This window comes from Ictalurus furcatus, chromosome 20 (assembly GCF_023375685.1).
Source record: "Ictalurus furcatus strain D&B chromosome 20, Billie_1.0, whole genome shotgun sequence".
In the NCBI taxonomy this organism is placed as follows: domain Eukaryota; kingdom Metazoa; phylum Chordata; class Actinopteri; order Siluriformes; family Ictaluridae; genus Ictalurus; species Ictalurus furcatus.
In genome coordinates, this window is record NC_071274.1 from 13,112,188 (window position 1) to 13,256,366 (window position 144,179).

The following is a 144,179-nucleotide window of genomic DNA, read 5'->3' on the forward strand; positions in this document are numbered from 1 at the left end:
CCACGACCTACCATTGAAGCTTAAGTGGACGAGGGCGATGAAAACGCATTGTCTATACACCTGCCATTACGTGATGCGGTAGAAAGAAACAGGTACGTGAGTTGAATTTCAAACAAACCAACTCATCTTATGGAGTGCTCTGACACAGATTAGCGATGATTGACAGGACAGGGGCACTTCAGGGGCCAATTACATTTCAGCTGGGGCCAGCCATTGCCCCTCTGGCCCCAGCACTGGATCTGCCAGTGTTTGAAGGAAATGCCAATTGTCTAAATTGACCTAAAAATAACTATTAGAGAACATTCTGCATAGGTTCTCTTTACGTTGTCACAAAAAAAAAAAAACCCTCCCTCCAACATTCTGGGAAGGTTAGTTTTTGGTTACCAAAATAAAACCTAAAAATAACCATTATAGAACATTCTGTGTTTCATGGGTATACACGGATAAGACATCCGTAAGTCGTGACTAAAGAGTTGCGTCTTACACAATGGTATGGTATTGGTATCAATTTAGAAAGAAGAACAAAAAGAATATGTTTAAAAACACCACAGTTTTGTATGATACGGTACACCTTCTCAGTGTGTCAAAATTATAATCATTTCATTGCTGAATGGATGGTCACCAGAGAACGCGCGCGCACACTTAACTAACTGTTACTATAGTAAAGGAAATGACTTCCGTGTGGTTGCAAAAGTGCCAGTTAACATACATGCTGAGTAACATATATGGTCTAATTTACATTTTTGTGGTCATAAAGTATTTGCTCAGTCATATGTTATTTTAAATAACAGTATTTTATCAGCTTGCATCACACTCAAACACTCAAAGTGACCTCAAGACAACAGCTAATTTTCATCTTAATCATTTCACCATAAATATTTCATTTTGATGACCTGTGTGGGAAATGTATGCTTGAGATACAACTATATTTAGATTAAGACATTTATTTTCCAGGAAAAAGTGTCTGCATTCGGCCAATTGAGTGCACAATTGCATGGTATTTCCCGCATTTAGCCTACTGGACGTGCTCATGTATTGACAATAGTATAACCCATTTTAGGGATGGTCAAATTTATATTGACTTCCTTGTCTGGTACTTTCAGCAGTGCAAATGGCATGGTTTTGGAGAAGCAATCTATTATATATTTGCACTCTTGAAGAATTGCTTTATGAGCCATTGCTTCGGTGGCAGCTTCCATGGTGTTTTTTGGAGGGATACAATGAGAGCCCATTCTTGTGAAGAGGTGAAGCAAATCCTCTTCATCACATTCCTCCAGTGTGCCTTGATGAGCCTTTGCAATGGCAGATCGTTCAGTCAAAGAGAGGTAGTTGTGGAAAGATGACAGCAGGACATCATCACTGACTGAGTCAGTATGCATCCATGCATGCATGCTAAAATGAAAGCACTGGAAAGCCTCACTGGCAGTACACCGAGGTCAAGTAATCCTTTTACCCAGATCCTTCCTACTCCCTACCATTCAGCTTCACAGAAGTCTGGTCTCAGTCTAGGAATGAGCTCATCTTCCCCTTAACATAGTTCAAGGAACTGATCCCAGAATGCAGTGTAAACTTCTCTGGACACTCCAGCATCATCTACAGCATTCTCATTTACAAATTCCATCTTTAGAGTAGATTGAATTATGCTGCTATCCATGAACACAGCCAAAAGATTTTCTACAACCTTTAACCTGTGTATTAAAGCATGAACATATTTTGGATTTGCTGAGGTTCCAGATGAAATTGTAGGAGGAAGGTGGTTTCTTGAATGTAATGGCAAATCTTCTGGTGCTGGAGGCAGTTTGCTACCCATCTTGAAAAAGGTAAAAAAAAAAAAAAAAAAAACCTTTTAGAACTATTATTCCAAGATTTCTTTACAATGTGTGTTCAAACAAAATTTTTTCAAACAATTCATTCAGTCAAAATTTTTTTCCCACCCTCATACTGTTGTCTAATCTGAACAAGATTTTCTTTTGTCACTGTACAGTGGTACATTTATATATAATTAAGGCAAATTACAAAGTAATACGGTTTTTAAAATATACTGTGTATCAAAATTATATTTACACTTGTTCTCAATCGCTTTGGCACAAAACAGTCTTAACATTCTCTAAACTGTAAGTTCAATTGTCATAACTGTTTGCTGGAACATCATAACTCTATTGCATGTCTGCAGACTGTAGTAACTTACCCAAAACATTTAATTCAAAATAAAAAGTGTTTTTGTCATTATGTGAGCCACACTGGTCAAAATGTTTAGATGTTTTTTTTATTTGTATGTATATATGATATGATCTATATAGTCTTTGTCCATTCTTTAGTCCTTATTGTATAATTTTTTTAAAATTTCATTTTCTAAACAAGCAATAGTTGAACCTTACAAAAATATACAATTCTATATATTTTAAATTGGCACATGCAATATTTTTGGCTCTCTTACCAGCAGTACAGGATTACTTGAGGGTGGTGATGGTACCTCAGTTTCAGCTTCATTCAGCTCTGTATTCTGGATTATCAATAAACATGCAAAACATGAAAGTGAGACACATTGTTACAAAAACATAAAAAAAAAAAAAAGTGTCACTGTTGATAATGTAACAGTTGTCTAGTGATGAGTGAGAATCACAAAGCTGGGGACATTGGATGTATTGTGACCTTAAAAGCCCCCTGAATTTATTTTCTATTATAATTAGGATGTACATTGTAGTTTTAAGGTTATTTTATAATTCCTATTTAATGCTGCTAGTATGAATATTTAATTTTTCACATCTATACTGAGACATTTGGTCCATTAGGACCACATTACCAGTATGATGTTCTCGTTCAGATTCCATGTTATCACAATTGCTTGGTCTTCATCTGTTTGTCCAAGTTCATCACCTTCATTCCACTCAACTGTGTCTTCCTTATCATCATCTCCAAGGGTTTCAACTATGTTGTTGTGTTGTGGAGGAATCTGATTGGTCAAGTTAATGAAATCATAGCCTTGTATATCAAGGAACTCATGTGAATGCTGTGGACTCTTCGATTGCTGTGCTCTTTGATTCCACAATTCATGAGTCTCCTCGTCACTTGAGGTGCTTGTGAGTCTTTGGATGGTGCTTGTTCTTTTGTTATCTTTTGGTGATGAAAGGGAGCTATGTGAAGTGCTGGGTGTCTCTGTTCCCATGGTCTCTAAGGTCAAACCACTCTGTGGAACATCCTCCAAGCTATCTTTGCGAGACAATGCAAAAGTTTTGCGAGGGAATGCAAAAGTTTCTCGGGGGAACGCAACAGGTATCTTAGCGAGAGAACGCAAAAGTTTTGCGAGAGACCACAAAACTTTCTCGGGGGAACGCAAAAGTTTTGCGAGAGAACGCAAAACTTTTTTCCACCACCATGTCCCTTTAGGGGCTCCGTAGATATCTGACTCAGCCGTAATCGAACCTGTGAGCCTTGTGTGCTCAAGTGTTAAGGGCAATTCCCAGGAAATAGGCCCCCGGGGTGGCATAGTTGGTTATCTGGGTAGCAGTCCACCTTAACCTGTGGTCTGTTCATCCTTGCTAATAAATGTGTGTGTGAGGGTTAGGGAAAATTTGCTACTAAATATTTCAGTACTCCTCCCCCCTCCTCCACTTATAATTGCCACACGCACACAGAAAGCCGCCAATACAGCAGTCTAATAAACCTGCTGCTGTCTGTGTCATTAATGTTAATCAAAAAACAAAAGACAAAGAGAAAATGACCCACTCACTCATTTGACTAATAACTTCAATAAATTTAATAAGAATCACTGTATATGTCATACAGTGAAGTCTTTTTTTATTTTACATTTAATTGCTTTATTCAATTTCTGTAGAATTTCTTACTTGAATACTACTGATAGATCTACCTGAGAAAACGTATCGTTATTGTGAAATAAGATTGTAGTCATATCACCAACCCCTAAACATTCCTGGCCTGGTGATTCCAGGCTTGAATTTCACGTAAAATGTGAATGTACTTCTTAATGTAGTAAATATCATAAAGCCTGCTGACAGGGATTTTTTTTATTTATTTTAGGAATTAAAGTGAGAAAAAGTTACAAGAACAGAGCTGTGTTCAGAAATTAGTTTGTTGTCATTCATACACTGATTAAAATCAGTGATAAAGCATGAAGCTTGTTGTTATGACATGCTTTTAAATGTAACTCTATTCTGTACTCTCTCTCTCTCTCTCTCTCTCTCTCAGCCTATATAACTGTGGGGGAGAGGCATCAAATATTTGAAATTTCAACTCGAACTGGAGGACACTATACAGTGTGATACAATAACAAAACAGGTTAATTTGTATTTTCATACACGTAAGTTTCACGTATACCTATATATCCCTTTTTTTCTTTGAAACCATTTTTTGATAGGAAACTAGTTGATGACTAGAAATAAAAACATAAAATGGCAATGGAAAGATGTAATAGTGGTATTTTTTATTACATTTATTACATTTATGTTGCCACTGGTTTGTGAAGGTTAAAATATTAATTTAACAGTTCAGTGTTGCTTTTACAATTGCAATTTCAAATCTTTTTTTTAAAAAATTTAATTACTTTCTGGATTCCTCTGGACTCAATTTGAACTCAGCTATTAAGGACATGTACTTGACTCCAACTTGGCACCTTTTGGACTCGGACTCGATTGGTTAATGACTTGGTCTCGAATCAAACTTGACAAAGGTAGACTCAGACCCAACACTAGAAATTAGCTGGTAAGTTTTATCGAGCATTTTGCAGAACCAGCCAAAGTTCTTCTGGATACTTTGACTGTCACACTTGCTTCTTATTTTTGCGGCAAAACCCAGCTGCCTTCATTATGTTTTTTGTCTGAAAAGTGGTCTCTTACATAATATGCTGCTTTCTTTAATGACATACAAACATTTTTCTGTAACATTTAATTTTGTGCTAGAAAACTAATGTTTGGGATTCTAAAATGTTTTTGTACTGACTTGATAACGTAGAAGTCATAAAATAAATTTAAAAAAAAACTATAACAAAGTTTATACAAAAAAAGGGTGCCTAAAATTTTTGCACAGTACTATGTGTATATATGTATATATATATATATATATATATATATATATATATATATATATATATATATATATATATATAACAACATAAATATGTAATTATACACTGTAAAAAATTAGACCAATGGTTACTTAAAAAAATTATGGCAACACAGTGACATGTAATATAATTGAAGTACTACAACTTTGATTAAAAAGTATTGAATAAATTAACTAAATTTAAACAAAAAAAAAAAATTAAGTAATAAAAGGAACAATTAATAAAAAATGTGTTGGCTTTAGTAATAGCATGCCAAATGATGAGTTATATGGCCCAAAAATATTGAGTAAATCCAAATTAATTTCACAAGGAAAACTGATTCATATTTAGTAAGTATCTGAGCAAAAGTAATCTAAATATACTAAGTATCTGGGGAAACTGATTTATATTTACTGAATATCTTATGGAAATTGATTTATATTTACTAATTATCTGGGTGAAATTGATTCATATTTCCTAATTATCTGGTTGAAAATGATTTTGGTTCTCTAATAAAAAAAAATATCTATAACTCATATTTGAGCACATTGTTGCTTAATTCAACACATTTACAATGTTATTCTTATTTATTTGTACCTTAATTAATTGTTTAAAGTCTTAATTGGTATCACATGACTTTAAATATATTTTATGTCACTTTCATTTTTCCATTTCTAATCCAACCAATATCATGCCTTCTTAGTGCCAACGTTTACTTAAGTTGGGTCAACAGATCACCATGCATAAAAATAACAGAAGGTAAACATTTATTTGTGCAACTTTGTCTCAACATGTTTACCCAACATTTTTCAAGTGCAAAATGCCAACATAAAATAATAAAATAACAGTACAAGTATAAAATGCACTTGGTCTTTTAAGAAAACAGACAGAAGTACTTCCATTTGCCTTGCTTCTTCACTTACAAAAATGGGATTCACTTGAACAATTACATTATGTATTTGGGCAAATTCAAATGCCTCAATTAAAACATGTCAAATAATCCCTGCATTCCTGGTGTAAACAGTGGACTCACAAGGTACAAAAATAGTTGGCTATTTTTAAGTCAAAAAATCGATGCCACTCCCCTCAAATCTGAACAACCACCTGCAGCACTTAAACTCAAGCATTTAACAAAGCCTTGAAGGTAACCATGTGACAGTTGACAGTGCCGCAACAATTCCCTTTCATCCTGCAAAGGTTCATTTTCTTAAGCTAGTAGCTTATTCTTGAGGCTGTTCGGTTTTGGGGACAGCTTTGAACAATCCAGCTCAAAGAGGAGTTTCTGGAAGACTTCGAACATATACCTGAGCTCCTTGGGATAGGCAAGATTCACTGCATATGTCAACCCAAGGAGCATGGAGCAAACCCTTGGAAAGTTACCAAGAGCTGTCAGAACTTTCACGCCCTCTACCACGATACTGATGTCATCAGGAACCTCCGATGTATTACTCTTGATGTTGTAGATTTTGATCCTTTGTACAGCAAGGTCCTGCGACACACTGTCTTCATCAGCATCCTGAAATAGCAAGAACATTGAATATTTCAGACTGTACAGCCAAAGGATAAGGTCCTAATTAAACATCTCCCAAATTGCTTCCAACCCTTCGGACAAAAACACCTGGGGCATGACATGTTGACTGTAATGCAGCCCATTTACGTCAGAGATTTAGAAAGAGATCATTTATTTGTAAAAGCATATTTTCATGGCAGGCAAGTTAAAAAGGATGCAATCAGCTCACTAACAAATCAAAACAATTCAATGACACCAGAGATGATAGTCTGAACTGAGTCTCAGCTGTAAATATTTGTAAATGAATTTTTTTATAATGAAATAAAAATTGGTATATTATATTGGTATATATATTGGTAAAAATTGGTAAACATTGGTATATAAATTAGTTTCTTTATCTCTATCTGGCACTGTAAGCTTATTCCTAAATCCACAGCAACTGGATCAACTCTGCTCCTTCGCTTATTTTAGAAGTTACCTCAGTCTCCGTAAAAGTGTCTCTCAGCTGGGATTTTAGTCGAATTAAAGGCAAGACAGACCAACTTCGAATCACTAGCCTACATAGCTTCATTGTCACTTACAGCGCAGTAAAGTTGTCATGTTTGGTTTGATAACTTGCAGTAGGTAACTATGTTCGACTGCTAAAGCAATTTGGTTATAAATAGTTCGTTAATTAAACATGTCTTACCTTTGGGAAAACGGCAGTTGAAATGTGTAGCAGATGATGATTGTAGTCCATGTGGCGCAAAATGCCTTGGGCGGAAGTGGAAATTAATTAAAACCAATGAGCTCACAATGAGTAAACTTTATCAATTTTCTACATCCTTGACTTTCCCTCAGTGATTCACAGCTAATATTATTAAAACAAAACTGAGTAAAAGGCAATTAATAATTTGTTGAATTCCACTCAATGTGATTCAAAACTGCACAAAGACTTTTTTTTATTATGTATAGGGTACTATCATTTATTTACTAAATATTAATTAATCCCAGTCTCAGTTTTTACAGGGTATTTTTATGTCTATTTAGTAATGTGAACAAAGGTCAAGCCCCATTTCCTTGCTTTTTCCCTTTATGCTCTTAGAGTCCATGCATGATACTCTATGGATTATGGACAGTGTACAATGAACAAATGTAATAATGGAATATGCTGGCACATGTCATTCCTATTATTAAAATATACAACATGTCAGGATGGGCGGCAAAGTGGTGCAGTGGGTGCATCACATCCCAATTATCAAATTCTCCCAACTTGTGTCCAGCTTTACCAGGATTGGCTCCAGATCAGAGGAATGAGTGAATGAAAACCTCAGGGTCAGGAGGAATGTAGTGTAAAAGTTGCCAATCCCAGCTCTTGGGACATGTTACAGTCATGTTTTCATAAACTGGCTGCTCCAGCTCGCAAAAAGCCTACTGCCATCTGCTCTGGTTGTCTTTGAGACACCACTTTCATCAAACTTGAATGTTTTGCTCTGTCAGTTTCCATAGTCTCTCTTTTCTTTTGGCTATCATTCTCTGTCTTAATCACATAGCTGCCACCTTTTCTTCTTTTTTCTTTGTGCTTGGTCAGCACTTTTTTGGCTGTCATTCCCCGAATACCACCCATCTGGCAAATATTCTCTCTCCCAGTTTCCTGCTGGAATCTTGCAGAATGGGTTCCCCTTGTTTTCAGTTCCAACTTGGTTACAACTCCTGCAGTCACTGCAGTCCCACCAACCAGTTTCAGTGTCAGTATCCTACACATACCAATACCATCATATCTGGAAATTCACTTATGAAGAGGTGCATAAAATAATCCTAAATGTGGACAATTATTCTGAAAAATTAAGTTGCAATTTTTATTTATTAATTATTATTATTATTATTTTTACAAAATTAAGATGCAAAAAATATTCAACCTTTATTCACATATATAATCATGTTCATGTGATCCAGGGCTTCAACTCAACCTACAGTATATGTTGGTAAACAAGCAATATAAACGGCCAAGGAAAGCACAAGACGTTTTTGTTCTTGGGGTCTGACAAACCTTGTATGAAATGTCTATATGATTAAATTGTGTCATGTAATTAAAGAGGCAGTGGATGCAAGTGCAGATTTATTAGAAAAAGAGAAAAAACAAACAAGTTAAGCAGTGAAACATGAAATATGAACATGAAAACTGGGACTTAAGCAAATGGGCTGACTAGGAGCACATGACTACACATATGCACAATGCACAACTAATGAGGGTGAGACAGGGCACAGGTGAGCATGATTAGGACATGTGATGGAGTCATGTGACATGCTGGGGTTGATGGGTGATGTAGTCCAGCCCGATTTCGGCATAACCCTGACAGAACCCACCCATTTGAGAGGGGGGTCTTGGACAACCAGACGAGATGTTGTTCAGCTGATCAGAGTCCTTGGGAGCACTACCTATTGTGGAGCCAACAAGAAATGTGACGTCCTCCGTCAGGCAATGAGATGGAGTGATCTCCTCCATATAGCTGAGGGGTGGTGGGATGTCCAAGGAAGAGCACGATCGTGGAACAATGGCCACTGCAATGCCAGGAGAGGGAGCAAAAAGGTGGAGCTAGAGGGGGGAGTGATGTTTTTATTGGGGGGGGGGGGGTTGCTGCTGTGTCCTCTGCAGAGCCAGAGGGGGGAGCAACAAGCATAAATCTGGGCATAAAACTGTGTCAAAGGCAGCACTGAGAAGTAGAATTACCCGAGTCCTTATTTTGTTGCAGATCATTTAAAACTTTTAGAAGAGCAGTTTCTGTGCTATGGTTGGACCGAAAGCCAGACTGAAATGTTGAGATAGTTATTGAGCTGTATTGTCACAACCTTTTCAATTATTTTGCCAAGAAATGGAAGATTAGACATAGGTCTATAGTTACTGTGCACAGAAGAATCAAGATTGTTTCTCTTCAGCAGAGGCCTAACAATAGCTGTCTTAAAGGTATGTGGAAAAATTCCTTGCTGGAGGGACAGATTAACAATGCTCAGGGTGTCTGGCAATAATGAATTTACAACCAACTTTAAAAAGCTGGTGGGTAATGAGTCGAGAGAGCAACTAGAAAAAGTGATATAACCAGAGCAAGTATGTTAGGGCTGACCATTGAGAAGGAGATTGCATTTAACAGCAATTGGTGAAGAGTTAGAAAACATACCAGCAGGAAAAGTGCTGACTATGTTTTTCCTCATGATAGTAATTTTATCACTGAAGAAAGCTGCAAACTCATTGCACTTTTCAGTTGTGAAAATGTCTGATGATATTTGAGGTGAGGGGTTTAGCAGCCTATCTATAGTGGAGAATAGGAATCTGGAGTTGCCTTTGTGTCTGTCAATTAAACGTGAAAAGTAAGATTTTCTAGCACTCATTTTGTTAAGTATTTTCAAGTTGTTTTTATAGATAGCTTGGTGAACCATAAGCTTTGTGTGCTTCCACTGCATTTCTGCTCTTCTGCAGTCTATTTTTAGCCTTACAGTGGAGGTACTATTTCTTCAAGGGGCAGCTTTAATTATCCAAGAGACAGTTTTTGTTTTTAAGGGGGCAACAGAGTTAATACATTTGAACTGAAAGAAATCACCTGGAAATCACCAGAAATTAACACATATTCATAATCAGTTAATGTCTTAGAAAGCAGTTCCCCAAAATCATCAATGAAAAATTTGTTAACTCTAAGAGGGTGATAGATGACTAATAAAATAAAAGACTGATCTCCCTTGAGATGCACTGCAAGGTACTCAAATGTTTCATTAAGTACAAAATTGTAATTACTGTGGAGCTATATTTCTGTCAGGAAAAGAAAATCCAGTTTTTCAACAAGTTGGCTAATTACAAAAGACTTGTTTGTTAATGACTATACATTTAGTACTGCAGATTTAAGAACAGGGAGAGGTGATTCTTCAGTAAAATAATTACTTGTACAGTTCACCTTAATTAAATTACATGTATTTGAAGACCTCTTCTGTTTCCTACGGCCATGCCACCAAGTATTTCAAATGACCAGAATATGTCCAGAATAGATATGCCCACTGGTAGGGACTGCTGGAAATGTAGTGGGAGAAGGAGTAAATCTTGGGGTGTGATGCTGACTGAGCTTAGTTAGAAGCCCATGCATTTCATCCATTTCTTCAGTCATATTTCTCAGTCTGGTGACGATCTGAGGGGTGACTGTGGCTGTGCTATCCACTTCCCAGGGTTGTGGGTAGCATTGCTGTTGTTGTCGCTGCTGAAGGATTTTAAGAGTGTATGGGAGATGCTGTAGAGTAGGTTGGAAGTGAGCATTCATGTCCCGGCAATGTTCAGATGAAATCCGTCCACTTCAAACAGATGTCTTCGCTCCCAGAACAAGTTAAAGTTGTCCATGAAATATACCCCTTGGGCAGCACATATAGAGGCTAGCTAAGTGTTTAGTCCCAGCAGCCTACTAAAGCAGCTGGACCCCCACCCGATTGTTGGTATTGGGCATGATATATGCAATTTGACTGAGGAGGAGTCCAGAAGACGAAGAACATCTTGCTTTAAAACTTCTAACTGCTGTTTAGAAATGTCATTTGAACCCGTGTGTTCAATTATTTTGTCAGTTGTTGGGTTGTTCCTTAAAATCTGTGGGATGTTCTCCATGTTGTTGCATACAGTTCCCCTGGGAATGCAAAAAGTTAATTATTTTGTTTCTTACATCCCTGATTATTGAGTCTCCAACAAGTAGAGTGGCGCTAAGGATTCAGTGCTGAGTTGACACAGTGGTGAGTGCGGTGCCGGTGACCAACAGAGCTGCGAGGGGTTAAGCCTCTGTAGTTGTGATAATGGTGCGATGTGCATACCCGATGTTTTGGTGCTGTTTCCTCTGGCACAAAAGCCTGGTTTTTGCAGGTGGATTGAGATGATTCTGGCAGTGCAGCAGCACACTCCCTGGGTGAGTTAGAGTGTGGAGTGGAGGAAGCCACTGACAGTGTCTTCATAGGTGAACCTGATTCTGACAGTACCTCATACCGGTTTTGATGTACGAGAGCTTGTTGATGAGGTGGGGAGCTTTGTATAAGTGTGTTTTTAAGTCAGCTTTCTCTTCCCCCATGTGACAGACCAAGGTTATCTCTAAGGCACTCTGGGGGTTAGATTCAGTGTTGCACCTAGATTGTCCCATCGAATTGAGATCTCTGGGTTAGTGCTTAAACCGTTCCAGTGTGTTGTAGTGCACATTACAACAAGAAACCAAGGAACACAAGCAAATAATATCTAAATATAAGGAACTTCTGAACGCTATTACTATACCTGCCTGCATACTCTACCTTCCATGCTAAAAGCAGCTGTGATTAGGTAAATTCAAAATGTAAACTGGTACCAAGTCACATGCACTGTTTTTACATTGAAGGAGATACTGTGAATGCATGCATGGTACAACCACAAATAAAATGAAGAATTTATAAAGGAATATATCAAGCAATCATTCATCATCTGTTGGAGTTTATATTTTATTCTACTATTTAAAATAACTGAATAGAAAGTACAGATTTTCCCTTTGAAACAGTGAGTAAATGTAAAATAAAATAGATCAAGTGAAAGAAAAACTCAAAGTGCAATTACTTGCAAATTGAATGTAAGCACAGTCACAAAGTAATTGTGCTTTGTTAGACAATCTAACAAAATAATTATAGATTCATCAATATCAGTGATTAGTTAGACAAGATTGTTAACTTAAGGCAAAAGTCCAGATTGAGACAGAGAGGTGGTATGATATGGTCCAGGTGCTGAAGGTTGTGAAAGAATGACATGATCCGACAGTATTGGTTTATCTGAGAAGCTGTGAAGCAGATTTACTGATGACTGTAGAGATTACCATTGGGTAATGTCAGGTGTAGGTGAACCAACCAAATGTTTCACTGAATCTAGATGGGAAAAATGATCAATAATACATTTACTAATTGTGTATAAGTAATATATTTATACTACTAATTATTGTGTCAAATTGATATAACTCAGATGCAAAGTCATTTAATTTGCAATAGTGATGAGCATGATCGAAACACCAATTGACAAATAATGTAAGTTAAAAAAAAGAAAAGAATTAAATTAAGAAATGGAAACAAACCAAGAAAACAAAAACAAAAATAATAATTTTTTTTACAAATATATTTTATTTATAATTTTTGTTTGAATATATAGGTATCAGTACACATAGGAATGTGGTAGTTATTAAACAGTAATTTTTCATTCAAATCAAACACAAAATGTCAGCAACTTGTTGGTTTTGATAGCCTTGTGCTGGATTTGACAATTTATAGGAAAAAAAATACCTGCACAGGTTCCTCTGCGGAAGGAGACATCATCCACTGCCACATCCGACCATGCATTGTGTCCTCTGCGTCCTTCAAATAAAATCTAAAACAAAACAACTTTGTAGGTTCACTGACCTCACATGATGTGTAACACACAAGGATTTTTCAGTTAGCTACATATCTTGCCAGTTGTAAGTAATAACATTTCTAAACAGACTGACCCTGAATTTGCCATGGGGTGTGATGTCCACTAGAGCCTGATGCCAGATGTTCCCCTGGTCTTCTCTCTTTCCCCAGACCTCCTGAGCCACATTCCCATGCAACAGGTAAACAGTCAGACCCATAGTCCAGCTGGAGCCGTACATGTGGTACCAGAACAACAGACACTGGGGTTGGACATCAGAGCATTCCTCACTGAGGAGACGTGCTGTGTCTCCATGAGTGGCACTGTCACCCTCAATGTACAGGTAGTATCCAGCTAGTGATGGAGATGTGGAGGGAAAAGAAGAGTTTGTGATGAATTTATTATGCTTTGTTATATTATAGCACAACAGCTTATCAGCCACGCTTCTCTCCCCACATAACCCTTTATAATCCCGACCAACTCGCGGCCTACGGCCTGTGTGCTATTAAATTTCGTATCCCATGTATTGCTTACAGCTTGTAAAATCCCATAAATGCTGATTAAAAAACCAATCACAGCCGGAAAATTCTTATAATGGCTTTCAGTCCCGGCCAACTTGCCACCTATGGCTTGTGCCCAGTCACGTAGCAGGCGAGCAGGTGGATACAAGTGCAGTGAAAGACTTTATTTAAAGAGAGGCAGGCAGACAAATCCAAATTGTGATCTAAAACATAATCCACAGAACAGGCAAGGGTCAGGCTATGTACAAACAGAGACAACAGGGGAAACCCAGAAACACAAATCAAGAAACCAAAAATTAAATCAAACCACGAGGCCGAAACCAATGGCTCTGTAATGCACAGCCGTGAAACACTGAGACAATACTGTGCCAGGGATAAAAGATAGATGAGGAGTTTAAATACCTAAACTAATTAAGACTAAACACATAGCAGGTGAGACTTATTAGGACACAACCAATAACAATACAGGGGCGGAGACATGACATAAACCAAAACAAACACGCGTGAAACAGTAAACATGTCAAAAACCCAGAAGTGTGCATTGTCGCGCTTCAGGCTGTGGAGTGCACTGCTCATTCCGGTGCTCGGCACAAGGGAAAATCTCTGACGTACGCTACTAAATTTCATATTCTACCCTCCTCCTCCCCAGCACTACCGTCTAGATCTGCTATGGGGGAGCACCTCCTTCTGTACCCTTTGCAGCAGCAGCATGCTTCTCCTCTGTCCCTCTCTGTCCCTGTCTATCAGAGCAAGTATTCGTACTCACTCAGCTGCAGTACAATTTCACTTCGAGAGTTTTCATGGCTGAAATGTTTTAAAATGTTATTCATTATATAATAATTGAATAATTTGAAATTATGAAATAAATGCGCATTCTTACTTCCTGTTGTGTGATCAGATGAGGGGCCAGTCATTGCTGTAGAAGTGGGACCACTGTGCCTTGTCCAGTCAAAAACATCAGTTGCTAACTGACTCCATGTGCACAGGTTGTTGTCAAAATTGCAGTCGAATGTGCACACAGGTGAAAATACAGATTTTGTGGTTGGGCTGGTGACTGTCGGGATTAGTGTCACCTTTCCAGGTGCAGGTGAAACAATGTGATGGTTTATTAAATCTATAGTGCACAAAAATGATAGCATGAACCAAAATGATAATAATAGGTGTTATTATTACACTGTAAAAAAATGACATTTTAGCAAGTGAAATTGTCTTGAATATAACCATATTCATGTAGCATTTCCTGTTATATGATTACAGTGAACCAAATATAAGATTATTAAACCTATTTTTAGACATTTATTTTTTTATTATTAATTTCAAGCTTTAAATTTCTTATTATATTGACAGATATTTTTGCTTATTTATTTATTTGTTTTTAGAAATACTGTAAATGCTTAAAACAAACAAAAATCTGTCAATACAAGACTAAGCTTGAAATTAGTAAAATTGGTAAAAATGTCTAGAAATATGTTTTGTAATCTAATATTTGGGTTATTGTAACCACATAACAAAAATAGATAAATGTAACTATTTTTAATATATTTTCAAGTGCTAAGATGTCATTTTTTGTAGTCTATTTAGCTTTATCTTTACTATCAATTGTTTTGTGACAATTTTATTAGGCCATATCATATTAAATCCACGTAATTTAATTTAAACACGAGGCATGTTGAACATAATCATTTAAACATTGTTAGATGAAAACAGCAGAAATGAAACAATTAGAAAATATGGTTGGATTTTTAAAATATTTTTAAACATTTAATAAAGTAAATCTAGAAACTTAACATTGCTTTGTTTTGTCCTTTTGGTGGACCCTTTAAAGATTTTACATAGAACCATGCAAAATAAGGTTTCCCACATAGAATACATTACACATAAAATCTTTGTAGGAAACTAGAATGACTAACCAGTCAAAGAACCCTTGGGGAACTCTTTTTATAAGGGTTCAATTATTGAAATTTTATTTTCATCTTTTGCTAACTTAAAAACTTTAAGTGACTTGCTAATTATATGAAGCCTTTACTGAGTTTAACCCCAATCTTGAACATTGATATAATTTTTATAAATAAAACACCTGCACAAGGTCCTCTGTGTATAGAGATGTCATCCAGAGCCACATCTGACCTAGCATTGTCTCCTCTGCGTCCTTCAAATAAAATCTAAAAATAAGACACATTTTTACTGATGTCAGAGCTTGTTAACTACACAAAACTAATCAGATATCTGGATGAACTCAACAATATGTAAAACATCCATTGTCTCGTCTTGTACGGAACAGCCTTGACATTTACCTTAACTCTCCAATCTTTATTAAGAACATATTCATAATATTTTCAATATAGATTGTTAGAAAAATGTGTTCAAGAGATAGAACAAACAGTAATACAAAGATGAACAAATACTGCAATTAATATGTTGATAAACTGACCCTGAATTTGTCATGAGGTGTGATGTCCACTAGAGCCTGATGCCAGCCGTTCCCCTGGTTTTCTCTTTTTCTCCAGATCTCCTGGGCCACATTTCCATGCAATAGGTAGACTGTCAGACCCATAGTCCAGCTAGAGCCATACATGTGGTACCAGAACTCCAGACACTGGGGTTGCACATCAGAGCATTCCTCACTGAGGAGACGTGCGGTGTCTCCATGAGTGGCACTGTCACCCTCAATATACACATAGTAACCAGCTGGTGATTGAGAAATGCCGAAAGAGGGGGACAGACAGATATACAGTTTAGGCTCAGCATAGGTTTACTGTGTTAAATACAAAATAAAATCACTTTTTAATATACTTGCTACTGACTAACATTTGTGTCCCACTTTGCTTGGTAACAAAGTGACCTACTACGAGCACTATATAAAAATTAAATTGCTAACTTCCTGTTGTGTGATCACATGATGGACCAGTCATCAATGTAGGGGTGGAGCCTTGTTGTCTTGTCCAGTCAAAAACATCAGTCAATAACTGAGTCCATGTGCACAAATTGTAGTCAAAGTTGCAGTTCATTCTGCAAACAGGTGATAAAGCAGATTTCTCTGGTGCAGGGACATTTCTGTGAACAGGCATGACTGTAGTGGTTTTTGTAGGTGGTTGTGGAGGCGTAGTTGTGCTGCTGACTGTAGATATTACTGTTGACAGCTCAGGCAACAGGAAACCAATCGGATCTTTCAGTAAACCTGTATAGCAAAAATATCATTAAAATCATTGATTAATATGATTAATAATAATTATAATAATATTATCTGTAGTTATTCTATATTTTGTCTTGACTATTTAAATCTTATAAATGAAATGACATAGAATGTTAATCAAGCTGATGAATTCCAATATAAGTATAATAAAAAAAAAATCAATTGAACTCTGTTAAAATTAAGAACAAAGAGCATTAACAATAATGCAAGAAAAGCAAAAATGCTCTCCCATTGTTGAGATTTGTATGTAGAAAAACTTTTTTAATTAATAGAAAACTTTGTCACTTGCTGTTTACATTGAGCTTTTACTTTAGGACCTCTAACCTTGAAACTGGATGTAGTTTGTAGTAAAAACAAAAGCACCTGCACAGGGTCCTCTGTGTAAGGAGACGTCATCCAGAGCAACATCTGACTTATTGCTGTGGCCTCTACGTCCTTCAAATAAAATCTGCAAGAAAATCTCAATTATTAGGTTTGTTAATACCAGAGGCTTTCACCAGACTGTGTTTCTCAGCTACCCAAAGGACCTAAGTAATAAGCAAAGACTTTTTAATTTTTTCATCATCTCTTTGTGGAAATGTATGAATTGTACTCTTATTTATATAGTATCTCACAAAAGTGAGTACACCCCTCACATTTTTGTAAATATTTGATTATACCTTTTCATGTGACAACACTGAAGAAATGACACTTTGCTACAATGTAAAGTAGTGAGTGTACAGCTTGTATAACAGTGTAAATTTGCTGTCCCCTCAAAATAATTAAACACACAGCCATTAATGTCTAAACCGCTGGCAACAAAAGTGAATACACCCCTAAGTGAAAATGTCCAAATTGGGCCCAAAATGTCAATATTTTGTGTGGCCACCATTATTTTCCAGCATTGCCTTAACCCTTCTTGGGCATGGAGTTCACCAGAGCTTCACAGGTTGCCACTAGAGTCCTCTTACACTCCTCCATGACGACATCATGGAGCTGGTGGATGTTAGAGACCTTGTGCTCCTCCACCTTCCATTTGAGGATGCCCCACAGATGATCAATAGGGTTTAGGTCTGGAGACATGCTTGACCAGTCCATCACCTTCACCCTCAGCTTTAGCAAGGCAGTGGTCATCTTGGAGGTGTGTTTGGGGTCGTTATCATGCTGGAATACTGCCCTGGGGATCATGCTCTGCTTCAGTATGTCACAGTATATGTTGGCATTCATGGTTCCCTCAATGAACTGTAGCTCCCCAGTGCCGGCAGCACTCATGCAGCCCCAGACCATGACACTCCCACCACCATGCTTGACTGTAGGCAAGACACACTTGTCTTTGTACTCCTCACCTGGTTGCCACCACACACGCTTGACACCATCTGAACCAAATAAGTTTATTTTGATCTCATCAGACCACAGGACATTGTTCCAGTAATCCATGTCCTTAGTCTGCTTGTCTTCAGCAAACTGTTTGCGGGCTTTCTTGTGCATCATCTTTAGAAGAGGCTTCCTTCTGGGACGACAGCCATGCAGACCAATTTGATGCAGTGCGTGGCGTATGGTCTGAGCACTGACAGGCTGACCCCCACCCCTTCAACCTCTGCAGCAATGTTGCTAGCACTCATACGTCTATTTCCCAAAGACAACCTCTGGATATGACGCTAAGCATGTGCACTCAACTTCTTTGGTCGACCATGGCGAGGCCTGTTCTGAGTGGAACCTGTCCTGTTAAACCGCTGTATGGTCTTGGCCACCGTGCTGCAGCTCCAGGGTCTTGGCAACCTTCTTATAGCCTAGGCCATCTTTATGTAGAGCAACAGTTATTTTTTTCAGATCCTCAGAGAGTTCTTTGCCATGATGTGCCATGTTGAACTTCCAGTGACCAGTATGAGGGAGTGTGAGAGCGATGACATCAAATTTAACACAACTGCTCCCCATTCACACCTGACACCTTGTAACACTAACAAGTCACATGACACCAGGGAAGGAAACTGGCTAATTGGGCCCAATTTGGACATTTTCACTTAGGGGTGTACTCACTTTCGTTGCCAGTGGTTTAGACATTAATGGCTGTGTATTGAGTTATTTTGAGGGGACAGCAAATTTACACTGTTATACAAGCTGTACACTCAACACTTTACATTGTAGCAGTGTCATTTCTTCAGTGTTGTCACATGAAAAGCTATAATCAAAATATTTACAAAAATGTTTGGGGTGTACTCACTTTTGTGAGATACTGTATTTTTAACTGTGAAATCTTAAAATATTTTGCATGCCTCTTACATTTCAGTATGTAAATATTTTATAGGATGTTTCAGAACTATGAATAATAGTGAAGCATTTTATTTTCTTAAGCAACTTATTGCTTATTACTGCTTTTCAGTGATGTTCTATATACTAATTACAGTCCCCTACAAAAGTATTGAAAAAGCAAAGCCAATTCTTTTGTTTTTGCAATACATTGAAGACATTTGGGTTTGAAATCAAAAGATGAATATGAGATGACAGAGCAAAATTTCAGCTTTAATTTCCTGATATTTACATGTAGATAGGTTAAACAACTTTCACTCCAGTCAACCTGTCTTTCTCCTCTGTAGTTTCTTTCAAGCCAGAGCCTCAGAATGATCTAGTGTTTTGCGCAGCTCTCATTGAAGTACCACGCACATTGTGGGCAACCCATGCCAATGAGGTGGAACACATACAGGTAGCTCCCTATATTGCTAGGCTGCACTCCACCACCCCAGTGTATTGCAAACAGTACCCACTCTTCCCCGAAAAGGAGGAAAGTGTGTAAAACATAATACGTTCTCTACTGGCTCAGGGTGTTCTTGTACCTACATTATCTCCCTATAATACTCTAATATAATAAAGAAACCTAACGCTAAGGGTTGGCACTTCACACAAGACCTGAGACATATTAATAACCTAGTCATATGCATTAGCCCATTAGTGCCTGATGTGTCTTCAGTTCTGTCTTCTATCCCTCATGATCACACTCATTTTACCATTGTTGATCTTTGCAGTGCCTTTTTCAGCTTCCCAGTGAGCGAACAGACGCAGCCTATTTTCGCCTTTACATTCCAGTAACAACAATACATCTGGATACGCCTATCTTAAGGGTTTGTCGATTCCCCACCGTGTTCTCCTCGACGGTGCATGCAGCTCTCTCCTCTCTGGTTCTCCTGGATGGCTGTATCCTCCTGCAGTATACGGACAACATTCTTCTCTTTGCCAGAGACCACACTGTCTGTACACAAGGCTCTCAACCCCTTTTGAAGCACCTCGTGCATTGTGGATTCAAGGCATCACTCTCAAAACTCCAGTTCTGTCAACCCCTGGTGCACTACCTGGGTTTCCTCATCAGCCAGGGTGAGCGTTGTCCCTCCTCAGATTGCCTGAGGGTCATTGTCGAGGTTTCTCCTTCCACAACGCAAAAAGTTATGCTCAGCTTTCTTGGACTGATAAATTACTGCCAACAGTACATACTTTACTGTTCACACCATGACAAACTGCTCAGACAACGCTGTCTCAAGGGTCAGCTTCACACTATTGAATGGACTAAGGAGGAGATGCTGCACTCTTTCTGTTATCTTAAATAAGCCTTGAGTTCTGCATCCACTTTAGGTCTGCCAGATTACAGCTCTTCTTTCCACCTCTATGTCTCTGAAGATGGAAGCACGGCTGCGGGGTTCCTGGTCCAACAGTATGGCAGGGGTTATCATCCAGAAGCTAATCTGTCTAATATCCTTGACCCTGTGGTACAGGGCATGCCTGCCTGTTTACGGGCCATAGTTGCCTCTGCGTTGCTCGTCTTGGATGCTGAAAAGATTGTTCTCTCTCAGTCACTCACTTTACATGCACCACATCAGGTTATTGCAATTGTGAATAATCTCCAAACACAGCACATGATGGCACAGCTCTGTTCGGGCTATGAAGTCATTCTTTGTGCCACACAAAACCTCACCATAAATCCAATAACTGCCCCTAACAGTCCCACGGTTCTTCAAATCAATTCCCTGATGCTTGGCTCGAATATAATTGCCTCACTCACATCTCTGAGACCTCATATATTTGCTCAGACCTTTCTTAACATCCCTTTGAGAGTGAGGTTCACGTGTATGTTGATGGCTTTTGTGCAAAAACCCTATGATTTTATAACACTATGTGGCTATGCAGTTTGTTTGCTACCTAACATCATTTATGGAGTATATTCAATACCTTTCAAATCAGTGCAAGCCACAGAGTTGATTTCTGTTAGAAGAGCATGTCATGTTTCACATGATCAGGGTGTAACCATCTACACTGACTTGAGATATGCCTTTGGGGTAAAATGTGGCATGGCCATGGTTTTAAGGCTGCTGGTGGTAAGCCCATTTCCCACTCTACGCTCTGTCTCTGATTTGGTAGAATCTTGCTTGCTTCCTAAATAACTCGCTGTAGTTAAAGTTTGTGGCCATAACCCAAGCGATTCGGAAGCTGCAAAGGGTAACTGTCTGACTGACGAAGTGGCCAAATGGGCTGCCAAAGAGAGCTCATCCTCACCTCATGTTGACACCTCAACTGTGTTCGCCATTTTCGTGCATGTTCACATCCCTAGTGGCATTGACATTATGTTCCTACAGTCTAATACCACAGAGAGTGACCTGTATTTTTGCTATGCTTCTAAATGCACACCCAGGGCAGATAGCAATATTCGGTGTCCTCAAGGTCATGTGGTGCTGCCTGTTTCACCTTTTCTTGTGCGTCATTTGGAAGGAATTATCTTTCTACACTGCTCTGTTCTTAGGCAATTATGCCCATTTTCTGTTTCTTCTCCTCCAATGGACAACTGACACTTGTGCCTATTGCACAATAAGTGTTCAATATATACTCTGTTCTTCTCGAATAAAGAGAGACCTTGCCATATGAAGTGTGTGTATCATATGGCAACTCTCCCAAGGCCTTGAGCAGGAGTGTGCAGCGGGGCAACACACACCTCTTCTCTTGTCATTCTACTCTCCTAGAAATGAAAGCTTTGACTAAACTCTCTGAAAAGAACCTGGATATTTTCTAACAAGTAGACATTCAGAGATATTTAACAATGAATCTAACAGGGCACAACAGCAGAACAAGGAACACCTGACAGTCACATGTTCCAGTATTTTTGATCACTTGAAAAATGGGAGGGTTCAAACAAAATGTGTTCTCCATTGCTTAACACATCTAGATGTAAATATTAGTAAATGAAAGATGAAATTCTGATGTATTAACTCATGTTCATCTTTTGATCTCAAATTGAAATGTCTTCAGTGTATAGCAAAAACAAAAGAATTAACCTTGCTTTTCTAATACTTTCAGAGCGGCCTATATATTAATGGCTTGTCTCAGAGACATGATAAATGAGTTGTAATTAATACCACTTCTGAATATACTGACCCTGAATTTGGCATGGGGCGTGATGTCCACTAGAGCCTGATGCCAGCCGTTCCCCTGGTTTTCACTCTTTCTCCAGATCTCCTGGGCCACATTCCCATGCAATAGGTAGACAGTCAGACCCATAGTCCAGCTGGAACCATACATGTGATACCAAAACTCCAGACACTGGGGTTGCACATCAGAGCATTCCTCACTGAGGAGACGTGCTGTGTCTCCATGTGTGGCACTGTCACCCTCAATATACAGGTAGTAACCAGCTGGTGATTGAGAGGTGGAGGAAGCAGATGGGCAAGGGATACTGATACTGAATTTATTATGCTTTTTTATATTATAGTCAAAACATAATAATGTTCCTTATGAAATAGCAAATGAGTGTCTCTTTAAAACTCTCAAATATTTTAAAATGTTATTCAATATATAATAATTTAATTATTTGAAGTTATTAAATAAATGAGGATTCGTACTTCCTGTTGTGTGATCAGATGAGGGGCCAGTCATTGCTGTAGAAGTGGGACCGCTGAGTCTCGTCCAGTCAAAAACATCAGTTGCTAATTGACTCCATGTGCACAGGTTGGTGTCAAAACTGCAGTCAAATGTGCACACAGGTGAAAATGCAAATTTTGTGGTTGGGCTGGTGACTGTCGGGATTAGTGTTGGCTTTCCAGGTGCAGGTGAAACAGTCTGATGGTGTATTAAATCTATAGTGCCCAAAAACGATAGCATGAATTAAAATAATAATAATAAGGGTTATTATTACACTGTAAAAAATTACATTTTAGCAAGTGAAATTGTCTTGAATATAGTCCTATTCCTGTTGTATTTCCTATTCTATGATTTTGGTGAACCAGATATAAGATTATTAAACCAATTTTTAAACATTTCTATTTTTATTACTAATTTTTAGAAATACTGTAAATGCTTAAAACAGACAAAACTGTCTGTCAATGCAAGACTATTTTAAGCTTGAAATAAATAAAAAATAGTAAAAAAAATATCTAGAAATACAGTACTGTGCAAAAGTTTTAGCACCCTACATTTTTTAGTACAAACTTTGTTATAGTTTTTTTCATTTTATGACTACATTATGAAGTAAGTACAATAGACATTTTAGATTCCCAAACATTAGTTCCCTTTCAAAGGGAACTCAATGTTATGTGAGCTACGCACTGTGGGAAACGCCCTCGCGTGTGGCTGGTATCTGAAACTTGTGTAAAATCATGCCTATTTATAAGCCTGCCGTGGTCAGTTGACATGGCAATTAAGCACATCACGTGATATAAAGCGGCACCTGTGAACTATGCCGTCAGGCTTATTATCTTCACAGAGACTGCATGTCGCATTGTGAGCACTTTCCACAGCTCACACTCTTCTTGGCCGAAGGGAGTTGGATTTAAGAGCCTCACGGATCTGGGCCGGCCACTGCCAAGGCAGCCAGTTGGCTCAGGTCCTGGGGTTATCGTATGGATCTGGAAGAGGAGCCGGAGATGAGCGCTGCTCTATTTCTTGCTCTGTCTTCCAGGACTGGCTTGCCGCCGGATTTTGGAGCTCGCGTCGTGACTCCTTCCATTATGGAAAGCCAAAACAACCTCTCTGACTCCAAGGAGCCAGAAGGGTTTGCCATTGCACGAAAAAAAATGGAGAGCAACTCTTAAGCATAAAAAGAGCTGCTTGAAGTGATTACTAGGGCAGTAGAAAAACTTAATCTACACTGGCCCGGGGAAGAGAAAGTAGCTTGTAGCAGCCTGGATGAACAATTTTCTCCCCAGTGAATATAAATCTCCCTCACACTGCAGAAAACACCCTTTTTTCCAGAAGTGCATGACAAAATATCATGCTTCTGGGGAAGACCATATACTAGCTGTTTTTATAATCCTGCGACGTCAGATTATTTGGCCATCGTCGGGAGTGAACAGCACAGCTGTTTAGCTACGCCATAGGTGGAGGAGGCGCTTGCAAACTACCTCTCTCCATCAATGGCAGGTAATTTAGCTATGTAAGGTCACCTCGGAATTGGTTGGCAAAGCCTATGCAGCAGCGGGTCTTGCTTGTGGGTCACTGCATACAATGGCAGTGTTACAGGTCTACCAAGCAGATCTGCTGAGTGAGCTTGACAACAGGGAGGGAATTGGGCCTGAGGCAGTGGAAGACGTTTGTCGCACCACGGCTTTGTCTCTCCGGGTAACCAAGCAAATAGCCTGTCATATTGGCCATCCAATGGGTAGCTTGGTTGCATCGGAGTGGTACCTATGGCGCAACCTCTCAGGGCAGGGGTATAAAGATAAGATCTCCTTTCTGGACGCCCTTTTGAACCTTCCAGCCTGTTCGTTGGCACGGTTAACCCCATCGCCGACAGGTTTCACGAGGCTAAAGAGCAAATGGCAGTGTTCAGCCTGTTCCTTCCCTGTCGTGTTGAGTTCACCCAGACATTCACAAGTGGAGCCCAGGCCAGCACTAGTGCGAGGGAAGCACAGAAGGTGAGTGTGATGGCCTGTGATGTGCCAGCAGATGGCCACAGTCGCAGCTTGCTAGTAGGCCTGATCTGAGAATTATCATAACGGCCAAGCAGACATTTACATTTACATTTATTCATTTACTTTTATCCAAAGCGACTTACAAATGAGAAAATATAAGCAAAAGAAGGAGCAGTCCTGATGGGCCACGGAGGGAAGTATCCGGGACATGAGGTTGTTAGGGCAGTTAACCCCGAGTACTACTGTAGGGTTTGCCCTAGCCAATGCCATCCTAAGTTTTCAGTCTTCTCTGGTCAGCGAGCTGTCACAGGGCAATGGAAATCTGCTGCTTTCCCTCCAACAGAATGTGGAAGAGTTAATGTCACTAAAAGACCATCTAACAGCATGGAAACTACTGTCAAATGTGTCTCCATGGGTTCTGTCCACCATAGTAAAGGGTTACTGGGTACAGTTCAGAGCTCGACCCCCCTGGTTCAGAGATGTGCTCACCACAGTAGTCAGCATAGAGCAGAGCCCGATGTTAGCGCAGGAAGTAAGATCCCTCTTGGAAAAAGGGGCCATAGAATATATACCCTGTTTTTACAGCCATTATTTCCTGGTCCCCAAAAAAGATGGGAGTATGTCCACGGTTTCTAGCCTCAGGTCACACTCTTGGGGCATCTCCTTATCTCAGAATGGTAATGACAGACACTTTCCTCACAGGCTGGGGTGCGATCTTAGATGGCTGTCCAGCTCATGGTCTCTGGAGTGGCCCTCATCTGGAGTGGCATATAAGTCACCTAGAAATGCTGGCTGTATTTCTAGCACTGAATTGAATTTTTTTCACAATTAAGAGGTCACCATGTGTTAGTTGTGACAGACAGTACAGCGATGGTCTCATATATCAACCACCAGGGACGTTACGTTCCTGCCCCCTGTTCAGGCAAGCACAACTAATTCTTCTCCAGGTGGAGGGAAAGTTTTTCTCAGTGAGTGCAATGTACATTCTGGTAAACTGGAATGAAGGGACATACATCCTGTCGAGGCAGGGACTGAATCCCATGGATTGGAGGCCCCATCCACAAGTGGTGGAGTCCATATAGTGGAGATTCAGCCAAACGGAAGTGGATGTGTTCACCTCCGAGGAGACAACACACTGCCCGCTATGGTTCTCCCTCACTCCTCCAGCACTATTGGGGCTGGACGCCATGTTGCACATGTGGCCAAGGTCACATCTGTATGCTTTTCCCCCGATCACTCTGCTCCCACAAGTTCTAGTGATAGTTTGCCAAGATCTACATCACCTGTTAGTAGCACCTTATTGGCCACCTCGTATATGGTTCTCAAAGATAATATCCATGCTAGACGGCACTCCTTGGGAGATTCCCATTCGCAGGGATCTACTGTTTCAAGCCTGAGAGTTGATTTATCACCTTCGGCCAGAACTATGGAAACTGTGGGTCCGGACCCTAAGGGAACCAGCTCATAGATTCTGATGATTGATAGTGGCAACGTTTTGTCTTGTGGTGTGAGGAACGTCAGTTAGACCCAGTGAACTGTACAATAGCTACAGTCTTGGAGTTCTTTCAAGCACATTTTTCAGCAGGGTTGGCACCTTCTACAATCAGGGTCTACATGGCCGCCATTTCAGTCACCCATGCCCCTATTAATGGAGTCTCTGTGGGGCAACATCCTCTAACATGGAGGTTCTGACTCTAAAGGTAGCTCTTCTGCTGGCCCTGATATCTCTCATCTGTTGCCCCTTTCTGCCTTGACCTTGCCCCTGGATTAGCCAAGACTTTCCTATATCCTAGGATGGATTATATTCCTAAAGTGCCTATGTTTGCAGCCCAGCTGGTAGTGTTGCGGGCTTCCTGCCCTCCTCCATTCCTCACACCAGAACAAGAGAAATTACACCTACTGTGTCCAGTAAGAGCTCTCTGTACTTATGTCCACCGCTCCAGCCAGTGGCGTACGTGGGAGCAGTTGCTGTTCTGCTGTGGCGGCGACAATAGAGGAGATGCTGTGTTGAAGCAGCGCATCTCTAATTGGATACTGGAAGCAATTTCTATTGTTTATGAGGCACACGGTCTTGTGTCTGGGAATAAGGGCTCATTCCACTAGGGGGTCACCTCCTCAAAGGCTTTATCCAAAGGGGTACCCTTACAGGATGTGTGTGCTGTGGTGGGGTGGTCTATGCTGCACACATTCATTCAATATTACAGACTGGACATGCATTCCACCCCGGGCTCGAGTGTATTGCAGGGACCCTCATACTCGGATCCTTCGAAAAGGCCATACCATCAGTATCTGTGGCTATTCTCATTCCCACAGCGTGAAGCTCACGCAACATTGAGTTCCCTTTGAAAGAGAACATCTGGGTCACACATGTAACCCTGTTCCCTGAGAAGGGAATGAGATGTTGTGTAGCTTTGTCATACTGGGCATGGCTGAGAATTGTGTCTTCACTACAGATAGAGGCTGACAGAGTGGTTCACAGGTGCCGCTTTATATCACGCGCCGTGCTTAATTGCCACGTCAACTGAACACGGCAGGCCTATAAATAGGCATGATTTCACACAAGCTTCAAATAGCAGTCATGTGCGAGGGCTCATCATACAGCATGAAGCTCACGCTGTGTTTCCTTCTCAGGGAACAGGGTTACATGCGTATCCCAAACGTTTTCTAGCACAAAATTAAATGTTACAGAAAAATATTTGTATGTCATTTCAGAAAGCAGCATATTATGTAAAGTACCACTTTTCAGACAAATACAAAAATATAATGAAGGCTGCTGGGTTTCTCTGCAAAAATAAGAAGCAAGTGCGACTGTCAAAGTCTCCAGAAGAACTGTGCCTGGTTCTGAAAAATGCTCAGTAAAACTTACCAGCTCGTTTCCTTATGAAACTGCACAAATAGTACCGGAGACTACTATTTTTTTTTTTTTGGTCACACCAAATATTGACTTTGTTTCATTTACTACTGTTTACTGTACTTTACTCTTTTTCTTAATGTAGAAACAATTAATTTCTTTGCATGTGTCTAAAACTTTTGCACAGTACTGTATGTTTAGTAATCTAATATTTGGTTTATTTTAAAAAATAGATAAATGTAACTATTTTTAAATATTTTAACTTGCTAAGATGTCATTTTATGTAGTCTATTTAGCTTTAGGTTAATTATCAATTATTTTGTGTCGGTTATATTTTATCATATCATTAAGTCCATGTAATTTAAAGTAAACTGGTGACACAATGCATGTTGAACATAATAATTTAACAAACACTGTTAGACTGAAAGAGCAGAAATGAATAACTATTTAGAAAATATGGTTGGATTTTAAAAATATTTTGAAACATATAATAAAGTAAATATAGAAACTTAACATTGCTTTGGTTTGTCCTTTTGGTAGAACCCTTAACGATTTTACACATAGAACACATTACACATAAACCTAGAATGACTAACCAATCAAAGAACCCTTGGGCAACTCTTTTTCTAAGAATTCAGTTATTGCAGTTATATTTTCATCTTCTCCAAACTTACATAAAAACTTTAAGTGACTTGCTAATTATATGAAGGCTTTACTGAGTTTAACCCCAGTCTTGAACATTGATATAATTTATATATATATATATCTATATACACACCTGCACAGGGTCCTCTGTGTATAGAGATGTCATCCAGAGCCACATCTGACCTTGCATTGTCTCCTCTGCGTCCTTCAAATAAAATCTAATAATAGACAAATTTTTACTGATGTCAGAGCTTGTTAACCAGACAATACTAATCAGATATCTAGATGAACTCAATAATATGTAAAATATTTAATGTCTCTTCTTATAATGGACAACCTTGACATTTTCTTTAACTCTCCAATCTTCATTAAGAATGTATTCATAATATTTTCAATATAGATTGTTACAAAACATTTTCATTTGAGAGACAGAACACACTTTAATACAAACATGAACAAATATTGCATTTAAAATGTTGATAAACTGACCCTGAATTTATCATGGGGTGTGATGTCCACTAGAGCCTGATGCCAGGCATTCCCCTGGTTTTCTCTTTTTCTCCAGATCTCCTGGGCCACATTCCCATGCAATAGGTAGACAGTTAGACCCATAGTCCAGCTGGAGCCGTACATGTGGTACCAGAACTGCAGACACTGGGGTTGCACATCAGAGCATTCCTCACTGAGGAGACGTGCTGTATCTCCATGAGTGGCACTGTCACCCTCAATGTACACGTAGCAACCAGCTGGTGATGGAAAGATGCAGAAAGAGGGGGAGAGACAGACATAAATTTTAGGTTCAGCATGAGTTTACTGTGTTAAATGCAAAATAAAATCACTTTTTAATATACACAACTTTGCTTGGCAACAAAGCGACCTACTCTGAGCACTATATAAAAATTAAATTAGGATGCTAACCTCCTGTTGTGTGATCAGACGAAGGACCAGTCATCATTGTAGGGGTGGAGCCTTGTTGCCTTGTCCAGTCAAAAACATCAGTCAATAACTGAGTCCATGTGCACAAATTGTAGTCAAAATTGCAGTTCATTCTACAAACAGGTGATAAAGCAGATTTCTCTGGTGCAGGGATATTTCTGTGAACAGGCATGACTGTAGTGGTTTTTGTAGGTGGTTGTGAAGGTGTAGTTGTGCTGCTGACTATAGAGATTACTGTTGAGAGCTCAGGCAACGGGAAACCAGTTGGATCTTTCAGTAAACCTATATAGCAAAAATATAATTAATATCATTGACTGATACCATTAATAATAATTATAATAAGACAATCTTTATTTATTCTATATTTTGTCTTGATTTTTTAAATCTTATAAATGGCATGCCACTGAATTTTAATCAAGCTGTTGAATTCCAATATAAGTATAATAAAAAATGAATTGAACACTGTTAAAATTTAGAACAAAAAGCATTAACAATAATGCAACAAAAGTAAAAATGTTTTCCCATTGTTGAGATTTGTATGTAGAAAAACTTTTTAAAAAAAATTAACATTAAACTTCATTTCACTTGCTGTTTACATGGAGCTTTTACTGATTGGACCTCTAACTTTGAAACTGGATGTAGTTTCTAGTAAAAACAAAAGCACCTGCACAAGGTCCTCTGTGTAAGGAGACATCATCCAGAGCAACATCTGACCTATCACTGTGGCCTCTACGTCCTTCAAATAAAATCTGCAAGTGAATCACAATTATTAGGTTTGCTAATGCCAGAGGCTTTCACAAGGCTGTTTCTCAGCTACCCAGAGGACCTAAGTGATAAGTAAAGACTTTTTAAATCTATTCATCATGTCTTTGTGGACATCTATGAATTGTATTCTTAGTTTTCTATTTAACTATGGATTCTTGAGTCTTAAAATATTCTCCATGCCTCTTAGATTCATGCCTCTTCAGAATGTATATATTTTATAGGATGTTTCAGAACTATAAATAATGGCAAGCATCTGATTTTCTTAAACAACTATGATATTGCTTATTACTGCTGTTTTTCATTGCTGTTCTGTGTTCTAATTACAGCCCCTACAAAAGTATTGGAACAGCAAAGCCAATTCTATTGTTTTTGCTATACAATGAAGACATTTCCGTTTGAGATCAAAAGATGAATATGATAGAGCAAAATTTTAGTGGCAGAGTAGCCAATTTTTAGGTGAGCAAAAGTATAGGAATAGACAATCTTGAAGCAAATTACAGTCAACAACACTTAATATTTGGTTGCACACCCGTTACTTGCAATAAGTGTATCAATCCAGCAACCCACTGACATCACCAAACTGTTGCATTCTTCTTTTGTGATGCTTTTCCAGGCATGAAGCACAGCTTCTTTCAGTTGTTTGTTTTGGGGATTTCTCCTTTCAGTCTCCTCTTCAGGAGGTGAAAGGCTGATCAACTGGATTAAGGTCTGGTGACTTGGTTAGTCCAAAATCTTCCACTTTTTCCCCCTTATGAAGGCCTTTGTTTGTTTTGCTGCTACTATCACGGGTTCCATCATCAATAAAAATTGGTGAGCCCATTCCAGAAGCAGAAATGCAAGCCCATGCTATGACACTACCTCCACCATGCTTGACCGATCAACTCGTATGTTTTGGATCATGAGCAGATCCTGTCTTTCTCCACACTTTAGCCTTTCCAACACTTTGGTAGAGGTTAATCATGGTTTCAGAACTTTTGTGGCTCATCTCAGTATTTTTTGTGAATTCCAAAATGTCCTTCTGATTCTTAGTGCTGATGAGTGGTTTGCATCTTTTGGCATGGCCTCTATAGTGCTGCTCTCAGTCTTCTTCAAACAGTGGATTGTGATACCTTTCCCCCTCCCTGTGGAGGCTGTTGTTGATGTCAGTGACTGTTATTTTTGGATTTTTATTCATAGCTCTCAGACTCTTTCTGTGATCAATTGCTGATGTTTTCCATGCTTTATCTGTTTGTTGTCTGGTTGTTTGTATACCAGTGGTTTCATTCTTTTTCAGGACATTTCAAATTCTTGTACTGGTTATGCCCATTGCTTGTGCAATGGCTCTGATCAATCTTCCTTCTTTTCTCAGATTCAAAATGGCTAGCTTTTCTCCCATAGACAGCTCTCTGGTCTTTCTGTTGGTTTATGATTTTAAACAACAAATGTAGCCTTTACAAGAAAAACCCAGGGCTCAAACCAAGAGTAGACATTCAGAGATATTTACTGTTTAACAATCAATCTGAAAGGGCACAACAGCGCAACAAGAAACACCTGTCAGTCACATGTGCCAATATTTCAGTTCTTTTGAAAAATGGGAGGGTTCAAACAAAAAGTGCCATGTTCTCCATTGCTTACACATCTAAATGTAAATATTAGGAAATGAAAGCTGAAATTCTGATCTATCAACTCTCAGAGACACGGTACATAGGTTGTAATTAATACCATTTCTGAATAGACTGACCCTGAATTTGCCGTGGGGCGTGATGTCCACTAGAGCCTGATGCCAAATGTTCCCCTGGTTTTCTCTCTTTCTCCAGACCTCCTGGGCCACAGTCCCATGCAATAGGTAGACAGTCAGACCCATAGTCCAGCTGGAGCCGTACATGTGGTACCAGAACTGCAAACACTGGTGTTGCACATCAGAGCATTCGTCACTGAGGAGACGTGCTGTGTCTCCATGAGTGGCACTGTCACCCTCAATGTACAGGTAGTAACCAGCTGGTGATGGACAGGTGGAGAATATTAGAGATATTGCTAAAGAATTATGCTTGTTTATATTAAAGCCGAAATATAATAATGTTCTGCACTAAATGGTAAATAAATGCCACTTTATACCTCTCAAAATTTAGGCAAAATGTACACTACAATGATTTGAGGAAACAGTTCCAATCTCTCTTAATATATATATATATATATATATATATATATATATATATATATATATATATATATATACATATATATATATATATATATATATATTAAGAGATAATTAATACATTTCATAAATAGGACGCTTACTTCCTGTTGTGTGATCAGATGAGGGGCCAGTCATTGCTGTAGAAGTGGTTCCACTGTGTCTTGTCCAGTCAAAAACATCAGTCACTAACTGACTCCATGTGCACAGGTTGTTGTCAAAATTGCAGTCAAATGTGCACACAGGTGAAAATGCAGATTTTGTGGTTGGGTTGGTGACTGTCGGGATTAGTGTTGGCTTTCCAGGTGCAGGTGAAACAGTCAGATAGCTCAATAAACCTGCAGAGCACAAGAATTATTGGATTGATTCAAATTATAATATGAAAATATATGATTATTTAGCTTCATTTTTACTATTCTTTCTTTTGGCCAATTTTATTTTGTCTGGTAATACTCATGCAATGTAATTAATTTAAACTGGTGACATGATTTTTATTGAAATCAATCATTTAACAAACACTTTGAGATAAAAACATCAAAAATAAAGAACTATTTCGAAAGTGTTTCCATATTTTAACATTGTATACTCTTTTATAAATGTAGTGTTACTAGATAAATGTGGTTTGATTTGTCCTTTTTCTGGAACCCTAAAAGATTTTACATACAACCATGCAACAGAGTCTTTCCCCACTTATAAAACATTCAGTCTCTTCGCAAAACTAACAATAAAACTTTTTAATATTGAATGTTGATGTTTATAAAAGCTGTTTAAAAAGCACCTGCACAGGGTCCTCTGTATAAAGATATGTCGTCCAGAGCCACATCTGACCTAGCACTGTCTCCTCTGCGTCCTTCAAATAAAATCTAAAATTGAGACACATTTTTTGCTTTATTGATATTAGACCTTGTTCACCAGATAGAACTAATCATGAATGACTTCATCCCTGTAACTTGAACAGTCTTGTAAGGGACAACTTCTGAAATTTTTATAATGTATGTATGATTTATAATTTATAATATAATTTCATTTTAGCCTTTTACATAAAAGTATACATTCATTCTAGAGATATAACACACATTAATATAACAGACCATGAATTTATCATGGGGTTTGATATCCACTAGAGCCTGATGCCAGATGTCCCCCTGGTTTTCTCTTTTTCTCCAGATTTCCTGAGCCACATTCCCATGCAACAAATAGACACTCAGGCCCATGGTCCAGCTGGAGCCGTACATGTGGTACCAGAACTGCAGACACTGGGGTTGCACATCAAAGCATTCCTCACTAAGGAGTCGAGCTGTGTCTCCATGAACGGCGCTGTCACCCTCAATGTACAGGTAGTAACCAGCTGGTAATGGAGAAGTAGAGAAAGAGGGGGAGAGATAGATATAATTTTATTTTGGATACAATTTGCATATCTGCTAATCTCAGAATGATCCTCAGTTATATTAAAAGTAAATTAGGATGCTTACTTCCTGTTGTGTGATCAGACAAGGGCCCAGACATTGATGTAGGGGTGGGACCGCTGTGTCTCGTCCAATCAAAAACATCGGTCAACAGTTGTGTCCATGTGCAAAGATTGTTGTCAAAATTGCAGTTGATTCCACACACTGTCAAAGTAGTGAATTAATTATTGAATCAATTTCACATACTACACATACAACATATAACAACAGTGAAATCAAATGCCTGATTCTTTTTAATGAATAAGAATAGTTTTAATTCAGACTTTACCTGAGGTAGTAATAGACAGGTCTCCACTGGTTGGTGATGGTACCTCAGGTTCTGGCATTACGCTAACTGCTCTACATTTTCCATGTACTATGATAACATCATCCCATGCCACATCTGATTGAGCATTTGAACCCCTAATGCCTTCCACAATAATCTGAAACAGTTTTTTTTTTTTTAATTTAACAGATATGAATCTTCCCAGATACTCAAATAGGTAAACTAAATTTATTTAAGAGTAGATTCATGGCACATTACTTAAGTTGTTAAAAAAAAAAAAAAAAAAAAACATTGTTTAGGAGTTTAGTTGCATGTAATATTAATTTTCATCATAATATTGTAAATACATTGATCCAATTTCTAATTTTGTATTAATAGGAAATTCAGGTAAATGGAAATGGCAAAGATAGACATTGTAACGACCTACGGGGACTTGAGGGAGGAGGATTTAAAAAGTTAGGATTGTGGGTTGTGGGAGAGCTCTGGGGGGTGGGGGATTAGAGAGGAAATTGGAGTGTGTAATTAGTTTTTGGTTTTGTTGTGGTGGTGTTCGAAACTGGCAAGGCTGCAGCTGACAGCAGCCTGGTTCAATTAACTGTTTATGCAAGAAGCTACCTTCTGTGTTACTGTGGGGAAAGATGTTACATTGGTGTCAGAAGAAAACTTTTATCCATTACACATCTGGGAGCCACACCTAGGTAGTTAGCTGCACAGTTAGCTGTTAGATTAGCTGTCATTGTAGCATGAGGTAGAAGATGTTTCCTGAATGCCATGTCCGTATTAAAGTGGAGGAGGAGGTAGAAGATGCCATAGGAAATGTTAGCGCTTGGAAAAAGTCCTTGGCTGACCTTGAGGAGGAGCTTCAGTGACTGGATGAGCACAAGGGATGCATTAAGGAGACAACTGGGAGACTAGTCATGGAGGCAGGCTTGGGTGCAAAGCTGTGTTCTAGCCTCAATTGCAGGGACACACTGCCACCAACCCCACAGGCCACGAATGTAAACAAAGATTGTAGCGCCCATTTCATGTTATCTCCAATTCCAGTAAAAACGCCGAAGTATTTGGGGAAGGCATGTTGGGAAGCTTTTTATGCTCAATTCAAATCACACAGACTATGTGTTATCCTGTTTGCAAGTAGAAGCATTACAGGGCTCTTGTGGGAGCACTGCAAAGATGCACTGGGGAATGTACTTTGGCGGAACATCTATGCTAGCTAGCAAATGACATTGAAAGCCTTACCCACAGAGCATACAGCACCATGCCCTCAGCCATACAGAATGAGCTGGCTTGTGACCGCTTTTTGCAGGCTTTCTCACCACCTGAGCTGTGCATGGAAGTACAGCTGACATACTCCCTGTCCCTGCAAGAAGAGATTGAGAGGGAATCGGAGAGGGAGACGGTGTGGCCATGAGTCGCCAGGACCACACAGTGAGGTGCCATACTGACAATCAGAGCTGCGGCACAGGAGCCATTAAAACCAACATGGGTGACTGAACTGGCCTGCCATTTCTCCTGGACACTGATGCAAGTAACATAGGGGTGAGAGGCGTGTTGTCTCAAGTGGGCCAAAAAGGAGAAAGGGTTGTGGCTTATTTCAGAGAACTCCTGGCTGTGCTGCTGTCCTTTCACCATATCAAATACTACCTTTGTGGCCTATTTTTACTGTCAGGACTGAACACTCTAGCAGCTCATATCCTTTAAAGAACCAGAGGGCCAAGTGGCATGCTGAATTGAAGAGCTCCAATCGTACGATTTCAGCATGGTGCATAGAGTGGGTGAACCATAATCCAATACCTATGCACTCTTGTTGCACCCCTGTAGTGTGAGCAGGTGCTGCTACTGTAAATGATAGGACATGCGTGAGGCGGAACTGCAGACACAAGGACAGGATGCTGCTGCTTTGAATTGAGCAGACGTGGCTATTTGTTGGGACCTTCAGGGGGTACAAACAATGGAGTGGGGGCAGAAACAGGAGGCTGACGTGGCCCTACATCCAGTGCTCCTGTGCGTGGAGGCACAACAGTGGCCACCTTGTGAGATAGTGGCTGTGCTCTCCATGACAACTAAGGGACTGTGGGCAAAATGTCATGCTCTAAGGCAGATTGATAGAGTGTTGCTAAGGGCATGGAAATAGCCAGTGACAGGAGAGCTGAGGTGGCAGGTGGTTGTTCTGAAAGCCCTGAGGGACACAATGTTAAGGGCTGTCCATGGGGCTGTGAGATTTGGACACTTTGGGGTCACAAAGAAACTCTGCTGCCTCCACCAGGGATTCTAATGGGGGCAGTTCCAGAGGGATGTGGATTTCTGCCACAGGTGACCCCTCAGAACAGTCACATGCCCAGCTGCAACAGTTGCCAGAAAGAGTGGTGGGGGGGTTATGGAAAGGGTTGGGGAGGACAGTCACAGACAGGGGAACAGGTACATACTGAAAGCCATGGACTGTTTCACAAAATGAGCCAAAAAATTTCACAAAAGAGCTACCTGACCAAGAGGCACAGATGGTGGTCAAGGACCTAATTAGTGGGGTCTTTAGTTGGTTTGTTGTCCCACAGGTTATCCACAGTGACCAAGCGTGTAACTTTGAGTCATGAGTGAATGCCGACATGTGTGACAGACTGGGCATCCACAAAACCCACACAACACCCCTGCATCACCACATCAATGGCCTGGTGGAGAGATTAAGCAGGACCCTGGCAGAACAGCTTGCCATTGTTACCATGAAACATAAGCATGACTGGGATTCCCATCTGTCCCTGGTGCTCATGGTATGGTGCTCTTAACCCTAACCCCACCTAATGTTGGGCAGAGAGATCAGCATCCCAACTGCAATAGTTAGTAGTTACAGATGGGAGAGTTCTGGGGATGGGGGATTAGAGAGGGAATGGGGGGAGTGTGCAGTTACTTTTTGGTTTTCTTGTGTTGTTGTTCTAAGCTGGCATGGCTGCAACCGACAGTAGCCTGGTTCAATAAACCATTTATATGAGAATTTATCTTCCATGTCCAAAAGACCTTACAATATAAACTATTCACATAATAAAAATCTATTGTTATAACTCATTATTTCAGCCCGGGCCGCATTTAATGGGGTTCGGCGTCAACTTCGTGGTATTGAGGGCGCTCGCTATGGAATACTTCACCCAGCTCGGCTTCGCATTACACATAATGGTGTTCAGAAGGACTTTATTTCAGCGGAGGAAGTAGGAGACTATGTTAAACTCTTGATATCGGGGTGAACTGCATCACCTACACAGAGGCGTCTTTTTCGCTCTTCTTTTAGTTTTAATTTTTTGCACTCGGCCTTCCAGCTCTACAGTATTCAGATTTTTATTGAAGATATCGTTGTTGCATTACTTCGCCTAGATTTTGTGGACTCACTCCTCTTAAATCTACTTCGGTATTAATGTGGTTCTCTGTTTTGAGGCTCCGACTGGGTTAGAGTTTCTGTTTATTTAATTGTATTAGTGTTTTTTCCTCGGCTTTATGTCCTACACTAATATATTATTTGTTACAAGTCTTTAAAAGTTAAGGACATTATATTTGTTATTGTGCTCAGACTGTTTATCAGACTTAAAGTCAGTGGGGGCTTTTTCTCTGACTGGGACTTTTTGTCTTGGTAATTTTGTTGGTTAGTTCAGCTTACTCTCCGAGTTGTTTTCACATTGTGGACAACTTTTGGTTATTGTGGGAAACACTGCTGTCTCATTTTTTTAATTATTTTTTTTTTATGGAGACTTTGGGTGTGTGTGTGTTTGGGGGATTGTGAGAGTAAACAAAACATGCCAGTGCTTTGAAGGATGTGAACTGGAACGGAGTAATGTTAGTCAATTGCAAATCTGTTTTTAGAGGATTTAAACCAAACATGGTGAACAAATTATATTATAGAATTCAGGCAATTTTACTGGGGTTATCTCATACAGTGTGGCAAGTAATAATCTGGAAAGACGTTTGTAATATCACAGTCTAAAACTGGATTTAAAGAGAAGCAAATCAGTAAATGAATCACATGAAAATGAATCACATGAATATGAATCACACGAATACGAATCACATGTAAATGAATCACATGAATATGAATCACATGAAAATGAATCACATGTAAATGTATCATATGAAAATGAATAAATAAATTAAAATGGAAAATAAATAAATAAATAACTCATTAATTGTAGTTTTACAATCCTGCATTTTTGCTTATCCAATACATACCTGGAATGGTCCCATTGGGTTGATCTCAGTTTGAGCTAGGTGCCAGTGGTTGCCTTGACTATTATCTCTAGACCATATTTTGGTGGCATGGTTCTCTTCTAGCAGGTAAACATTAAGCATCATGGATGTTGCCCAACCATACATGTGATACCAGAAGGTCATGCACTGGGTGCCCAAAGTATTGCACACTGGACTAATCATCCGTGCTGAGTCACCATGGTAGACTCCATCACCCTCAATATACATGTAAAAGCCACCTGAAAAGTAGAAAGCAACAAGTAGTAAAATAATGTAATTAAAGTATTTTATATGATCAAGTGGTTTTAGATTATGCATTTATACTTCTATACAGGGAAAGCAAATATTATATATTTTTTAACTTAAAGAAAATTATCTTAAACAAGATTTTTATTAACCATACACTATGCATTTGCATTTAAATTTATGTCAAACAAAAGCATTTTTAGACCATTCTCTTACTTCCTGTAGTGTGGTCACTGGTTGGACCAGTGTAATCAGAGGGTGTTGATCCAGACCATCTTGCCCAATCAAAACTGTCCTGGATTAACTGTTCCCATCCACATTCATCTTGGTCAAAGCTGCAGCTCCATGAGCAACCTGTGTAATCCAATCCATGACCAATTATTTGCCATGCTGTTAACTTTCAGAGAAATTAATGGTAGTGCAGACAGGCTCATGGCTTACTTGCACTGGAATTTTGGGTGGTGGGTTGTGATGGTGTTGTGATGTTTGTTTCTACTGTTGTTGGTGTGGTTGGAACATCTACAGCATAAAAGAAGATCATCAAAATCTGACACAAGGATTGTAATACCATCATGCTTTTTATTCCAAGCTAGAAAGATTCCCCTAATTCACCCAAGTTAACATCAAAAGTCTTGGATAAAAATCTACATCCTTTGTAATTAGCATAGTTACCAAAATGATGTAATCAAACTGGGGAAAAAAACCCCCAACCTTTTATATATATACAGTGCATCCGGAAAGTATTCACAGCGCTTCACTTTTTTCCCCACATTTTGTTGTTACAGCCTTATTCCAAAATGGATTAAATTAATTATTAATTATAAAAATTTATTCTACAAACAGTTCCCCATAATAACACTGTGAAAGAAGTTTGTTTGAAATCTTTGCAAATTTATTAAAAATAAAAAAACAAAAAAAGCCCATGTACATAAGTATACACAGCCTTTGCTCAATACTTTGTTGAAGCACCTTTGGCACCAATTACAGCCTCAAGTCTTTTTGAGTATGATGCTACAAGCTTGGCACACCTATTTTTGGGCAGTTTCTTCCATTCTTCTTTGCAGGACCTCTCAAGCTCCATCAGGTTGGTTGGGGAGCGTCGGTACATAGCCATTTTCAAATCTCTCCAGAGATGTTCAATCGGGTTCAAGTCTGGGCTCTGGCTGGGCCACTCAAGGACATTCACAGAGTTGTCCTGTAGCCACTCCTTTGTTATCTTGGCTGTGTGCTTATGGTCGTTGTCCTGTTGGAAGATGAACCTTTGCCCCAGTCTGCGGTCCAGAGTGCTCTGGAGCAGGTTTTCATCAAGGATGTCTCTGTACATTGCTCCATTCATCTTTCCCTCAATCCTGACTAGTCTCCCAGTTCCTGCCACTGAAAAACATCCCCACAGCATGATGCTGCCACCACCATGCTTCACTGTAGGGATGGTATTGGCCAGGTGATGAGTGGTGCCTGGTTTGCTCCAGATATGACGTTTGCCATTCAGGCCAAAGAGTTCAATCTTTGTTTCATCAGACCACAGAATTTTGTTTCTCATGGTCTGAGAGTCTTTCAGGTGCCTTTTGGCAAACTACAGGCGGGCTGTCATGTGCCTTTTACTGAGGAGTGGCTTCTGTCTGGCCACTCTACCATACAGCCCTTATTGGTAGAGTGTTGCAGAGATGGTTGTTGTTCTGGAAGGTTCCCCTCTCTCCACAGAGACATGCTGGAGCTCTGTCAGAGTGACCATCGGGTTTTTGGTCACCTCCCTGACTAAGGCCCTTCTCCCCCGATCGCTCGGTTTGGCCGGGCGGCCAGCACATGGAAGAGTCCTGCTGGTTCCAAACTTCTTCCATTTATGGATGATGGAGGCCACTGTGCTCATTGAGACCTTCAATGCCTCAGAAATGTTTCTGTACCCTTCCCCAGATCTGTGCCTTGATACAATCCTGTCTCAGAGGTCTACAGACAATCCCTTGGACTTCATGGCATGGTTTGTGCTCTGACATGCATTGTTAACTGTGGGACCTTATATAGACAGGTGTGTGCCTTTCCAATCAACTGAATTTACCACAGGTGGACTCCAATCAAGCTGTAGAAACATCTCAAGGATGATCAGTGGAAACAGGATGCACCAGAGCTCAATTTTGAGAAAAGGCTGTGAATACTTATGTACATATGCTTTATTTGTTTTTTATTTTTAATAAATTTGCAAAGATTTCAAATAAACTTCTTTCATGTTGTCATTATGGGGTATTGTTTGTAGAATTTTGAGGAAAATAATGAATTTAATCCATTTTGGAATAAGGCTGTAACATAACAAAATGTGGAAAAAGTGAAGCGCTGTGAATACTTTCCGGATGCACTGTGTGTGTCTATATATATATATATATATATATATATATATATATATATATATATATATATATATATATATATATATATATATATATATGTATGTATGTATGTATGTATGTATATTATAAACAAGGATTTATTTAAGTGTACACTCACCACAGACTGTGCCCTTCCACCAGTCTCCCAGAAACACCTCAGCCACTTCACAGGCTGCCACATAATTTTGTAAAGAAGTACATAGCTGGGTCTGCTCCCCCCCTGAGGTGCAATAGTCTTGCACACAGCTGTTCACATAGATCTGAGGGGGCACGAACCAGTGGCAGGCTTTGAAGGCATCTCCAAACAGCTTACTACACTCCTGAAATCCCTTGCTGTCCAGCTCAGGTGAACATTCGGGTTTATTCTGAGAGCCATTGACACAACTGGATCAAAGAATCAAAAAAAGAGAATCTTGTTACTCATACACGTTTGAAACAGCAATTATTTTAACTTTGCAGACCACTTTGTAGTAATCATATATCCAATATCTCGATTCAGACACATCGTATCCTGAACCTGTATGTCTGTACACATTGTATCCTGACCCTGACGTACTCTGACTTAATTTCAATAAATAGCTGCTTACGGCCAGTCCTTGTCATGAGTATTCCAACTATTAGCAAAATCATGTGGATATGGGACTACATTGCCACCAGGTGTCAAGAAGTCATCAAACTGACTTCCAGAATAGGTTCCACAGAGTCCACACATCCTGCCCTTGTGTCTCTCATCTACTTGCACAAAGAGCCGGTCATTTCCATTGAACAGGAACCTCAAACCAAAGTTTGTTTCCACTATTACATATGGACCTGTTTGGGACACATTCACTGAGGTGCTGTGTGAAAAAGGAAGAGTGATTTGGACTCCATTCACCTGCATACAAAAGACAGAACATAGAAACAAGTTAATAGGCTACTGAACTGTGGCAACAGGACAGCTTATAAATTATGCTTTTAAAATTAAGCTGCTAGTAGTTAATTAATGCAGTGACATATTAACACAGAAGACAGAAAACTTGGTAAATGATTACCAAATATTAAGCTGAGATCTCATTATTGTTCTTGCAATGCCAACATAATGCTGTTCCACTACATTAGCATTATTATTATGCAACAGTTAGTTCAGGTCCACTTTTCGATTGGACAAATGGTGTTCAAGAGTGCTGATATTTCGTATAGCAGAATACTTCACTGTTTGTATCCCTTCACTTGTCTGTGTTCAGTACATAAAATTCCAATTCTGGCAATAGTTAGCTACAGTACGTTGAAAGTGTTACTACACTTACAATGGGTTGTCAGTCAGTCAGTGCATTACATGGACACACAAAATGTTCTTTCTTGCTGTGATGTCTTTGGGAACTATTTAATTGATGGAGAAAAATGTAAACAAAATATTTGGCCATATTATGTCTGAATGTCAGTTACTATTAATTTATTAAGTTTATACATCTGTTGTATAAAAACAATATCACACTCACAACTGTGGGATTGTACTGAATATCAGCATGGCTGTGATTACTTATGACTTCGTGTCTATGACCATGCTGATATTCAGTACAACAGCACTCTTGCATGTGTGAGATTGTTTAAATATATAACTACTGCTGTACTATTATCTCTAAAGTAGATCTCTTTTTGTCATGTGTCACAGTGTGTAGAATGATGTAGTTGCCTGAAAAAGAGTGCTATTGTAACTGCAAAATTTTTTTCATTCCAAACTCGTTGTCATACACATTTGATAAAGAATTCTTTAAATTCAGTGGATAGTATGCCATTTAGCTGTCACCCAAGCTCTTTGTCCAATGAAGAAAAAGGTCAAACAAAAAACATATTTAAAATATAATTATCAAATTTATCTTTATATTTTAATCTATATATTAAAATCTCTTTTATAGAGATTTTTTTATAAATCAATATTACTCATACCATGGCCTTCTCAACCATGATGTCCCTCCCACAGGAATGCATTATTCCTAGTGTATGTCCTTTTTTTAGTCAGACTTTGTGTCATTCAAGTGATTAATGATGTTAAATTTAGCATTTTGCATATATATATATATATATATATATATATATATATATATATATATATATATATATATATATTTACATTTCCTGGAAATTGTTTTTATTTATTTAATTACTATTATTTGTCACGTCTCGTGACGGAACGGAAGATAAGGCGGATGCAATCGCAGTTCGAACGAGAATTTTATTTAAAGAAAGACAGGCAGACAAATCCAAATCGTAATCCAAAACGTAATCCAAAACATGCAAGGTCAGACGATCGGCAAACAGGCATTAACATGGGCAAGGCAGAGATCAAGGTCGTGGTATGGAAAACAAGGTCGATAAACAAAACATGAAACGTAGCATACAGCGAGGGACTGGTAGCAGAGAAACCAGTAAACTAAACTAACGAGCCTAAACATGAAACTGACTATGACTATGACTATGACTATGACTATGACTATGACTATGACTATGACTATGGAACGCATTAAACACATCTACTCTATTCTAGTCTAATATTCCGCATTGAGTGTTGAGAGGCATGCGGTATATATGCTGATACGATTACCCTCGCAACTGCTAACAGCTGAGGGTAATCTGGACACACGTGACATGACAACCAATGACAGGACGGGGAGGAGACATGACATAAACAATAACAAAAGCACATGTTGAAATGTCACTGCTGTCAACATTGGAAAAGCAGGTGCTCGCGCATTCATGCTTAGAGCACGCTGCTTCAAGGGTGAATCATGACAGAACCCCCCCCCCCCCCCCGCCCCAAAGGCACTCCTCTCGGAGTGCCCCGAGACATCCAACTTCTTTGGCGGCCCCGGCCCCCTGGGCAGAATGTCCCAAGCAGAGCCAGGCCACCGCACGGTGTTCTTGGCGGAGCAGGGAAACAAAGTACTGTACTCAGCAGAGCAGGGAAGCAGGGCGACGTCCTCGGCAGAGCAGGGAAGCAGAGCGACGTCCTCGGCGGAGCAGGGAAGCAGAGCAACATTCACAGCAGGGCAGGCAGGCTAAGTGAAGTCCTCGGCGGAGCATGAAGGCAGAGCGACGTCCTCGGCGGAGCAGGAAAGCAGAGCGACGTCCTCGGCTGAACAGGGAAACAGAGCGCTGTACTCAGAAGAGCAGGGAAGCAGGGCGACGTCCTCGTCGGAGCATGAAAGTGGAGTGACGTCCCCGGCTGAACAGGTAGGCAGAGCGACAACCACAGCCGGGCAGACAGGCTGAGCGAAGTCCTCGGCAGAGCAGGAAAGCAGAGCGACGTCCTCGGCTGAACAGGGAAACAGAGCGACGACCACAGCCGGGCAGACAGGCTGAGCGACGTCCTCGGCGGAGCATGAAAGCGGAGTGGCATCCTCGTCAGAGCAGGGAAGTGGAGTGATGTCCTCAGCGGAGCAGGAAAGCAGAGCGACGTCCTCGGCGGAGCAGGGAAGCAGAGCGACATTCACAGCAGGGCAGGCAGGCTGAGCGAAGTCCTCGGTGGTGCATGAAGGCAGAGCGACGTCCTCGGCGGAGCAGGGAAGCAGAGCGACATTCACATTCACTTGTCAGCAGACTCGGGCGTGAGCAGAACCTGGCTGTGCGTGTCAGCAGACTCGGGCGTGAGCAGAACTTGGCTGTGCGTGTCAGCAGACTCGGGCGTGAGCAGAACCTGGCTGTGTGTGTCGGCAGACTCGGGCATGAGCAGAACTTGGCTGTGTGTGTTGGCAGACTCGGGCTTTGGCAGAACTTGGGTGGTCGTGTCGGTAGTCTTGGCCGTGGGCTGAACTTGGGCAACCGGGTCGGTAGACTTGGGCGTGGGCTGAACTTGGCCGACCGGGTCGGTAGACTTGGGCGTGAGCTGAACTTGGGCGACCGGGTCGGTAGACTTGGGCGTGGGCTGAACTTGGGCGACCGGGTCGGTAGACTTGGGCGTGGGCTGCACTTGGTCAGCAGGTTTGGACTTGAGCATGACTTGGTTAGCAGGCTTGGACATGAGCATGACTTGGTTAGCAGGCTTGGACATGAGCATGACTTGGTCAGCAGGCTTGGACATGAGCATGACTTGGTCAACTGGGTCAGGAGGCTTGAACCTGAGCATGACTTGATCAGCAGGCTTGGACATGAGCATGACTTGGTCAACTGGGTCAGCAGGCTTGGATGTGAACAGAACTTGGTCAGCAAGTTTGGACTTGAGCATGACTTGGTTAGCAGGCTTGGACATGAGCATGACTTGGTTAGGAGGCTTGGACATGAGCATGACTTGGTCAGCAGGCTTGGACATGAGCATGACTTGGTCAACTGGGTCAGCAGGCTTGGACGTGAACACGACTTGATCAGCAGGCTTGGACATGAGCATGACTTGGTCAACTGGGTCAGCAGGCTTGGACGTGAACGGAACTTGGTCAGCAGGTTTGGACTTGAACATGACTTGGACAGCAGGCTTGGACATCAGCATGACTTGGTCAACTGGGTCAGGAGGCTTGGACGTGAATGTAACTTGGTCAGCAGGCTTGGACGTGAGTGGAACTTGGTTAACTGGGCTGGACATGAGCGGAACCGGGTCAGCAGGCTTGGACATGAGCATGACTCCTGGCCGTAGTGTCTTTGGGGCTCTTCTGTGTAAATGTTTGTGCTGACGCCAGCTGCTCTTGAAGCATTCCTTGGAGCAGAAGAAAGCTTCCTGGAGGCCCAGCTTCTTGCAGGTGGGACATTGAAGCTGAGTCTCTCTCCCGCAGCCCTCGGTCATACATCTCGGAGAATTCTCCCCCGCGTTGGCCGGAACCTGAAGCGGATCGCTGGTTACTGCCCTATCCATCTCTTCATAATAGAGGTTGAATGGCGGGTCCGCCTGGGGCTGTCCATTGACTCTCCACCCCAGTAAATCAAGACCACGAAGTTGTCCGGGCTGTGAAAACTCCTCCATAAACAGTTCTGAAAATTGTGACATCATGGAGGGCTGAGGACCCAGCGCTCACCAGCTGCTCCGCCTAGTCATGGGCCGGACCGCAAAACCGGGACACCATGAAACCGATCCACTGTCTCTTATTAGGTTTGGGATATGCCAGGCTGCAAAAATACACCTGGCAGCTAAACAGAAACTCCAGCGGGTAGCTCCCCAATCCCGCTGTCTCTGGTGGAAGCTCGACGTCGTACCTTTGAGGAAATTGCACGGACGCAAAACGCGGCCAGTAATCCGAGCGTTCCCTGATGAGGTATTGTCCAATTACTTCCCTGGTTTCTGTAGCTTGACTTCTCTCTCGTCCTCGTGCTGCATCCATGGTGCCGCGGAATATTCTGTCTCGGAGTTTAAGTCTAGGCTTAAAACATATTTGTTTACTCAAGCCTACCCTGACTAGACTTTCTGTTGCGCTAGGCACAGTCCTAATAATCTTTTCCTTCTGTCAAGCCACACATGATTTTATGGAGATACTAGACATCCTGATCCTTTCTGGTCTCCGGACCTGCCTGATCCGTTTCGGATGTCCTACCTCTGGATGGAGCTCTCATCTACTCCAATTCCAGATTGCTGGTACTACGGCTGCTTCTAAGGCCAAACAGACTTCATATAAAACCATAATGAACTTTTTCACACTATCTGTTGTTACCCAGATGAAGATGGGTTCCCTTCTGAGTCTGGTTCCTCTCAAGGTTTCTTTCTCTTAACATCTTATGGAGTTTTTCCTTGCCACCGTCGCCACCGGTTTGCTCAATTGGGATAAATTTGCACTTTTAATATCTGTATACCGTGTTTATATATTTCTGTAAAGCTGCTTTGAGACAATGTCTATACAAATAAAAAATGAATAATTTTCTTAAGCACACTAGCAAATCCAGTGGCTCAAAAATGAAGAAATGGAGGTTTATCGAATGGCCTAGTCAAAGCCTGGATTTGAATCCCATTGCAATGTTGTGGGGGATTACATGCAAGAAAACCCTCAAACATCTTGCAACTGAAAGAATATTGCATGGAAGAGTGATCAAAAATCCCAGCAAGCCGATGTGAGAGACTGTTGGACAATTATGCAAAATGTCTACAATAAATTATTTCTGCTAAAGTGGGTAGACACAACATGTGTTAAATTATTGTCCAATCACGTTGAGGACTGTGGTTCCGATGTCAACATCTAAATCTAAACTCATCTCAAAGTGAATGTTCATTGCTTTGACCTTGTGATTGTGACCGCGGAGTCTGAGTCCTAAAGTGAGGATATTTGAAATTTTGAAATTTAATGATAACCTAGTATTATAGCTATTCACCATGATGTAATACAGAGAGTGGATTAACGTTAACTGCATGTAGCAAGTGTTTTGGACAAGTCAAGCTGTAGTGATTAGCATTAGGATGATGGGTTAGGGCCATGTATCTTCATGCATTCAGCAAATAATTCGAGTTTGTTTGTATGTTTGTTTATTTTATGCTTGTTTAATATTAATGCAATGTGTTTTACGGCTGAAACATCATGGGAAATTGAACAAGTTGGATTTGGATTATTTTTTATAATAATCCATTGTTGTTTGGAGTTTTCAGTTAAATGATGTTGTGATTAGCTGTGTGTAGTGTTAATGACAAGGCAGTAGCTGAGCAGATAGCATATAATACACAGGCTATGCTCAGCAAATACCCGGATGCTCCAGTATTACTTCTTGTTGACTTTAATAGCTTTCGGCTTGACTACTCATCACCAGCCTTCAATCAATATGTAGATGTACCAACAAGATTTAATAAAACTATAGATTCGTGTTACAGTAATATCCCGGAAGCCTATAAAGCTAGAGCTCACCCAATGCTAGGATTAGTGGATCATAATGGTATCCATTTACTTCTTGTTTACAAACAATGGCTGAAACAATGCAGGCCGGTAATACACAGCATCCCTCAATGGTTGGAGGATGCTATTGCATGCCCTCAAGGCTGCTTTGCGTGTACAGACTGGGAAGTCTTTGAGGGAGAGCTTGATGAGCAGACTTCAGTTATTGCCAATTACATTAAATTCTATATGGATTTATTGATACTGGTAAAGGCTTTCTGAACATACCCAAATTCAAAACCATGAACTCATTGATAAAATATCTTTCCCACAATAGAAAACTTGCCATTAGGCAGACGAACATTGATCGTCTCAAAATTATAAATCAGGACATCAAAAATAAAATCTTTAAGGCTAAAAAGAAGTATAAAAACAAACTTGAGCAGGACTTTGCAAATATGAACACCAAACAGGCTTTTAGGTCTCTTACTGGACAAGCTGTTGAACAGACTATTTCTGCATCAGATCCCACCACTTTTGTTGTTAATCTTAATAATTTTTATGCCCATTTTGATACCTCTGAATTTTCAGCAGAGTGTGAAAGCCTTTTGGATTCTTTGCCTTCTCAAGAGTTGGATTATGAGTGCCTTCTAACCAAGCAGAATGTCTATTTCCAGCTTATTAGGTGCAAACCGAATAAGGCTTCCTGGCCAGATGGAATTCCAGGTCGGGTCTTGAAAAACTGTGTTCTAGAATTAACCCACATTCTTCATTCTCTTTTCCTTTGATCACTTTGTACTTTAACAATACCGGTCATGTGGAAAACATAAGTCTTTATTTCTGTTCCTAAAAAAAAACTAAACAGAGATAAATCACTACAGGCCGGTATCATTAACCTCTATCATAATGAAATGCTTTGAGAAAATGGTTCAAAATATTATACTTCCATATGTTTCACAATTTTTGGATTGTCTCCAATTTGCATATAAACGGAAGAGAGATACAGAGTATGGTTCGTTTGTGGGTCTGTTTGTGGTTCGATTTCTTTGTGATATGTGAAAGCAGTGAGGTCCCAGTCCGCTTTGCGTTTTGTTTTGACAAGTGTACCTGGAGGCTTGCTATACCTGCAGCCATGTTTCGTCACTGCTGAAAACAACACAAAACATTTCACCATGTCAGGTCATGGGGTTGTGTGGTCTCAGGAAATCTGGATATTTGGAAACAGGATTGCATTAAATGGCAACTATCCTCAACAAATAAGAACCTAAAAGTGTTTCTTTTGTTTTCTAAAAAAATGAAGGAAAGAAGCTATAAAAGAACAGCACTTCACTGATGGGTAAAAATTAAAAACTACGACAGAAGTACACGACCACCCATGACAAAATGTTGTCGAAGTGGAGAGTCCGCTGAAATTAAGGATTCCTGTCCCTTCTATGAAGACTTGGGTGAAATTTTGGGTGTAAGCTGGGGTCTGAGTACTTATGAAGTTGTGGTGTGAACAAGAAAAGGTCTGAGATCACTTCTTTGCTGAAGAGGACCAAAAAAAGAACCGGGTTCTCTTTTGAGTCCACTATATTGTGAACACCAAAAGGACTGAGCTCACTTTCGGCTGGTTCCCTTTCTGGTTCACTTTAAGTGAACTGGGTTTGGTTCTTTTAAAATGAACTATATGTGAAAACACCCAGAGAAATTACCGTGTCTGCAAGTTCCATCACCACTAGAACATTTGATTTATAATTTCTTTTCTAATAGACCACAAGTGGTAAAGGTGGACAATGTATTATCACCCATCATTGTTCTCAACGCTGGCACCCATAAAGGGTGTGTACTTAGCCCACTTCATTATATTCTCTATACAAATGACTGTCAGAGTACAGTTACTACCACTCATTACTTTAAATATGCAGATGATACTGCCATTCTTGCACTGCTTAATAAGGACAATGATTCTTTTTTGGACTAGCAGTGCTCCATAGCATATTTTAGTACATGGTGTGATGATGATTTTCTCCACCGTAATATCTCAGAGACTAAGGAACTGGCTTTTAGCTCCTCCATAACACTGATCCATCCTTCCAGTATTATCATTAACGGAGAGATGGTTGAAGGGGTGGAGCATTTCAGATATCTTGGCATTACATTGGATAAATATCTCAACTTCAATCAGCACGCTCTAGGCATTTACAAATGCTGTCAAGTGAGACTTACAGTTATTCGGAAACTTAAACATCTATCTGTTCAGTCTAGTCTTCTTATTCTTCTGTATTGAAGTATTATTGAGCCAGTTCTTATGTATGGTCCATATGTTTCTTTCATATCCTAACAGTTACCAATAAGAATAAACTCTTAAAGTTAACTAATTTAGCTAGAAAAATTATTGGTATTCCTACCCCTAAGTTATCGGACCGTGTCATTTCATATATGCTCCAGAAGGCACATACACTTTTAAATAATCCAGACCATCCACTTTTTCAGTATTTCATCCCCCTTCCTTCTGGCCACAGGTTTAGACTACCTATGTGCAGAAAGGCCATATATGTTAGGAGTTTTGTTCCTATAGCTATACAAGCTTTAACCACATAAGTAATCAGCCATTGATATGCCATCTTATGCTCTACCATAACTTTTTTCCCCACCTCTATGTCTGTGATTGTTTTGATGGTTAATATGTATGGGGTTATGTCTGTGCTTTCTATGCACCCATGGTGAAAACAAATTTCCTCTTTGAGGACAAATAAAAAAATTATCTATCTAATATGTTAATGCTGGTGCAGACAGTCAGTGGCTAACAGAACTTAGCTAGCTCAGTAACATGACAAAAAGGGTGGACGGTGTTTAGGTTGTAATGCTTTCCACTATCTCTGTATTGTAGGTTGACTTAATTAGGTTGTGCAAAAGTTTGGTGGTGAGGTGCTAAAGGCGTGAAAACAAATATTCGCAAGCTAGCTAGATTTTCCTGGTGAGTCTACAGCACCATTTTGTTCATTAGGAGAGTGGAGGTCACATTTGCAAAATTGTACAGCTTGGGATTCTGTAACTCAATTTCTCAGTTGAAACCCAAGACATTTGGCCATATTTTGTCGCTAACAATTAACCAACACTCTTTTTGCTGTTTTACAGCTTTTCAAATAGAAAGGAGTGAGATGCTCGTCTTCCCAGTTGGTAGTGAGAATTGTAAGAAGATGCATCTCTACAATTCTTACATGTGTCAAATGTTTCAATGATTTTAATAAATGTCATCTGAATTTCATGCAATTGTTTGTTTATTTTGTGAACACTTTAATAGAATTTTAGCATAAAAACTATTTGCATTTAAGTTTATAAAAAAATTGTATAAACAACACATCTCTGTTATTTTTGTGTTATATTTAACGCATATTTGTGTGGAAATATTTAACACACAGCATGTGTTAAGTGTGTTAACACATGGGTTGTGTTGAAAGCAACACAAAATGTGTTGTCCTTAACTAGACATGCAGGTGTGTTAAAAATTAGCACATGATGTGTTAAATATTTCCACACAAAGATATATTAAAAACAACACACAGCATGTGTTAAATGTGCTAACACATGGATTGTGTAGAAAACAACACAAAATGTGTTGTCCTTAACTAGACATGCAGGTATGTTAAAAATTAATACATGATGCATTATTTTTAATACATCTGTTTGGAGAGTGTAGCTTCTGATGCCAAGGGTGTACTTATGTTTTCCACAGAAGAATATAACATCTATTTATATTTCTGTTGAATAAATGATTGAAAAATCTATTTCTCCTTGTGGGTTTGTCCAAGGATATCAACTTTATTAATAGTCACTGTTTCAAAGATAATCAAATGTTTGCTTGTCCAAATATATATATACATACATATACATATATATATATATATATATATATATATATATATATATATATATATATATATATATAAAAGCCTACCATTTCCTTATTTTTTCACATGACTGTATATAAAGGTATAAATATTGCACTTCGTTGTTGTTTTTGACAAATTTAGTTCTTAGTTCTGCAGTTCTTAATATTGTATTATAGCCTAATTTGTATGCCACATGTTGGTAATGTCTGTAATAAAATAACATCAAAAAATATATAAATAACAGTACTCACATAAACAAGCTTGTTGTTTCTGATTGCAAGGTGAAAGCCATTCAGGTCCAGAACCACAGAGTTAAGAGATGAAGACATATAGTTTCTCATCCCCTCATTCCGTGCTGTTAGTGTGAACTGAACTGCACCAATGCTACATGTTTTAGCAATAGTGTAGTTGCAGGTTCCCTGGAATGAATAGGCCTTGCCGTCGAAGGTGATGTAATGGGGATCACCATATACACTGCAGGTCACTGGGCTGGAGGGAAAGCATCCTATGGCCCCATTCTTGACTTTACAGACTTCATGGGCCAGGCAGGAAGTAGCTGAACACTGAATATTGCCATGGCCTGCACATGTGCACAGCCTCTCACAGTCGGCCTCCATAAATGTCTCTCCTCTCTGAAAGTTACACAAATGGAACTGAAGTATTAAAAAAAGCAATCATAACAGCTATATTAATTATACATTATTTATTTTTTTATTATATATTACTTAAATTGTGGAGTTCAAAAATTGTAGGTGCAAAAATGTGTAATTTTCGTTCATTTAAGTTCATGCCAGTGCCATATGTGGTACTTCTGTCCTTAACTATTCCTGGTGTTTCTCCATATTTACCTCATAGTGCTGTCCATCCACCCAGCAACCACAGTCTTCCACAGGTACACACTTTCCTCCACTTAGCAGGAAACCATCATCACAGTCACATCTCTCTTGACGCCTTCCACAATCCTCTGCAGCATCCAGGACAGAACAAGTGGCAGGGCAATCACTGGAGCAGGCACTAAAGTGGCTGTTAGACCCACAGGACAGAGCTAGAATAGAACAATTGGAAATCTATTATGTTTTACTGCCATGTTTTGTATTTTAACTAAATATCATGCTTAGGGTTCTTCAACAATTACATGTCACTAGTGCAACAACAATGTACATTTTTATATGTGAAGTGGTGTAATTCAGGATTCATTATTTGACAGAAACATACATTGTGATAATTAGGGATGTCTAAATGGCATAATATTAACTAAATAATAATGATAATAAAAAAATAATAATAAATGTATAAAAATAAGTATTTTCTTTGTGATATTTTCTTTGTGAAATATTGAGAGACATACAACAGCGAGTTGCATTTCTCCATCCAGTCACAGAAATTCCAACCTCACTGCAGGACTTTTCAACTGCCTGCAGGACATCACAGAAGGCCTCCTGATATCCTTTAGTAGTACACATCTCAAATATACAGCTCCTGAAGAGGCTTGAAGTATCAAGAGAAGAAGAGCACTTGGAGAAGGGGCCTTTTTGGGACAGCAGAACTCCACAGTAAATCTTGCTTGCATATTCTGTCTTCTCAGATTCTGAGCACACGCTTGGTACAGTGGGCTCTTGGCAGAAGGAATTGGCACTCTTCCACTTCTGCCCCATAATCTGGGTGTCTTTGACCAGAGATCTGTCTGGTATGTTCTTATCATCATCCATTACATTGTTAAAGTTGCCACACATACCACAGAGTTTGTTTGAGTACTGGATTGGTACGGTTACCTGAAGGGCACCAGATTTCGCAAAGGAAACAGACAGGTTGAAGTTTGTCTGAAGCACCACAGCTAGTCCATTGGCACTGATTTTTATTGTGTCTTTATCTATACTTAGGGGGAGATTCCTCCAAATTCCATTTACCTAAAAAAGACAGTAACAGCAAATTATTTATAATTAGGGCACTAGCCTTTAGGAATACTAAACAATACAGACTACTAAACTTGATTAACAGTCATGTCCTGAGAAACAATTTATGACTCATATTGAATAAGATGTCTTTAGATTTAACTTTTAATGTAATAGCATTTTAAATATACTATACAATATTATTTATTATTAATGGCGGCCCATGAATATCATAATCACTTAGTTAAGAACATTCATGATATGGCTTAATGGAAGCCCACAGTTTCAGGCACTTATTCCAACCAACAACAGAGCAGCCCATTATGCAACAACCATCTGTTAATTATTGTGGGAGACCTCAGTAGTCCTCATTAATTAACTGAGGTTAGGTTGTCAAAGGACACAGCAGATAACTCCATACCTCCCTGAGTACCAAAGTGGTTAGATGTCTGTAAAAAAGTCGTACATCTACTTACCATGATTTTTCTATTGTTTCTTCTTGGCAGAGTCACTCTTAGACTTTTTATGTTCAGATTCACCTGCTGGATTTGGAATTTAGTTGATTTGCCTATTTGCTCATTCTTCACCTCCACTAGAAAGTTTGGAAGCAATCCAGCCTCATCACACACCTCTGTCAGCACATGGATACAATGACCCATGAAATGGGATTTGACCCCATCAAATGTTGTGTATCGCAGGTCACTCATAACTTTGCAGGTGCCAGATGCGAATGAGTCACTTGACCGTTTGGACTGAACAATCTTAGTGCAGGGTTGACCATCCCCACATGCAATTTGGGCACAGGACAGCTGACTTTCAATACATGTGCACTGAGTGATTTCATCTGTCCAGAACTGAGTGCCTGGCTGGCACTGAGAGTCTGTGAAAAAAGTGGTGAAAAGCAGTGGTTTAGCGTAATACTTTGTATAGTTTTCAGTATATACTGTACAGTATAAACACATTCTCTAGGTGGTAAAATGTTGTTATTTTGTATAGTTATAGTGTTTTTCTTTGCTTGTGAAACACACCAGAATTCTGAGTATATTTTAATATTCTGATCTTGACCCTCCATGGGACTTCATCGGTTATATAGTGCCCTCCACTAATATTGGCACCCTTGGTAAATATGAGCAAAAAGGCTGTGGAAAATTTAAAGGCTGTGGAAAATCTTTTCATATTTTATTTTTAAAATAAACAAAAATACTCTGCTCCCATGGATATCAAAGAATTGAAAACACAACACAAGTTTATATATATATATATATATATATATATATATATATATATATATATATATATATATATATATATATATATATAAAACTTTGTTAAATATATGTGTGCTTCAATTATTGGCACCCCTATGAATTCATGAGAAAAATACAAGAAAAATACATTTGAAGTATATGCCCATTGACATTTTACTTTTTTTAAGTACACCTGGGTGTCTAGGAATAGGAAATTGATCAACCATGACTTCCTGTTTCACAGGGATATAAATATGAGGTAACACACAGGCCAAATTCCCTTAGTCATTCATAACAATGGGTAAGACCAAGGAATATAGCTGTGATGTGCGGCAAAAGATGGTTGAGCTACACAAAATGGAAAGTGGCTATAAGAATATAGCAAAAGCATTGAAAATGCCCATTTCCACCACCAGAGAAATATTTAAGAAGCTATAGTCAACTGGAAATGTTATGAATCAACCTGGAAGAGGACATGTGTCTATATTGTCTCACCACACTGTGAAGAGGATGGTTCGAGTGGCCAAAAAATCTCCAAGGATCACAGCTGGAGAATTGCAGAAGTTAGTTGCATCTTCGTGACAGAAAGTCTCCAAAACTACAATCCAAAGTCATCTACATCACCACAAGTTGTTTGGAAGGGTTTCAAGAAAAAAAGCCTCTACTCTCATTCAAAAATAAACTCAAGCATCTTCAGTTTGGCAGACACTACTGGAACATCAAATGATATAGGGTTCTATGGTCAGATGAACCCAAAATAGAGCTGTTTGGTAATAAGCACACAGAGGGGTAGCCATATGGAAAAGTACCTTGTGCCTAATAAAATATGGTTAAATATGGTGGTGGCTCTTTAATGTTTTGAGGCTGTTTAATGTTCTGGGGCCTGCCAGAGGACCTGGACATTTTGTTAGGACACATGGCATCATGGACTCTATAAAATATCAACAGATATTAAATGAAAACCTGACTGCCTCTGCCAGAAAGCTGAAAATAGGTCATGGTTGGATCTTCCAGCATGACAATGATATAAAACATACATCAAAGTCAACACAAAATGGTTTACTGACCACAAAATCAAGGTCCTGCCATGGCCATCCCAGTCCCCTGACTTGAAACCCATAGAAAACCTGTGAGGTGAACTGTAGAAAAGCCTTCGCCAGCATGGACCTCAAAATTTGAAGGATCTGGAGAGACTCTGTATGGAGGAATGGTCTCATTGCCGTGTGTTCAACCTCATCAGGCATTATTGGGGAAGACTCAGAGCTGTTATCTTGGCAATGCGAGGTAGTGCAAAGTATTGACTTAAAGGGTGGCAATAATCGTGGCACACATATATTTAACAAAGATTTATATATATATATATATATATATATATATATATATATATATATATATATATAAACCTGTATTTTGTTTGCAGTTGCTTGATATCCATGAGTGCAGAGTATTTTTGTGATTTTTTTTTAAACAAAAGAACTAAAATTTAAACAATAAAGGCAATTTTTCACAGCCTTCTGTGCTCATATGAAGCAAGGGTGCCAATATTAGTGTAGAGCACTATAAATGACAGAAGGGGAAAACATTTTTACAAATATTTTTAAACCTGCAACCAATCAATTTTTGTTTTAAATCTGTCACATGACTTCCACTTTAGCAAATAAAATTGAAAAGTTTCACCAGGGAAATAAGCGAGATAGTGCCATGCTTTGCGCCACACAGAAGATAGGTGCCATGGGAAGTTAATTTTGAGGTAGATAATGTAATTACATCCTTTCCAAAAAATATTCAAGTAGCTAAATATGTTTAAAAGTCTTTAGCCATTTTAACTGCAGTTTATTAAAATTAAATGCTCCCTTTGACTGAAAAAACATATGTCATGCAGACCTAACAATGTACCATTAGGGGATACAATTTTACAAAAATGTAGTACCATTGCAGCTATTACAAAGTCAGATGCAGTAAACATTTGTATGTGTTTAGTATTCCGGTAAGTTTTATGGAAAGAAGAGAGAACTTGCTCTCCCTATTCACCTCTGAACTGCTCTGAGAAGGAGTTAGAGCAGTTTCTTCGGATCGCTTTTCATAATAATAATAATAATAATAATAATAATAATAATAATAATAATAATAATAAATTTTATACATAGAGCTCTTTTCAAGATACTCATAGATGCTTTACATAAATAAATAGTCATAGGACAACTCAATAAAACCATACAGCATTAATCACAAAAATAAAAAAAATAAAATTAAAAAATTAAAAAAAAACCACAATAAACCAATAGCAAACAGCATTAATCAAACATTAAAACCAGTCTTGAAAAGGTGAGTTTTGAGTAATCATTTTAACTTTGCCAGATCAGTACAATCTCAGATGTGTTTGGGAAGAGAGTTCCAGGGTAAGGGGTCAGCTATGGAGAATGCTCTATCACCCCAGGTCCGGTGCTTAGTTCTGAATGGTATAGACAGAAATTTGGCATCAGAGGAACAAAGGCTATGGGAAGGAGTGTGATATTGGAAAAAATCAGTGAGGTAAGAGGGGGCCTGGTTATGAAGAGCTTTATGATTGAAGAGAATGTCCATCTATGACATTCCAGCAACACGAATGTGCTGGCAGGCTGGTACATGCATTGACAGGATTGTGAATGTAATGCCATTAAGAAGATGGGAGAAAGTCAAACCAATCTTAACATCAAATACAATAGTCTGGGCCACAGCCTTGCAGACCCATGCAGATATCTACAGTTCAAGTTGAGGCCCTTGCTCAGTTTTGCTCTTGACAGCATGAACAGCATTCCAATGGATGAACATCTCAGTGTAGGTGAGCAAATAATTCCTTCAGTGGAAAGAGTTGCCTGAAATTGTACAACCCATGCAAGCCCCATAAGTGGGGTTACAAGGTGTACATGCTCTGTGACTCCAAGGGCATTGCATATAATTTTGTGTTACATACAGGTATGATCCGACCAGTGAATAGATTGCCTGACCTTGGTGCCAGCAGCAACACAGTCCTGAGAGTGGCATCCATTATACCACAAGAGCAAAACTTCAAGCTATATTATGACAACTGTTTCATAAGCACATGCCTTGAAATATAAATGCAAAGAAGAAGATCTTGTCATGATTTCCCCTAGTGCCTGTGCTGCAGTATTGCAACGTGTTTGGAGACCTGAGGCGCGAGCTTGATGCGCGAGTTCGATGCGCGAGCTCTTAGCGAGCGCATGCTTTTGGGTCTTCAGTGACATTGACTTTGTTTACTTTGTGTGCTTTTGTTATGGTTTTTGTCCTGTCTCTGCCCCTGTCTTGTCATTGGTTGTTTTCCATAGGTGTGAAAGCATTGTTTTCAGCTGTCCTGTGTTTCACCCCGATTACATTTGTTATTTAAACCCCACATGTCTCTTTGCACATCACATAGTATTGAATTTATCTCATTACCAAGCGGTTCTTCCTAGTTCTCATTCTCCATTCATGTTTATTGACTTCGTTTCTGGTTTCTGGTTTCTGCTTTCGTGTTTTGCCTTGCCCTGTTTATGTCCATCTGCTGATCTCCTGACCTTTTGCATGTTATTTGACCACGCCTTTTAATTACCGTTTTGGATTTGTCTGCCTGTCTCTCTCTTTAATAAACCTCGTTAACTGCACTTGCATCCATCCTAACCTCCATTACCTAAATTACGTGACAGAATACTACACCTCACCATGGATGCAGCAGGAAGACGAAGACATCACACTAAGCAAACCATCCCGCCTTGGATTCAATCCAGTTTCCACAATGGACTTTCGTAGATCTCCCAGATCAGTTTGATGGGATTTTTCTCTACCCTGAACATTTTCTGGTTGACTGCCAGATTTATTTCTCAAGCCTAATGGACCTCAAGCCCAGAGAGAAGCAATGGATAAGGCTCATATTGACCCGGTTTTTTGGCTGGGGCCGCAAGTGGGTGCAGCGTCTAGCAGCTATGGGATCCAGGGCACTGGAGAACATAACTCAGTTTGTGGGACTATTCATGATGATGTTCGGCAGTCCAGAATCCAGGGCAGTCTTGGAGGATCTTTTGGGGGAGCCCTGCCTCAGAGAGGAACCTGATGTGCCGTTCGCCATCTATTATGAACAGGCAAACTGGGGGACCTCCTTCTCAACACTCCCACCTAAGACCCACTATGCTGAGCTCCAGCCAGAGGTCAACGTGGTGACCTCGATTCCAGAGCTCTAACTGGAGACCTACGTGGTGGTCTCACATGCCGAGCTCCAGCTGGAGGTCAATGTGGTGGTCTCACCTACCAAGCTCCAGCCGGAGGTCAACGTGGTGACCTGTGCTCCCAAGCTATAGCCTGAGATCCACAAGGTGGTCTCACCTGCAGAGCTCCAACTAGAGATCAATGAGGTGACCTCCCAAGCCATGTTCATGTCCGAGGTCGAAGAGACAACCTTTCAAGCCAAGTTTCTGTCAGAGGTCGAAGAGACGACCTCTCAAACCAAGTTCATGTTCAAGGTCAAAGAGATGACCTCTCAAACCAAGATCATGTCCGAGGTCGAAGAGACGACCTTTTAAGCCAAGTTCCTGTCCGTGGTCGAAGAAACGACCACTCAAGCCAAGTTCCTGTCAGAGGTCGAAGAGGCGACCTCTCAAGCCAAGTTCCTGTCAGAGGTCGAAGAGGTGACCTCTCAAGCCAAGTTCCTGCCAGAGGTCGAAGAGGCGACCTCTCAAGCCACGTTCCTGTCAGAGGTCGAAGAGGCGACCTCTCAAGTCAAGTTCCTGTCCGAGGTCGAAGAGGCGACCTCTCAAGCCCAGTTCCTGTCCAAGGTCAAAGAGGCGACCTCTCAAGCCAAGTTCCTGTCCGAGGTCAAAGAGGCGACCTCTCAAGCCAATTTCCTGTCTGAGGTTGAAGATATGCCCTCTCAAGCCAAGTTCCTGTCTGAGGTTGAAGAGACGGCCTCTCAAGACAAGTTCATGTCCGAGGTCGACGCGGTGACCTCCCATGCCAACTTCCTGTCCGAGGTCGAAGAGATGGCCTCCCAAGACATGTTCCTGTCTGAGGTCAAAGAGATGGCCTCTCAAGACACGTTCCTGTACGAGGTTGAAGAGACGGCCTCCCAAGTCATGTTCCTGTCCCAGGTCGAAAAGATGGCCTCCCAAGCCAAGTTCATGTCCGAGGTCGACGAGGCGACCTCCCAAGCCAAGTTCATGTCCGAGGTCGACGAGGCGACCTCCCACGCCAAGCTCCAGTCTGAGATCGACAAGGCGACCTCTACCCCACGTTCCAGTCTGAGATCGATGATGTGACTTTCCACGCCACGTTCCAGTCTGATATCGTAGATGTGACCTTCCATGCCATGTCCCAGTCTGACATCAACGATGTGACCTTCCACGCCACATTCCTGTCTGAGATCGACAATGTGACCTTCAACGCCACGTTCCAGTCTGAGACCAACGTCACGACCAACCAAGTTATGCTCAGGCCAGAGTCTGTTGATACGACCAACCAAGTTTTCCTTATGCCTGAAACCGACGTCACGACCAACCAGTTTCTGCTCACACCCGAAACCCACACTATGGCCAACCAAGTTCTGCTCACGCCTGAAGTCGTCGTCATGAACAACCAAGTTCTGATCATGCCCAAATCTGTTGACACGGACAACCAATTTTTGCTCACGACTGAGTCTGCTGACAAGGACAACCAAGTTCTGCTCACGCCCGAGTCTGCTGACACGGACAACCAAGTGCTCCTCATGCATGACACTGACGAAATGATCAACCGAGTTCTCCTCATGCCTGAGACTAAAGGCACAGCCAACTAAGCTCTGCGTACACCTGAGTCTGCTGACAAGGACAACCAAGTTCTGCTCATGCCCGAGTCTGCTGACACGGACAACCAAGTTCTCCTCATGCCTGAGACTGAAGACACAGCCAACCAAGCTCTGCGTACACCTGAGTCTGCTGACACAGTCAAACAAGTTCAGCCTGCAAAGTCGATGGAGAACAACGCTCAGACTCTCTGCGTGACTGAGGACGCCGCTCAGCATACCTATACAGCCGAGGATGCCCCTCAGCCACACGGTTCTACTGAGGAAGTTTCTCCACCCCCCGTTGCAGCCAAGAGCTCCGCTTTGCTTCCCTATTCTGCCATGGATGCCACTACACCAGGGTTCTATGTGGACGTCGCTCCATTTTCCCATGCCGGTGAGGACGTCGCCCCACCTGCCTGCTCCGCTGAGGATGTCGCCCCGCCTGCCTGCTCCACTGAGGATGTCACTCCACCTTCCTGCTCCGCTAAGGACATCGCTCCACCTCCGTGCTCTGCTAAGGACGTCGCTCAGTCTCCCGGTTCAGCCGAAGACATTTTGCGCAAAGGGCCAGGACCGCCAGGGGAGGGGAGTGTGTTCTGTCATGATTGCAGTATTGCACCCTGCTCGGAGCCCCGAAGTGCGAGTTTGATGTGAGAGCTCAAAGTGCAAGCTCGATGCGCGAGCCGATGCGTGAGCTCTTTTGTCCTGTCTCTGCCCCTGTCTTGTTATTGGTTGTTTCCTGTAGGTGTGCCATCATTGTTTTCAGCTGTCCTGTGCTTCACCCCGATTACGTTTGTCATTTAAACCCCTCGTGTCTCTTTGCACACGACGTAGTATTGAGTTTATCTCATTACCAAGCGGTTGTTCCTAGTTCTCATTCTCGGTTCATGTTTATTGACTGGTTTTGTGTTTTGCCTTGCCCCGTTCATGTCCGTCTGCCGATCGCCTGACCTTTTGCATGTTATTTGACCACGCCTTTTGATTACTGTTTTGGATTTGTCTGCCTGTCTCTCTCTATAATAAAGCTCGTTAACTGCACTTGCATCCATCCGAACCTCCATTATGTAAGTTACGTGACAGATCTGCTGCCTTGGCACAGTGGGAGCCAACAGACTAAAGGGGTGTTCATTGAAAAGTGACAAGGATCTGAAGAAAATGGGTTGGGGAACTTTTCATGAAAGAATTTTGATGAAAGAATAGCCATAGCTTATGTGGGTGGGCAGCTCATTGCAAGCAAATGGCAATACAACTGCACAGTAATACTGTTGAGCATGATTGCACGAGCCTGTCCAATTTCCAACATGCAGAGATGGGACAGGAAGCTGAATAAGGTCACTTATGTGCAATGCCTATCCTCTGTTGTGACTTATAATAAGAACATGGGAGAGCTGCACTGATTGCTCTGTAATCTTATCTGTAGATAAGATCAGAGGTAAGATCTCGAAAAAGGTACTTGCGCATCCTCTTTCATATCATAGACATGCTTTGCATAAAAAATTTTATGTTATAAAAAAAACATTCTCTACCCCAGAGACTATAAAGCATGTGTCAAAAAAGGCAAAGAGCGTGGTCTGAGAAAGTATTTATATATAATTAAATAAGTATTATTTAATTTAACCTTTAAGGTATTTTTTAATCTTAAATGTTATAAAAATGAGTTTTGACTCTCATTACGCATAGGAAAGGGTTTACCCTTAATGGGTCAAAGTCATTTATAAATGACATCCAGCCAAAATAAAGGTCAAATTTTTAAAAAATAAAGTTGATTATGGATTTTAGGTTCAAAAACAATTAAAATAACAACTTGTGGAATGTTTAAAACTACTATTTCATAATTACTCACATAGAGGGCTCAAAGTAATTTATAAATGACATCCAGCCAAAATAAAGGTCAAAGTTAAAAAAAATAAAATTGATTATGGATTTTAGGTTCAAAAACAATTAAAATAACAACTTGTGGAATTATTTAAAACTGTTATTTCATAATTGCTCACATAGAAGGCTAATAATAAATTTACAGTGAGTAGAGTAGAAGATTGATGTCATGATTTACTGTGCTCACTTCTTCATTGTATAGAATTATGGTGAACTAAATGGGGGGAGAGGGTCCTGCATATGTTAAAGAGGTGATTAGTATAATCACAGATTTACTCACCACAATGTCCCCGCTGTACTCCAATCCTGTCAAATACAGTTTCTTCCATTCCTGGGCTTTGTGGAAGTTCAAAAATAATCTGTAGCAAGAACAAACATTTTAAAAAGTATATATTATTTACATTATAACTCGGTGACTAGGCTTAATGCTTAGCAAAATCATTAAGTCATGATTTTGTATTTTTGCCCTAAAAATTATAAACAGAATAAACCTTTTGGAAATTCTGTCATTTCATAAAGCTAGCAAATAACTTAAAATCTTTGCAATAGTGAGGGTAAAAAAAAAAGTAATTTATTGTACCTTCACAGGAATCTCTGAGTAACTCAGTGGAATGAGCACCTGCCTCCAGGTGTAGCCATCGGTGTACAGAGAGCTCCAGATTTGTGTTTGGAGATCATCATCACTTAGCAGGACTCGCAGTTCTGAGCTTTCATGCCCTGGTTTATAATACCAGAATTCAAGACACGAGTCTCCAGACAGATACAGAACCTCACTCTTTAGCCAAGTTACAGGGCTCACTGGATCTCTTGAGAGGTAGAATTGCTCTGAGGTGTACAGGGCAGTGAACAGAGTGAACAGTGTTTGTTAGATAAGTATAATGATTTCAGTGTTTCTGTCAAATATTTGAGCATTTGCTGAAGTACCACTGTTTTATTTTATTATTTTCTATTTGGATAAAATTAAACAGATGGCTAAACAATTAATTTGGTATTGAATTATAAAGTATTCAAAATATTTTGTATTTGCTTTACATCTTGAATTTAACAAAAACAAATTTATTTATTTTTTAATATTGACCCTCACCATGATGCCACAGTATTTGTAGTATTAGTGAGTAACAATAGCATGTTCAAGGACATAGCATTCAATAACACATAGCACCATAATTATTATATTATACTGCATTACAATGGGGTCAGAGTCAGGCTGAACAAATACCATGTGGTATTGTGTATAAGCTAATCATTGATGAGAGGTGACTGAAAGCAAAAGATATTATACAATGAAGTAACTCCAATTATTCACTGTATAACAAAAATGTAAATGCAAATCATGTAATTAATGCTTCAGATGTCTTTGATGCAATCCATCTCACTTTAATACATTTAATTAATATGTAATTAAAAGCTATGAAAAAAGATTAGTTACACTGCTTTGAAGTATCCCCCGTTGTATTTTTCCATATTTTATAGGCTTACAAACTGTAATTGAAATGGACAAAATTGGGATTTTTCCATTTGATTTATGCAACCTTGGAAGGCGGGTAAACATTGCCCACTCTATTTGGCAATATTGCACAAGCTCTGTAACCATGTGAACAGCAAATTTCTTTCATCTTGCCACAGATTTTCAATTGGATTGAGGTCTGGGCTGGGTCAGTCCATCTCAAGTTGTCCAATAATTGTAAAGTTGGTTGCTCCTGGGTTTACCAGGTAAACTTGCTTGCATGCAAAGTAAGTAAATAAGTAAGTAAAGCTTTATTTATTTAACACTTTTTAAAACAATTTTTACAAAGTGTTTTACAGAAGACATACAGTAGATACAGGGAAATAAAATCAGTAGTAAGAGATAAAATTAAATAAATAAAAGAAATAAAAGGATTTTAAAATAAATTATGTTAGACACAGGTAGCCATTGAATTGATTCAAGTGCTGGAGTGATATGATTCTTTAGTCTAGTACATTTCTGCATTTCTGCAGCTGCATTCTGAACTCTTTGTAAGTGTTCAATGGCACTCTTTCGTAAGCCAACCAAAACACTGTTGCAGTAGTCGATACTAGATGTAACAAGTGCATGTACAGTGCCCTTCTCTAATATTGGCACCCTTGGTAAATATGAGCGAAGAAGGCTGAATTCATAATGGTGCCAATAATTGTTTTATATATATATATATATATATATATATATATATATATATATATATATACACCTGTGTTTTGTTTGCAGTTGTTTGATATCCATGAGAGCAGAGTATTTTTTTGTGAATTTTTTTTAACAAAAAATCAAAACGTTGAACAGATAAGACAATTTTTCATAGCCTTCTTTGCTCATATTTACCAAGGGTGCCAACATTAGTGGAGGGCACTGTATGAGTTTCTCACTATCTGTGCGGGAGACGATATAATGTACTTTAGAGATGTTCCAAAGGTGATAATATGCTGTTTTACAAACATTGCTATGTTTTTTAAAACTGAGATCACTGTTAACCACGATCCCTCCAGTTCACACCCTCCCTGATTGAAAATTGAAACCCAGGCACCTTTTACCTCAAGTTCTCTTCTTCATTCACCATCCTGCCCCTGACTCTCTGCCCCATCCAAGTCACCCAGGGAAGAACCCATGCAGCTGGGTCGGACCCAGCTTACTCCTGCTGAGCAGGAGAGAAGATTCCAGACAGGTGCTTGCTGCTATTGTGGCCAACCAGGCCACACCCTGGCTAGCTGCTCCTTGCGTTTAGAAGTGGGGGGTGGTTCACCAGTAGAATGGGGGCTGCTGTTGAGCCAAACAGCTGCAACTCCTGACCCCCTAATGCTGCTTTCAGATTCCTGCTACCCTGTGCTATAATCAGCTCTCTGTTCCCCGCCTCACACTTATTGAATCAGGCACCAAAGATAACTTCCTGGATAAGGAGTTATCGTCACAGCCCAGCTTATCCATTGAGTCCCTGAATCCACAAATAATGTCAATTCCCTGGATGGGAAATTCCTGGCCTGGATAACCCATTGCACTGCTCCATTGCTCTTGTGCTTTCTGGGAACCACCATGAGAAGGTTCAGCTGAACCTCATCTCCTCCCCAGGTAACCCATGGGTGCTAGGCTATTCTTGGCTGAAAAGACACAATCCCAACATAGACTGGTCAGCAGAGAGAGTTGTTAATTGGAGCACTTTCTGTCACTCTTCATGCCTGAAATCAGCCCTTCCTCCCATTGCGACCACCATAGGTTCCCCAATGCCCACTCATCCAGACCTCTTCACTATGCCTCCCATGTACCATGACCTGGGTGAGGGTTTTAGCAAGGACCTGGTCCTTTCCTTACCACCTCATGTGCCTTGTGCTATCAACCTCCTCCCTGGTGCTGCCCTACCCTCTGGTCATTTGTATAAACTGTCCCATCCTGAGAGAGAGGCCGGGAATAAATACATAACAGAGTCTCTCACTGCTGGCATCATCCAACCTTCCTCCTCCCCCCGGGTGCTGGCTTTTTCTTTGTGGCCAAGAAAGGTAAGACCTTCCATCCTTGCGTTGATTACCAGGGCCTCAACAACATTACAGTGAAGAACAAGTACCTCCTGCCACTCCTCAGCTCTGCCTTCGGACTGACTCTGTACATTCCCAGTTCCTCCAGTGGTGTCACTGCTCCCGATTTGCCTGCAACCCTTGCTCCAATTGCAGCCTGTTCCCAGCCTTCCCGTGGACCCATATTGCCTTAAACTTCATCACCAGTCTGCCCAACTTGCAAATCAAAACCACCATCCTGACCAATGTAGATCGTTTTTCCAAGGCAGTACACTTTATTGCTCTCCCCAAGCTCTCCACAGCCCATGAGACTGCAGAACTTGTGACTAATCACGTCTTCAGGCTACATGGTATCTTCCAGGACATAGTGTCAGACTGCAGACCCCAGTTAATTTCCTACTTATGAAAGGCTTTCTGTAATACTCTAGGGGCCACTGTGAGTCTCTCTTTTGGTTTTCATCCCCAGACTAATGGCTAAGCGAAGCGGGCTAATCAGGAGTTGGAAGCAGTACTACGATGTGTCGCCACCAACAACCCCTCCACCTGGAGCTCTCAGCTTGCCTGGATTATGTATGCCCACAGTTCTCTGTCCAGTACTGCCACTGGTATGTCCCCCTTTATGTGTTCCCTGGGTTATGAGCCTCCCCTCTTCCCCACCCAGGAGGGCGATATATAAAGGTCCACATCAGGCGCTACCGCAAGATATGGAAGGAGGCCCATTCTGCCCTCCTCCGCTCTGCTGACTGCAACCGGCACCTGGCTGACTGTCATCATACTCCCGCACCCAGCTAACAGCCAGGCTAAAAGGTATGGCTCTCATTGAAAGACATTCCTCGCAAGGACAGTTCCAAGAAACTCACTCCTCATTATCTAAGCCCATTTACCATAGAGAATGTCATTAATCCATCTGTGGTCAGACTCAAGCTCCCCAGATCCTGGCGCATCCACACATCCTTCCATGTGTCCCAACTTAAACCAGTTCATGACAGCTCTGTGCTTATCCTGTCTGTTTACACCGTGGGTCTCCTGCTTTGCACTCAGCTCTCACACCATTGACCTGAGTTCGAGCCCCAATCTTGACAAGACTCTAATCTGCTTGCTTTCAGCCCTGATTTCCCTTCCCCTATGGGGCATCAGCTATGCCCTTGTCTCATATGTGGCAGACCTGAGTTCGAATCCTGACCGTGATTACTTGTTATCAAACTCCTTTCCCATTTTTACAGTTTCCACTACCCTTCAATAAATCCTATTTACTTTCAGTCCTGTGTCTGTGTTCTGCATTTGGGTCCCCTCTTGTCTGTGTTCAACATAACATTCTGTGCATCATTTCTGATAATCAGTACCTCTGTCTTATCTTTATTTAGCTGCAGAAAGTTCTGTGACATCCTCAAGTTTATGCTCTCTATGCAGTTTACAAGTGTGCTAATTGAATTGTTTGCATCTGGTGCAAGTTGCGTGTCATCTGCATACTGATGGAAGGAGATTATATTGATTAATTACACCAGCTAATGGCAGCATATATAAGTTAAATAATAAAGGACCCAAAATTGAGCCTTGGGGAACACCACAAGATATCGCATTACATCTGGAGTTGTGTGTACCCAGTGCAACCCTACCACTTAAGTAGGATGTAAACCAATCTAGGACTAGGCCTGATAAGCCAACTTAGTTTTGCAGTCGGTCAAGCAGACTCCCATGGTCGACTGTGTCAAAGGCAGCACTGAGATCACCTGAGTCCTTATTTTGTTGCAGATCATTGAAAACTTTTAGAAGAGCAGTTTCTGTGCTATGGTTGGACAAAAAGCCAGACTGAAATGTCTCATTGAGATTACTGATGTTGAGATAGTTATTTAGCTGTATGGACACAACTTTTTCAATTATTTTGCCAAGAAATGAAAGATTAGAGGTAGGTCTGTGGTTACTGAGCACAGAAGTCAAAACAATCCAACTCACCACCAAGTGGTGTTCAGTTGGCAGCTCTGCCACGCTCCTTACCTGAGTTTCCAAACCCTATCTGTGGCATATGCACAAATAACAGAGTTATACTTCCTGAGACTGAATAATTATGATTGCAAGGACCTCATCCAGGGACTGGTCTGCATTCCACACCTGTGGTGGGCCCACAAAATGGCTCCACATTGCCATTTCAGGGTGAGACGAACCGAGTTATGTGGGTGGCCACAACAACATGAACTATATTCCTAATTTTCAAATATGAATTGACTATTCATAATATCGTAATAATTAATGATCTAATAATATAGTATATTCACACACAAGCAACAACATGTGTAATTTATAAACATTTGTTATACAGTGCATCTGGAAAGTATTCACAGCGTTTCACTTTTTTCCACATTTTGTTATGTTACAGCCTTATTCCAAAATGGATTAAATTCATTAATTTCCTCTAAATTCTACAAACAATACCCCATAATGACAACATGAAAGAAGTTTGTTTGTAATATTTGCAAATTTATTAAAATAAAAAAAACAAAAAAGCACATGTACATAAGTATTCACAGCCTTCGCTCAGTACTTTGTTGAAGCATCTTTGGCACCATTTACAGCCTCAAGTCTTTTTGAGTATGATAATAATAATAATAATAATAATAATAATAATCATCATCTTTATTTTATAAAGCGCCTTTAAAGCAGCTTCTCAAAGCACTGTACATAAAATCACAGTCCACAGAAAAATAAAACAAATAAAAGTTAATAAGAAAAAAAACAACAACATTAATAATAAAAAATAATTATAAAACAATCTAAAAAGACATCAGCAGTCGAATGCAAGTTTAAAAAAGTGTGTCTTGAGAAGAGCTTTAAAAATGCCAAAAGTCTGGGCTTCCCTGAGTTCAGGAGGAAGAGAGTTCCAAAGTGAAAGAGCATAGACAGAAAAAGCCCTGTCACCCATAGATTTTAGGTGTGTTTGTGGAACAGTTAACGGATTACACTGTGAGGAGCACAGTCTGCGATTTGGGGTGTAAGGGATTAATAAGCCAGATAAGTATTGCGGAGCCAATCCATGTAATGCCTTGTATGTCAACATCATGATCTTGAAATCGACAGTATAAGGACTTCAAAACAGGAGTAATATGGTCACATTTCCTGGTTCCCGTCAGGATCCGGGGGGCAGAGTTCTGAACATATTGCAGTTTGTTAATTGCGGTTTTAGAAACTCTGGCTAAGATGGCATTACAGTAATCCAGCTGTGTGACAACAAATGAATTAATCAGCTTTTCAGCGACAGATAAGTTTAGCATTGGGCGTAGTCTGGCTATATTTCTGAGGTGAAAAAAGGATGCCTCCACAGTGCCTTGAACAAAAAAATCAAAAGTGAGGCTGGTGTCAAAAATTACACCAAGGTTCCTCGTCTTACTTTGGGTCTCTAAAACAGAGCCATCAACAAACAGAGACAGTGGAGTCGCTTTGTGAATTTGATGACGGGAACCTATAACCATAACCTCAGTTTTCCCGCTGTTCAGGCACAGAAAGTTATTGTTCATCCATATTTTTATCTCAGAAATACAGTCAGAAAGATAACAAGCATCAATGTTTTCACCAGATTTAGAGTGAATGTAGATCTGGGTATCGTCAGCATAAAAGTGATAATGGAGGCCAAGCGATCGTAGCAGATGCCCAAGTGGAGATAGATAAATATTGAAGAGTAGAGGGCCTAGAACTGAACCCTGAGGAACACCAGTAAGCACCGAGCAAGTGTCAGACCTAAAGCCACACATAGAAATAAACTGGGAACGGTCAGTAAAATAGGATTTAAACCAGTTTAAAACTGTCCCGGACACACCAAAAACACTTTCAAGGCGGGTAAGTAAAAGACCATGGTCCACAGTATCGAAGGCGGCTCTAAGGTCAAGAAGAATAAGAAGGGAGGTAGCTCCAGAATCAGAGGCCATCAACAAGTCATTGGTAACTTTGACCAACGCCGTTTCAGTGCTGTGAAATTTACGAAAACCTGACTGAAGGGGTTCAAGGAGGTTATTGGTTGTAAGATGATTGCAGAGTTGAGAGGCAACAACACGCTCAAGTATTTTTGCCAAAAACGGAAGATTTGAGATGGGACGAAAATTGTTAAAATCATCCACAGAAACATTTTCTCTCTTTGGTACAGGTGTAACAGCAGCAGTCTTTAGTACTGCTGGAACGACCCCAGTCTCCAGTGATTCATTTATAATGCTGAGGATAGTAGGGCACCACACAGCGAAGCACGATTTGAATAAATTCGTAGGAATTGGATCCAGTAAGCAAGTGGTAGATTTCATGCTGGATACCTCCCTTGTGAGAGCCTCAGAATTAAGCAGTGAGAAATGAGTGAAAGAAGCACCAGTGAACCCAGATGGACAAAGGAGTGAAGTGGCACAGTCAGGGTTAACAGAAATTTCTTTGCGAACATTGACAATCTTAGAATTAAAAACTGTAGAAAAGAATCACAGAGCTGCTGAGAAACAGGCAAAGTGGTAACAGCATTAACTTGAAGCAATCTGTTTATGGTTTGGAACAAGTGTCTGGGATTATTTTGATTGTTTGCAATAGTCTGAGAGAAGTAAGAGGATCTTGCAGTCTCCATTAGTGCACAATAATCCCCCAGAAGATCCTTCCACACTTGATAGTAGACATTCAGTCCAGTAAGGCGCCATTTTCGCTCCATTTTCCGACATACAGCCATTCTAGTGCGCAGATCGTCATTATACCAGGGAGCAGAGCGAGCGAATGTGACCTTACGTGACCTTAGAGGAGCAAAAGTGTCAAGATTAGCAGCAAGAGTGGAATTTAGCTGTAGAACTTTCTCCTCCAGTGATGAGGGATGAAGATCGCTTAGGATGGAAACCACAGAACTGAAGAAAGCTGTCTGATCGATAGACTTCCACTTCCGGAAGGTTACTGTTCGGATGGTAGGCTCACTTGAATGATACAGTTCGAGGTTAAAAAAGACAGCTGAATGATCAGACAGTCCAATGTCAATAGATGAAAACTGCGATTCAAATTAGCTGTTTGCAATCACAAGATCCAGCGTATGACCCTTGTTATGAGTAGGGTCAGTTACAAACTGTGTGAAGTTAAAACAATCAATTAGAGACAGAAATTCCTTAGCCGCTGCAGAGTCACTCTGGTCCACATGAATGTTAAAATCTCCCACAATTAGAATTCTGTCAAACTTCATACTCAACATCGATAGGAAGTCCGCAAACTCATAAAAGCTACATGTGCCTTAGCCTTAGGTGGTTTATAGACAGTAGCGATGATGGTGGATACAGGAGCAGAAATACTCAAGACCAGGCATTCAAATGATGAAAACTGGGGAACAGACACAGCGCTTGTGTTGAACTTCAAGTTGTAAACCACAATAATGCCTCCGCCTCTGCCAGATAACCTCGGGAGATCTAAAACTCCAAAGCCCGCTGGAGTGATCTGGTTAAACAGGAGCCCATCATTTTCTTTATGCCAGGTTTCAGTTAAAAACAACAAGTCCAGCTTTTTATCTGTAAGAAAATCCGATAAAAGCAGCGCTTTGTTATTCACAGACCGCGCATTGAATAATGCGGCATAAGCCAGGCTCTGAAGCGGAGACGCCAGTGGTTTAATCTCCACGCGGGGAACTGATATTAAATTGCTGTGATCAACACCAGTATGGAGCAGTTTGTTGGTCTTATGTCGACTGATATGGACATAGATGTTAGGAGAGGATGAGACAGCAAGACTGCACCTCAAACCCCGATGTTTATATCGCTTAGGACGTAGCAGACCAGCATCTCAACAGAGATTGTAAGAGTCTTTGGCAGGCAATAACAGTTCTGTTTATATTCAATAGCTGGCGTGTAGTGTACCTTAGTGCCATGGTCGCTGAGTGCACACTCGCAAGGCCAGATCGAGTGAAACTCCCGAGCGCACTGCGAGCACAAAGTCGTACAATCCTCACACACAATCCACAAACGCAGCCGGACCAAGGCGTTGATTCAGAGTTACACACTGCAGGTTATTCCAGGTAAAGCACAGAAATAAAAAACTACAATCCAAAATATATAAAATGGCACCGCCACATCGCAATCGTTACGGCACTAAAGACAATGTAACTTAAAAAACTCGCAGTTATTTAAAAAATAAATAAATATGGCTTAAAATAATAAACCAAAACAAACCAAAACAAACCAAAACAAAACAAACCAAACCAAACCAAAACAAACCAAAACAAACCAAAACAAACCAAAACAAACCCAATGGTAACAGGAGCGGCAGCAAAACACGCCAGCGTACCCTGTCACCGGAACCGGGACATGATGCCCTCATGGCTTGGATTGTGCTCTGACATGCATTGTTAACTGTGGGACCTTATATAGACAGATGTGTGCCTTTCCAAGTCATGTCCAATCAACTGAATTTACCACAGGTGGACTCCAATCAAGTTGTAGAAACATCTCAAGGATGATCAGTGGACACAGGATGCACCTGAGCTCAATTTTGAGTGTCATGGCAAAGGCTGTGAATACTTATGTACATGTGCTTTTTTTGTTTTTTATTTTTAATAAATTTGCAAAGATTTCAAACAAACTTCTTTCACATTGTCATTATGGGGTATTGTTTGTAGAATTTTGAGGAAAATAATTAATTTAATCCATTTTGGAATAAGGCTGTAACATAACAAAATGTGGAAAAAGTGAAGCACTGTGAATACTTTCCGGATGCACTGTAAATTGTTATTATATACAGACTGACTAATCATATGTTCATTACTATTAAATGATAATACTGTATATACACATTAACAATGACATGAATTTAAATATAAACATGTAATTGTCAAATTCTGAATACCTAATCATTTGTTCATATCTATTAATGAAGTATTAATGAACGTTATTGTTATGTATTAACCAGAGTCCAAATGCAACTGTCTAACCACATTAAATTATATGAAATATTTGCTAAAATGTTAATATAATATAGTATGTTGTGATCTGCAAAGTGAATATGGGAATATATAGCATTTTCAAAGGTGTTTCTGCAATTTACCATGTCCTGCATGGTTTCTGATTAACCCCTGTACACTCCAGCCACAGAATGGAGACTGATCACTGTCAAAATCACACTTTGTAATATAATCTGAAACAAATGCAAGGAGTGGAAAAAAATATTAGGTATTGACTTTTTTCTTTTTAAATAAATCACCAAGTCATCTATATAAGTTTATAAGACAGCAAACAAAAAGTATAAAGGTTAAATTCTAACCTGCATTTGGCCTCCAATCAGGAAGATTAATTGAAGGCTTACTGTGGAAATGTATTTTAATAATAAATAAAGAATAATAATAACAACAATAATAATATTAAATATTTAATAATAATTAATTATTATATAACATATACATAAAAGAAACATACCTTAATGAAGCTTCACTGATCATCACAAATATGCAGACTATTAATAGAAGGCAAACCCATGTATGTCTTGCCATTGTATCCCTTTTTGGAAGTTTACTGCTTAAGATTCAGCAGTGGTAGTTGTAGTAGGTTTCTTCTGCTATTTTACTGTTGTGTTCGGTAGTCTTTCAAAGCACTTTGTCCTGTTAACTGAGGGAGGAGTGTGTTGGGCAAGGCTTAAGAACCAAGGAGGATCTTGAAGGCATACTGACTAATGACATGGATTGGCCAATGTTTACAGTAAAAAAGGAATGGTCATATGAGTAATTGTTTCTCTTATCTGTTAACTCTTAATTGTTAACTCTTATCTGCTTGTCATGTGTTGTAATTCGGTTCACGTCTACACAGGAAAAAGGGTAGTTTATTACTCCTCTGGTAATGATTGTGTCCTAGTCCTTATCAGACTATGACCCATGCTTGTGCACTCAGGCTGATTAACATTGACTTATGTCTGCTCTGAATGTGCTGCTGCCAGTTATTGACATATTTTTTTTCTGTGGCTTCACTGACATACAGTAAGGTCTATAAGTATTTGGACAGCAACACAATTGTTGTAATTTTGACTCTGTACACCACCACGATGGATTTGAAATGAAGCAATCAAGATGTGATTGAAATTTAGACTTTCAGCTTTAATTCAAGGGGTTGAAAAAATATTGCATTAAGTGTTTATGATTTACAGCTGATTTTTTTTTTTTTTTTTTTTTTTACATAATTCCTCCATTTTCACAGGCTCAAAAGTAATTAGACAAACAAACATAATTATAAATATAATGATTATTTTTAATACTTGGATGCAAATCTTTTGCAGTCAATGATGAATTCTGTAACCCATGCACATTACCAAATGCTGAGTTTCTTCCCTTGTTTGTGGGTGTTTCTGCCTTCAGTTTTGTCTTCAGTAAGTGAAAAACACACTGAATTGATAATAATTTGTCTTATTGTGTAACTTACTAAAGAATGTCTTTTACAGCCTTAAAGGTTATACAACAATGCTAAAACACAGAACATAGTTTTTCTTATTTTGGAGATGTCAATAAAATTATAGAATGAGCTAAAGTAGCATGATTTTTTTTAAACATTTTGTCAACTTAATTTCATTGTGTTTAATAAACCTAGTATATTTAAAACTGAAGTTTACTTAATTCATTTGTGTTAAAACTACATGGATCATTTTTGTTGACATAACTAACTGGACATTGGATCTGTAGCTCCCAGCATGCTTTGCAAGGGACTGCATTAGAAGAGTAAATTTAGGGATATGGATATAAATGTTATTTTGTGTTTTTCAGTAAAGAGATAGACATGTTAGTGTTTAATGTTCAGTTATGTTGGACATTTGAAGGCGTTTCTGTAATGTTTTTGAATTTTGTGGTTATCATTGTGCTGAAGAGTGGCACTTGTGCTTAGGCACTCAGTGTCAGTATTGACACCAGTCTTTTCTTTTTTGTTTATTATATACATTGTGTATAATGATGAATGAAACTGCTTTTTTAAACATAAGAAAATTAATTAAACCTCAGTAAATTAATGAAATAAATTAAGTTGGACCAACATAAGAAAAGTTTGACAAATGTAATAAAGTTAATTAAACATACTACAGTAAATTAATTTGACCTAAACGAACTAAATTGTTTTTACCCAACTAATCTGATTTATTTTGAATGAAATAAATTAAATTGAGTGTAAAAACTTTCTTCAATTAAATTAAGCAAGAATAGTGAGTAAATGAGTGTACAATCATGCACTCTTAATGCTAGTGGTGTTGGCATCGACAGCAGTTTCAATAGTATGCTTGCCATAATTACCATTTCATTATTCCTAGCCACAGTGCTTGGTTCTTCACTTATCTATTGGGTAAAAATAGGTTGATATTTCTGGTACATCTGCCTTTATCTTTTTTTCACTTAGCAACTCTGATACTCTACTTTCATTCCATTTTCAAATTTGCCAGGCATCACACAGATGTATTCTTAGATAAGGAGTAGATGAGTAGATTTCTATGTTTCATAACTGGTTTAGATGTCATTAAAAGAAAAATTACTAACATTAAAAAAAATAATAATTAAATGTACAGCAGGTATGATCACTGATTTAAAAAATAATAAATTGTTCACTTGAAAACTTGGACCTTTTAGTACAACATTGCTCATTTCCATTGCACCTATACAATAGTGATTTTAAAGGTGTTTTTTGATCACTTTTTTGAAAAAGATATAGTGAGTAGTGCAGGCATTAGGGAGCATTGGAATTGAGTCATCATCGCAATTATTAATAACTAGAATTTAGGAATTAATTGTTATTTTAATACAAACATTTTATATTAAAAGATTGCTCTAGATTTTACACAGATAGTGGAAATAGCATGATTTCTGGGTTTCATTCCTTTCCAAAAGCAAAATTCCATATCCAATCCAGAAATTTAATTTGGCTGGATTTGGACAAAAAAAAAATCCAGCTCTCTCGGTGAGCAGGATTGCATTTTTCTGCTTGCTATTCAAAGATACAATTGTGGGTTTGGGAGCTCAGATTTCACAACATCCTACCATTTTAACAGGGCTGTGTAGACATTTTACAGTATATCCACTGTAAATAGGCTGCCATAAACCACACACAGGTGTAGATCATCATTCTTTACCTGGTCCTTCCTCATCACCGCCTCTGATTCACAGAGTATACGTTACAGTATTACTTACAGAAAAGTAACACAAATTTTTTATATGACTAATCTTTTTATACATGGTGTTTTTGTAGACACTTCATTTAATGTTACAGTTCACGCAGTTTTCAAAATGTAGTTTTATTTTTCACATATGATTTTCTCACATAATTTATTTATTTAAAAAAATATATTACATGTGATATTTGTGATATCAACCCTACAATGTGCAATGTGCGTGTTGATGTTGGTTGTGTTACGCCACGGCCGGCAGAGGGCACTGTGGCGCGGGTTCTATGTGGACACGTGACCCCGTTTTGTTTCATTCTCTTCCTGTTTGGACATTGGCTTGATGTGCGAGGGTGTAGCCTAATCTGAACCAGGTGTTTATGTTTAGAGTAATTATGTTGGCTATTTAAACCCCTCGCGTGACTGCGCACGTCCTGCAGTATTATAGTTTGTAACGGCGGTAGAATTTAAGGAGTGAAGCCCTGGAAGCCCTGGAAGCCCGTGTAGCCCTGGAAGCCCGTGTAGCCCGTGTAGCCCAGGAGCCCGTGTTCTAATGCCTATAGCATGCTAGCGGTCTCAGTTCCTTGTTTTGTTTTCAAGTAATGCCTAGACTATTGTCCCATGTTTGATCCGGTTAGTCCTGTTCCACGTAGACCGCGTTTCTTGTGTTTGTTTGTTTGTTTGCTGTTGTTAAAGACTTTGATCTGCATCTGCTTCCAGTCCAGTTCCGTGACAGGTTGTTGCTCATTTGTCTTGGAAAGTTGTATGTTTTATTGAGACATTATATTTGAGAGACAGAGAAGGAGCAGCATTGAGAGAGAGTTAGACATTAGGGGCATTAGTAAAATACATTTCGAGACATTTGTATGTCTACTTAAGTAAGATGTTACTTATTAAAATATTACTTTAGTAAAATTGAATTTTTTTCAATAATTACCAAATATTAAAGGATTCTCAGTTTTATCACAGAATATGACTAAGCGATTTTCACCTGGGTGGTGGTATAAAAATAAAGACCTTTCAGTTTAAAGCAAATTGGCAATATAGCAATGCCATTTACTCTGGATTATCAGGCTCAACTTGTGATCCAAGGTTGATAAGATCTGAAGGGTTATAAAATAACATAGCCAATAAAGTTTGTTATGCAAAATTTTCTTCGCTATAGTTTGGTTTAATCACTGAGGAAGTGTATCCACTCAGGTTGCTGCGCTTTTAGTGGCTTTTATATGACCAGAAACATGAATTATTGTCATAAAACAAAGATGAAGCTGTAGTCATGTTCATATGTGGAATGTGTTTGCTAAAAACACCTCTATAAAATGAATGGAAATTAACATGGCCCAAAAAAGGTAGCAGAGAGTAAAGCTTGATAAATTTCTATTTTAATTTCCTTTTCTTGTTAGAAAAAATGCTAGGATTTCTTGCTAAATTTTACTGTTTATAGTTTACTGTTTCTGAATGCAATATTCAATACAAGTAAAACTCAATCAGTTTTCTTATGTTTCCTTTTTGCCATTCATAATGAGATGGAAGTCATCACCAACTCCCATGGTTAATTTGAATAACTTTATAGTTTAACTTAATAGTTTTCTTCATAATGAGATGTACTTCAGTAGGTTCGTCTATCATAATATTATACAAAAGAATGATTATTGTCTTTCACATTGACTGAGATTGGCAGCCTGGAAATTCTTCCTGCAAAAAAAAAATAAAAAAAAGCAACAAAGACAAAACAGAGTTGTTTGATATTATTATTATTATTATTATTATAATTAATGGTGCATGAAAAGCACTACAATTGTTATTTGGCATACTTATTATTCTTCTTTCACTTTTTTTTCCCGACACGTAACTAGTCCCGCACCGTTTGTCGGAGATCGACGGGTGAGGTGTCAAATCAATAGGCTTATTGAGGAGAGGTGTGCTATGACTTTTGGAAGCGATCGGAATGTCGGCATTCCCGGTACGGAAGCTCAAATTCTGAAAATTTCCCATAGACTTGCATTGAGTTGCGAAAGTAATGGCCCTTTAAACAGAAAGCTGTAAAAGTATGCCTCGGTACACATTCGGCTGTAAAATGTATTGGCACCCGATCTGTTCGGCTCTCTGTAGTATTGGCGCCCTATCTGGCCGGCTCTCAAAAGTATTGGCACCCCGCACGGCCAGCTCTCAAAAGTACTGGCGCCCTTGATGGTCAGCTCTAAAAAGTATTGGCGCACTACGTGGCCAGCTCTAGAAAGTATTCCCGCCCGATGCGTCCGTCTCTCGAAAGTATTGTCGCCCGGCGTGTCAGGCACTCGAAAGTACTGGCGCCCGACACGTCTGGCACTCGAAAGTATTGGTGCCCTACGTGTCTGGCTCTCAAAAGTATTGGCGCCCTATCTGAATTTTGCCACGCAAGCACCACTCACATTTTCTTCAGGAAATGTACCGTTCTAGTTATAATTATTGTTCTTCCACTTTTTTTCGGCGTGTAACTAGTCCCGCACCGGTTGTCGGAGATCGACAGATGAGATGTCAAATCGATCAGCTTATTGAGGAGAGGTGTGCTATGACTTTTGGAAGCGATCGGAATGTCGGCATTCCCGGTACGGAAGCTCAAAGTCGGAAAATTTCCCATAGACTTGCATTGAGTTGTGAAAATATTGGCCCTCTAAACAGAAAGCTGTAAAAGTATTGCCTCGGTACACATTCGGCTGTAAAATGTATTGGCACCCAATCTGTTCGGCTCTCAGAAGTATTGGCACCCTATCTGGCCGGCTCGCAAAAGTATTGGCACCCCGCACGGCCAGCTCTCAAAAGTATTGGTGCCCTTGATGGTCGGCTCTAAAAAGTATTGGCGCTCTACACGGCCAGCTCTAACAGTGCTGGAGCCCTACGCGTCCGGCACTTGAAAGTATTGATGCCCTATGCGTCGAAAGTATTGGCACCCTACGCAATCGGATCTCGAAAGCATTGATGCCCTATGTGTCCAGCACTCGAAAGTATTGGCGCCCTACACGTCCAGCACTTGAACGTATCGGTGTCCTACGCAATCGGCTCTCGAAAGTATTGACGTCTTACGCGTCCAGCACTCGAAAATATTGGCACCCTACGTTGGCGCCACGTTTAATACATGCTAAAACATGCTAACATCAATGCTAAAACATGCGAGCATCATGATAAAATCCTCTAGCAACCCATCAGTCCGGCACTCGAAAGTATTGGCGCCCTACGTGTCTGTCTCTCGAAAGCATTGGCACCCTACACGGCCAGCATTGTGCTAACACATGCTAGCAACATGCTAAAACATGCTTGCATAATGCTAAAACATACTAGCATAATGCTGAAACATTTTAGAATGATGCTAAAACATGCTGACATGATGCTAAAACATGCTAGCATGAGACATGCTAAAACATGCTAGCATTATGCTAACACATGCTAGCATGATGTTAACACATGCTAAAACATGCTATCATGATGCTAAAACATGCTAGCTTGAGGCTAAAACATGCGAGCATCATGATAAAACCCTCTAGCAATCTATCAGTCCGGCTCTCGAAAGTATTGGCGCCCTACGCTGTCAGCTCTCAAAAGTATTGGCGCCCCATCCGAATATTGCTACGGCAAGCACCACTCACATTTTCTTCAGGAAATGTACCGGTCTAGGTAGTGGTGCTTGAAAAACACTACTATTGTTAATCAGCATACTTATTATAATAATTAATCTTTTCCACTTTTTTTTTGGTGCGAAACTAGTCCCGAACCGTTTGTCGGAGATCGACGGGTGAGGTGTCAAATCGATCGGCTTATTGAGGAGAGGTGTGCTATTACTTTTGGAAGCGATCGGAATGTTGGCATTACTGGTACGGAAGCTCAAAGTCGGAAAATTTCCCATAGACTTGCATTGAGTTTCGAAAGTATTGGCCCTCTAAACAGAAAGCTCTAAAAGTTTTGCCTCCGTACACATTCGGCTGTAAAATGTATTGGCAGACGATCTGTTCGGCTCTCAAAAGTATTGGTGCTCTATGCGTCCGGCTCTCAAAAATATTGGCGCCCTACGCGTCCAGCTCTCGAAATTATTGGTACCCTATGCGTCCGGCACTCGGAAGTATTGGCGCCCTACGCGTCCGGCACCTGAAAGTATTGGCACCCTACGCGTCCGGCTCTTGAAAGTATTGGCGCCATATGCGGCCGGCTCTCGAAAATATTGGCACCCTACATGGCCAGTATTATGCTAATACATGCTAAACATGCTGGCATGATGCTAAAACATGCTAGCATTATGCTAAAACATGTTAGCATCATGCTAAAACATGTTAAAACATGCTAAAATGATGTTAAAGCATGCTATCATGATGCTAACACATGCTAGCATGATGCTAAATCATGTAGGCATGATGTTAAAACGTGCTAGTATGATGCTAACACATGCTAATACATGCTATCATGATGTTAAATCATGCTAGCATGATGCTAAAACACTCTAGCACCTATTAGTCCGGCTCTCGAAAGTATTGGCGCCCTACGCTGTCGGCTCTCAAAAGTATTGGTGCCTGATCTGAATTTTGCCACGGCAAGCACCACTCACATTTTCTTCAGGAAATGTACTAGTCCCCCACCGTTTGTCGGAGATCGATGGGTGAGGTGTCAAATCGATCGACTTATTGAGGAGAGGTGTGCTATGACTTTTATAACGATCGGAATGCCAGATTTCCCACTACGGAAGCTCAAATTCAGAAAATTTCCCATAGACTTGCACTGAGTTTCGAAAGTACTAGCCCTCTAAAAAGAAAGCTCTAAAAGTTTTGCCTCCGTACACATTCGGCTCTAAAATGTATTGGCACCCGATCTGTTCAGTTCTCAGAAGTATTGGCACCCTATCTGGCCGGCTCTCAAAAGTACTGGCGCCCTTGACGGTCGGCTCTAAAAAGTATTGGCGCACTACATGGCCAGCTCTAGAAAGTATTCCCGCCCGATGCATCATGTACGAAATTCGGTACACATGTGTAAGATGCCAACATGTCCAAAAACTTCTCTTGAACCCATGCCCTTTTCTTTTTAATTTTTGCTCTATGTTTTGCCATTTCCAGGCCTCGTACTTTAACGTACTCCTCCTAGAGATTTCATCAGATCGGCATCATATTTGGTCTGTCACGATCACCCCTTCTGGTAGCGTGCGCAGAGTGATGGAGGGTGCGCGCATGCACGAGCTGCGTTCACGAGTGCTCAGCGAGCACATGCTCTTCGAATGTTGATAACCGTGACATTGTTTACTGTGGACACATGCATTTGTTTTGTTTCTGTTCTGTCTCCTCCCTGTTTTGTCATTGGTTGTTCTTCGGGGGGTGTGGCTTTATTGTTTTCAGCTGCCAGCACGTCGCGCTGATTATGTTCGGGATATATACTGCTCGCATCCCTGTACACCTCGTGGAGTATTAGATAGAGTTCTATAGATTATTTAGGTTAATAATAGATTAGTTCACTTTGTCCACGCTGGTGTTTTCCGCTCCCAGTTCCCAGTCTTAGTTTCTTGTTTCATTTTCCATGTTCCATGTGTATGACCTTGTTTCTCGTTTCCTCGTTGTGATTGCCGCTTTGCCCAGTTTTTACCTGTTTGCAAATCGCTTGACCCTTTGCTTGGCTTGACTATGTTTTTGGATTACGATTTGGATTTGTCTGCCTTTGTCTCCTTTAAATAAACTCTTTAACTGCACTTGCATCCGTGTCCTACTACCTTATGTATCGCGGCGTGAAATGGTCTCATCTAAAGGCATTGATGATGCTAAATTGTGAAGCTTTTGAGTTTTCACTGTATGAGGTGGGAGTGGTGGTCTCACAAATTTCGATGTTTCTCCATGAAAAGGGAAGTTGTTATAACTCAAACATAGAATGTCCAATCTGCTCCAAACATCACGTTTGCTAAAAGTCCCGGCCTGAAGACATCAAAGCGCCACCTGCTGGCAACATGACCTGTCATATTTTACACTAACTCAGACATACAATGTTCAATTTGCACCAAACTTCACATGTTTTGTACAAAATCTGGCCTGAGGCTATATACATGCCAATATTCAGTTATGGTCATAACGCCACCTGCTGCCAACATGGACTGGCATGTTTTACACTAACTCAGACATTATGGTCAATCTTCACCAAACTTCACATATTTGATACCAATCCTGCCCTGAAGACATCTACATACCAATATTCATTCATCATTATACCACCACCTGCTGGCAACAGGAAGTGACATGTTAAACACTAATGTATTCCTAGCAACATATAAAAATATGCCATTAAATTCTAAACATGATAGGAACATGCTAGAAACATGTTAGAACATGCTAGCAACACTTAGGTAAGTGCTAAAGCATGCTATTACTGCTTTTAAAAATGATGTTTTTATAACTCAAGCATACAATGATCAATCTGCACCAAACTTCATATGTTTTATACTAATTCTGGCCCGAAGACATCTACATGACAATATTCAGTTATAGTCATAGCGCCACCTGCTGGCAACAGGAAATTACTTGTTTTACATCATGATACACTCCTAACAACATGTAAGTGCTAAAAAGTGCTAAAATTGAATGACATTCCCCTGGCAGAGCAGCCCCAACATGCACCCGGGTGCGAGGGCCCTTTCATCGCTGCTTGCAGCTATATTTATATTTATTTTTGTGTGTGTGTGTGTGTTTTTTTTTTTCTTTCCATAGTGGAAGGAGGAGTCAGCCAGCTCCAAAATACAAAAAGACGCCCAACACGCTTTGGCTTCTGAGAACGGAGCGAGTCTCGAGCGGAGCTGCCTAATGAAAGGCATTACAATGCTCACAGTAAGACCTCTCGAGGGCTGCTGTGGCATGTTCAAACCCTAGACACTTCACACAGAAAGTGTGTAAGGTGTAACACACTTCCTGAATTCTCTCACTCATACTTTTCTCCCTCGTTCATTCTTTTTTTCTTCTCTTTTATAAAGGGATAGAAAAGTTCAGAGATTTTGAGAAAAGATAGAGAGGAAATGAAGCATCTTTTTGTTTTCATCACACAAATGACCGACATGCGGTCACCTGCAGCGTTCAGCTAATGCAGTGTGAAGTTCCCTTTGAAAGGGAACTCTTCACACCTTTTTAAAACCCTCTCCTTCTCTATGCCTCTTACAAACCAAAAAGGTACACTCTGCTGGAGTTTGGACATCATACAAGACAAAGACATTCAGGCAAAATGCTTACAACAACAGTTCCTACAGATAGGGCCTAAATCAAGAGCCTGAACCAGTAATTAAACAAATAAACAAACACATACAGAATGTTTGGGAAAGCAATGTGTTTAAGTGCTGGCTTGGTACAGTTATGTGAGTAATTGAATTCATTGAGGTCTATGAACCAGTGATGAGACTGCAAACTGATTCTGAAAGGAGAAGAATCATGTTCCTGACAGAACATTCACTTAAATATATTTATATATTTATGCGTATACCTATGTGTGAATTGTACTTGTACTATATAGTTGTCTATATGTGTGGGGAGGAAATGCCCCAACCATAAAAAATTTGTTTGGTTGTCTGAAAGCCCTGCTTATCATCTATTTGTTGACCATCAGTTGTGAGTGTGTGGTTGAGTGCTTGATCCATAATTGTGTTTTTTTTTATATATATGTACAGTATCTCACAAAAGTGAGTACACCCCTCACATTTTTGTAAATATTTGATTATAACTTTTCATGTGAAACCACTGAAGAAATGACACTTTGCTACAATGTAAAGTAGTGAGTGTACAGTTTGTGTAACAGTGTACATTTGCTGTCCCCTCAAAATAACACACAGCCATTAATGTCTAAACCGCTGGCAACAAAAGTGAGTACACCCCTAAGTGAAAATGTCCAAATTGGGCCCAAGGTGTCAATATTTTGTGTGGCCACCATTATTTTCCAGCACTGCCTTAACCCTCTTGGGCATGGAGTTCACCAGAGCTTCACAGGTTGCCACTGGAGTCCTCTTCCACTCCTCCATGACGACATCACCGAGTCGGTGGATGTTAGAGACCTTGTGCGCCTCCACCTTCCATTTGAGAATGCCCCACAGATGCTCAATAGGGTTTAGACCATCACCTTCACCCTCAGCTTCTTTAGCAAGGCAGTGGTCGTCTTGGAGGTGTGTTTGGGGTTGTTATCATGCTGGAATACTGGCCTGCGGCCAAGTCACCGAAGGGAGGGGATCATGCTCTGCTTCAGTATGTCACAGTACATGTTGGCATTCATGGTTCCCTCAATGAACTGTAGCTCCTCAGTGCCGGCAGCATTCATGCAGCCCCAGACCATGACACTCCCACCACCATGCTTGACTGTAGGCAAGACACACTTGTCTTTGTACTCCTCACCTGGTTGCCGCCAAACACACTTGTCACCATCTGAACCAAATAAGATTATCTTGGTCTCATAATCCATGTCCTTAGTCTACTTGTCTTCAGCAAACTGTATGCCAGCTTTCTTGTGCATCATCTTTAGAAGAGGCTTCCTTCTGGGACGACAGCCATGCAGACCAATTTGATGCAGTGTGCGGCGTATGGTCTGAGCACTGACAGGCTGACCCCCCACCCCTTCAAACTCTGCAGCAATACTGGCAGCACTCATACGGCTATTCATTGAGGGAACCATGAATCCCAACATGAACTGTGACATACTGAAGCAGAGCATGATCAGTATGCATTATTCCAGCATGATAACTACCCCAAACACACCTCCAAGACGACCACTGCCTTGCTAAAGAAGCTGAGGGTGAAGGTGATGGACTGGCCAAGCATGTCTCCAGGCCTAAACCCTATTGAGCATCTGTGGGGCATCCTCAAACGGATGGTGGAGGAGCACAAGGTCTCTAACATCCACCAGCTCCGTGATGTCATCATGGAGAGGTGGAAGAGGACTCCAGTGGCAACCTGTGAAGCTCTGGTGAACTCCATGCCCAAGAGGGTTAAGGCAGTGCTGGAAAATAATGGTGGCCACACAAAATAGTGACAGTTTGGGCCCAATTTGGACATTTTTATTTAGGGGTGTACTCACTTTTGTTGCCAGTGGTTTAGACATTAATGGCTGTGTGTTGAGTTATTTTGAGGGGACAGTAAATTTACACTGTTACACAAGCTGTACACTCACTACTTTACATTGTAGCAAAGTGTCATTTCTTCAGTGTTGTCACATGAAAAGATATAATCAAATATTTACAAAAATGTGAGGGGTGTACTCACTTTTGTGACATACTGTATATATGCAGTTGATGACAGAAACAATGTGAGACATGTGAAGAAAACCCCAAAACAACAATCAGTGACATCACCAAAAACCTTCACAATGCAGGGGTGAAGGTGTCACAATCCACCTTATGAAGAAGACTTCAAGATCAAAAATATACAGGACCTATCACAAGATGCAAACACTCATGAGCAGTAAGAATCAGAAGGCCAGATTGAAATTTGCAAAGAAATACAGAGATGAGCCACACATGTTCTGGAACCAAGATTAACCTCTACCAAAGTAATGGAAAGGCCAATGTGTGGAGAAAGAATATATATGCTCATGATCCAAAACATAGAAGCTCATCAGTCAAGCATGGTGGAGGTAGTGCCATGGATTGGGCTTGCATGGATGCTTCTAGAACAGGCTCACTAATCTTTATTGATGATGTAACTCATGATGGTAGCAGCAGAATGAATTCAGAAGTCAACAGAAATATTCTGTCTGCCAATTTACAGACAAGCACATCCAATCTGATTAGGAGGGACTTGTGGAAAAAGTGGAAGGTTTTAGACTGGCCAAGTCAAACACCAGACCTTAACCAAATTGAGCATGCATTTCACTGCCTGAAGAGGAGGCTGAAGAGAGAAAAAGAAGAAACCAACTCATAAGAAGAAACCAAGAATTTGGTGGTGTCATTGGGTTGCCGGCTTGATGCAGTTACTGCAAGCAAGGGATAGGCAACCAAATATTAAGTGTCTATTACTCTAAGACTATCTATTCCAATACTTTTGCTTGCTGTGGTCTGCCACCAAAGGTGATATATTCTAAGTTATTTAACACATCTGTATATGTTATTTAACACATAAATATCTGGAAATTAATGGTTAACTTCTGATCTATTGTCTCATATTTATCTTTTGATCTCAAACCCAAATTTCTTCAGTGTATAGCAAAAATAAATGGCCTTGTCCCTCTGAAAGTATTGGATTGGCAAGGCCAATTCTTTTGTTTTTGCTATACACTAAAGACATTTGTATTTACATACATACAGTTGAGGTCATAGGTTTACAGACACCTTGCAGAATCTGCTAAATGTCAATCAATTTTAAAAAAAAGGGATCATAAAAATGTTTTTTTTATTATTATTTTTTTTTATTATTTAATACTGCCCTGAATAAGCTATTTCACATAATAGATGTTACATATAGTCCACAAGACAATCTTTAGCTTCGTCCAGCCCAAGTGTGGTCCCGTAATGTTGGTATTCCAGCCGTGGCCCTGTCACCCTCACCAAGATCGGACCACGGGATGACCCAGAAGCATTCCTGGAACTGTACGAGTGTTCTGCAGTGGCATGGGGCTGGCCAGAGGGTCAGTGGGCAGCCCACCTGTTGCCGCTTCTGTCGGGCGAAGTCCAACTCGTGACTGAGCAGTTACTGGTTGGCAATATGCTGGACTACCCGGACCTGAATCAGGCGATTTTTCAACTGGTCATCCACACTCCAAAATAGAAGCATCAACACTTTTGTTCGCAGACCTTTTGCAAACTCAGCCGTCCATTTTTCATTTGCCCAAAAGCTCCAGGACACCTGCCAGAGGTGGTTGCTGGCTGAGGGAGGGAGCGCCGAGGATGTGATTGACCTCATGGTGCAGGAGCAGGTTGTCACCTGATGTCTGGAAAGGACGGCGTAGTGGGTCCAGTGCCACCATCTGACTTCACTCAACGAGGCGGATCAATTGGCAAAGAATCACTTGGCAGTGTATCCATGGTCAGGCGAGCCCCTTCCTTATCCTCTCTCTCTCTCATACCGACCCCTCTTCTCCCCACTTTACCCCAGAGACGAGGGCCCATACCCCAAGACCTGCTCCCTGAACCCGTGCTTTCCCTTCCCCTTCCTCTCCCCTAGGTGGGTGAATCTGAAGCCGCATGTGTGGGAGTAAAGCCTGGGCTGGTGTGCTGGCCCCGCTCCTCCCCTATTGGACAATGACCAAATTGTTGGTTCCAAAGTGCCGTCAGGAGTTATTATTCCAGGTGGCTCACCATAATCCGATGATGGGGCACTTAAGTCAGGATAAAACAGTGGCGATGTTCTCAGGTGGTGCACGGCCTGTCGGGAATGTCAGCTGGTGAATCCATTATTCAATGTCCCCTTTTGAAAGAATTGGCATGGAGCTCATCGGGCCATTGCACTGAACTGCACGAGGGCATCACTTTGTGCTGGTTCTAGTGGACTATGCAATGCAATACCATAAAGCAGTGGCTCTCTGCTTATATCTCCACATGTAATGTTTCAGAGGCACTCTTCCATGTTATCTCCCAAGTCGGGATCCTGAAAGAGATCCTGACTGATCAGTGTATGGCTTTCATGTCACAAACACTATGCAAGCTTTACAAATTATTGGGGATTAAATCCATTTGCACCAGTGTTTATCATCCACAAACTGATGGGCTGGTTGAATGATTTAATGAGGTGCTTAAAAACATGATTTGTAAGTTCATTCACGATGATGTGCAGAATTGGGATAAGTTGCTGGAGCCCCTATTATTTGCAGTATGACAGGTCTCACAAGCCTCCACAGGATTTTCCCCATTCGAGTTATTGTATGGGCAGAAACCTCGCAGTGTGCTCGATGTCATTCTGGAAAATTTGGAGGAGGCACCTTCTAACAGTAAAAGTTCAATTTAATTTCAAATTCAATACATTCTTGACCTGTGAGCAAAATTCCACACTTTAAGTCACATAACCAAGAAGAATTTGTTACAGGTGCAAGAACGCCAGTCCCGGCTGTATAACAATGGTACTCAGCTATGAGAGCTTGCACCAGGAGATAAAGTGCTCGTTTTAATACCCATGTTGAGCTCTAAATTACTCACCAAGTGGCAAGGGCCCTTTGATGTCACACAGTGGATTGGCATGTCAACTATGAGGTGAGATGAACGGATAGAGACAGGGCACGTCAGATGTACCACCTTAACCTCCTGAAACTATTGAGGGAGGGTTAGTGTTAAGGTTAGGGAACGTAAAGCTCATTACAGTCGGCATTTCTGCATTGTTGCCTTTATTTGCTGTATCTGTCTTCTGCATCCTCTTTGCATCCCAAATATCCTCAACCCAACTGACCACGTAAGCATCCAAATTTGCATGGCACTCATGACTTGTTCATGTTTCTGGGCTATTGGCCAATACTCCACTCAATATAATGCCACTGGACTGTAGACCTTGGATTTCAGCATGTTGGGATCTTGCCTTCACAGAGGACACCAGTAGTTTGGCACCATTTAACCCATCCTGCATTCACTCACATTCATGCATCTTGTATTGTGTTGTGGTATCAAAAACGACTAGTGGTGCTAATTACCTTTTTCCATAAGTAATCATGCTTAAAAAACACAACTGAAAGTAATCAATCTAGAACACATTGGATGACATGGAACACATTGGAACACATTGGAAGCAAAAATCCACTTTATTGTTCAAAAAACAACATGAGATCCAATCAGTGAGACGTCCCAAAGTGATCTGAATCTATACACAGACTCAATGCCCTATTTATACAGTTAGATTACAGTTTAGTTTACGTCCAATTATCTCATTCTTTTGAAATCCCAATATGCTTTAATAATGTATTTTTTGATTTCCCTTTAACTCTACTTTTCTCATTTTTAAATACCATTAGGATAATCTTTTCTCATTTTGGAATCCCCTTAAAACCCATTTTCAGCCATTGGATATCCCCTTATCTTCATGTTTTTCTTTAAGGTATTTAAAAATTTTTCCAAATCACTCATTGGCATATCTACTTTCGGTATCTCACTGCACTGTTGTCCTGGACAATTTAGGATATTTGACCACTTCTTCATTATGGGTGAGATATATTTTTATTATTGCTTACTATTACATATATTTCCTCTCTAATCCTAAGCTTGTTGTATGTTTTTGGTATTTCTTAAAAATATGTGGACACTTTTTCTTTTTGCAATTTTGTTCTATCAAACAAGACCACAAGACACAATAATAACTGAATTTACACACACACACACACACACACACACACAAAAACAGTTCAAAAGTTTAAATGCGCTTAACTCTTAATACTTTGTGTTTTTACCTGGATGATCAACATGTTTTTTATGTTTTGTGATAGATATTGTGTTTCCTTCGTGAGAGTCAATTAATGTTTTCACCTTTTGTAATAGTTGTGTACGAGTCCCTCAATTGTCCTCAGTGGGAAAAGATGGATCTTAACATCATATAGCTACTAAATAAAAAACTAAATAATTTGCAGGACCTGGAGGATTATACTGAAGAACAATGGGCAGTTTAATGGCTCTGGACAAAAAAAGGGACTCATGAATAACTATCACAAAACATAAAAACAGTCATTGATCATCCAAGAAACAACACACAATATTAAGAATCATGCATATGTAAACTTTTGAACTGGTTTACTTGTATAAATTCAGTTATTATTGTGGAGTATATGTATAAAGCTTTTATGTGAAATAGCTTATTCAGGGCAGTATTTAAAAAAAATGAAATGCAATTTCTATCATCCCACTTATTTTCTTTTGAATTATTAACATTTTGCAGGTTCTGCAGGCATATGTAACTTATGACCTCTGTATATATACTGTATTCTCCGGAAATATTCTCCGGAATATTTGCTGGTATGGGTGCTGGTTTTATTCCAACCCCGCAGAAGCCACACTTGATAGTCTTTTAAAAGTCAAGATCAACTGATTGAACAGGTGGAATCACATGTGCCTCCTGCTTGATTGGAATGAGAACATGCACACACACCAAACACTTCTGATAAGATTGGACACCCATTGAGTGAAGAAGGCATTGAGAAGATAAAGTTAATGTAACCATTATAGATGCTCTACTTTTTATTCATCAATGTCTAGTGAAAAACTGTTGCCACACCTAAGCCTTTTGTCACATTTTATATCACCATCTGTGCCTGTAAACAGATATGAGAACATCCAACCTTGCATCAAGCAGCCAACTCAGACTGCACCATGCTCCCAGGCAAGATTGGAAACTGGCAGCACATTTAATTTAATAATGTTACAGACACTTAAGGTAGATAAGAGACATTAAACATTTACTATACCCATGATACACAGGATTGAAGTTTACCAGTTTCAAAGTTTAACTGTCATGATCCTTGTGTAATAAATACATTTGAGTCTGTAAATTCAGTTTGGAATATTGGAGCTTCAGAACTATCAAATTAAGAGCTGAAAGGTTTTCAAATAAATGGAAAATATTCAGAAGGTTCAAAAGGAGAAATTCTAAGAGCTTAAAATTCAAGGTTTTGCTATGCACAAGAGTTGCAAGGTCCTAAAGTTATGGTAAAGCATTTGATGCTTAAAATTCAAGGTTTTGCTATGCACAAGAGTTGCAAGGTCCAAAAGTTATGGTAAAGCATTTGACTTGTCCTTTGTCCTTTGTGGTGTTTCAAAGATGGATTGATGCTTACTAACATTTAACTCCAGACACAAGATGCATTAGCCGAACAAAATTACTTAAATAGATTACTTAAAAAATTACTTAATTACTTATAGAGGAAACAGGAAACCCCATACACACACAACAGGTTAGGTCAAGTTCCTGTGAAAGACTGAGAAGGGCCAGGTCATGTGTGATCAGGAAGCCATAAAATATATGACATCATTTACTGTAACAAGGCATATAACTATTGGGAGCAGGTTGAAACAGAAACTTGGATTAGATTAAAAATGTTTTGTTCACAAGTCCTTACAAAAATCAAAAAAGAGATTTAGGCTAGACAATCATGTACTGTAGTTTGCCAACACTAGGACCCCTTTTGATGTAACCATAATACTACCACAGATGTCACTAAAAGAATAACTCCGACTACAGAGATATGCGTCTTTGTGAGTAAGTGACTAGAGTCTATTGATGAGGCCTACAATGACCAACTTGAGAGGGAGAGGGTACACTCAAAAAATGAAGTACTGGCCCTTTTACATGTTAAAACAAATCACGGTCATAAGAACTGAATCTACACATATTTTAAAAAATCCAATATTTTTGTTGAGAGACCATGAACATACCAATCATTAAATCAACCAAAACCACTTAAGAGCTGGATTAAGTTAATGCATATCTAGCATATCTAGCCCAATTTATGTCCCAATGTTTCCAGGATAGGCTCCATGACCCAGGATAAATCAGTTACTGAGGATGAATGAATGAATTAACTAGACAATATATTTACAGGATATATTTAGGAAATATAATGCACAAATAAAGCTAACTCATTTTGAGATTCCCATTTTTAACTACACATTCTATGAGAAAATTTTTTAACTGTTCCTAATGAACTGTAGGGTATGTTTACATGTCGGTATGTAAATGGAATCTTAGGCAGCACCCAGGATCGTCAGCTTTGGTGGAACAGAAAGGCAGAGCGACGTCCTCAGTGGAACAGGAAGGCAGAGCTACATCCTCAATGGAACAGGAAGGCAGTGCAACATCCTCAGCAGAACAGGAAGGCAGGGCGACGTCCTCGGCAGAACAGGAAGGCAGGGCGACGTCCTCAGCGGAACAGGATGGTAGGGCAGGAACTTGGCTTGAGAAGCTGTTTCATTGCCCTCAGACAGGAACATGACTTCAGAGGCCATCTCGTCGCCCTCAAACAGGAACAATGCTTGGGAGGCCGTTTCATTGCCCATGGACAGGAATATGGCTTGGGAGGCCACCTCATCACCCTCGGACAGGAACATGGCTTGGGAGGCAGTCTCCTCGCCCTCGGACAGGAACATGGCTTGGGAGGCCATCTCTTCAACCTCAGACTGGAACTGGGCATAGAAGGTCTCTTCCGCACTGCAGAGAGATGACATGATATCCCCAGCCTGGCTTGAATGCAGAGTGATGGTTACTGTGCTGCCAGCAGGAGGAACAAAGCTCAAGGCAGAGCCTGAGGGGGAAGTGACGTTCCTCATGAAGCTAGAGGGGGGAGTGATGCTCTCCATATGGTCCAAGGGGGGAGGGAGGTTCTCCACTAGGCCAATGGGAGGAGCAATGCTCTGCCTGAAGCATGGGGGGGGGGGCAAAGTCCTCCGTGGAGCAGGAAGGGGGAGCGACATACTGCACAAAGCAAAGAAAAGGAGCATGGTCTTCAGCGGAGCATGGAGGCAGAACTACATCCTCAGTGGAGCAAGATGGCAGAGTGCTGTCCTCAACCGAGCAGTAAGGTGGAGTGATATCCGAAGTGGAGCCTGGCATAGTGACATCCATAGGTGAAGCAGGGAAGAAAAGTGGAGCTCTTGGCTGCACCGGGAGGTGGACCAACATCTTCAGCTGAATGGGGAGACTGAGCGGCATCCTCAGCTGAACAGCGATGCTGAGCGCCATCCTCAGATGATCAGGGAAGCTGAACAACATTCTCTGTCGACTCGGCAGACTGGACAAGATCCACAGTGGAGGAGGGAGGATGGGAGATGGTTCCAGCCTGGTTAGAAGGATCCTCCTTGACATACCTCATGATGGAGTACATCATGTTGAGCCACTCCTGGTTGGCTCGAATTAGGGTGAATTTCTGCTGCATCCATGTTACGGCAAAGTATTTGTTAACGTAAATCACATAATGGAGGTTAGGACAGATGCAAGTGCAGATAAAAGCTTTATTAGACGAGAGATAGGCAGACAAATCCAAACACAATGAAACACAGGCGTGGCCAAACAGGAAAAGGGTCAGGCGATTGGCAAACAAGCATTAATGAGGCTAGACTGGAATCAAAGGACGCTATGCTATAAACAAGATCAAAACAATAATACAAAACATGTGGAGCAAAGGCTTGGCATGGTGATATCACCCAATACTTCTCCACGCATATAGACACACTAGGGGTAACAAAAGTAATCAGGGGTGAAACAAAACAGCTGAGAACAATGATAACACCTGAGGGGAAACAAACAATGACAATACTCGGGAAGAGACAGGACATAAACCATAACAAAACACACGTGTCAAAAGTAAACAAAGTCAATGTCACACGAAAAACCTGGAAGTGAGTTCTCATGCTTAAAGCTCGCACTTCGGGTTTCAGAGCATGCTGTGAGCTCCAGCGCTTTGAGCGAGTGGAAATCGTGACATAAGGTAAGTTTGAGACCCTTTTGAATATTTTGTTTTCCAGCACTAAAATTCTAAACTAATCCCTAACACAACATACAGTATGTTATAAATAAATTTACATTTTTGACCTGAGCATTGCTTATTTGCTTATTGCTTATTTTACTAACATTAGTACCATGGTATTCTTCTTCTTCTTCTTCTTCTTCTTTTTATAATTAGTAGTAGTAGTAGTTGTAGTAGCAGTACTAGTAGTAGTGGTAGTAGTATATGAAAGCCTACACAAAATCACAGAAAGTTATGATAATAGTTGAAATTGTATCTATATGTGTTTTTGTAAGCTAGACTGCATAGTCTGAGGTATTTTTGACAGTGCTTAGAGAGAGACATCTTTAGGACCAGGTCTAAAACAGTACACTGAACAAACAGGGATGAGGCATAGGTAAGAATTTTAACATTCAAATTCAAGATTTTCCCTGAGAAAATAATGGAAAATATCTTTACTCCAAACTCACACATAACTATATACTGGTATTTGTTAAGGTCTGTCAATAAAAGTTTAAATATCTTATGTAATGCAAATTCAATACTACAACAATTATGTATATCTTAATAATATACAGTAGGTCTCAGGGTAAGACATGACAGAACATCTTACCAAAGCTATTCTGATCTAGTTTTAAAAGAAAGCTTAGTAATCTTAATAATTAACTGCCCATGAACATTGCCAAGATGGCCACCAAGTTGTCAGACTTAAAGACATTGTTCTAACCAACTTTCAAGCACTGAAGAACTAGTAAAAAAAATAAAATATAAAATAAAATAAATTTACTTTCACTTTTCAGAAGACTTAGTGGTATCCCTATGGAGTTAGACAGAAACTGTGGCACTCTTGTGTTTGCTTTGTGTTAGAAATGTAAGAGCCCAACATTTAGCAAACACAGTTTTTTGTCCAATTGAGAAAAGCAATGGACAAACATTTGTTTGGGTTGCAGAATTTTACCTCAGAGAAACTAAGCATGATGAAGAGCTGTAAAAGATGGAAGATGATAGAAGGTTATGGCATCCAGGTTGAACAGATGGAGAACAGAGAGTTTGAACAGAGGGAGTTTGGTGGTGCAGATGTGACAATTCCCAGATTGTGCTCCTTTTAAAAAAATGTTAAATCTGTCTGCAAATTACACTTTCTACTTCTCAGTCTACCCATAGTAGTTGACATTCAAATGATCAGTGGAAAGCTGTTAAAACGCACACTTTATTTGACTAGTATGTTCACTGGCTGCCAGAAATACCCATCAAATACCTAGGGACCCGGGAGAATCTGCCCCAGCCTCATGTCTGCTCCTCAGCTCCTTGAGGAGCTGGCTATCTGTCATACAATGCCTGCCTTGGGACCCGAGGGGCTGTGAAGACATTTTGCCCATAGGGCAATTAATCTCCCCAGGACTGAGTGGGGGAGGGAGTTTTTTCTGGTGCTCCGGGAGTAGCACCTTTGGGGGGTGGGGTGGGGGTCAGATATAATTCACCAGCATTTCTAATGATAGCAAAGACAGTCCATCCTTAGGACAAAAGTGTTTTGTCCTAAATTCCATGAGACCAAATATTCACATAAGAAATGTAAACTTAAACTTTCTGGGTCTTTACACCTTTAGCAATCACACCTTCCCATCTATCTCTTAAATCAAAGATGGCTATGAGCAGAAGTGTACTGTCAATATTATCTGTTGGGATTTATGTAAATTTATGCATGCACGTTATGTAAATTAATCTTGGTGGTTTCTTTTGGACTGTTTTATGGCTGCATGGGGCTACACAGCGAGAAAGACAGACAGAAGGATTTAGATAGAGAAAGCACTGTGTTAGGATCGGTAATAATATGACTGGTGTTGTTTACAAGCATTCAAGAATCAGATATGATCTATATGTGGAAAAACCCAGAGTTTAATTATGCTTTGTTAACACACAACCTTTCAAGACAAGCAGAAAAATAACCACAGGGTGTGTGGTAGTGTAGCTTATGTATGAGTGCCGGAGATCATGTGAGAAAGTGAGACTGAGGGAGAGATGGGAGCCAGAGGTGGGACAGACAGATAGAGAATGCTTGAGGACACACACACTTTTACACCTGTCCCTGCTAGAACTGAGATCCAGCCAGAGGGTTCAGCATAAAATTTTATGGCAAATGTATATCTTTATGTAAATATCATGACAGGAACATATGTATATATGGGTAGACAGGGGTGTACATGAGAAGGTGTGTGTGTGTGTGTGTGAACTGGTATATATGGTTTATATAATATAGACATAATGTCAGGTTACTCACCAACATTACGGGGACACTAGGGTTCTCATAATTCCTGTTTTCTGGCATAAATAAAGGCCTATTTGAAGTTTTAAAAATTACCAAAAAATGTCCATACATACCTTGATGTGTACTCTATGTGTATAAATAAAAAATATGACCTTACATACCATGATGTGTATGACTATGAGTAAAACCAGGTATAATGATAAAATATGACCTTACATACCATGTGTATGTCTAAAGCGTCCTCTGAAACCAGGTAATGATTTGTGTGCATGTTATTTTGCTACTGGTCAGAGTGAGCGCCACAAGCGCTTAAAGTAGTTCATTGCAGAAAAAGTGGCAGTTTAAGTATGTATTTTTTTTTATATAAATGATCATTTTTTTAAATTAAGTTGATACCTGTTATGCCACGGCCAGCAGATGGCACTGCGGCACGGCTTCTGACTGGTCACGTGACTCTTTTGTTTTCGTTCGCTTCCCGCTTGGACATTGAATTAAGTCTGATCATGTCTCTGATTTGCCCCAGGTGTCCATGTTTTGGTTTGATTATGTTTGCTATTTAAACCCCTGGTGTGACTGTGCACTTGGCGCAGTCTTATAGTTGGGATAGTTTGTACGGTTTGTACCAAACAGCTGATGTGTTTCCTATTTATGCTTGATTACGATAGTGAATGCGTTAGCATGCTAAGTGGTCTGGTTTCGTGCCCTGCTCTAGTTTCAAGCCATGATACCAGTTTCTCGTTTTCCTGGCGAAGACCCTGTTTCCTGTGTTTGTTTGTCTACTGTTAACAAAGACTTTGACCTGCACCTGCCTCCAGTCCTGATTCGTAACAATACCTTTTGTGATTTTGTAATCAAGTAAATCAATATCACAATTTCAATTGGATTAATTATGCAGTCTCTGATGCCCCTTTTCCATTGACAAGGTGTTGGAGCCAGTGCCCAATCTAGAGCTGTTAGGCATGTTTCCACAAATGAAAAGGCACCTCTGGGGTTTAACAATCAATTCCGATCTGGCCTCTTAAATCTGCTGGACTCAAGCCAGGAACCAATCATGTGTGATTCTGGGGAACTGTTTTTAGATGGGACCACAGATTGAAATGTATCACAGTTTCAAGCCTTTAATCCAAAACAGCCTTAACATGGTGAGGCCATGAGATGACCACATCTATGATCTGCACTTGTTTTCTGCTCAAAAGAAATAGGCAAATGACCATCACTTGAAATGCACTCGACTCTTATTTGATTCGATTGGTGTTTAATGTTAGCATGGTAGCATAACAACTTGATACTCTGAAAAGCATAAAAATATGTAGCATATACACATATTGGGTACAATGATCCATTTTTATAGTTACAGCAGACAAATAAGTACATTTATTAGTCAATATTTCTCTCACTGGAAAACTCTTTCTACTAGTTTTTGTATACTTTCAACCTAATAGGGTCACTTTCAAAAAGTGACCCAATTGTGTTGGTGGTAATCATAAGACTGTAAAAATATACAATATTGTTTACAATAAGGCTTAGTAATCATTTATGTTCTGGGAACCCACAGCACTGCAAATTTTGGATAGCTCTCTTATCTGACACCCAGTTCAATTCATGTAGCTTCCACAAATGAGCTGAGCTCATGTTTTACCTGATAGGCTTTAATTTTTTAGTCATATTTAATGATGTCATTTACATTCATTTGCATTTGCAAATGACTTGTTAGCGGCTCTTCAGCAAAAAACAATCTGTGGTTAGCACGTTCGCCTCACACCTCCAGGGTCCAGGCCTGAGTCCCGCCGGGGCCATGTGTGTGCAGAGTTTGCATGTTCTCCCTGTGCTGCGGGGGTTTCCTGCTGTGGGGGTTTCCTCCGAGTACTCCGGGTTCCTCCCCCACTCCAAAGACATGCATGGTAGGCTGATTGGCGTGTCTAAAGTGTCCGTAGTCCGTAGGTGTGTGAGTGTGTATGTGATTGTGCCCTGCGATGGACTGGTACCCTGTCCAGGGTGTACCCCGCCTCGTGCCCGATGCTCCCTGGGATAGGCTCCAGGTTTCCCCGTGACCCTGAAAAGGAGTAAGCGGTAGAAGATGGATGGATGGATGGATGGACAGCACACTTCTCAGCATGCATCACTCTGTGTCATTTCCTGTGCATGCCATGTTTCAACATAATCAATTAAGATAATGTAATTTCTTTTAGTTGTTGGATCAGTATTTATTGGCCTTTAATAATTTAATAACACTGAAATTGATGGCTTTTAAACATAACTGAAGACATTAACTGAACTAGTTGCCCAATGTTATGAGGCTAATTTTGTTTACTAATAAGTGATGTATTGTGCTTTTTGCACATGGTATTACCACAGTATTTACTTCAAGGTACTTTAGAGAGTACCATGGTAATACCATGAAATATTTAATACCATGTCTTGGAGCATTGAGTAAATACAATGATATATAAAAATACCATAGTATGAATAGGTATGAATATATTGGAACGGCATGGCCAGTTCATTTGTTTTTGCTGTAGACTGAAGGAAGACATTTGGATTTGAGATCAAATTATGAATATGAGAAGAGAGGTTAAAATTTCAGATTTTATTTCCTGGTATTTATATGTAGATGTGTTAAAACGATATACAACATAGCACATTTTGTTTCAGATGACCCAATTTGTAGGTGGCAAATATATTGGAACATATGACTGACAGGTGTTTCTTGTTAAAGTCCTGTTAGATTGATTGTTTAAACAGTAAATAGCTCTGAACATCTACTCTTGGTTTTAGCCTTCAGTTTAAAGGTATCACAATACACTATTTGAAAAAGGCTTTATGAACAAAATATAGAGGCTATACCACAAGATGGAAACTACTCATCAGCAGGAAGAATCAGAAGGTCAGATTGGAATTCACAAAACAAATACAGAGATGAGCCACAAAAGTTCTGAAACCAAGATTAACTTCTACCAAAGTGATGGAAAGGCCAAAGTGTGGAGAAAGACAGGATCTTCTCATTATCCAAAACATACAAGCTCATCAGTGAAACATGGCGGAAGCTTGGGTATGCATGGCTGATTCTGGAACAGGCTCATTAATCTTTATTGATGATGTAACTCATGATGGTAAGAGCAGGGTGAATTCAGAAGTTTACAGGAACATTTTGTTTTAGGGAAACAAACAACTGAAAAACGATGCACTAAAAGCCTGGAAAAACAATACAAAAAAGAAACCATCAATTTCGTGATGTCAGTGAGTTGCAGACTTGATGCGGTTATTGCAAGCAAGGGATATGCAACCAAATATTAAGTGTTGCTTACTTTAAATTTGGATTCCGATTTTTTTGCTCACCTAAAAATTGGGTGGTCTGCCACCAAAGGTGCCATGTTCTAAATTGTTTAACAAATCTAGATGTAAATATCAGAAAAACTATCTGAAAAAATATCTTATATTCATCACTTGATTTTATACCCAAAAATGTATTTGAGTTATAGCACAAACAAATGAATTGGCCTTGCTTTTCCAATCGTTTCAGAGGGGACTGTACCTTATCGTATGTTTAATTACTGTGGCACTGAGGTTGGGTTTGGGTTTTTGATTTAAACAATATTGTTTGGTTCACAAATGGAGGAGTTTCAGTCAGATCTAGATTGTGTATGTTTCATTATGGTTTTGTATGGTTCTGTTCTTAAACACTTGTTTTGAAGTCAGGCTTTGGAGAATATCACTCTAATAAACTGTTAATTATTTTTTTTTATAAAAATGTCATTTATAGCATGACTGTTGTCCTCTGGGAACATTTCATGTGATCGAGTAGTGCATAAGGGATCAGAATTGAGGTTGTATTTGAGTTTTGATTTAAACTATTTACTAATTGAGGAGTTTTAGTCAGGTCTAGATTGTATATTCTTCATTATTGTTTGCGGCGACTCAGTGTAGAAGTCAGTGTGTACACTTTGTGTGTCAGCTCAATCATAGGTTACCACTGGGTTACTCTGGCGTTCATGTCTTTTCCTCGGGCCATCCATTGCAGGAGGGCATGGAGGACTGGGTGACATAGAGGACTGGGTGCTCTTCCCTGTCAAAGGTCTGGGACAGAATGGCCCCCAGCCTTGTCTCGGATGCATTAGTATGGACAATGAAGGTGAGCGAGAAGTCGGGGTTCCTGAGAATAGGCGAGCTAGTGGGGGCCTGCTTGAGGGCCTGAAATGCTGGCTCTGCTTCCTTGGTCCACTGCACCCAGTCCAGTTGGCCATTCTTAGTAAGGTCTCAGAGGAGGGAAGCTAGAAAGGAGAAGTTAGGGATGAATCTCCTGTAGTATCACGCCAGCCCCAAAAAGGCACGTACCTGTTTTTTTTTATTTTTATGTGGGCTGGGGATAAGCTTTCAATGCCTCCAGCTTCTTCTCCTATGGTGCTGAAGGCACTTGGGCTTTGCTTCTGAGGCCAAGGTGACTTGCCAGTAGTCCTTTGTCAGATCCTGGGTGGAGATGAACAAGGCCCTCCCCAGGCGCTCTACCAGGTTGTCGATTCGGGGAAGGTGGTAGATGTCAAACTCTAAAACTTTGTTCAACCTCCGGAAGTCATTACAAAGGCAGATGCTACCATCAGGCTTCCACGGTGGGGAACCACCACGATGGAGCTGGCGGACTCCTCAATAACTCCATCCCATAGCATCCGGCTAACTTCCTCCTCAATAGCCAGACAGCAAGCCTCTAGGACACAGTAGGGCTGGTGTCTGACCACCACTCCCAGTGGGGTTTTTATCTCGTGTGGGACCAGGTGGGTCAGGCCTGGGGAGGACAAGAAAACAACAGCACACTGGTCCACCAGCTCCGTCAGCTCCTGGTGCTGTGTGGGCATAAGGTCTTCTCCTTGATGGACCACGGTATGCTTGTCATACCCTTAGGGAACAGTAGAGAAAGTGGAAAGTTCCGGGGCAAGCCGGACCCATCTTTTCAGTCGGTTAATGTGGTATAATTGTATGTTTGTGTGCTTACCCGGCTGTTGTAGGAGGTAGCTCACTGGGCACACTCTCTTGAGAGCTGTGTAGGGGCCCTACCAGTAGGCCAGGATTTCACAGGAGGCATTTTGGAGCAGTAAGAGCATCTGGTCTTCTAGTTGGAATTCTCTGGGTTGGGCTGGCCAGTTATAGGCCTGCTGTTGTTCTCACTGCACCACCTCCATATGCTCGCGGATGATTGGGGCAACCCGGTTGATCCACTCCTCATCTCTTGTATGTATTCCACCAGGGAGCAGAATGTTCTTAGCTGTTCTTCCCAAGCTTCATGGGCCACATCCAGCAGTTCAAAGGGGGTGAACCCTGTAGATGCTTGTGACGTCTCTCGGATGGAAAACAGGAAATAGGGAAGGAGGAGGTACCAGTTTCGGCCCTCTTCATCTACCACTCATCGGAGCATCTGCTTGAGGGTCTGATTGAACCACTCCACCAAGCCGTCTGTCTGGAGGTGGTAGATGGAGGTCCAGAGGTGTTTCACCTGCAGCAGCCGACACAGATCACACATGAACTTGGAGACAAAAGGCATACCTTGGTATATTAAGATGTCCTTGAGGATCCCCACATGGCTGGACAGGAGCACCAGTTCTCTGGCGATGTTCTGGGAGGTGGCTTTCCACAGTGGGACTGCCTTGGGGTACTTGGTCTCATAGTTGAGGATGACCAGGATGTATTTATGACCCTGGGCATACTTTGGGAGCTACCAGAGCCAAGCCTATACTCTACAGAAAGCCACTGGAAACAAGGAAATAGGTTGCAGTGAGATGCTGTTCTGGATGCTGGTCGATGCCGTCAATCAGATGCAGCCGGCCCCAGAAGTGCCTCAGTTGTTCATTTTCCTTCTGCTTGTGCCCGAGGCTCCCTTCCCAAGCGACCTGGTGAAACACAGGGGAGATTGGGTTAGAGGGTGTGTGTGTCTCACCTGAGGAGGCATGTGCAGTGGCGTCCCCATAATCCTGGGCCATGTAGGCCAGCTGGATCGTGTCTTTGGTGTTGGGTGACTTCTTTTTTCCAAGCCAGTGGCAGTGGAATCCAGCAACTGGTGGTGTGGGGAACCCTGGCCAGTCACCCTGGCCTGGGATCAGCCCGACAAGGAGTGGCCACTTGCCGGACGGGTAGGAGACCAGGACCTTGGCAGCAGGGACCTCCCTGACATCTCTCTGTGACTGGTTTGCTGTTCACCTTGACAGCCAGGGTTAGGGCATCAGGTGGCAATGTAGTGTGGAGTGTGGCCAGCCAGGGCTTGTCAACTCACGGGGAGGAAGCCGGGCCGGGCTCGGTAGGCATGGGTTCGTCCTGGGGTGTCCCATAGGTGGGGCAGCTATCTGGAGGTCTTTTCCCACAGTGCAGGCCAGGCTCCAGCTTTCATGGGGTTTGGCCCTGGCTCGGTGTCCCTCCAATTGCCCCTGTCAATGCTCAGGGTGGGTAAGGTGTATCCGAGGGCTTCCACCATCTCTCGCAGGGTGTGGACACTTTTCATCCCCATTGTTTTGCATTCATCAGGCAGCAGAGCCCTTAGGAAGTGGTCCATAATGATCCTTTCAGCCACTTCCGTGGTGGTGTGCTGCTCCCAGCAATTCAGAGCAGGAAGCCCATTTGGGCCGGAAGGGTGGCTACTGGCCGGTAGGACCAGCTGTGGAACTCTGCCGCCGCACTGAAGGGGAGTAGGCCACAGCGGCCCAAGATCTCAGCTTTCAGAATCGGGTAGTGGGAAGCTTGTTCAGGCGGAAGGGTGTGGTAGGTGCGCTGGGCCTCCCCTGACAGGAAAGGGGTGAGGATGTCCACCCAGCACTCTTCTTCCCATTCTTTGTGCCGTGCACCCCCCTCATAGGTTAGGAGGAAGGCTTCTACATCGTCCTCGCTGGTGAGCTTCGTCAGGATGCATGGCGCTTCCTGGCAGGGGTCTGGGAAAGGGACTCTTTAGCTCCAGTAGTTCTCTGGTGGCGGTGTGCAGACTCTGAGCCAGTTCCTGGGTTACTGCTTGCTGCTGGATGTTTGTCTCCAGCAGGTGTTGTAGCATGGAGTCCATGGTCTGTGTTCTAATATGCCCATGTTCTCCACCAGTGTAGCCACTCTAGGCAGCAACAGGCAGAACACAGACAAATTGGAGGAAGTGGTAGTGGAAAAAAGTGCTCTTTAAATCATGTCAGAAGCTTTTCTACTTTTATTGTAAAATTTTAACCCATTATTAATTAATGTGAAAAACAATAAGTATCAATCTCAGCCAGATTAGACTTTGCTAGAAAACATCTTTAAAAAAAGCCTGCACAGTTCTGGAACAAGTTTCTTTGGACCGATAAAACCAAGATTAACGTTGACCAATATTATAGGAAGAGCAGAGTATAGAGAAGGAAAGGAAAGACTCATAATCCAAGGCATACCACATCATCTGTCAAATATGTGGAGGGGTGTGTTATGGCATGGGCATGTATGGCTGCCAATGGAACTGGCTTACTGGCGTTTATTGATGCGACTGCTGATAGAAGTAGCAGGATGAATTCTGAAGCATATAGAGCTGTCACAATATTTCAAATGTTTTGTACAAAAAATGTTCTGAAAAGTTCTGCAATAAGGTGCATATATGGGAAAAGCACAAATCTCCAAACACTTTTTATATATTGATTTTAATATTAATATTAATTTAATAGTAACTTGATAATACATGTTCTTATAGAACTGTATGTATTATAATAGACCACATATCCCATGTTGTCCCTTTAAACCATGATTGTAATTTGATCCTATAAACCTGTGAAATTTCTGTAACTTTTTTTTCTAATTATCTACATTATATGCTAAATATGTGAGAAGTGAGATGTATTTTATTAATCCCAAAAGTAAGCCTTTTGCATCATTGTATTGCTATCCTGATGCTGGGAAACTGTCCTTGTAAACCATGGTTGGTACTAACTGTCTTCATAAGTACTATTTGCGTGTGTGTGTGTTTGTGCTTGCATGCGTGTGTGTGTGTGTGTGTGTGTGTGTGTGTGTGTGTGTGAGAGAGAGAGAGAGAGAGAGAGAGAGAGAGAGAGAGAGAGGGGGAGGAGGGGGCGGGCAGTTCAGTAGTCAGATGGAGTATGTGTATGTGTGTGATATCTTACAGTGAGCGGGGCAGCAGGAAAGGAAGATGCCATGTAGTGCAGTATTTGTTTGTGTATGTGTGTGTTTAGAGTTGGATACACACATGCTGGGCAGGGCTTTGAAGTGTAAATGACTTTCATAGGAATTTTATGCATGTGGAGTTAGAGCTCATAGTGGATTTCATTACCGCTCACTGGTGACCCACAGTTTTCTGGGGCTCAGGTGCAAGCATTGAGAGGGCTTTTATGTTTTCAAACACAGAGGGGCACTCTGCCCCTTTTTTGTACATCTCTCATGATTCGACCTGTCATGACAGAGCAGAACTCCCCAGAACAATATGGACAGAATTGAAATACTTTGACAGCAGAAAAAATTTTAGTCATTCTTCTTTGGGTTGAACCTTTCAACCTGGGTTCCAGGCTGTTAAAGGGAATTTTGAATGCATTGCTAGTCCAGACAGAGATGAAACGATGAATGCACAGAAAAATTTGCTGTGCTTATGGTACTGTCTGAAGAGTCCTAAATGTTCCTCAATTAACGTCAAGCCATTCTTTATTACATGGTACACTGGCCCACAAACATGCAACACTGGAGTGCTACTTTTTTCTTTAGCCTTCTTCTTACTTTGTAATGATGACAGTTATGAAAGCTCAGCTTATGAGTTGTTATGATGTCTAACACATAATGCCTTACCTATTTGTAATGCAATTTTAACAGATTTAGAGTAAATTTGGTTAGTTACCATAATAAAAACAAAAAGTAATCACCTTTATGACTATGCTAGAAAATCAGCTTGTCCTGATGAATATATGCCGGTGTTATAACCAGGGCTGAAAAATACATGAGAAATTGTACTTCGTTTCCATACTTGCAGTGCTGTGAAAGAGCACACACGTACACATGCCAAGAAACATGAACTTGAACCTGACAGAGCAAATCCTGCGAGTGTTTGTTTTCTGTTGAGTTTTGAAAGGCAGCTGAACCAATCCCAGAGCTCAGTTAAAATTCTGCCTGTCTCTTGACTCTTCCTCTACACCCTCTGACACAGGGGTTCTACAATTAAAAAAAAAAAAAGTTTCTCAAAATGGATGATCAGACTCCAGACTATTGCAGACTCAGACATTTTTTTCTCTGCACATAGGGAGAAACATCAAACCTGTGCAAACTCTTAAATGATGACTTAAATGATGGACTCTGTGTCCACCTGAGGTTAAGATTGATCTTTTATCCACTCTGAGAAACATGCATTTTTTAGGTCGACATTTGTATTGTTGGCAGGATCAAGAATTTTGTCTAGTATGTCTTTGTGTGGCAAGTAAAATTGTCTGCCTTCATTAAGGTTTAGTAAGTGCAGAGACATTTTTCATGTTGCCCATTGCTGAGAATCAGAGATTCAGACTTATGTGTTTGAATGTGTTAAAAGTTTTTCCTAAGGTAAAAAAAAAATGTGATGAGTAGTACCAATTGAAGGTTGTGTATGTGAATTGAGTTAAGGGAATGGTATAGGTGTGCCCTTCCAATCCACTAATTCCAATAATGTTTTATGCATGCCCTCCTGACCTGATGTGAATTTAGTTATGCAAACAGTTTGTGTGCTCAACCAACACGATATGCGTTGAGTTATGGGAATAGTTTATGCATGCCCTACCAACCCGATGTAAGACGAGTTATGTAAATGGTTTACACATGCCCTCCTGAGCTGGTAAGTTACATACATCCCACATACGCATTTGAGACAGAAGAAAAAAGTCGGAAGTCAGAAAACAGCTCTTTTCTGGTGTTGTTTGAATTCTCAGGGGACAACTTATATTCCCTAGATAGTTCACTATATTATTATACTGTATATTGTGCATCCACGTATAATAGATAAACTTAAAGTTAAAACCCTAATGATGCTCATTCTCAGGGTCCCTTAGCACTTTTTTTTTACTAAATGGTATACAGTTATTGAAGAGAAATTATTTATAATCACACTAAGTGGATAGGTTCCTTTTTGACCATGGTCCTTCTTGAGGTTTCTACCTCTTGTAATCTTGCCACTGTCACCTCTGGCTTGCTCATTAGGTATAAATAAAAAAAATGCAATTAAAATTTTATATCTAGATTTCTGTAAAGCTGCTTTGTGACAGTGTCTATTGTTTAAAGAGCTATACAAATAAAATAGAATTCAAATTGATATCAGGTGCATGTTACTCCCACAGTGCTAGTATTCCATCCATCTTCTACCGCATATCCTTCCTTCAGGGTCACAGGGAATCCTGGAGCCTATCCCAGGGAGCATTGGGCAATCCATCGCAGGGCACACTCACACACGCATTCACATACCCATTCGTATACTACGGACAATCAGCCTACCATGCATGTCTTTGGAATTGGGGAGGAGAGGAGGAGGAGAGAGGAGCAGGCTGTGAGGACACATGCCTAGCACTGAGTTGTCTAATTAGTGGGAGAGAGCGATAAAGGAGCCGCTGGAAGCGCCAGAGGGAGAGCGAGAGAGGTGCACATTTTTTTGCACAAGTTTTGTTTTACGTTTCTGTGTTTTATGTTATGTTTGAGTTATATTTATCATTAAACTTTATGTTTGCATTCAGCAAGTTACCGCCTCCTCCTTACCCATCATTTAAGATTGTTACAGTGGTGTGGAAACCTAGGAAGAAGTAGGGATGCGCTGGCGGAGAGCCCACGTGTACAGAGTGGGCCCACGTGTACTGTCTCTGTTTTTTATTTAAAGTTCTCCATACCTCGTTTAGTTCGTGAGCCACCATCATCTCCCACAGGCACTTATGGGAGGCCACATGAGGTTCTGTATGGTTCCTGTCCAAGTTATCTGTTGTGCAGTTAAAATCCCCACCCAAAATTAAAATATTGGCAGTGTTGCAGTCAGCAATGACATTGTCTAGTTTTTTTTTAAGAAACTCATTCTCTCCAATGCACTGGTGGGAGCATACACACAAATAAAAACAAAACTCTCATTTTCATAAAAAGCTCTTACTTTTCAAAGCCTCCCTTTTAAAACCTCATCTACTGTATAAGAACTGGGAATAAAATTTCGAGCAAACAGTAAGGCTGTAACGAAACACAGGGATGGACAGGAAGTAAGTGCAGGAGAGCTGTCTTTATTAATAAACAAGGAAACAAACAAACACAAGAAACGCGGTCCAAGTTGAACAGGACTATGGTCTAGGCATTACTCGGGAACGGAACAGGGACATGAGACCGCTAGCATGCTACCCGCATTCACTACTGAACTAACACACGCGATAAACACTACAAACATTACTAACGATGCAACCAATAATACTGTGCGAAGTGCGCAGCCACACGAGGGGTTTAAATAGCCAACATAATTATACTAAACATAAACACCTGGCTCTAATTAAGCTACACCCTTGCACATCCAGCCAGTGTCCAAGCAGGAAGAGAATGAAACCAAAACAATAGTGCCACGTGTCTTGTTGGAAGCTGCGCCACAGTACCCTCTGCCGGCCGTGGCATAACAGAACCCCCCTCCAAAGGCGCCACTCCCAGAGCGCCAAAAACCCCCCTCCAACGTGGGTCCTGGGCCCCTGGGAAAGCTGTCTTTCACTGCCACAGAAAACGAGGCGGTCTCCGCCGGGCAGCAGACTGGCAGAGCACCATCCCCAGCGGCGCTGGAACGCTGGCTGCTGCCCCAGGCGGCATTGGAATGCTGGGTGGCACTGGGACGCTGGATGCCGCCCCCGATGGCACTGGGACGCTGGGAGGTGTCCCCAGCGGCACTGGAACTCGGAGGGACTGGAACTGGACTGGGGCTCGGAAGGACTGGACCTGGACTGGAACTCGGAGGGACTGGACCTGGACTGGAACTCGGAGGGACTGGACCCGGACTGGAACTCGGAGGGACTGGACCCGGACTGGAACTCGGAGGGGATGTCCTGAGCACCAGTCCAGGTTCCTCGGCTGAGCAGGGCAGTGGGATGGCCTCCTCGGTCGGGCAGGGCAGCGGGATGGCCTCCTTAGCTGAGCAGGGCAGCAGAACGGCCTCCTCGGCCGGGCAGGACAGCGAGTCGGCCTCCTCGGCTGGGTAAGGCAGCGGGACGGCTTCTTTGGCGGACAGGAGCTCCACAGCCGAGACCTCCCCGTAGGCCTCACGCTGCAGCTCTGAGGTTGCCATGTTGACCTCAGGCGGGAGCTCCACAGCCGAGGCCTCCCCGTAGGGCTCAGGCCGGAGCTCTGAGGTCACCATGTTGACCTCAGGTGGGAGCTCCACAGCCGAGGCCTCCCCGTAGGCCTCAGGCCGGAGCTCTGCTGTCACCCTTGCCCCCCCCCAAAAAAAAGTTCTGGGCTAGCCTTCAGCTCCGGACTGGGCAGCGTGATTGGATCTCCCTCAGGGCAGTAAGGTGGAGCATTGGTCCGCTCCACGCGACGGGGGCGAAGCGCTTCCTCCATGCCACGGAGCAACCGGTCTGCTTCTTCCCACCGCAAATCCCGCTGCTGCCTCCATAGCGCATACTCCGCCTGTTGCCTCCATAACGCAGCTTCATACTCCGCCTCTTGCCTCCATAACGCAGCTTGGTACCCCGCCTGCTGCGTGCGTTGCCAGGCGTAGTATTCGTCCATTGTCTGGAAGTTCCAGTAAAGAAATTTCCGGACTCCGGGCTCTCCTGCTACTTCCATTTCTCGGGCGCAGTATTCTGTAACGAAACACAGGGATGGACAGGAAGTAAACGCAGGAGAGCTGTCTTTATTAATAAACAAGGAAACAAACAAACACAAGAAACACGGTCTAGGTTGAACAGGACTATGGTCTAGGCATTACTCGGGAACAGAACAGGGACATGAGACCGCTAGCATCCTACCTGCATTCACTACTGAACTAACACACGGGCTGAATCCTATAAACGTTACTAACGATACAACCGATAATACTGCGCGAAGTGCGCAACCATACAAGGGGTTTAAATAGCCAACATAATTACACTAAACATAAACACCTGGCTCTAATTAAGCTACACCCTTGCACATCCAGCCAATGTCCAAGCAGGAAGAGAATGAAACCAAAACAGTAGTGTCACGTGTCTTGTTGTAAGCTGTGCCGCAGTGCCCTCTGCTGGCCGTGGCGTAACAAAGGCAACCCCACCACTAATCGATGTATTATGACTTAAAATTGCCAGCCCACCCCACTCCTTCATCCAGTTAGTAGCATTGTTGACATTACTATGTGTTTCTTGCAACATAGCTACATCAATACGCTTCTGCTTTAATAACTCATAACTTTACACGCTTTTCGTGTTCTCTTGCCCGTTAACATTTAAACTTGCAATATGAGTCCCAGTCATAAGAACAAAGTGTAGATAAAACAAGCAGATGATAAAACCCATTCTAATATAAAACACCCCAAACACTCTACTGGTCATCATCAGAAGTTTCTTTGCTTATTCTAATGATCAATTTCTTCAGTCGAAAGATCTGTGTCAATAAAAGCTCCTTCTCTTCTAAAATATTTGACATCGTGAATAAACTGCTTCAGATCTGGGAAATAGTTTTTTTTTGCCACTTGGTGCTCCTTAAGAACTCTTTAATGTGCTCGGCCCAGTATCTAACTTCTCGATGTTCTTCCTGAGAGCCAAAGTTAAAAACAGAATCTGACATATAATCATTGCTGTCTGATTCTTTTTCATCTACTTTAGTGTATTTTTTGGCCTGTTTGCTCATAAGGCCCTTACCTCGTTTTTTCCTCGTTTGGTATTTTAAACAGGGGTTCGTCTTCCATCTCCACGTCTCCCCCGTCCCCCTGCCTTGGTGTAGTGACTGGTGCTTCTGAGCGACTGCTCTGCACCCCTGTACCTGCCTCTGCCAGCACAGGTATCTCCAGCACTGCGCCAGAATCCACTGTGCCTTTATCGGTCAACTAAGGTTTCTCCAGTTCGGCCAAGCAAGGCCTCTCTGGAGCCAGTTCAGGCAAGCAGGGCTTCTCTGGGGTTGGTTCAGCCCTCGTGGGTTCCTGGGCTGCAGGCTGGGATTGGGGTTCGCTCTCACTGGGCTCTGGTGCAGCAGCAACTCCAGGGCTTTCAGCAGCGGGCTGAGCGGCTCCAGCAGGCCTAGCTACATCCTGCCCCAGTCGCTCACAAACTCCGGGGTCACTCTGTCTCTCAGGACAGGCCTGGACAAGATGCCCTATTTTACCCCATTTAAAACATTTCATAACTGCGTCCGAAGATACAAAAATGCTGTAGTCATAACCTTCTACACTGAATTTAAACACTAGGTTTAATTCTTCTGCTCCATCCTTCAGAATCATAAAAACCATTCTCCTAAAAGACACCAAGTGTTTAACCAGTGGGGACTTACAGCCAAGGGGGATTTTCTTTATGGGGGAGACAAGTCGCCCATATCTAGACAGTTCTTTGGATATTATCTCATCGGAGATAAAAGGAGGGACATTAGACAGTATAATCTATTTGGATGGGGAACTTAGGGAAGATACCATTCATAAGGTCATTGTTAAGTACAATTCCTTTCTGGACTAGCTTGTTTGCTCTATCGACATCATTCACGAACACTACGATTGCATTGTTCATGCGGGAGGCAGAGACAATGGTTTCATGCGCCACTACTTCTCCTATCGCTAACACACACTCCTCCACACTCGCCCTGCACACCACCCTCACACCGTGCCGGCGAGTTAAACTCTCACACAGCCACACATTTGGAGCCGCCATGCTCCTCCATAGCGGCACACACACATGCTCGCTTTCACACTCGTTCACACAAAAAAGAAATTAATCCAAGATGTTTACACGGAAAAAATTGCATTAAAAGCCGAAAAAAAGTTGGCAAAAACGCCAACCGCTCTCACACGCTCAACATGCCACACTTGCTCTTCTACCGCGCATGCGCATAGACAGAAAGAGAGAGAGAGTATGAAAGAAAAGAGCACACTGAAAGTGGAAAGAAAAAAAGGAGAAAATAAAAAGCGTTTGAGTTGGTTCAAGCCTGTGTTGACTTCCTCTGTTCAGATAAATGGGAAAAAAATTTTCATTATTCATCCATTTTCCATAAAGCTTATCCTACACACATTCGAGGAGGAGCCTGGACCCTATCTCAGGGAGCTCAGGGAACAAAGAGGGGGACACCCTGGACAGGTTGCCAACCCATCGCAGGGCATAAGCACACACACATTCACAGACTACTGACAATTTGGTAATGCCAGCCTACTATGCATGTTTTTGGACTGAGGAGGAAACCCCCAAAGCACAGGGAGAACATTAAAACTCCGTGCACACAGAGCATAGGTGGGATTCAAACCCCCAACCCCGGAGAGGCTAGGCAAACATGGTAATCACTAAGACACCATACCCCCTTTAGCAATTCATACCTACTCAATTTTGAGAGATACAAATGAATAGCATACTCCACTCCATCATCCACACTGATCACACCATGTACTGACCACAGCAACACGTTAAATCACACAATACCATTGCCAAAGGCACTGCAGACCAGATCTTTGGCTAGGGCACTGACTGAGTGATGTTCCCGGAACAAGCAAATGATATTTACAAATTTGATAATTGCAGTTGGCAAAAACTATAGATGAAAATAATTCCTTAAGTCCCCTATTAGGAGAAGTCAAACCGGCAGTCAAAAAGAAAATACTGAAAATGTAATAACTAAAGTAAGTGCAAAAAAAGAGAAAAAAAAGTGTTTAAAAAAAGAAAGAAAAATTAACAACTACATTAAACTCAACTTAATCACACAATTAAAATAAAAAAAGAGCAAAAGAAAGAAGCTGCTACACTTAGCCCATATAGGACATCCAGGGGGTATTGATTCACATCTGCGATTGTGGGTTGTCACGTATCGTGACGGAGCGGAGATAGGACGGATGCAAGTGCAGTATGAACAGCTGTTTATTTAAAAGAGAGACAGGCAGACAAATCCAAAACGTGATCCAAAACGTAATCCACAAACATGCAAGAGGTCAGGCGATTGGCAAACAGGCATACACGGGGCAAGGCTGGAATCTAGATCGTGGTCACGGAAAACAGGGTCGATAAACAAAACGAGAAACGAACTATGACGAGGAACTGGAAGCGGATAGTCCAGCGCGAACTATCTCTAAACATGGACCGTGACTATGACTACTATACGAACTAATCTAACTCTATGGTAATCTTTCGCGTTGTGTGCTGGGAATCGCGCGGTATATATGCGGACATGATCAGCGTCTAAACCGCTAGCAGCTGAGAGCAATACAGACACACGTGAAATCCCAGCCAATGACAGAACAGGGAGGAGACATGACAGAAACATAAACAAAACACACGTGTCCAGATGTCACTACGGTCAACAATGGAAAAGCAGGTGCTCGCGCATTCGCGCTTAGAGCACGCTGCTTCAAGGGGGAATCATGACATGGGTACACCCACCTCCATTTTCTTGTTATATGTTCGTGAGCCAAATAATGATACAAAAGAAGCACCAACAAAAAAGCTTCCCATAAATTAAAGGGCTAACACAGGAAACTGACTGAGCTCCAGACCTAATGCTGTGAATGTAACCACTGGCAGGTGCAACCCAACCAGGTACAAGCATGCCAAACACAGATGTGGTCATTTACAACCAAAGCACACCAACACAGCAAAGAAATCATGCATGAAACAGCAAAGCAAGCATGACCAAAGCAAATTAAATGCAACACGGTGAGTCTAAACTGGAGGAAAAGAGGAAAAGCAAAGCAGTTGCACAGGGATCAGCCATACAATGAAGCAGAAGAACAGTAGAGCAGCAGAGAGAAGCCTCTCTTACAGCTAGTCCCAATACCACCACTCTTGGAATGCTCCTAGCTGGTAGACAGCAACCCAGGATCTTCAGCTCAACTGGAAAGCCAAGGATTGTTTCCCCTTGCTCAATGGAGGAGCCTCCGAAAGACATCCTTGAACAAATTTACTGGAACTTCAAAATAGAGCCAAGTTTCTCCTACCAACTAGGAAAGATGCTGCATACCAGGTAGCATGTCACCACCAAACAGCATGCAGGTAATCTACACACCTTAGCCTATAAGCCTCATGACCAGACATCACACCCAGTTATACAATCACTACTCTTAAAGGGATGATACTACTACATTTGGATACACTACTAAGCCAGGACTTAGTAACACCCCATTTGGTAGAAATCACAGCTTGCAAATGATTGTTACATTTTTTCTATTATTATTTAATGAATTTTCACCCACTCTTACTTGCAGAATGCTTCATAGATATTCTTCGGCTCTCTTGCATGCACAGCATGTTTAAGATTTACCTAGAACTGTATATTCAGTGTATATTCCAATAGCTTCAGCTTGCATTTCCTGTAGTAGTTCATGGTAGATTTTGAAGTTCTGGATCATAGTTCTGTTGTAGAAGCCAAACTCGTTTTTGTCACATTTGTTCCAGAATTTGCTGATATTTACTGGTAATCAGTCCTCAGGTAAGGTTTCCTTCTAATGACTCTTCCATGCAGTTTGTGACAATGGAATTTGTCGCAAACTGCCACAGTTAACTAGAGTTGGGGTATTTGATCCTGGACTCAGACTTGAGTCCAATTATTAATGAACTCGGACTTGTCACGCACTCGGGTAAATTTGTACTCGAACTTGACATGAAATTTTACTGAGTACAGTCGAGTCCGCATCATGTGTAACATGAAAAGAAAGATAAAAAAACCCCAATAAAATTAAGACAATAAGCAGGGGCACAGCTTGTGAACAGGCAAGACAGGCAACTGCTTGGGGCCCCAGGCTGTTAGGGGGCCCTTGAGGGCTGACAAACTTTACTCCACAGCAATGTCTCTAAATGTGGCAACTGCAGTGACAATGAACGACTTGCAATGACATGACAGTTGGAAACCTCCTGAAAGGGGACCCATGTCATTCTCGTTGACATTTTGGTGGTAATATTTTCAGAAAACAACATCAATGTAGGAAAATGAAGAGGGCTTTTCCACCAGGAAGTGAAAAAAGAAAGAGAAAAAAGAGAATGAGGAAAAAGAAAGCAAGACAGTAGTAAGTGGATCAGATAATGGTGACTGTTTAAGTATAACAGTAAATAACCGAATGCTGTTATTTAGATATGGAGGATATAGTGGGAGCATTTGCACTAACCAAGGGCGTAAGCAGCATTTGTAGAATCAATGCTTAAAGGGTGTTGATTAGCACTGGCCTTATAATGTGGGTTTAGTTCCCTAAGAAAACTAAAAAAAATCAGTTTTTAGACATATTCTCTGTACTCTCTCTCTCAGCCTGTATAACTGTGGAGGAGAGGCATCAAATAATTGAAATTTCAGCTCAAACTCTAGGACACAATATAGTGTGATGCAATAACAAAACAGATTAATTTGTATTTCCATAAATTTGTAATATAATAAAAGTTCTACATATACCTCAATACATAAACCAATTTTTAATTATAAACCAACTTTTGATAGGAAACTAGTTGAGGTGCTTATGACATGAAATAAAAATATTAAATGGCAATGGCAAGATGTAATGAAGGTTAAAATATTAATTTAACAGCTCACTACTGAGTTGACAATAGCGATTTCAAATCTTTTTTCAATTTAATTACTTTCTGGGCTCGGCCAGACTCAACTCGGATTCAGCCTTTAAGGACTCTGACTTGAGTCCAACTTGGCCCTTTTTGGACTCAGACTTGATTGGTTAAGGACTTGGTCTCAACTCCAACGCGACAAAGGTGGACTCGTACCCAACACTACAGTTAACCACAAGGAAAATTTGCCACAATTAACCACCAGGAAAATGGAATGTACTGTCAGGTATTTCCTTTCTTAGTGAATACTGTGCATTTCAGCACATGCTACAGCTCTCAGTGCGGGTCACGACATGCAGTGTAAATAGTGCTGCTTCCAGGTTTTGTGTTTATATGACCATGTCGGTTCATGTGTTTTGGTTATGTTTTTGTTGTGACCAATACCATGAATTTTGACAATTATATTTGGATATGTCCTAATAAAAACATACTGAGTTTATGCAGCTATGGCACTGATCATATGTCCAGTAAGCTTAGCTCCCTTCTTCTCATGATGCCTGCATTTGATTCTGTGGAATTTCCCCTAGAAATGCCAATGGGTATTCTGGCTCGATATGCAGGCACTGAATTCTCCATGGATGGGTTCATGCTACAGTGTGAATTCTATGCTGAACGCCTGGCAACCCTAAATCTGATAAGAGGGAGTGGGTGAAGTTCATGTTGTCACAGCTTGCTTTCAAGGTATGCCAATGGGCTGAAAACCTGGTAGACACCCAAGCCTGAATAACACAGCAGAGTTTTTAGACTCTTGAGATGGGTGTTCCCACTGCCCAGTTATGAGCTTCCCTTAGATATTTTTTTTTTGTGGGGAGGCTACAGCCTGCATGTCAGCCGAACCCATGCTGAACGTGGGTTATTGCAGAGGCTGGAGACAAAGGGCAAATGAAGACTATAGCCAAGCTCAAGCCCAAGGCCATTGAGGCAGCCTCCCAAGCCAAGCTCAAGTCAAAGACAACGAGGTGACCTCTGCAGCCAAGTTCAAGCCAGAGGCTGACAGGGTGGCCTCTCCAGCCAAGCTCAGGGCAGCCTGTCCAGCTAAGTGAAGCCGGAGGCCAACATGGCAGCTTCTCCAGACAAGCTCAATCCAGAGGCCATCAGGTGGCCTCTCCAGCCATATGCAGGATGGCCTTTCTGGGCAAGTTCAAATCTGAGGCTTGTAATCCAGCTAGAGGCTGACAGGTCTCTCCAGTGAAGCTTAAGCCGAAGGCTAATGGGGTGTCCTGTCTAGCCAAGCTCAAACCTGAGGCCAACAGGGCAACCTCTCCAACCAAACTCAGGTGGCCTCTTTAGCCAAGCTCAAGCCCCAGGGCAATGTGGAGGTCTCCCATGTCTAGTGAAGCTAGAGGCTGAGGCAGTCTCTCCAGCCAAACTCAAGCTTGAAGCAGACGAGATGGTCTCCCAAAGGAAGCTCAAGCCAGAGGCCTAGGAGTCAGTCTCCCAAGCCAAGCTCAAGCTCAATCAATGCTCAGGCACAAAGCCAATGGGGTGGCCTCTTTGGCCAAGCGCAAGTCCAAGGACAATGGGGCGGCCTCTCCAGCCACACTCAGAGTGGCCTCAAAAGCCAAGCTCAGAATCCAATGAGACAGCCTACCAAGCCAAGCTTACGCCAGAGGCTAATGGGGCAGCCTCTCCAACCAAGCTCAAGGGTGAGGCCACCAGGGCAGCCGCTCCAACCATGCTCATGCTTGAGGCCAACAAGGCAGCCTCCCAAGCCAAGCTAAAGCCCGAAGCAGACAGCCACACTCAACCCTGAGGCCGATAGGTTGGCCTCCTGAGCCAAGCTTAAGCCAGAGGCCACTGGAGCAGCCTCTCCAACCAAGCTCAAGACAGAGGCCAACAGGGCAGCCTCTCCAGCCAAGCTCAAGACAGAGGCCAACAGGGCAGCCTCTCCAGCCAAGCTCATGCTCAACATAGATAAGGTGTCCACCCAAACCAAGCTCAAGCCTGATGCAGATAAGGAGGCCTCGCAAACCACATCCTAGCTCGAGGCCAACAAGGCCTCTCCTGCCCAGTCTTGTCCACCTCCCTGCTCCAACTGAGAATGTCACTCTGCCTTACTGCTCTGATGAAGCAGTCACCCTTCCTCCCTACTCTGCTCCTTCTGGAGCATGAACTATGCCTTGTGGATGGGGTCTGGTGGAAAATCTCCTTAGCCAAGGATAAAAAAAAAACTTCTCAAAGTCAAGGGGTTTAATATGCCAAAAATCAGACATTTTTGAAAAAGCAACAAAGCCAGCATGGTCTGCAGATCATCTGACAAACACAATCATGGCTCCTGCTTTTATACAATACTAAGACAATGATCTCATTAGGTGGAGTTTTCCCATTCAATCTTTTAATCATGCCCCTGACCCCTCACCACAATTATTTTACTTTCTTCATACCTTATATATAATTCTTCCGTGAGTTCAGTCAGCTTTTTTCAAAAAGTTTATTTTAATGATTAACATCATTGATTTTAACAGTACATCTTAAGTAGTCTCATCAAACTGGTAAAAATATACAGATTTGAAAGATATGAAGAACAGGCTCAATGTTCTCTAACAGGTAAAGAGGGTGAGTTCTTACTTAGAGTAAAAGTCACATCAGATTGCCTTGCTTTGATTTCAGTTTCTTCAATTAATGTACTGATCACTGTCTTATATCTTATAAATTGGTCCTTCATTACATTAGATCTTATTTTGAGTACATCCCCAATTACAAACAAGTTGGGACGCTATGTAAAATGTAAATAAATGTGAGTAAAAACAGAATGCAATCATTTGCAAATCTCATAAACCCATATATTATTCACAATAGAACATAGAAAACATATGAATGTTTAAACTCAGTAAATGTACCATTTTAAGAAGAAAAAAGTAGGTTAATTTTTAATTTTATGCCCTCAACAACTCTAAAAAAAAGTTGGGACGGAGGCAACAAAAGGCTGGAAAAGTAAGTGTTATGAAAAATAAACAGCTGGAGGTTACTTGGCAACAGGTCAGTAACATGATTGGGTATAAAAAGAGTATCTTAGAGAGGCAGAGTCTTTCAGAAGTAAAGATGGGCAGAGGTTCACCAATCTGTGAAAAACTGCATCTACAATTTGGGGAACAATTTCAGAATAATGTTCCTCAATGTAAAATTGCAAAGACTATGAAGATCTCATCATCTACAGTACATAATATCATCAAAAGTTTCCGAGAATCTGGAGAAATCTCTGTGCTCAAGGGACAAGGCGTGAAAATCAATATTGCATGCCCCTCAGGCGGCACTGCATTAAAAACAGGCATGATTCTGTAATGGAAATCACTGCATGGGCTCAGAAACACCTCCAGAACTCACTGTCTGTGAGCACAGTTTGCCTTGCCATCCACAAATGCTGGTTAAAGCTCTATCACGCAAAGAAGAAGCCATGTATGAATATGATCCAGAAATGTCACCATCTTCTATGGGCCAAAGCTCAAATTGGCCAAAGCTCCATTTAAAATGGACTGAGGCAAAGTGGGAAACTGGAAATGATGAATCAAAATTTTTAATTCTTTTTTAAACCATGGATGCCATGTCCTCTAAACTAAGGAGGACTAAACAGTATAGGGATCATCCGGCTTTTTATCAGCACTCATTTCAAAAGCCTACATCTCTGACGGTATGGTGTTGCATTAGGACCTATGGAATGGGCAGCTTGCAGATCTGGAAAGGCACCATCAATGCTGAAAAGTATATACAGGTTTTAGAGCAACATATGCTTCCATCCAGATTCCATCCCATCTTTACTTCTGAGACACTCTGTCTCTCTAAGATACCCTTTTTATACCCAATCATGTTACGGACCTGTTGCCAATTAACCTACTTAGTTGCAAAATGTTCCTCCAGTTGTTTCTTTTTAGTAACACCTTTCCAGCCTTTTGTTGCCCCTATCCTAAATGTTGTGGCCATGAAATTCAAAATTACCTTTTTTTCTTTTTTCTTAAAATGGTACATTTTCTCAGTTTAAACATTTGATGTGGATTTATGAGATTTGCAAATAATTGCATTCTGTTTTTATTTACATTTCTTTACATTTTACACAGCATCCCAACTTTTTTGGAATTGGGGTTGTACTTAAAAATATACCATTTATTTAAAAATATACCATCGGAGTTGGGGTGGGGGTTCATTGTCATGTATTCTCAGGACATCCTGTGCATCTGAGCACAAAGTGCAGCTCTTTTGAGATCTACAGTTGCAGCCTAACTTATAGCAGAGTACATATGCTCCATAATTAAGACTAAATAATTGTGAAATAGGACCATCCATCCAGTGTGCACATGTACCCTGTATTTACTGATTTATTCTTAGTGTACTATTTGTGCTTTACTGTACAGTACATAGTCTTATAATCTCTCATGTTGCACTATAGTTCTGAAAACACATTATTTCTACCCACTGTAAATGTACATGGGTTAACGACCATAAACATTTGTTTGACTTGAAGGAAAGTCTTCACAGAATGTGTATAATGACCATTTTCATAATTGTTCCATGAAGTGCACCATTCAGAAAGAATAACGAAAATGACATAATCCATTTGTTCCTGTTTCTAGCACATTCTGCGACATTGTGGTAACCTTGAACCATGAACCTTGAACAAGTCACAAAGTGAAATGGGGAGGTTGGAAAGTCCACAGTTTCAGCACAATCCACAGAGCCTGTAACTTGAGAAAGTTTGAGCTTCTGTTCTGTGCCAACTTCACAGCTGCACTGAAATTTAACACCCCATATGCCTGCTACATGAGAATAATGACTCTGCACTGGGCTGTGAACTGTCTGGGTAAATAAGATAAAATAAAAAAAAACACTTTCACTTTATCCATTTGCTCATTGCTAATGGTAATAACTAGCATTCATAATAAGTGGACAGGGAAAACAACTTTACCATGTTTTTTTCATGACTGGGATGCAGACAATTGCTTGACTTTTTGTTTTGATGTGGCCCTTGGGTTAATTAAATAATTTCAACACTTATTGTAAACATATTTCCATGAATTATTGGAGATGTCTGTGAGAGCATGTCTTAATTGTTCAAAAACCTTCAGGAAAGATAAATGTGCTCATATAATCTGGAATCTTATTGGTAAATCTTGATGATATTCCAAAATGACAACGTGTCAGTTCAGTTGCAGCAAAAAACTAAAATACAGTAATTATAATGTTGTCAGGACATTTTAATTATAATGTAGTCTTAAATTATATGCTTTCTATTAAAAAGCATCCATAGATTAAGATTAGCCTTAGTTTACATCATGGTGCACACTCCAGATATTTTGTTCTTATGTGATTGAATCATTCCAAAAACATTTTACATCATGGCACACACTTACAAATACAAGAGCTCCATTTCCATGCCAAAACAAGAGTAAATATGTTAATTATTTTAGATTAATGCCCACATGTTGCTATGTTGATAGGGTACACATCAGTTATCATAAACTAATTTACTATTATCCTGAGATGACAAGTTATAGCAAGCAAACTGTTTACTTCTACATTAATAACTTAATCTGCTTATTGAAAAACAATGATCAGTGACACTTTATCAAATAATTTATTCTTACAACTGAAAATGAGTAATCACTTTACTCATCAATTTCAGTCTCTGTCTCATCACCTGAGGTAAATTTGCAGCAAAAGCAACAAACACAAGCCTCATCGATGATCTCTTGAATGATCTGTCACTGTGCTTATGTACAAAAGTCACATCCATATTTTATACAGGGCAATTTATGGATACTCAGAAACAGGTTACATAGATGCTTAAGTCCATTTTCTAAGCACATCATTCAGATGCAAATGACCTGCATGCAGTTTGTGTCTACGAAGTTGCCAGAATTTTTTTAAATAGATGTCACCAACCTTGAGACGGTACGGAAGCAGGAGCGGGAGGCGGGTGAACAGAGTAGGATCGGGAAGTTCCGGAAGCGTAGTCGTAGAGTCAGCAAGGGTCAAGCGATCGGGCGAACAATACAAATGGGGATATCCAGAAAGCGTAGTCGAGACAAGAAGCGAGGGTCGAGGATTATAAGAAACAACGAACTAGATAAGCTGAGTGTATACTTCGTGCCGCTTCTCGGTGGCTGTCTTCTCTAAGTACTAGTGTGTGATTGGTGCCAGGTGTGTCTGATCAGAACTCCGGGGATGGGGAGCGCATGCGTGCCTGGGAAGTGAGTATTGCATCCTGGGAATTGGAGTTATGATCAGACCGAGCTGTGACAGAACCCCCCCCCAAAGGGCTCACTCCGGGAGCAGAGTTCTTTCTTGGCCTCCCCTGGGGTCGTGGACCTGGGAGATGAGGATGAGTTGTGTGAAAGTCCTTGGTAAGCTGTGGGTCAAGTATATCCTGCCTGGGAACCCAGCACTGTTCCTCAGGTCCATAACCCTCCCACTCAACCAGATACTCCAGCTTGCCCCTCCTGTGTCTCGAGCTGAGGATGTTCCTGACGCGGTAAGCCGGTTGTCCATCAATCTCCAGAGGGGTCGGGGGAGTTTCAGCTGGTACTTCAGTGGCTAGAGGACCGTTGACAACAGGTTTGAGACGTGATACGTGGAATGAAGGGGAGATGCGACTGTGTCGTGGCAGTTTCAGACGGTAGGTGACGTCATTGACTCGTTTGAGGATCTTGAATGGTCCCGTGTACCTCGGTGCTAGTTTTTTACAGCCCTGCGCTTGCCTCCAGTCTTTTGTGGACAACCACACCTGATCGCCGGGTTGGTAATCAGGGTGTTCCTTGCGGCGGCGATCTGCTTTGTGTTTGTACATGTCTGAGGCCTCCCTCAGGCGTCGATGGGTGTCCGCCCAGACACGCTCACTACGTTGGAACCAGTGGTCAACGGCCGGAGCTGCGGTGGGCGTTGCGTTCCACGGGAACAGAGGGGGTTGGTAACCGAGCACGCACTGGAAGGGGGTGAGATTGGTAGCCGAATGGCGTAGTGAGTTCTGAGCGTACTCGGCCCATGGCAAGAACTTGCTCCAATCCTGTGGGTTATTGGCACAAAAGGTACGGAGGAATCGTCTCAGTTCCTGATTGACTCGTTCGGCTTGCCCATTGGCTTGTGGGTGATAACCGGAGGTGAGATTCACTGTCACTCCCATTTTCGTCATGAAGCTGGACCACACTCTGGAGGTAAACTGCGGGCCCCTGTCACTGAGAATCTCCTCCGGAATGCCGTAATACCTGAACACATGCTGGAATAGAAGTTCAGCTGTCCTGAATGCACTGGGGAGAGCGGGTAAGGGAATGAAGCTTACGGACTTGGAGAACCGGTCCACTGCGACTAGAATTGTGGTATCTCCTTGGGATCTAGGCAGGTCTGTTACGAAATCTACAGATATGTGTGACCATGGGCGTTCGGGGATAGGTAAGGGCTTGAGCCTCCCGGCGGGGAGGGTCCGAGGTACTTTACTCTGTGCGCACGATGAACACCACCTTGTGTATGTCTCCTATCATATTGGGCCACCAGTATTTCTCTTCCAGGAGATGGTGTGTGCGTTGTGTTCCAGGATGTCCCGTACCAAGTACCGTGTGTGCCCAGATGATGAGTTCTTGGCGGTACTCTTCGGGTACGAAGAGTTTGTCAGGAGGACACTTTACAGGTACTTGGGACTGGGGAATCTGCTCTAGTTCCGCGTCCAGCTCCCACTCTAGCACACTGATAACACATGAAGGACGAATGATGTACTCCTCCTGCTCGTTGACCCGTTCTGTCTGATCAAGACGAGACAGAGCATCCGCCTTTGTGTTCTTGGACCCGGGTCTGTAGGATAACGTGAATTGAAATCTAGTGAAGAATAGGGCCCATCGGGCCAGGCGGGGTGTGAGTCGCTTTGCAGTGCGAAGGTACTCCAGGTTCTTATGGTCCGTGAAGATGACAAATGGATGTGTAGCCCCCTCTAACCAGTGTCTCCACTCTTCCAGCGCTAACTTAACTGCCAAGAGTTCCCGATTCCCCACATCGTAGTTTCTCTCGGCTGGGGAAAGCTTTCGCGAGAAGAAGGCCACCGGGTGAAGTTTTGGCTTTTCTCCAAATCGTTGGGACAGAATGGCTCCTACCCCGGTTTCTGATGCGTCCACCTCCACTATAAACGGTCTGGATGGGTCTGTAGTAGCGGTACTTGACGCAACATTGATTTAGTCCTCGGTAGTCGATGCACGGTCGTAAACCTCCTCCCTTCTTCTCCACGAAGAAAAATCCCGCGGATGCTGGAGAAGTGGATGGTCGTATATACCCTTGGTGCAACGCCTCCTGAATGTACTCTTCCATGGCTTTTTGCTCAGTGATCGTTAACGGGTAGACCCTCCCTCGTGGTGGTGTAGTGCCTGGGAGCAAATCAATAGCGCAGTCGTAATCACGGTGGGGAGGTAGTCCGCTCGCCTTCTTCCTACTGAATACCTCTATGAGGTCGTGGTAAACACTGGGGATCTGAACGTTATCTGCCTTATCTGGGCTTTCAATGGAGGTGGATGCTACGGAGATCACCGGGACTTGAAGACAGTGAGAAATGCAGTGAGCTGACCAGCGCGTGATTTCCCTTTGGTTCCATGAAATTTGGGGATTGTGATGTTCGAGCCAAGGGAGACCGAGAACCACTGGGTGCCGAGCCGTCACTATGACATGGAACGTGATCTTCTCCTGATGAAGGGCACTGGTTTGGAGGTTAACAGGTTCGGTGCAGTGGGTGATTATGCCATCTCCTATGGGGGCCCCATCAATGGCTTGGACACGGCGGGGGGTGCAGAGAGGACGAACGGGGATATTATATTGGTGTACGGTCTCTTGGCTATCGATGATCTATCGATGATGGGCAGTGGAGGCTTGGTGGTTAAGACTCTGGGTTACTGATCGGAAGGTCGGGGTTCAAGGCCCAGCACTGCCAAGCTGCCTCTGATGGGCCCTTGAGCAAGGCCCTAAACCCTCTCTGCTCCAGGGGCACTGTATCATCGCTGACCCTGCGCTCTGACCCCAGCTTCCTGACATGCTGGGGTATGCGAAGAAAATAATTTCACTGTGCATATGTATTTGTGATAAATAAAGACTCATTATCATTATTAGTGGATACATAGGTTTTACCTTGGAGCCATGTGCTAGGAGAGTGAAGGCAGTTTGCTCAGTTGACATCCTGATCTAGATCCCAGGTCATTCTACCCATGAGGCATTATTCAGGGAGAATGAGTTCTTGGCTTAGTTTTCATTGGTGTAGATGTGTTGTTGACTTAGTTCTGCAAACTGTAGATGGGCAGCAAAGTCCTTATTAGAGAGCAGTGGCTTTCTCTTTGCAACCCTGCCATACACACCATTGTTGTTCAGTGTTTTCCTGATGGTGGACTCATGAACATTAATATTCACCAATGTGAAAGAGGCCTTTAGCTACTTAGACGTTATCTTGGGTTACTTTGTGACCTCATGGACTACTACACATCTTGCTCTTGGAGTGATCTTTCTTGGTTGACCACTCCTGGGGAGGGTAATAATGGTCTATGGATTGGTGGAGTCCAAACTCTTCAGAAATTTTTCTGAGGTCCTCAGAAATCATCTGGGTTACACATATAACCCTGTTCCCTGAGAAGTGAACGAGACGTTGCGCGAGCTTCATGCTGTAGGAAACACCATTGCGTGTGACCAGTATCTGAAGCTTGTGTGAAATCTTGCCATGGTCAGGTGGCGTGGCATTTTTGTGCATCATGTGATATAAAACAGCAATCTATTTATCTTTATCTTTTAAGCATACTTTTTTGAGGTTGAACCTGAGCCCCAAGCTCCTCATGTGGTCGAGAATAACATCTCAATTTTGAATCTCCAGTTCCCTGGATCATGCTAGAATTAACCAGTCATCCAGGTAGTTTCGTACACGGGTGCCCTGGAGTCACAAGGGAGCCAGAGTGGCATCCATGCACTTTGTGCAGGTATGAGGGGATACAGCTAGCCCAAATGGAAGAACCCAATAATACAAATACCAATCTCAGGAACGTCCTGTGACTGGGCAATATTTCTATGTGGAAATATGAGGGGGGGTAGTGATGCATGTCTGTGTGGATGCCTCCGCTCTCTTTTTCCTGAAAGGCAGCACGGTCAAACGTGTCTGAGTGCCAGAATCCACTTTATGCCGTTTGAGAAGGGACCTGGTGAATTGGGTCTGTGTAGGAACTGTTGCCGTCTTCCTCTTAAAGGATGCTCAAGGGTTTTGTTTAGAAGGACCAGGGTTGATGGAATTAGATCGTACGTCTAGAAATTAGGGATATTAAAAAAATATTTAAACAAACATAAAACATACATAGGGCTGGGCAGAAAGCAACAAGGAGGATAGATAAAGAACAGTTTGTACTTACCCATGGCTCAGCGAAAGAGGCAGAGATGCAGGGGGGAAAGAGGGGGGAATCTTTAGGTAGAAGGAGATAAGGAAGAAGCCTCCCAAAAGTAATAAATAATAAAGAAAACAGATGTTGGCTAATGATGTACGAGAACAGATGGAGGCAAAAGTTATACTAGAAAAAAATTGAGTGCCAACACAGGGAAAAGGAGCAAGCTGAGATAAGAGGGCACTCCCTAAAGGTACATGGATGCTTTAATTGTATATAAGACAACTGTAAATGATTGTACATTGATACTTTTCACATACGGGTCAAGCATGTATCCCTGGTCCAGTATTACTAGTTTGTTTGGTAACTTGCTGAATAAACCTGCCTTATCTGTATCCAGTCTCCGAGAGTTTTGTTAAAGTTATTTCTCTAAAGTATAAGTCAGATTGGTTAATAAAGTATATAAGTATTAAAAGTTATTGAGCTAGCAGGGCCAGTGCAGGCCGAAGAAGACAAAATTTTCCTGCATTGAATTGGCGAGCCTCAGCCAGGAGGTTCAACAGGGACTCCGAACTCTGACGGGGGGACCGGCTCCGCCATCCAGACCAGACAACTTAGCCGGCTATAGAATAAGGTAAGCAGACACAAATCAAAGATTCTGTAGTAGTTTTGTATGGTCTGTGAAGGTGGGGAAGGCCCCACGTTGGGACGGATCAGTTCCGTGATCTTCTAAAAGAAGCTAGTAAATTAAAATCGGAAGTTTAAAAAGATAAAAGTTTTGCATGTTTGCATAATATAAAGACTGGATTAGGATAAGGGTATTAACAGTTTGCAAATGTGTCTGTGAAAAGCATATATGGGTTCATTATAATGAAGTTTTGTGTACACATTTGTGTTTAATAACATATTATAACCCCATCTATGGATACAGCTGAATTTCAGTTAACAAATAAGTAATGATTGATGGTTAATTATTGATTAGAAGTTGACTGATTTCAGGACCGCACAGGTAGACGGGGAGAAGTGTATTGTAAAAGTATATATGTATGAGAAATGTCCATTTATGGATACCGCTGAATTACTATTGACTATTAAGTGATAACTTATGGATAGTTGTTAGTTAAGAGTTGAATAGACTCAGGACTGCACAGGTAAATGGGGAGAAGTGTATTGTAAAAGTATATATGTATGAGAAATCTCCATTTTGGATACTGTTGAATTACTATTGACTATTGAGTGATAATTTATGGATAATTATTGGTTAAGAGTTGAGTAGGCTCAGGACTGCACGAGTAAATGGGGAGAAGTATTTGTGTATGAGAAAATCCCATCTATGAATACCGCTGAATTTCTATTAACTATTAAGTGATGATTGATGAATAATCATCAATTGGAAGTTGATTAATTTCAGGACTGCACAGGTAGAAGGGGTGAATTGTATTGAGAAAACTCCGTCTATAGATACCGCTGAATTTTTATCAGCTATTGAGTGATAATTGATGGATAATTGTTAATTAAGAGTTGATTATTTTCGGGACTGCATGGGTAGATAGGAGAAAATTGTGTTGGAAAAAGTATTTTGGGAAAACCCATGGATACCGCTGAATCATTATTGGTTATTAAGTGATAATCGGTAATTAATTGTTAATAAATGATTAATTGATTCAGGACTGAATGGGTGGGTCACTGATGTTATGAATAATATATGTACTTGGAAGATATAAATATTGAAGTTATGAATATTGTGTTATGAAAAAGGTGTTTCGAGCAGTGTGTTTTAAGAATGGTATTATGAGCGAATGTGGTGTGTGAGTATTGTGCTTTGGAAACGGTGTTTAGTGTATGGTACTCTGGAAAAATAGAGTAGTAAGAATTGTAATGTGTTAATGTTGTTTTTGGGAGAAGTTACCAGTTTTAACTTAGTTCCTCCAGAGATATTACCGTGTATAAGAGGCGCCAGGAGCAAGTGTTGAGGAAAAAAGGGGTTACTGCAGTGTTGTATAAAGTTTGTAAATATCATTGTATAAAGTCCATAAACTATGTTTTATTTATAATGTTGTATCAAAATCTGTAGGGCATACTAAACAAAGTTCACAAAAAAATATATAGATCTGTAGATATAAGAGATGTTTTGTGAATTTGTAAATAAAATGGCATAAACCCACCGTGGTCAATTAAGGGCAGTAGAAACACTTAAAAGTGTATCTGAAAAAATTAAACGAGAATAAGCGTAATCAAAGTGAGATTTTTATATATATATATATATATATATATATATATATATATATATATATATATATATATATATATATATATATATATACACCCATGGATGTAGAGAAATAAATAGAAATAGATAGTGGGATATTTATTTAATTGTGTATGAGGATAAAATTGGGGGGTGGGCTGAATCAAGCCTGATTGTGACCATAGTGGTAATAAAAGAATACACATAGAAGTGTAGTCACATATAATATAAATATATAGTATAAATATAAATATACACATGTACTTATGAGTGTATGTATGAATATATGTATGTAAGAATAATAAACAATAACAACGGTGATAATAATAAATAAATAAGTAAATAAATAAATGATTTTTTATAATAAATAAATAAAATAAATAATAATAATAAATAATAGTAAATATATACATATATATTATATATATATATATTTACCATAAACATTATAGAAAATGACAGTGTAAGGAGTGTGTCAGAATATAGAAGTATAATGGCCCCTAATCATCCTATAGTTCACTTACTCCGGGAGTGCCAAGAACATGATTTAATTGAAACTACAAGGTGGGCAAACGAACTGCATATTATAAGATACAGATTGAATAGGTCTTATAACCAGTACACCCTGGTGAGTAAGTACATAAAGAGCAGTTTAGAAGCAATAGAGGAGTGAGAAGGACAAACTTTTGTGATAAGAAAATGGTAGTCTCGAGAATGAGGCGGGAAACCATAGGATGTTACTTTTATTTTCTATGATACAAAGCACCCTATGAGGAAAAAAGCAGAAACTAGTTTAAATCTTTGTTCCAGTAGACAAAAATGCCATTTTTGCCTGTTTTGGGGGTGCCCTAGTTCAGTATTAAATTTTAATTGCGATGTCACACTTCACAATAGTGGTTAATGGCTTGTATAAAAGTAGACACTCAAAACTGCCAAACATGAAAATAAAGTTTTATTGTATTAAGTTTTCAAGGAAAAAGGTTGGCTGTGATGATTACTCATTTGATTTTCTCAGCCTCTGAATGGTCAATCATGGCCAGTGGTGTCTTCAACTGGTCCTTGTGGGCGATAATCAAGTTAGACTGTCCGATTAAAATTTAAGAGGTAAGTTGGTTAGCATAGCTAAAGCAGATTAGTTTTTTAGAATGTGTCTCAGTTCAGTTCATGGCTAATTACTAAATCCCAGAAGGGTGGGATACCAAAACACTTAAAGCATTTTGAAGAGGACATTTGTGACTAAATCTGGAACTTTGCATTTGTTTTCTTCAATAAAGCTGATAGACTATATATACACACTGATGGAAATGTGCATGATTTACAAAACCGCGAGCGAACTGGATTTTCATCTATGTAGGGAATGTAAGGTAGTAAACGTTTATACAAGTCCAATCTTGGGTTTAAATGTTATAATTTTATTGTGGCAGTTGTATATGGTGTTTTACTATCAAAAAAAAAAAAAGAAAGAAAAGAAACGGCTTTGGTCGTGTTCTCTGTTTTATCTCTGTCCCAGTGTTTTTGTGGAGAGGTGTGGGTTGTTTGCCCAGCAAGGAGCTCTAACCCCGCCCCTTTCCCATGCACCTGTTGACCACACAGAGAAAGCCACCAGTGTCCTGACTAATCATATACCAGAGCTGCAGTGATAAAATAATTCATTTGTTTAAACTAATTGAAAATGTCCGATAAGTCAACCAAGTGTCCTGGTTAATAATGTTGAGTAAAACAGAGCAACTTATATATCTGTTTAATGTTTTTACAAGGTGATCCCAGTTTAGATCTAAGAATACATGCTTATTTGACTTCATATAAGGAATTAAATACTTAGGGGAAATTAAAGTAGAAAAAGCTAAGTTGCAATTTGATAGTGGAAGATAGTGAAATAGGTTCACAGGTAATAATAAAGTAATTGAATTCATCTAGCTCAGCACATTATTTGAATAAATCCTAAGTGTACAAGTTCAATAAGCCAGTTTAGCACTCCTATAAGATTTCCTATAAAAGTTAAAAGGATTTTGAAAAGCGATCCTGTAAGAAGTGTATGATTAAGTATGTGGTTATAAAAGTGTGTTTAATTGCTAAATCCAATAGCAAAAGAGAGAGTGTTGATTCTGAAAGCGTAGCCAGTAATAGGAATATCTATAGAATTTGGTTTTGCGTGTTAGTAGGACACGCCCTTATCTGTAGCTGCTGTGACCCAGATGCAGAGACTCGGTCCAGATAAGCAATCTGTAGAATAAATGGCCAATTCTCACCCTCATACACATTTTATTTTTTAGTTCCACATTATTGGGATTATTAGTCATTAAATACCATTGGGGTTTGTAAACTTTAGGTTAACATACACAATGGATCATTCTAGAATGAATGAATTCTAGAAAGAGGAAGTTGGCCTTCTACTGGTCGGAATATTGAGAAAAGCTATTAAAAAGGGAAATATTTAAAATTTGTAGATTGGATCTTTACTTTTGTGGACATCAGATTAGAAATCATTATTGCTACTTGAGCATATGTGAGTAAAAAGATATCAATTGCATGAAAGCTGCATGCATGAAAGCTTTCTTTTGAGTTCAGAAGCACATTAAATTAAATGGATTAAATTCAGTGAATGAGAGCATACATCAAGCTATAGTGTAAACAAGGGGAATTAGTAATCATTGTTGGAAAGAGTGATTCTATATAGATGAGGCAAAGATAAGACAGTAGCTAACAGAGTGGCAAAATAAGTTCCTGGTGTGAATATCTAGATTACAGAATAGAGCAGAAATGGAAGAAGAGTGGCCATACGTAAAATTAGAATTGGGTTGTAGGAGTAAACTGCAGAATAGATCTATTGGAGTCCCGACTGGATGAGTCTTGTTCCCAGTTTTCCTCAGTATACGGTGTTAGGCTACCTATTGGTAGGCTAGTGGAATGCTTCCTAAGAAGAGGGGTAGACATAAATTTAGGGGAGCATAAATTAAGCGTTGAAGTAAGAGGAACAAGAATGCATTTTTAGGGAGAGCTGGTATGAGCATTATTAGAGAAAATGCTTCCTTAACTGAAGAACATAAAAGTCATGGTTTACAAAGCATAACACAACTCACTAACTTAAAGGAGGTGAGTATAGAGTGATCATGTGTTAATTGGGATGCTATAGTGAGAAGAAACTGGAAAAGTCCTTTCTGGGTGACACACTAGTGAAACCAGCAGAGTCAGATCAATTACTAACATTGGATAATGATACCAATACGAGTGCAGGTAAACAATTACCTACAATTTGAATTTGAAAGATAAAGAGTAAAAAAGTAACTGGAAGACAGTTAAATAATGCAGAAATTGATATATTTACAGAAACTGAACAAAACTGAAATCATGTTTATGGTTGTGTTATGTCCATGAAGGGTTTGAGTGATTTTTTGAGTGTGGTACAGGCAACTTGATTGTCTGGTAGTTTAGGTATGTGTGGAGCAAGTAAGACGTTCAGAATTTAAGTGGATAAAGTTGTATTATAAAGGCAAATGAAAGGGAATATTAACACATTTTTGGAGATAGAATCAATATGAGGATTTATTAGGGCGAAGATCTCCTTTAATCAAAGAAAGGAAAGACAGAGTAAAACAAACGTTTAGCAATCTAGAAAAAGTGAAGTGAAGTGAGTGAGGAGTGACGTAGTCTGAGGGACAAATATAAGTAGGCAAAGGGAAGAAAGCAACACAGAGCTGTAATAAAGTTGCAAGTCATGCTGTAGCCAGTATAAAGGAGCAGCCACAGACCTAATATATTAAATCTGTGGGAATTGATGGGGTTCCAGTTCAGTATCCATGTGAACCCCCACTGCATGTTACAGTAAATCACCTGATGATTGTTCACCTTTTAATTTACTGGGCTTTGATCTGATACATAAAGTGAACATGTCACTCGCACTAATGATGGGCTTTGAAGTTGTGTGTTCCCAGGTGTCTGTCTCCTGTTTTCTAATCTGACAGAAATGGTGGCATCCCTCATCCTGAACTTGCTAACATATCTGGCACATTATGGGCTATATGGACGGTACAGGTAAAATTTATACCGCATCAAGCTAATTTGAAACATAGTCATAGTCATTGTAAACAATACCATCCGTCCTCAGAAAAGGAGGAAGGAATACGGCCAGTTATTCGAGCATTATTTTGTAATCAATGTTTAAGGCTGGTGTAAGAGGATAGCATCTTACACAAAATTTCTAAAATCAATGAATTAGTCATCCCCATAATTCCATTAGTGCCTGATGTCCTACTGTAACAGCTTCTGTTGTTAACCTGTGTTCAGCTCTTATTCCAGTGGGCCTGCCTGAGAAAGCACAAGGCCATTGTTCACCTTAGTATTCCAAAATCAACAATACGCCTGGGTGCGTCTCCCTCAGGGGTCCAGACTCCCTGCGATCTTCTCCTCAGTGGGCAGAGACTCCCTCGAAATTCTCATGCTTCCAAGGCCAATGGGACATCATTGGGGTCATTCTCTGCCCTGTAACACACAACAAAGTCGAAGCTGTTCCTGATAAAAATCATGAGAGCTGGAAGTCCTAAGGAAATACCTGAGATTGAATGGACTTATGGGATTAAAGCTACCTTCTGAAAGCTACCTTATGCCCTGAACCTGTACTGTGGCTGTCTACCTACAACAAAGACTTTCATTTATGCAACAAATATTCAAAAAGAGCAAAGGCTGCTGAAGAGAATGCCGTACAGCAGAAACGACAGCAGAGGAAGAAGAGGCAAGAAAAGATGAGACTGGCGTGATGGACAGTCTGCTAGAAGCGCTGAAATCTGGAGCAGAGACCAAAGGAAGAGGCTGAGGCTGCAGCAGGGGTCTTGGCTCAGGGGTGGGGGGGTGCTTCCAGGCCTTTAGTTTATTTATAAAAAAAAAATAAAAAATTAATTAGAGTTGGTGGCACAAACGTTTTTAGCATGTCTGTGCCATGGCTGTAGCTGATCTCTTAGTGCAGACCACTGGGAAAATTGCTCACTCTCGCACATTAATCTTATACTCATCACAGCAGGTCACTGTCATTTTGACTTACAGCCGCATGTAACACATGACAGCTTAACATAAACCAAGTCATGAGGTTATTCGTTGTGCCATTTAAAATTTAACTATCAAACCTACTAGTGTGCCTAACACACCTAATGTAGGGCACCATTGCCTAAATTAATTTTATTGAGCTAGCCACTGAGAGCACACATGATTGCCTAGTTGAAATTCACATTTCTTCAAGACTACGTTTGATCTTTTCAAATTTTCCAATTTTGGAAAATTTTGTATTTGAAAGTTCACAAAAAACATTATGAGCACCTCTGCTCTGTCCAATTGGCTGAATTAAAAGCTATCACTATTAAGTGCTAATTGGTTAAGGGTAGAATTATTAATATGTATATTGACTCTGCTCATGCCCATGAAGTGTGTCACCTGTTTGGAGCTGTTTGGAAGAAAAGAGGTGTTAGAAAAAGTGATTGTACACCCATTCAACATGCTAAACAAATAGTTTCTGCCATGAAGCATCCTAGGCGGTTAGCACAGCAATGCAAAACGCAGCCTCACTCCAGGAAAATCACGCGTTGGGAAGAAATGGGAGCAGGGAAGCATAGTAAATCCGGACTCTGGCACGGGCCAGGGGGGTATTTTGTAGCTCCTATGTCCTTACTTCACATTTTAATTAGGACTGTGCATGGTTTGGACCATTGCACAAGGGGGGAAGTGGTAAAAAGACTCAAAAGAAACTGGTGGATTCCATTTTTGAACCCTATGATTGATCACATGTTGGCAAGTGATGAAATATGTGCACAACATAACATTAGGAGAGGTTTGACCACTCCAATAGGACACATTCCGCAACCAGACGGACCATTTACACACCTAATAATTGATTTTGTGGATATGACAGAAAGGAGGGAAAGAAAAAGGTATATCTTGGTGGTAGTGGATAGGTTCAGTAGATGGGTGGAAGCGCACCCTGCAGCACATGCTGATGCAGATACAGTAGTAAAGTTTCTGTGTAGGGAAGTCATACCTCGGTTTGTAATTCCAGATAAAGTTAGTTCAGACAATGGTGCACATTTTGTGAAGAAGGTAGCTCAGAAAGTGTTACAGGCATTACGGATAAAGCATAGGTTTGGATGTGTGTATCACCCACAATCACAGGGAATGGTGGAAAGAGCTAATGGGACACTGAAAGCAAAATTGGCTAAAATCTGTGCAGATACTAAATTGACTTGGGTGCAAGCGTTGCCATTGGCCTTGATGAGTATGCGTATGCAAACTAACCGCATCACACACCTAACCCCACATGAGATGCTTACAGGTCGACCGATGCCAGTGCCATACCTGAGAGGACCCTACAAAGGGCCCTCACTTGAACAGCTGGAAGGAGAACTTGCAAGCTATGTAACACATCTAAACAAAATGTACAGAACTTTGTTCCAACAGGTGAAAGGGGCCGTAGACGCAAAGACTATCGAACCTAACAGCAAACTACAGCGGGTAGAACCGGGAGAGTGGGTGTACATCAAGACTTTCAAAAGGAAGTGGAACGAGATGAGAAGAGCAGGGCCATATCAGGTAATATTGATATATATAATACAGCTGTAAAGGTAATAGGTAAAAATGGATGGTATCATCTCAATCACTGCACACGAGCGCAAGACCCAAACACCCCAAACCCACTCCCGAAGAGACTAATGGAGCTGGAAGAGAAACTCCAGACAGAGGAAGGATCCTCAGTGGTAAGAGGTCCAACAGAAGGGATCACAGCATAAGAAGTGGTAAAGAAACTGCTCGAGGAGTGACCCAGGTCAAGAGGTGAATTAATTGCTGAACAGGAAGATAAGAGGGGAGGGCCAGCCACTAGAACCAGAGCAAAAACAATGCTAAGGGGGGCTAAGAATAGAAACAATGCTGAGAGCAAATAAACAGGGAGTATAAAAATCAAATTAACATAGAACCAAAGAAAAAGTTCAGCAATGAATAAGGTACTCGTAACCTTAGCAACGCTATTAGTAATAGCTACAGCAGTAGTAACAATTAGATTAACAGTTGATGTAACAGTAAAATCGTTAGGAAAAACCAAAACGCAAGCAAAGTGTACCCATGTGATAAGTAAAACCTACAAATCACGGAGGAAAATTGTACATAGTGTTTGGTAAATAGTACGAATAGTAGAAAAAGCACTAATAATAGAAATAAATAAGTATGTGTATAAAAAAAATAAAAATAATATGCGCATATAAATAAAAAGTAAAAAAAAAAAAGTAAATAAAAATATATACATATGTAAATAAGCAAAAATATATAATAATAAATAAAGGGAAAAATAAGGATGAAAAATAAATATAGGAGCAACAAGTATTACAGATTGTATGTCTTTGTTCTGTATACCTCTGTATAGATCTAAATAGATCAGCTGAAAATGGACACAAAAAATGAAGGGGTAGACATCCTGACTGATGAAGTGGGTATCTGATAAGAATGAGTGGACATATGGGCCCATCGTCACGGTTGGGATCCAGATCTGGCCCACTTATGCATGGTAGTTCCTAAAGCGAGAAAAGATCTTAAACACCTTGCCAAATTCGAGGAGAGGACTGTGGAGGAAGAACCAGATGAGGTATTAGGGTGAAGTGCTAGAAACCTCTCCTCTGACCTCCAACGTGCTCTTCAACGGGAGCGAGAAGAATTCATCAAGAAGGAAAATGGCCGATAACATTATGAGAACCTCATCTGTGATCGAATAAGCATTGTGGTTATGAATGGCATGTTATAGATTGACAGTACATTAGAATGTTTTAGAGATAAATGTATGGAATCAGTCCAGGTGGAGAAAATACACTGTCGAGCATTATACCGCTGGCAGGGTGGGATTTTTTCCCTCATTAAGATTGATAAATGAGAGGGTTTTTTCGCGCACCCCTGGACATAGTTAATCATAAGCTAATCATAGTTAATCATAGTTAAACATAGTTCAACATAGTTAATCATAGTTAAGCATAGTTAATCCGAGGTAAATCATAGGTAATGTGGTTTAGAAATGTGTTTGATCATAAGTTAATCATGTTAAGATAAATTCAGAAAATGTGCTTAATCATAGCTAATTGGTTTAAGATATGTACTCAAAAATGTGTTTAATTATTAATCACAGTTAATTACTTTAAGATACATACTCAGTAAAGTGTTTAGGTATGTTTAATTATTATCGATAATGTGTTTGATTATGGACATAAGGAAAAGTTAACTAGAAATGTATGTTTTCTTAGCATGGCATCCAAAGGGAGGTAGAAAGGCATGAGAAGGTTCTGACTTTAGAGTCAGAAGAGGGGGGAATGATGGGAAATTATGTTAGATTAAAATATAAAACAGAGACATTAAGAAAAGGGGGGAAAAAAGACCTCATGTACGTAGAGCTAGAAGAAAGTGCTGCAGCAAAGTGAGCCTGCAGAAATGGATAAGAAGAGTCTTGCATGTGTACAAAAAACACGCCCACAGACACTCGCACGAACACAGAGAAGATTTTAGAAAACTTTATGTAGTTTAAGTAAGTAAGAAATCGGGGGATGCATGGTCCTTCTGTTCACGGCCCAAGGAATTTGAGAAGCCTGAGTGCCTTTAGACTCAGTAGAGATCTGGGGAGTTTGCGTGTCATATGACATTCTGTAGTACGTCTGGATAGCCGCATCCGAATATCTTTTCTTTATGAATGGCCCTGAAATAGAAGTTTGAGTAGATGCGTTAGATCCTCTTCTTGGGGGGTGGGGGGCTGGGGGATAGCAATGCATGTCTGTGTGGATGCCTCCACTCTCTTTTTCCTGAAAGGCAGCACGGTCAAACGTGTCTGAGTGCCAGAATCCACTTTACGCCGTTTGAGAAGGGGCCCGGTGAATTGGGTCTGTGTAGGAACTGTTGCCGTCTTCCTCTTAAAGGATGCTCAAGGGTTTTGTTTAGAAGGACCAGGGTTGATGGAATTAGATCGTACGTCTAGAAATTAGGGATATTAAAAAAATATTTAAACAAACATAAAACATACATAGGGCTGGGCAGAAAGCAACAAGGAGGATAGATAAAGAACAGTTTGTACTTACCCATGGCTCAGTGAAAGAGGCAGAGATGCAGGGGGGAAAGAGGGGGGAATCTTTAGGTAGAAGGAGATAAGGAAGAAGCCTCCCAAAAGTAATAAATAATAAAGAAAACAGATGTTGGCTAATGATGTACGAGAACAGATGGAGGCAAAAGTTATACTAGAAAAAAATTGAGTGCCAACACAGGGAAAAGGAGCAAGCTGAGATAAGAGGGCACTCCCTAAAGGTACATGGATGCTTTAATTGTATATAAGACAACTGTAAATGATTGTACTTTGATACTTGCCACCTACGGGTCAAGCACGTATCCCTGGTCCAGTAATACTGGTTTGTTTGGTAACTTGCTGAATAAACCTGCCTTATCTGTATCCAGTCTCCAAGAGTTTTGTTAGTTATTTCTCTAAAGTATAAGTCAGATTGGTTAATAAAGTATATAAGTATTAAAAGTTATTGAGCTAGCAGGGCCAGTGCAGGCCAAAGAAGACAGCATTTTCCTGCAACACAAGAACACAACCGCTTAGCATCAAGGTAGCTAACACACATATACTTAGACTGCGTTAGCTAGTTAACCATATATAATACTGCACAAAGTGCACAGTCACACAAGGGGTTTAAATAACTCACGTAATCAAACTTAAACGCAGACAGCTGGAAACAATAAAGACACATCCTTGAACATCAACCAATACGTGGACAGGGAGGAGACAAAACAGAAGCCAAAACAAATGCACGTGTCCATAGTAAACAAAGTCGCCATAGTCCATACATAATCAAACAGCGTGTGCTCGCGCGCCGCAGCGTCGATTGCAGGGCAGATTGTAACACTCAAACTGAATTTGTGGAACGAAAAATTTGAATGTCAGCATCTTGAACCTGTATGTCCGAAGAGTATGGTTCAGATTGCACAGATCTGTGGGATACATGTTCTATGGCCCCTTTGTCCAAGAGGGATCTTACATTCTGTCCTAACACTGGGCTCTGCTCTGTGCTGACTACTGTGGTGAGCACACCTCTGTATTGGGGCATACGCGTAGCAAAGCTCTGCCTCTGCCTTGGGCTCAATTCCCTCCCCATTGTCGAGCACACTCAGCAGGTCTGCTTGGTAGGCCTGCAACACTGCCATTGTATGCAGTGACCCACAAGCAAGACCCACTGCCACATAGTCTTTGCCAGCCACCTCTGAGGTGGCTTTACATGGCTTGGATGAGAAAGCTGGCCCCATTAAATTACCTGCCGTCAATGAAGAGAAGAAGCTATCAAGCACTTCCTCCACCTTTGGCATAGCTAAATAGCCGTGCTGTTCATTCTCCAGGATGGCAGAGTAATCCAACGTCTTGGGGTTATAAATACGGCTAGGGTTTTCCCCAGAAGCATGATATTTCCTCATGCACTTCTAGAATAATGGGGAGTTTTCTGCGGTGTGAGGGAGATTTATTTTCACTGGGGAGATAGTGCTCATCCAGCCTGCTACGAGCCACTTCCTCTTCCCCCCAGAAGAAACAGGAGGAGCAAGGTTTGATACACTTTATGAATTCTCTCTCACTCATACTTTTCATTTTTTTAAAGGGACAGAAAAGTAAAGAGATTAAGAAAAACAGAGAGGTAATGAAGAGTCTTTTTGTGAGCATTCACACAAATGACTGACATGCGGTCTCACTGAAGATAATGAGGCTGATGGCGTGGTTCACAGATTTTTATAATCATGTGATGTGCTTAACTGCCACATCACCTGACCATAGCAGGCAGATAAATAGGCTTGATTTCACACAAGTCTCAGATACCGGTCATGCGTGAGGGCGCTTCCCACAGCGTGGGAACATTAAGTTCCCTTGGAAAGGAAACTGGATTTAAGAAAATTGACCTTCATTGAACTTGGCATGTAAATGTTAACTCCTTTTGAGTTAACATTTTACTAGAAACATGACACAGCTATAAGTGTTGGTTGTTGTGTATGTTCAACCAGATTGTTGTGCTAATTTTAAGGAGAAAAAAAAACCCTTGTAAAAAATCCAATTTCAAGAATCTTAAGGAAGGACACTGATTTGTGTATTCTTTATTACTACCCATCTCTGAACAATTAACACTGCCTCATCACGTTATAGTACATTGGAGTTGGATTTTTTTTTGTTTATACATACCTATACATCTTTATTTATGTACATATGAATTCTTCTGTTCATGTTGTGTGTTTTTGTCTGTTCAAGTATTTGAAAATCCGATTAAGGCAAATTGCTTGTGTAAGCATAAATACTTGGTCAATTAAGTAGTTTGATTTTGATTTATTACATTTCTTATGATCACCAAAATTTACAAAACATCTACAAAATGTCACTAATAGATTTATGTAACCTGTAGCTTAAACTGTCAAAACAGACAGTACTTTACATATGAGACTTAAAAGTTCCTCTAAAGGAATATTCTGGGTTCAATACAAGTTAAGCTCAAGTGGCAGCATTTGTTGCACTGTCTTTCAAAAAAAATAAAATGTCAGTAAAGGTGTCAGCCATGGACACAGTTCATCCTCCTTTACTATGGCCCAATTGTTTAAGAGGCCAGGTTTGGAAGAATCCTCTTTAATAAAGGTTCAGCAAAACTAAGAATGCCATTTGTTCCCTTTCAAAGGGAACTTTGACGTTGCATTTAGCATAACAGTATGTGAACACCTTGCGCGCGTGACTGGTATCCGAAGCTTGTGTAAAATCATGCCTCTACTTATAGGCCTGCCATGATCAGGTGACGTAGCAATTAAGCGCGAAACTGCATGTCTGTGTTTGTGTGACAAAAACGCTTCATTTCTACTCAATATTTTCTCAAAATACAAGCCGTATTTATAACCCCACGATGCTGGATTATTCAGCTATTGTGGGGAATGAACGGCATGGCTATTTAGCTATGCTGAAGGTGGGGGAGGCGCTTGGAAGCTACCTCTCTCCATTGACGGCAGGTAATTAGGGGGGCCGGCTTTGCATCGCAGACCACCATATAAGGCCGCCAAGGCATGGGTGGGCAAGCCTATGCAGTAGTAGTCTTGCTTGTGGGTCACTGCAGACAATGACAGAGTTGCAGGCCTACCAAGCAGACCTGCTGAGTGAGCTCGACATATGACGGCATTCAAAAAAGCCAGCTCCTTCACTGCTGTCTCGAGCTCACCCGGGCATCCATGAGTGGAGCCCAGGCCAGCACTAGTGTGAGGGAGACACAGAAGGCGAGTATGGCAGCCCGCCAAACCAACTCTGAGAATTTATGCTCTGAGAATTTGAGTGTCTCCGGTTTCTAGCCTTGGGTCACACTCTAGGGGTGTCTCCTTAGCGCAAGACGGTAATGAGAGACACCTCCCTCACGGGCTGGAGCGCAGTCTTAGACAGCTGTCCAGCTCACGGTCTCTGGTGCGGCCCTCATCTGGAGCAGGGTGGCTCCATCCACAAGTGGTGGAGTCCATACTGCGAGGTTTGGCCAAGCGGGATGGCATGTGTTTGCCTCCAAGGAGGCGACACATGGCCCGCTGTGGTTCACCCTCACTCCTCCCGCACAATTAGGGCTGGACGCCATGGTGCACATGTGGCTGGGGTCACATCTGTACGCTGTTCCCCCGATCGCTCTGCTCCCACAAGTTCTAGCGAGAGTTCGCCAAGACAGTCTATGTCTGCTGCTAGTAGCACCTTATTGGCCAGCTCGAATATGGCTCTGAGAGATAATATCCCTGCAAGATGGCACTCCTTGGGAGATTCCCATCCACAGGGATCCACTGTAGGCCCAGTGAACTGCGCTATAGCTACAGTCCTGGAGTTCTTACAAGAACATTTCTCAGCGGGGTGGGCTCCTTCTACAATCAGGGTTTACGTGGCCGCCAATTTGGCCAGCCACGCCCCTGTTGATGGAGCCTCTGTGGGGCAACAATCTCTAACTTCGGGTTTATGCGTGGTCTCAGGCGGCTGAGGCCCATCTGCAGGCTGCGCATACCTTCCTGGGACCTTCTGTGGTCCTGGAAGGTCTGTCAGGTGCCCCATTTGAGCCCTCAGAGTGGATCTACTGTCTCAAGCCGGCGGGCTGATTTATCACCCTCGGCCAGAACTACGGAAACTGTGGGTCTGGCCCCTGAGGGGCACCAGCTCATAGATTCTGGTCTCACAACTGAGACTGTAGAGACCATGTTAAATGCTAGAGCACCGTCCACAAGGAAATTGTATGCACTCAAGTGGCAACTTTTTGTCTTGTGGTGTGAGTAACGTCAGCTAGACCCAGTGAACTGTGCAATAGCTACAGTCCTGGAGTTCTTACAAGAACGTTTCTCAGCGGGGTGGGCTCCTTCTACAATCAGGGTTTACTTGGCCGCCGTTTCGGCCAGCCATGCCCCTGTTGATGGAGCCTCTGTGGGGCAAAATCCTCTAACTTCAAGGTTCATGCATGGTATCAGGCGGCTGAGGCCCATCTGCAGGCTGCGCATACCTTCCTGGGACCTTTCTGTGGTCTTGGAAGGTCTGTCAGGGGCCCCATTTGAGCCCTTAGAGTCAGCCTCTGAGAAGCTTCTGACTCTAAAGGTAGCTCTTCTGCTGGCCCTGACATCTCTCAATCGAGTGGGAGATCTACAAGCTCTTTCTGTTGCCCCTTTCTGCCTTGACTTTTTCCCTGGATTAGCCAAGGCCTTCCTGTATACTAGGCCGGATTATATTTCGAAAGTGCCTACATCGGCTGCCCACCCTGTGGTGTTGCAGGCTTTCTGCCCTCCTCCGTTCCTCACACTGGAACAAGAGAGAATGCACCTGCTGTGTCCAGTAAGGGCTCTCTGTACTTACGTCCACCGCTCCGGCCAGTGGCGTAAGTTGGAGCAGCTGCTGGTCTGCTTTGGCGGCGACAGTAAAGGTGATGCTGTGTCAAAGCAGTGCATCTCAAATTGGATAGTGGAAGCAAGCTCTATGGCTTATGAGGTGTTCGGTCTCGCCACGCCTCTGGGCATAAGAGCTCGTTCCACTAGCGCGGTCGCCTCCTCGAAGGCTTTGTCCAAAGGGGTATCCTTGCAGGATGTGTATGCGGCTGTAGGGTGGTCTACGCCACACACATTAATTTGTTATTACAGCCTGGATATTCATTCCACCCTGGGCTTGAGTGTCTTGCAGTGACCCTCGGGCTTGTGTATTTTTGTACAGGCCGTACCCTCGGTATGATGGAGTGGGTATTCCCTTTCTCATACTGTTATGCTAAATGCAACGTCGAAGTTCCCTTTGAAAGGGAATGTCGGGGTTACGCATGTAACCCTGTTCCCTGAGAAGGGAATGAGACGTTGCATAGCACTATGATACCAGGGCAGGCCTGTGAATTGCGTCTTTGCTTCAGATAATAGAGGCTGGCGGTGTGGTTCACAGGTGTCATATATATATCATGCGACGCGCTTAACTGCCACGTCACCTGATCATGGCAGGCCTATAAGTAGAGGCATGATTTTACACAAGCTTCAGATACCGGTCATGCGCGCAAGGCGTTCCTATACTGTTATGCTAAATGCAACGTCTCGTTCCCTTCTCAGGGAACAGGGTTACATGCGTAACCCCGACGTTTCTACATTTAAGATAATCTTTATATCTTATGAGCTTATTTATTTATTGGGTTGTTTTGAGAATTTTCATCTCATTTCAAGATATTGTATCTTGTACTTTATTCTCTTTTCAAGATGCAAACTCCCAAAACAAGCTGAATTTAAGGACAAATATTCTAGTATTCTAGTTTTAATGTAGTCATAAAAAGTGAAAACTGCATAGTTTTAAGCATTTTTATCTAGTTTTAAGATCCAATAGCATTTTTACTTATTACTATATATTTATGCTATTTTCAAGAATTCTTACCAAGTCAGTTTTGCTTACTCCATTGGAAGATTTTTTTGCTTGATTTTAGTACACTTTAACTAGATTTAAGTGTGTCTTGCTTGCTTTCAAGAAATGTATTGTTGCAGAATAAGACCTTTTAACCAATTAAAAAAGTTATATTTATCTGTTGATTTGAATGAACAGGGTTTGCAGTAATCAGGCCTGTTTGCATCTAGTCCAGCTGAACCCCATTATGAATGCAGTTTCATAGATTTAGGCAATTAGTAACAATGGGGGCAAATACATTTTCACACAGGCCCAGTTGGTACTGGATAACTTTTTTGCTTCAATAAAAAACATTATCATTCAAAAAGTGTATTTTGTATTTACTAAGTATCTTAGATATTGTTTTCATTTCTGAAACATTTAGTATAAGATATATATAAAAACACAGGAAATCAGGATGGGGCAAATACGTTCCCTTTCAACGGGAACCCCACGTTGCATTTAGCATAACACTATGGGAGCGCCCTTGCGCGCAACCGACATCTAAAGCTTGTGAAAAATCATGCCTATTTATATGCCTGCCGTGATCAGGTGACGGGGCAATTAAGCGTGATATATACAGTATCTCACAAAAGTGAGTACACCCCTCACATTTTTGTAAATATTTGATTATATCTTTTAATATGACAACACTGAAGAAATGACACTTTCCTACAATGTAAAGTAGTGAGAGTACAGCTTGTATAACAATGTAAATTTGCTGTCCCTTCAAAATAACTCAACACACAGCCATTAATGTTTAAACCGCTGGCAACAAAAGTGAGTACACCCCTAAGTGAAAATGTCAAAATTGGGCCCAATTAGCCATTTTCGCTCCCCGGTGTCAAGTGGCTTGTTAGTCTTACAAGGTCTCAGGGGTGAATGGGGAGCAGGTGTGTTAAATTTGGTCACACTCCCTCATACTGGTCACCTAAAGTTCAACATGGCACCTCATGGCAAAGAACTGAGGATCTGAAAAAAAGAATTGTTGCTCTACATAAAGATGGCCTAGGCTATAAGAAGATTGCCAAGAGCCTGACACTGAGCTGCAGCACAGTGGCCAAGACCATACAGCAGTTTAATAGGACAGGTTCCACTCAGAACAGGACTCGCCATGGTCGACCAAAGAAGTTGACTGCATGTGCTCAGCGTCATGTCCAGAGGTTGTCTAGACTTTTGAGTGCTGCCAGTTTACAAGGCAAGTCAGAACTGAGCCACCAACCCCCACCGAACTATGCTCCAGCGTCAGACCAACAAAATCGGACAGAAAAGTGACAGTGCACGCCGTATTAAAGAGAAAGAGGCCCTATGCTAGTTCACAGACCCTGGACATTAGAAGACATCAGGAGCAGCATGAGGCCTCTGCCGGCGCTCCACGAAGTAGGAGGACAAAAGTTTGGGTATGAACTTCAGAGATTCTGCAGAGAATTCAGACCCACCACTCATGAACTACGATGACTGCTTATGGCGAAACTGGGCACGGACTGGGTCAAGGATTCACATGAATTCCCAGTGAATGATGTCCGCCTGATCAACCCACAGTGGGATGATTAAGTTAACGCGAGGTACAGAGCACAAATCACTGCGCTCCAGCAGAAGCTGACGAACACCTTTTCTGTGCGAATGGATATGACAAAAAAACAAAAGTGCAAGCAGCAAGATTCAGAGACTGTATCACAGTACCTGTCCAGGCTCACTGAGATCCATGATGCAAACTCAGGCTTGGAGAAACCCGACGCTCTCGCAGATGAGCATGCGGCCATCCCAGCATGGGAGGCACATCTCAGAAACAGCTTCATGAACGGCATTAAACCAGAAATTGCCGCTATAATCAAACAACAATGCATCACCTGGGACACCATAAACCTCACACAAGCGGAAAGGTATGCAATCCATGTGGAGAAGCTCCTACGAGAGGCAAAGGAAAGAAAGATGGAGAGGAGAGGAAGACCAAAAGCACACAGATGAGGAAGACCTGGCTGTCAGGGCTATGGACCAGGATTAAACTGTTACAACTGCGGAAAAGTTGGACATTTTACAGGAGACTGTCCAGAGCAAAAATGAACTGACGGGCGGAGCTCAGGGAAGGGTAAGGCACCTGGGAACAGAAGAGGTGACATCAGACACCCAAACTTTCAGTTAGCTCACAAAGAACAGGAATATATTTACACTCCCACATCCAACATTGGTCAGACTGACAATTCACAAATGTCTGAACCAGTCATGACCCTTAACCTTTTAAAATACAGCGCCTCTCCTTTTACACAGTTACCATGTATATCTCTTGTAGTTAATGGGTGAAGTGTCACATTTTTTATTCAGGAGCAACATATTCAGTAAAAAAACACTGCAAATTAAAAGAATCCCCGAGGGGTGAGTTCACAGTCGCTGCGCTCCATGGGTATGACAGGACATTCAGTATTAGAACATTTGTCTGAACTGCTAGTTTGTGAATGTGAAAATGGGAAAAGAGTAATCCACCAATTGCTAATTTTGTCTTCATGTCCAGTCAATCTACTGGGTAGGGACTTAATGTATGTTTTACACTTCAATCTGGACCACAGAATCTCTCACCATCTTCAAAAAACAGCTAAAGACCCACCTCTTCCATGAACACCTAACCAACTCATTAAAAAAAAAAAAAAAAAAAAAAAAAAAATGCACTTACACCTCTACTCTGTACTTTGCTTCTTCTGGAATTCAATTAATAGATCTTGTATGGTAGCACTTCTTGTATTGTTCTCTGCTTGATATATCGCTTTGCTTGTATCTTTCTCATTTGTAAGTCACTTTGGATAAAAGCGTCTGCTAAGTGAATAAATGTAAATGTAAATGTAAATGTACACTTAAATTTTATGTCCTCACC

General features: G+C 41.0%; 1 protein-coding gene across 2 annotated transcripts; it reads right to left on the bottom strand.

Annotated features, from left to right (window-relative positions):
* Positions 1–9,233: 9,233 nt before the first annotated feature.
* Positions 9,234–73,035, bottom strand: wu:fb63a08 (MAM and LDL-receptor class A domain-containing protein 1). Of its 2 annotated transcripts, none has more exons than XM_053651452.1 (34): positions 72,834–73,035; positions 72,682–72,722; positions 72,466–72,555; positions 62,498–62,742; positions 62,198–62,276; positions 53,484–53,887; positions 52,464–53,022; positions 51,964–52,160; positions 51,367–51,747; positions 41,076–41,362; positions 40,607–40,872; positions 38,552–38,629; positions 38,327–38,464; positions 37,847–38,103; positions 33,644–33,797; positions 33,382–33,519; positions 33,001–33,257; positions 32,688–32,772; positions 32,014–32,247; positions 31,454–31,710; positions 29,633–29,717; positions 28,951–29,250; positions 28,522–28,778; positions 28,166–28,250; positions 22,530–22,763; positions 22,066–22,322; positions 16,999–17,122; positions 16,360–16,659; positions 15,913–16,169; positions 15,559–15,643; positions 14,362–14,595; positions 13,058–13,314; positions 12,855–12,939; positions 9,234–12,446 (listed from the first exon to the last, which is right to left on the bottom strand). In XM_053651452.1, exons 1-34 carry the CDS (start codon positions 72,905–72,907, stop codon positions 12,394–12,396), a joined length of 6,834 nt encoding a protein of 2,277 aa, XP_053507427.1. In that variant the 5' UTR covers positions 72,908–73,035; the 3' UTR covers positions 9,234–12,393. The 2 variants fall into 2 exon arrangements, with proteins under 2 accessions (XP_053507427.1, XP_053507428.1); XM_053651453.1 differs by having other exon boundaries at positions 9,236–12,446; positions 17,038–17,122; positions 72,834–73,033.
* Positions 73,036–144,179: the final 71,144 nt, after the last annotated feature.

Excerpts from the sequence above, each read along its gene's own strand:
- wu:fb63a08 (XM_053651452.1), bottom strand. The coding sequence starts at position 72,907 with ATGGCAAGACATACATGGGTTTGCCTTCTATTAATAGTCTGCATATTT. Across the intron at positions 62,277-62,497 it reads ACTCAGAGATTCCTGTGAAG|ATTATTTTTGAACTTCCACA; the intron begins GTACAATAAATT and ends TTCTTGCTACAG. Across the intron at positions 13,315-14,361 it reads ATCTGATCACACAACAGGAA|CTGGATACTACCTGTACATT; the intron begins GTAAGAATGCGC and ends CTCCATCACTAG.